This window comes from Aythya fuligula, chromosome 4 (assembly GCF_009819795.1).
Source record: "Aythya fuligula isolate bAytFul2 chromosome 4, bAytFul2.pri, whole genome shotgun sequence".
Taxonomy (NCBI): domain Eukaryota; kingdom Metazoa; phylum Chordata; class Aves; order Anseriformes; family Anatidae; genus Aythya; species Aythya fuligula.
In genome coordinates, this window is record NC_045562.1 from 57672043 (window position 1) to 57816221 (window position 144179).

The window sequence follows — 144179 nt, forward strand, 5'->3', positions numbered from 1 at the left end:
GTCCCAGCTCTCTCAGCCTCTCCTCACAGGAGAGGTGCTCAGGTCCCTTGATCAACTCGGTGGCCCTCTGCTGGATGCTTTCCACGTCCCTTTTGTGCTGGGGCCCAGAGCTGGACCCAGCACTCCAGGTGCGGTCTCAGCAGTGCTGAGTAGAGCGGCAGGATCACCTCTCCTGACCTGCTGGCGATACTTTGCCTAATGCAGCCAAAAATACTGTTAGCCTTCTTAGGAGCCCACAAACCTGCCGTGGGACTTCCCACACCTGACCTCTTCAGCGTGGCACTGCTAAGCTGAAGGTAGGTGGGGAGCAACCTGAGCTGCTTCCTTTCTCTGAACCTGGCTCAAAATTCAGCCCACAGCCCTGTGTTCATGTTTACCATGACTGACTTAATGTCGTTGTGACAGGGCACAAGGACAGCAGCCTTCCCCCCTTTCCCTTTCAGCCTTCATGTGTGCTAGGTCTGCTGTAATGCACCACTGATCCAAGGGGGCACCAAGGGAGCTGAGAAACCCACTGCCACCACAGACAGGGCTCTGGGCTCGCAGAGAGGGTCAGGGCTGGAAGGAATCTGCAGGAAAATCAGTAGCAAATTTTCAGCTATTAAAAGGGGTTTTCACACTGGGTTTTTAGCAAGAAGAAAGCTCGTCTAGTATCACAGTCCTTACTGGGGTTGCAGATCTAGGAAAAGGATCCAGAAAACAGACTCAGTGCCCTTGTGTTTACTCAGAAAAGAAACCTGTTTAAATAGTGTCAACCAGCTGAAGCAAAACAATACAGGCCAGGGGAGACTGTCAGGCAGAACTCTGTATTCCCTGGTATTTTTCAAGCATTTCTTTTCCCCTTTTGTATGTATTTATTTGCTTTTTGCAAGCAGTGGACAGTAAAAGCAGGTGGAAATTCAGAGACCATTTACTGAAAGGCAGGGTTCTTCACGAGACACCCAGTGTTTGCTGACATGCCCCATAACTTCTCTGCTGCACCGGTTTGTCAAATATTTATTGAAACCTGGGCAGACTTTTTCTGCTGTGTGCTGGAACCGAGATACACGAGGCTCCAACCCTAGGGGCTACAACGTGCGTGCCGGAGCCGAAAGCACTCATCTGCAGCAATGATAAAAAGGGAGATTTGAGAAGACAGCAACTGGCTGACAGAAGGAGGGAGCCAGCAAGCCAGATGCCCCAGGCCGGGGGCCAGGTGCAGCACCACCAGCAAGCACAGCGTGCCTTATTGCTACTGTGCCAGTCAGGCACATCTCCTTTAAGGAATTTAAGTGATATTGTCTCAGTGTTGCTGTGTTCTAGCCTAGCTGATGGTCTTAGAAAATAAGGTGCCGTGTTACTCTGTCCCTAATACCTAGAGCTCAAACACCGTGCATTCATAGTGCATCTCCCATCTCACATGGACCTCACTCCTGCTACCAAAAAAGAAAACCCACCAAAAAAATAAAATAAAATAAAATAAAATAAAATAAAATAAAATAAAATAAAATAAAATAAAATAGAAAAACCACCAAAGAAACAGCCAGAAGAACCCTGTGGTGCTCACATTTATTGGCCAGCAGTAACTGAAGCAGCCTGGTCACTGGCACCCTGTAAGTGAGCTTAAAAAGAAGGCACTCTCAGCGAGGAGGGGATAGGTGTTCCTCCTCCTGCCCGACCTCCAGCTTTTTCCTGAAGTTCCCTTTCTCCGCGGTGCTGCCGTGTCCCCGTGCTGCCGACTGACAGTCTGTTGTACGTCTCCTTGCTACCAGTTGGCTTCGCTAGATAATAATTTCCAAATCCACTTGTTTGCTTAGACTACAGTGCCATGTACATTCAATTACTCTGCTAACTCCACCAAGAGCAGCATGTTTTTAAATTAATATAAACTTACCAAAATGCAATTTTATAACTGATTCATGTTGCGTCTGCACTTCCTCCAAATTTAGTTTGAATAATGTTTTCTAATCTACTACTACATAAAACAAACTGAGGGACTTTGATATTATTTCCATATGCCTCTGGGCTCAAAGGCAGCCATCTGTGCAACTTCAGACTCTGCTGCAGAGCCAAGAATTATTATTTACTTACATTTGTCCTTGGTCCTCTCCGGAGGAACATATTTGTGCAAGTGCTTTTGAGTGCTTTCCTGTGTCTGTGGGATCTCTCCACCTGTGTGATCAGCTATCTTAGATAGCAGGCAGAAGGGCTTTGAAAAAGGAACCGGACCTGTAAAGGATACATTTTGGCTTATTTAGAAACATTTTTTTTTTTTTTTTTTTAACTGCAAAGTTTCATATCTGGCTTGAGGTCCCTTGGCTTTGTTTCACATCTTTAACATGAACTCTTTGCCCTCTTATAACCAACCTCTGGTTTTGGATTTTTTTTTTTTTTTTTTCCCATGTGCAGTGCATCAGATCTAATGCTCTCACCCACAGCTCTCTCACAAAACTGCTCTCAGCAATTTTTTCCTGGATATTTCCAGAAAATTAAAGCTCCTGATGCATTTTGGTGAACCTCATCAAACTCTAAGGCCCATTTTACTAACATTTCAGGATTTCCATGCCCTTTCTGACAAGCTACCTTTCTAAAACATTGGAACATTTTGCACATTTGTTTCCTGGCATTTTGGCCCTTCAGGTCTCTCCATGGTGTGAAGTGACACGTGGCAACTCATCTACCTCTCCTGCAGTCACCTACCAACAGCACTACGAATAAGGGGAGACAGATTTACTTCCACCCACCACAACACATTTGATAGCACATTTGATATATATGATAGCATATATATTAATATACGAAAGGGAGGCAGAGGTTTGTAGCCAGCAGAGCAAGACTGGATTAAAATTTTTGGCATCTGATGTAGTAGAAGCAGCACTTTCAGACCACTGAACTAGTAAATAAATTGTATCTGCACTTAAATATGAGGGAATTAGTTGAAAATGCAGACAGTTAACTGTCCTTTGGCCTGGGTGAGTAGATGAGAGAGTTTGTACCTGCAACAGAAATCTTCAGAAATGGATAAATCTTGCAAGAAATGTTCTAAGTAGAAGTGCAGTATACTTGAGGTGGTGCTGTTGACTTGGAAACCTTGCATGCTTCAAGAGCTAGGTCTGCTTCAAGTCCTGCCTGGGATCAGTCCCATCCAGTCCTGCATGTGCCCAAACAGCAGCTGCTACAAACCATCTGGGGCTGACATCTGCAGGTTCTGTTGTTGTCAGCAAGAGCTTGGTCTGGGTAAGGACGTCACGATAAAGCAAATTTTGTCTCCTCTCTGGGTGTCTGACAGGAGATTGCGTATTAACTTCCAAGTGTTTGTTCCCACTGGTCAGAAATGCATCAGTCCAGAGCCCTGCTCAGGCATGTCCTGTGGGACTTCTAATTCTGACCCCAAACACCCATCGATGAAAGGAGCGGGAGGCCACCAAAGTAGAGAGTGGCCTCAGCCTTGAGCTGAGCTTTGAATGGAGAGATGCAGGGCTCTATTTTTCCAGGTTATTTACAGCAGATAGAACAGCTTTGGTGTTGCAGTAAGGTGCTGGAGGGTTTGTATTATCTACAAGAAAACATTTCTTCCCTCGGTTCCTTAATTCATTTAAATTTTAGCTCTGCCTCCAAGCTGAGAATCCTGCATCTCTCCATTCAAGTAAGACCATCTCAGCTGGTCTTACAAAGATAGCAGGTAGAAAACCAGCATGCTATCGACATATTCTTGATCATTATTGATCAAACAGCAGCCAGGGGGGTTCTTCTGGGTAGCAGCTACAGTTTGAAGTGCAGGAGCACTTTACAAGCCAACTTCAGCTGGGAAGTTAGGTGAAATGAGAGTTCATTGGGAAGTTTCCTATTTAACCACCTAATCAAAAAATTTTTGATGGAGATTTTCCCCCAAGGGAAAAAGCTTCTCCAGTCCAAAACAGAATTTGTGGTTTAAAAGGAGAGAGAATCAGGTTATTCCTGATCCCGCTTTAGAAAAAGGACTTAAAACTCAATTTGCTCTGTTCCAGAGATGGAACCTGGAACACAGACTTTACAACCTTGCTGGTCCAAGGTTTTAATCAATGCCTACAAACTGTTATTAAATTGAAAAAAGCAGGAATAGATGGTTTTTGTTTGTTTGTTTGTTTGTTTGTTGTTTTGTTTTGTTTTGTTTTGGATGATAAATCCCCACAGCAACAATTATTGTACTTCAGTGGGATACAAGAGCTGGACTTGCATCCCAACTTCTCATACAAAGTATGTCAAGCAGACCTGATTCTTTTTCAACCCAATTCCACATATTTTTACTTGCTGTATGGGGCAGAGTAAAGCACATCAAATTGGTTAAGATTAGGTAAACTGAAGATGATCTCAACTTGGATGGCACATGCCTGAGTTTTCCCAGTACCCACCTGGTACATCATTTGATATTTTATACCTGAGCTTCTTTACTCTTTACACATGACAATTAATGAACTGCTAGAGAACAATGGTTTGTTAATCCTGCTAGTGTCCAACAGCTTATTACATTGTTATTACCAATTATTATCACTATCTGATAAATTATTTTATTTTCCCATATTTTTCACTATTTGGCTTTAAAATAAAGTGTTTTGTAAACTCTGAGTGTCAAGCTGACACCTTAGCTGATACTGGCAGAGGGGTTTCATTTGTCATCACTCATCTGTTTGAACTACATCATTGCTGGCCAGTGGAGGGGGAAAAAAAAGCCAAAGTACTGTCCTTGCCTGTATGAGAGGTAACTCTCAGATTTTAATGGCTGCATCCACTACACTCGGTCCCTTATGACTCATATAACTCCTATCAGCCCTGAAATTTCCAGCAATCTGGCTTAAAAACTTGTGTTCCCATCTGCTGCTACCTCTCTCCTTCCTTCTTACGTAATAACTCGCCACCACTTACGTTTCACTGAGGTCTAAACTCATTGCTTCAGCCCACACGTGGGGCCTGGCCAAATGTCCTTAAGTCCTTTGCGTCAGGATGACAATAATTGCATTGGGACTCTGAATTTTCTGCACCAGGCTCATGGAAAATGATTTGGACTGAACTCGTCATACTTTTACAGAGCACATTTCACAAGCTGACCAGCAGTTAGACATTTTAAAAAGAGGAACACTTTTGTAGATACATAAATGATGTATTAATTGAAAAACAGGATAAACATTGATGTTGTTGCTGTTCGCTTGAATACGACTAGCTGCAAAGAAATTGCTTGATAAAACAGGATGAAAGGGCAAGTGAAAGAGAAGTTAGATTGTAACATAAGGTGGAACAGATTCATAAACTTTTCTCAGATCCCAGCAGATGAAAGGCACAATGCTACCCTTATTTCCTAACTTTCCTCAAGAGGAAACCTGGAGGAACCAGCTGCAAAGAGATAATACTGACATACAATTTTTAAAAGCTATGACTGCTGAAATGCTTAAACTTTATTCTTGCTGTGAAAATAATCACATACAGGTAGTAAGCCAGTCTAACCTACTGCTTTGCCATTCTAACTAAGAAAAGGATATTTTTGTTTTGTTTTCTAATTTAACACATTTCTATTGGTAGTTGTTGTTTTCTATCAGTTTACCTATAAGCTGACAGTGAAAAGTTGTACAAAAGTATAATTTTATCAAAATTTGTCATCACAAGCTCAATATTTCAAAGAAGTCCAAGACATAAAGACACCCAGATCATAACTTTTAAGATTGAACCCATTTTCTTTAGGACAGCTCGGATGAAGATCAAGGTATCTGAAGACAGAAATGCAAAACAACACTAAAAGTCCCACCACATTTTTGCTCTGAATAGCACAAAATTGTTCTTAACTTGAGAACTGAGCCAGTTGTCAGGAAGTGCATATGTATTTGAAAGCTTAAACACTCACCTATTGGATTTTTCCTCCCAAAATAAGGAAACAGATTGTCCTTATCACCCTTACCTGTATGTTAAATAAAGAATAAATCATTTTTTCAGACCATGCTGTTTGATTTACAAATCTATTACCCCTCTAAGGTAGAACTGCTTGACAAAAATTGGTTTAAGTGTCTGAAACTTCTGAATGTGCAAAACTGGCAAGTCGACCCCAACACCAGCCTCACGCACTGAGCTCATCACTTCAGGCAGAGCCCAAACTCCAGATGGCTCCTCAAAGCCAGGCACGCAGTGAAAGCAGTATGAGTGGCAAAGGGATGATGGTCGGAGCAGATACACGGCCACACGGAGGTTAGCCCATGTCAGGCCCCTCAGAAATTATTTAATCAGCCTGGAACACTACTCGGAAATGTGTTACCACTCAGCTGCACGGCACAGAAAGAAGGCATTCGTTTGGAAAAAGGATAAACCAAAGTCCTACTCGATCAAGTTGCCTCCTTTGTCAAAACAAGATTTAATATTTTTTCAGGATTTGTTAAAAAATGGTTTCGTATGGCATTCTGCTTTGTACTAAGGCAGGCTGCCAGACTGTAGCACCTGTACTTAATCACAATGCATTTTTTCAATCTCGCAAAAAAAATTCAACAGGACGGTTAATATGTTACAAATCCTTCTTGAAAATACTTGCTTTCAAAAGCAAAAGATAGAAACAACTTGTTAGAAGCAAGATGAACACATTAATAAAAAAAAAAAAAATCAACTTCCTACCCTAATAATAAAAAAAACAAACACAATAATGTTCCTGAGTCTCACTCACACATTTTTGACATCCCCCAATTATGTTCTTTGAGGCAACAAATTCAGTCACCATGAATCGTCTACCCACCCTCTCCCAGGCTCTACAAAGACAAATTGCTGGCAGTGAGAGAGCCAAAATGGGATTTGAAGCACACCTAGTTGAGAACAAACAGAAAAAGTACAACTATAGGAAAAAGACAGCATTTAAGATGTTATAGTAACAAAATACTGGGGATGATAGGTGACAGAGGCCGCTAACATGCTAACAAATGAACCATTTATGTTTTGGGGGATTTTTATGTGTGGCACAGGACACATTTATGCAGGTAAAGAAATAGAGTTCATGCTGAACTGAACTCTGCAACTACACACACACCAAAGTATCATGAAAAGTTATTTGGAAAGCAAACAAACAAACAAAAAAAAAGTTGAAGCCACTTCTGTTGTATTTGCCATGTGCCGTGAGCACACCAATGAGGATGCCAGGATCTTTTTAGCACTTGCCATTCCAGGGCACAGCTACCTCGGCTGGATTGGCTCTGAACAGATCACATACAATTATATCAAAATTAAGAAGAAACTCTCAAACGCATCAACCCACTAAAGCGAAAAGTCACTGGGCTCCAAACAGAATTAAACACAGATTTCAAGATCCAATAGATCCAACCCTATCTTTGTGGCCAGCTGGCTGTTAAAGCAGACAACCCCCTGGCAGAAAGCACAGTAGGTGTAGGTCTGTGCTTCCATCCCTAATACAGGTGTTGAAATTATTCAAGTAGAACTATGAAGTTCTTGAGACCCTGATGACAGGGTCTGCACGGCTGGGTTTAACAAAGCCCCTCCTTCTTTAAGGATGGCCAGTGGATCGATTGCAGCTTATTGTAGAAGTTTTAATGCATTGACACAGCAACACACGAATGAATGCAGCTGCCATCGTTTATATGATGAAGGCCTCACGCCAAGTGACTCATGAGAAGCTACACTAGAAAGCAAGTGAGGGAGGAAGGTGGGGAAGGAGCTGGAATGACACAAGGTCCCACCATTCCCGTGGAACACAGCAGGGGGGATTCGTAGAGGCAGAAATCGGCAATTTCCCAGTGGACAAACCACCCAATGGAACAGAAATATTTTAGTTAAAAGGAGAGAAAACGTAAGGTTTTAATGAACATAGATGAGAGGGCACTATGACAGCAAACACAATTAAAAGATGGAGAATGATAAGCAAAGAACTTCTAAATTCAAGGGAAGATTCACAGGCAGCACCCTTATACGGATCCAAATCATGCATCACCTTCAGATCCTGCAGACCATTAAGGGCACATCTCATTTCCATTCAATATACCTACAAGCAGCTTAAAAAACAAATTAACATTTCTTCCTCCTTGTAGCACAGCAGTAGAAAGAGCAGAGAGATGGCAGACAACCTCCAAAGCCACAGTTCACCTCACTTTCATCACTGACTCATTTCTCCTAAATTATGCAGCAAAAGCTGCACCTTCTGAGAAGAACTGCAAACTAATTAAGGATCTGGAAAAACAACAGAAGTGAGACTAAAATACAAAGGCAATAGTGAACGGAGAAGAATACAGCAAATTTTTAACCATCCTTTTCCACATAGAACAAGAGATGCTGAAGCTGAAAGACATCAAACTCAGAACACCATCGCCTCTGTTTCAGAGTGGGAAGGCAGCTCACGATTTTTCTTCTACACAGAAGGCTTCAACCGATTTTATCATAATTAATATTAAAACCAAAAATATTTTACAGTAAATAATGTGTACCTTCTCAAGCTTCTGGCCTCATGCTAAGCACGCACTACTGGATAGCAGAAAGAAATATTCTTTACCGGCACACTAATTGAGCATATAAAGGTTTTTTGGTTTCTTTTAACCTTCCTCAGAAAGGCACACCACCAATCTAAACAGGGCACTGTGAGAGGTACACTACCCATCCCAGCTTGGTTATCCTACCTGTCCCAGGCCTGTAACTTTGAAATGCCGTATTCCAGATAAACCTCCACGTGAATCCTTGCCTCTAGCCAAATAATTTCATGGTATTCTCCTTTTAAACCTCGAACCTGGATTTTAACAAGATGTACTACTGACACTACCTACATAGCTAATCGCCAAGGTTCAGATGAACACATTTTTAAATCCGTACTTATTAATCTAAAACGAGCACCATCCCACACCATTTCTTCCAATTATGCCAATGTTGAAGTTTAGCAAGCTATTGTCCTCTTCACCAAAACCTCAGAAGAGATCTAATTTCTTGTCTTCCAGAAAAGTCAGTTTATCATTCCAGCACTGAACTGCAAGGGTTTTAAAATAATTTTGAAAGGTAATCTGCCCATACTGCCCCTATTTCAAACAGACCGGATTTCTGCCCATTTTGTGCCTTAAAGAATTGCATTTACCTGCGCAGATGTTTCAGAAAAGCATCCATAATGTTTCTTTATAGTCAAAAGGATCTACTTATGTTCTCAAATCCATTTTTCTTGTTCTCTCCTCATCTTAACAATCACGTATGGCCCCTTTGCAGTCTAGCAATTTAACTAGTAGTTTTTCTACTAGTCTAATACAAAACCAGTGGTAGTACAACAGAAAGTTTCTGCCATTCCAAGTTCCCTCACTGTTGTGCCCACTTCCCTTCTAAGTCTCAGAAGCTTTGTTAAACCATCATGTGCTTGGAAGCTAAAGGAAAATGTATTTTCTAGTTATTCCTTGTAACCCTTCTAGAGTATCTTCTCAAAACAAAAACCAAACCAGCTTGCTGCATTTCCACACATTAACAAATAAGTATTGGGCAGTCTGCAAGTAAGAAAAGGATGAAAACAGATCAGGTGAACACTAGATGCAATAATAAAGCTGCTGAAGTTAAACAAACACAGTTCATTTTTTTCTTATTTAATAAATAATATCAAAAAGTGAACCTTTTTTGTTACATTATTGGAAAAAAAAAAAAAAAAAAACAGTTTCTTATCTAACTCCAGCAATTGTACAAGCCATAATGAAACAGATTTAGTTTGGAAAACCAGCTTTTTGGGTGCACATTCCATATCCCGTGTAAGTGGAGTCCAGCGTGCATGGCCTCACAACTAGTGATGACTTTTCCACTCCTGGGCTTGGTCTTCTTTTGTGTTGTTCTGGTTCCACAGATGACCTCACTGTTCATGCGCAAAGAAAACAACCAACCAAAAAAAAAAAACCAACATCCGAAACAAACATATTCCTTGGTTAACATTGAAAAGAGCCCACAAAAACGTGGCAAGGTTCAACACCTGATCAAGTCATAACTACTTTTATGATATATCATCGTACAGATGTTATGTTTGTCACATCAACAGTAACATGGCATTTTATTTAGCCTTGTAGAAAAAAAAATGAAGCCTGATATTATATGCACATATACACACACACAGTACACTTGACAAAAAAACACTTTTATGTGGTTTACATTTCACTTTTATTTAATCCTCAAAACTGCCCATATTGCAGGGTTTTTCTTGATGAAATATGAACTGAGCAATTAATTCTACAAAATTATGGTATAAACTTGCTCATTTTCCTACCTTATTGCTAAGAAACTTTACAGGTGCACAGTTTGTAAAAATAACCCTTTTAAGACTGAATGTATACACATGCTACAGGATTTTTAAAAAAAGACATTAGCATAGCACCTCTGTATGGGGCAAATGCAGTGTTGAACACAGACAGAATGCTTACAAGGTCAGAACTGTTCATTTATCTTACAGCTTCTAAGGGGAAGAAATTGTTCAGTCCTAAAAGGGTTAAGTAGAAACCCTAAGATACTTCTTTTCTAACAAAGCTGCCACTCAATCCCACAGTACAGTGCTTGAAAACAAAGTCAAAAGTCTGGCACAGGAAAGTATACACATTTGTTCAGTACTCATAAACACAGCTGCTTTTGAAAGAAAGTAAATAATATGGTTAATAATTGAAGAGCATCTAGTTTCAAGATGGACACCTCTATGGAGACTTTTAATCTACAAGTGGGTAGCTTACTTTCAATAGACTTTTGTTTCACTTGGCATTAATATTTTGTCTATGGGGAATTCACAGATTTATGCCAGGAGTTCACGTCTTTTCAGGTAACCATTCTGATCTTACAAGTCTGTGCAATGAAAAGAAGTACAGAATATCATTATTAACACAGTTGTGGGATGCCCTCAGGGCACATAATTAGGGAAAAACATCAGCAGCAGGTTATTAAAGACTATGCTAGTGTTGAATTCTGAAATGCAGTTCCAAACAAAAGAAAACAAGAAAAGGCAGAGCTAAATTTGAGCACTTAATTTGCTTTTGCATCCTACGGTTGGAACTATAACAACGTTCTGAACACAGACTCAATTTCTATGTATACAGAATTAACAGCAGACTTAACAGCTAGACTTGAACAGTTATAACTGTTTCATATCGAAACACTCTAAAAGTAGTTTTATCAAAATGCTGAGATATTGTTAATATCATGAAAATTGGTTAACAGCTCACAAGGCCAATAAATGTAACAATAACACCCCACAGGAAAAGGTTCAGGAAGATAACATATCTGAACAACTGGACATCTGAACAACAGTAAGGACTTGGAAGACCATTTCTGTACTACAAAATAACTACTGGCAACAACGGAGCCACAAGCCCGAGGGAAAAATGGGGTATAAAATAGTCTTGTAAGCACAACTCAATAATCTGTTTTTCACCCACGAGGCTGTAGTGTGTAGAACAGCAGAAATTAGACTAAGACATCAGGTTCTTTACAAGTCAAGGAGTATTATAATATATCTATTGGGTGAAATTATTGCAAATAAAGAAACTGAATATAAAAAAGTATTGCATTTATATGTAAAAATTTTTAAATAATGAGTATAAAAGCAGGTGTCAAGTTCTGAAAAGCTATCTAAAATATTCTCTGAAGGTTAAAAGGCTTGTTATGGTTTGCCTACTGTGTGTATATCATGGTTTGTTCTTGAATAGCCTCCTAAATCCGATACATGTATCATGTATTTTCATTCTGATTAATGATGAAAATCTGTGGCTCTTGATTTAAGCAGTACTGTAAGATACTTATGTGCTTTGAACAAAAATGCTGAAATGATTCCTGTCACAAAACGATTAACATGAAGTTTTATAGCACATACACAAGTAAACAGATTTGCAAGTAAATGCCAGTAAACAGTTTAAAACAGAGATAAGGCCACAATGAATTCTGCCCTTGGTCACTGAACAGAGATGAGGTGAGGCAGTATTCACTAGTGCTAAGAACCAGCATTGTGACTATGTCATGGGAATAAGTTTCGTAACACCGAAGAGCAAATATGAAGGCCTGTGGTAGAATACAAGCACGTTTTAAAAGGACAGTGGCACTGATTTAAACTATTTAGCTAAATATGTTTTACAACAGATTTCTTCCTTTAACCACATCATTTTCACATGTACAACAGAGCACTGAAGCAAACGAGTAGAATGGAGCGTCGGAGTACACACACATGGTGCAGACAATGCTTTAAAATGGTGTGGGTGTTGGAACTGGAGTAAGTGGTCAGACATAAAAACTCTGTAAAAATGGTCAACAGGTAAGCTTGAAAGCAATGCACTGTAGGAAGCCACAGGTTCACATTTACACAGTAGTTGTGGCTCATGCTTCAGGGTACAGAAAAGGCTGAACACACCATAACATTTGTATTTTGGCTTTAAAGAGGAAGATCACACTATCAAAACTTGCCCTATGAGTCTATGCCTAGTTCTGTGACTACAAACGAACTACTGGAATATATTTTCAAATACAAATGAAACAGGCAGGTCTACAAGGAGAGATAAAACATGGCAAAGTCAAAATGAAAAACAAACACAACAACCAACAAAGTCAAAGTGCAAATGAGCCTTAGATTTATGATGGAGAGAAGACTTGAACGTTGCACAAGCTGTTGGCAGGGAAAGAGAAACCCACAGGAAACAAAGATGGGAGGAGTTGACATCTTCATAGTGCTTTTGCGATTTTCTATTTGCCCATTTCCAAGTAATAAAATTTACTTCTAGTTATTATGGGATGATCACTTCACAATGAAAGCACGTTCTTGATACAAGTGGTACACTGAAGTCTGGCCTAATTTACGGAACAGTATGATGAAAAACATGCTTTTTGCGATTCTCAGCGATGAAGGGCATCACCTACCAATCCCATTTGCAGTACACACTTCTCATGATATTTTAGTTACATGCCAACAAGACAGAAGACATGCTGCCAAATGAAGTTATCGGGAACATTCCACTTTTGAAATAAAACATTTAACTTACACTTAATACAAATTATGTACAAGATTAGAAAAACCTGAACAGATCCTGAAACATTTTCGGATGCAATGACTGTGAAAGGAGAGGGGGAGTAACCCAGTAACAACCCTTCAAAAACACCAACGTATGCCTGTGACACGAACAATCATTAACATGACTGCTTCAGATGCCACTAAAAAAACTCACGTAATGTTAGAACCTCAAGAATTATCACTATAAATACATATTTTAAAAAAGGAAAACAGAAATAACTATTAACAATGACTGAAAACAGAGCACTAAAGTTAACATACATTGCATGTATTGCAGGCAAGGCAGAGGCATTTTTTAAAGCTTTTGCACAGACTTCATATAATCTTAAAAAAAATATGCTGGCCTTTACAAGGTTCTACTTGCTGAAATAAAAACAATTTCAGTTCATAAAAAGTCACAAGACTTCAGTTTAAAAAAAGGAACAGTTCCAGCCACAGACCAAAAATATATATATTTTTTTAAAACTGGAAGAGTATGGTAATTAGATTATACAAGCATGGTCAGGCTTGGAACCTGAATATACTTCAGAGCAAAAGCTCAGAGGAAAAAAAATATAAACTATTTGGTAACAAAAGTGTACTATATGTTGTGATACAAAAAAGGTATGGTGAAAATGTACCTTTTATACTAAAGCTTATACAAGTTCCTTGGTCCATAAAAACTATGTTGTGTTCATGTTTTCTAGTTTGCTCAACATGTATCCCAGCCACATTTTTATTTCTTGCCCATTAAAAAAAAACAGCTGAAAAATAGATTTTCAATAAAGTTCTTATGTTTCGGATCTACTTTTTTTTTATTGTGGCTTCTATATTAAGATCAGCACTTGCAGGTAACAAGGTTCAAAATAATATCACCTAAAATGGAAAGGTGTTTTCCCATGAAACCACAAAAATTGTTCAGTTCTCTTGAATGTAGCACTTAAAAGTCAGTTAAAGTCCAAACAAACAACGGTAGTTAGGAAACTACAGTTGCCGTAGATGATGTGACGTTGGTTGGATTTGTGCTGACATTCGTGTAACTTCCCTCGCTGTTTGCAGTTGTTTCACTGGAAGCCATGAGGCTAGAGTTGGCTCTGAGGATTGCTCCAGCAGCACTGCAGTGCGGTCGTGGCCCTGGTTCCGGTGTGTATGTGAAGGTAAGGCTGGTGGAGTAAATTATGCCATCGTTACGGACCAAAGTTACTGGAACTTGGACTGGTTGACGGACCCACCTCCATCCCTCTCGAAATGCAGAAATATCTGGAACAACGCATAGCATGCTCTCTGCACATCTGAAAAACAGGAGAGTCATTAGGGTATAACAACACCTAATGAGTATACACGATGGAAAGCATCCAGTAAAATGTAGCCACTACAAAAGCAGCAGGAAATACAGTACCTGTACATGGTTTCAGCTTCCACATCCCCAAACCAGACACGTAAATTTGGAGTGAAGTTCTGTCCTGTAAGTTCCAACATTGCTACATCCCCGCCACCGTTCAACTGGATTGGGGGTGAGCAGAAAAGAAAAAGCCCACAAAAAACATTAACAAAGACAAGAAGACCCTAAAAAAAAAATTCACAGTATATGCAAGAACTATAAACAATCTTGTTTCTATTAGCTGGATGAAGCTGAAATAAACAGACCTACGCAACTGAATTGTAAAGTAAACTCATCTAAAGAGATACTGCCAAATAATTTGATATCCTGAAGGGATAATGACCATTTAAAATAAAAAAGTGATAAAGGCTTTGAAAACAAAGAAAAAAGAATCTTTCTGAGAACATGCTAGGAAACCATGTTTTTCAACAGTGGGTGGCTCATTTCTTAATAAGATTTCAGTCTGCCTCTATTTGATGCATAAATAATGGTGTTAAGAGTCAAAATCAATTTCTAAATAAACAAAAGACCTAAGGATATCACCATCATAGTATTTTAAAAACTAAAATCCTTAATGTACAGAAGAGTATTAATATTATTCCTGTGATGGATATGCTCACGTATTCTGAAATGTAACTGAGAAAAATTATTGCAACATAAAGCAGTTTTACCACTTATAAAGCTAGCATGAATGTTTTCCTACAGTAGCCTCCAAAGGTGCTATGAAGGTGAAATCAGTATGACAGAAATAATCTCACATGAAAGAGCTTATAAAAATAAGTAAATACATAAATCACTTACTTGAAGACTTTCTACAACAGGCACAGGTGTCACTGGAGCATGGACCGGTCCCATCCCCTCATAAAATGTGTACTCTGCTTTATCTGTGCTAATGATTGTCCAAGAAGCTCCGTCATTAATCATTTCTTTATTTGGTTCTTTTGGGCATGGAGTGGCCTTAGAAAGAAAGTTTGAAAACTGATCTGTAAAATTGTTTGACAATCATAGAGCTAAAAAGCATCTCAGTCGGTAACAGTGTCCATCAGTTCAATAACACGTTTTCCTGTTTTTCCTCTAACAAAACGCACTAGGGAAATCGTCACATACAGTTCAACAAACCTAGCAGAAAAGCAAACTTCTGAGAACATTTTAGTTCTCACCTATAATATAGCCACATCTCCAACCTTCTTGAGTTGGATTTATTTAATAGGTTTCATTTTAGTTCAGCTTCTCAAGTTTTAACATTATTCAATAGCCATTAACAAAACCTACAACAAATAAAGTGTGTATTTTAGTAGGACCTTGTGTTAATGACAAAATGACCAAAACAGCCAGACTGACGTGGAATACTTTTCATTTCATGAATGTTACCTGGCCAATTGCCAAGACTTTTTTTTTATTTTTATTTTTTATTTTAAGTTGTTCACCCACAAAATGAAGGAAAAAATAAGCTTGTATTTCAGTGTTTGTGCAGAGACGTGGGAGAAGCTGCAATGACAACCTTGCAAATGGTTATGTCATGCTACTTTGTTATGGCAGCAGCAGCCTCTCCAAACAATGCCATTATCTAGCAACCAATAGTGCATAGGTTTAACACAGAAAAAAAGATGGACTGAGAAATTTTAAGTTTAATACCTAAATTCTGTTCGCTTCCATAAAGCTTTAAGTGCATCTAGGTATATAACCATCAACTTTACTCTTCAGAACATAGATAAGCGCCACAGATTAGATAAACTAGCACAAATTGCCCAGTTCAGATGAACGGAAGTCGAGATCAAAGCTGAGTTTGGGTGGACTCTTCATTCTGATACGATCAGGTTAAAAAACACTGAAAATAGCTTTCAAGAAAAGCCTGCAGCGAGGGTAGAAATACAGAACTTTCCCAGCTCAAGACTCAAATGATTTTTTTATCAGAAATATATGATGTTTCTAAATTACTAGCCCAACTTCGAAAGAGAAACTATTATACTGTTTTGACAAGCCATTTTCCATGCAGGTAGACTACAACTCCCATAGGCAAGAATGGACTAACATGCTTCAACCCATAACAAATAAAACAAGGATATCAAAAATGAATGAGCCTGTACAGCATCCTTGACTTGTCCCTTCAGACCTGACTCAAAAACGGGAGAAAAATGCCACGGAATTTGTTGTGAGAACCCTGCTATGTTGAAGAATCGTTTCAGGAACATGTTACTCCTCCTGTCACAGAAATCCTCAGAAGACTACTCTACAAGAGAAACATTTGTCTTTGTCATTTTCAAGTATGGCAATTTGAACCCTCAGGCTCTTTTTGTGTGTGTTTTCCCCTAAACTTTCCTTTCCTAAACTTTCATCTCCTAAACTTTCCTAACTTTTTCAACAGGTGGCACCAGAAGGTTTAAATGCTTCAAAGCTATGCTTAGTATCTCACAAATTGTCTGGGTTCACATGGAGACAGGATGGGAAACAAAGAACTGTGCAACATTAATAAAGGAGAGAATTCTCCAAGGACTGGTAAACACAAGTCAAAAGGAATCAAAGAGATGGACTAAACATCCACAAAATGATTCTGAAAGGCAGTCAGGGATGTAGCCCTTAATCCTTTTTTTTTTTTGTAGGTTCATGCTGAACTGCTAGCTTTCTATAGCCCTTCTGCTTTAAGCCTTTAGTTTCTCTATACTGATGACAGCTGTCACCCTAAAGCGTGTTTGTTTTTTTCCCCACAGTGACCACAGACTGGCTAGACTCTTGCTATAGGAACTGTATTCAGCAGTCAATACTCAGCAGGTGAAAGATGCCACACATGCCTTTTTCACTGATCTTGGTCTTCTGGTCCAAAGGAAGAAAGAGGTAAAACAGGATAAAGTAGTCTCTCCTGCCACTGGCAGAAAGAGTTTATCTTCTGTCTTGATTTCAGTTACCAAAGAGTGGTAACAGCCTGATATGCAAGTTAACAGATGTTATTAAACAAATAAAAAAAGCAGGTACCTACTCCTCTAAAAAAATCGCAAGAGTGGGTTGTCCTTTTACCTCAGCTCTACTCTCATGGAAAATTTAGAACTCTTATCAGACTGGGCTCTGCAAGTGTTGCATAAACTGTAGAGTGTTAGGATGTCCCCGCAGTCCCCTGGGCATTTCCAGGATATTGAAGTGAGGCAGCTGTCACAGAAGCTGTTGTTGCTTCTTCATTCAGCCCTTCCCTCAGGGTAGTTTGAGAAAGATCAAACAGCAAGGCTGATTCCAAGTCACTGCAATTCCTGTTTCGTTGCTTTCTCTTCTTCCTGACAAAGACCCACTCTGCTTTATGAGAAAGTACTTTAATAGATATATTATCTCTGCTATCCACTGGGGGAAGAACCAACAGATGTGGCCACTTGTGAATGTTTCCTGAAAATATGAACAAAGCACCTCATATTCTTTCCACTGGTCACATAGGATAGAATTCAATTGAGCCTTTACCAATCTTTCTGGTCCCTTCCCTTAAATTAAGGGAAATCTTTAAAAAGTTCACTTTCCACTTTCCTGCTTCTACCTTTCTTACTCTGGATGCCAGAGCTCTTCTCCTAAGAAATTCCTGAGTCTTGTGGCGATCTTCCTGAGGCACAACATTATCTCTTTACTCCTCCCTTTGCTATTTGAGCTGCCCTGGATTTTTAAAGAGTATGTTGCAATACTCAGATGGGCTTAAACTTGATGGCATGATGGCAGTCTTGTTATTCTCATGGGAATTGCCACGCTGAAAGTCTGCTAAAACCATGCTAACATACACGAGACTAAACCCAGTTTGTTAGCATATTATGCGAGCTGTCAGAACAATTGCACACTTTTTTTTTTTTCTTTTTACAGCTATTCCTTGGGGTTTGTTCCTGTTAAAGTAGCTCATTAGGTATATATTTTTTCCACCTGCTGGAGAAACATTATTGAAGACAGAGATGGCTACATTCCTTAGGGACAAATCAAATTTCTATGGCTTTACAAATTACCACGATCAACTGCCTTAACTGTCTATGTGTTTATGCTCTTAGCCAAGAGCAAGACAGTGCAACACTGCTAAGTATATCATGAGATATGACTGTGATGAACTCTATTATGTCCTATTTGCTGTAAGCTAGAAGCGGGCAGACAAATAAATGGTGCAACTCCACTAGCACGTCAACTTGTTAAGTCACAGTATTCTAACTATGTTTCCATTTCTTCCACTGAAGAAAAACAGAAATTCATTGTCTAGACAGGCATGGAAGAGGTTACAGGGAAAGAAAAAAAACATTTTGGAAAGAGAAAGATAAAATGTGGTGCTTTCCATCCTCTGTCTTTTCAAAACAAAATACTAGATTCATTCAAAACCAACTGTGAAACTGGCATTCATACATATTTGGGGAATATTTGGGAAAAGTCTGCAACCATGCTTCTCATCTATTCAAACAGGTTTAAAAAACTCACTTGAAACTGGATTATTCTCTCCTGGGAAAGGCACAAATACATTCTCTCAGTGTCTTTAAGGTAAAACGCACACTTATGGAGCTGCGATACTGGATCATCTGCATCCAATAACGCTGTTTGTTTATCTACTTTTCGAATTATCTGTGAATGAAATTGTACATATATGTTTAGGACAATCTCTTTACTTCATTACTTTGACAATTACATATGTACTATTAGTAAAAGAAGTGAAAGGTTGTATTTTTCAAGTTTCCATGCTGCCTGTTTTAATACCAACATCAGATTCATAATTCCTAATGCTTTTGCAGGATACAGTATTGAAGTGACACTCAGTACTACTGCTTCAATGTGTTGCATGCATAAATATTTTACATTTTTCCCCACTCTTACAGCAAAAAACAAGTGCAGGCTTGAGCAACATCTACTTTTGTTCCATTTCTTGATACAAAAGAACAATAGGTCAGGTATTAACAGTCTGCAGAAGCACATGCTTCCACCATCAATAGCATCAAGAACATTATGGAAGACTGGCTAATGAACCAAAACAGCTCAAAATAAGGATTTACTTTAAAAGTATTGAGATGTCCTTAAGTACAGTTTTGGAAACACAACTATCATAGTATATCTTAACAGCTGGTCATTAAATATCACTGAAAGGAAACTGCAAAAAACAATCATTCCTTACAAGCTGGCAGGTCTGTGCAAAAATACATGCTAATTTAATTGAGATCTGTTACATTTATAAAAATTAAGTTATTCCCTTACAGACAGTGAAAACGTATAGCTCAGAATTTTAACTCAACTTCTAGAAAAAAAGTCTAATACTTCATGTCATGCAACGTCAGCAGAAGCAGCAGCCATAATGCTTGGAAATTTCTAAACCAACAATTAGAAAGCCAGCCATGTCCTCTGGGATTTCTAATGGTAATAAATGGCATTATTAGCAACATAATTTTCAAGGTTAACTTGTTTCTTCAAGGTTCCTCACATCCACTTATGCAATGTCTGCAAGTTACCTTGAAATTGCATCACCTTCAAATGACTCTGGTAAGACAACATTTGTAATGCTTTCAATAGCAAATATAACAGAAACCTTCAGCCTGATTTGTTTTAATCTGCAAATCTATTTCTACCTACAAATAAGGTTTTTGGATTCATAAATGATGGCATCTATTTTAGGCAGGAAGAAAACATTAACAGGATGCCCACAAATAAAATGAGATCCCTCTTACTGACTTTCACGTGCTGAACCAGACCAGTAGTAAACAAGTCTGGATTTTTGTGTCAAATAACATGATGTGGTTTTTTTTGTTTGTTTTTTTTTTGTTTGTTTGTTTGTTTGTTGTTTGTTTTGTTTTGTTTTTTGAGATATATTTATATTATAATTTTATAGCACTTAATACAAGCAGTCTTATTTTTTAGCTGAGTTTGACTATAATGAGAAATTTTGTCCTAATATCAGAGTAAGATACCACTGGGAAGGGGGGTAAAAAAAACACCTGCAGAGAAGGTTAGTTTTATATTGGAATATTTAAAAAAAAAAAACATTTCTAATTAAAAGTGGAATTAGCAAAATCTTGTATGAAATTCATAACTCTCTGACAAACCACAACTTCACAGAAGATCTCATAGGAAGCATGGTTAGTGTTAGTCAAAAATTCCACTTGGGATGGCATTAGGTGCAGGAAATAGGAGAAAAAAATGCAATTCTATTTAAATTTATTTATAAACAACATTACTTTTATTTATTATTTATATATTTTTAATATATATATATATATTATTTTTATATTGTATATTATATATATATTATTTTATTTATATATTATTTATATATATTTTATTTATAAATTTATTTATAAACAACGTATCCATCAATAAAAGATTTCTTGGTTCTCAAATCTTAAGTTCTTAGAACTAATTTTCTATCCGTGACAAATGGTTGAAAGTTTCTCATTTCTTTTAATCATTCTAGTTGTAGTTCCAACGTTACATATTTAATACAGCATTAGTAAATGACCAAAATGTTTTTGCAAGATGCTGGTATAATGATGTAGCCTTAGAAGTACATACTTGGTTTTGGTTTGCTTTTAGTTTCTAATCAGTAGAATATTTTAAAATCTGCGCTGAACTCAACAAATGCATCATCCTACAGGTTATAAAGTTTTTACTCATCTATTCGATATTGAAAGTATTTTCCTAGACTGTGACCTACATTACTGTTTTTAAAATAGACTTGTATTTTCTTAAGGACAGCTTGCAGATTAACCTACTTCGGTAGGTTTGAATTTTGAATTCAAATTCTCTGCACTTAATTTACAAGCTGTTCTTTACTTATAGAATTAATACACAGATATAAAGATAAAATATGCTTTTATTAAAATGAATGCCATTTTCCATATAAAGTACATATTACTAAAAGGAAAGATATAAAGCCAGAATTGTAAACAATGCAAAACCAACTATGCAATTACACTAACTAACCATCTACAAATTAATTATAGCACTGGAGAAATTAAACTGTACCAGTCTTGGGAGTGCCATGCCAGTAACTGAGCATACAAGTTTGACAGTCTGCCCATAATGAATGTAGCCGTCTCTCACTGTGAATTCTTCTCCTTCTGATTCATCATCATCCACTGCACGAAACAGGAAGTTCCACATTATTTGTTTTAATAAATGTTTTTCTTGATAAGAGGAAAATTTAATATCACACTATTACATCAAATACACACTCAGTAACAAAACAAATCTGAGCTTGGGCAATTAATAAGGAAGAAAAATGCAGGACTTTTTTTGTGGGGATGGAGGGAGGGAAGTTAAAAATACATATTCCTTTATTTTTACTTACAGAGGTGAATGTAAAATGCTCCCCACTGTTGTGAACTGGCATGGAAATTACCGCCTTCTACGTGCAAATATCGGGTGCTAACTGTTTGGGATCGAAGTCTATTAAATAGTGCCACTTTTGTCCCTGATGCAATACATACTGCAAGGAATACATACAGACTTCAGATTATTAAATTACTTTGCTAGTACAAAGAAAAGTAAGAAAAAGTCACAAATACAATAAATAACTAATAAATAGTGGAAATCAAGAAATAATTCTCACGTAGTAGTTAGATTACAAAATATTTGTGACAGACCAAAACTGGTCACAAAATTACAAGTGGGAAACACACACGGGCTGTTCTCCAAAGGCATGCTAGTTCACAGAATTATGCCACTTGGCCAAATTGGCCAGTGCTTGCCAGATGATTTTTTTTTCTTCTGTTCACAGCTTTCAAACAATTGATTATTTGAGCAGAAGCTCTAGCTTACCCTTGAGAAGTACTTAAACTACTTTCAGTGATCATCACATTTGAAGTATAAAGAAATCTATTCTTACAAATGACAATCAATTCAAAGGAAGACAGATACAAGTATATAAAATTGTAACCATGCAACCTGAAATTCTCAGATCTGAACTTACTTATCACTCAATAGGGAGAAAGGCAAAGTCTGCTCCCCTAAAAAAATTCAGCAACTATCATTTTGTTGTGAAAACAGGCACATTTCTTTTACTTGGTTCACATTTACTACTGAAGGATGCTTGGTTCATATTCACTGTCCATCAACACTATCTGTCTGAATACAAAGTCAACAGTGCATACTCTGAGCCCACGGGCGTGAACTGCACAGCACCAGACCGCCTTTAGTCATGTGGCAAGCTAGCACCCCGAGATCCACATTCCATAGGTGAATGGGTTCCAGCCCAACACAGATGGAAGAGCCTTTTAAAGCACTAGTGAAGAGAGAGAGAAAAACAAACAAAAAAAACCAACACGGCATCTCTTGAGGTGCTCCAGTGGAATGCAGGCAAAAAACTTTGGAGAAAAAGTAAAAATGCTCCCAATTGTACATTAGCACCAGAGATATCTTTAGTTAAAAATCATGGTAAGCAAGTAAATCTGGGTGAAATATCACCATACAGATTTCTTAACCAATTACTTAAAAGTGATCATGCAAAATATATTAGAAGTAAAAACAATATGAAATGGCATGAGACAGGAAGAAGGTGGCTGTGACGTGAAGAGGCGCAGTGTGGGTAATGTGTGTCACTCTACCATGATATGAAAGTTACCTCTTTGCTACTGGTCAAAATATCCTAAGCACCAGATCAAGGCAGCTTAAGGGATTCAACAGCTTAGGAAGCTGAGATAGAGCATTCTTTATGCATTTGCTTACAAGGATTTCCTCCTCAGAATAAAGTTTTTGGGTGGACCTTTAATATTTACTAAGCAATTGTGACTGCATAAAACCCAACACTATAATCTATATTGGAACACTTCAAAATATATTCATGTACAGTTCTAAAGTAAATTAGAAAAAACATTCAAATTTTTGTTGTATTTTATGTTGTAGTCAAAATCTCAGAACACACAAAAAATGAGTAGGAGGCAAAATGAATTGCTACATAAAGAAAAGAACTGTGGAATACTTACAGTCTGCATTTTTCAGTGACTGTTTCTTTTTAGAAGGCTTGGAGATGACTTTGATTCGTTTACTGAGGAACACACCGATGTCATCGCTATTGCCATAGAACATTTTTACGGATAACATGAAGTGCTTTCTCTTGTCTGAATCTGATATGTATAACGTTTTGGCAGTGCAATAATTCTGTAGGTAAAAACATACTGTTGTTTCTTTTTTCAGATTAGCCCAGTTCAAGAAGCTATATACATCATTGTGAACAAAACTGGAAACTGACATATTATTTTCTAAAGCAGATCAGAAATTGCTTTCTCCATCTCTTCCCCCTACTGACAACGCTTGATTTTTTTTTCCTAATTCATATGGAACACTTCCATATGGACATTTTTTAAGAACTACTGTTTAGCTTTGTGAAGTTTAGCACCTGACTTCAGTACTTTAATTTCTTTCTAAATACCTTTACTAAGGCTAGAAAGCAGATGATTAGAGCCTATAGCTGTATCACAGCCACATCTGAGTGGGTGAGAGCACTACTAAAAATTACGTTCAGGTAGAGCTGTAAAGGCAGTACAGCAGACATGCACAAGAAGCTGCTTGGGCAAAAAAAAAATGCATTGAAACAAGCTTTTCTTGAAAAGATCAGAGAGGATTGGGTTTTGAAGCAAATGGAAAGTTACTAATAACTACACGCCTGAACTAGGTGACAGCAGGAGCTGAAAAATCTCAAGAAGAACTTTTGTTATCCTTCATTTTAAGAACTGAGTACTCAGAAACCACACAAAACAGTGTCTATCTTGGCATAACAAACACATTTCTGAGAAATTATACTACAAACTTTAAAGCTGCAACATCTTCAGTGGAATTCTGTGAAATCATGTCTTTAAGCTACAATGTACACATGGTATGTATTTTGCAAAACCTCCTTAATTTAGTAACTGCTCGTGGAAGCAACCAGCCAGATTTCAGACCAGTTTAAAGAATCTGTTCAGACCCAAATCATCCATCTAATTGTGGTCACCTATTCACTGGCTTCCATGGCAGCAAAATAAAGAGTAGCAGTTCCCTCATCCTGAATCAACAACCTAAAAATGTAAAGTTAGTACCTTGCTATGATCCCATGAACCAAGTCCACTGACTGAGCTGTCCTATATTTTTGAGGTGTTTTTTAAACCACTTATGCAATATCTGCTGCAGTGTAATGAGAGTTACAATAAACCACTGCATTCCTTGAAAGATGCACCATGGAGTTAACATCCTTTGTGGTAATCTGAATGTTTTATGACACTTCTACCTTTCCTTCCAAGTTCAGCTGCTGCATTTCTTGGTCGCTGTTTCCTATCCCAATGAAGGCGCAGGGTTGTGACTCTTGCTCAGTACAACCATCCCGTTCCATTTGCTCTTTTTTTTTCTTCCATCCACTGCCCATAAGATACACACATGGAGGGGGACAAAAGAACCTGAAAATGAAAAATGAATTATAACATTACACCCACTTTTTAAGAAAAAAACAAACAACAAACATTGAGACACAAACTGACATAGGCCCAAAGCTTTCTCAATCAATTTACACTTTGCATTACAGTTTATACACACATGCCCTTCATTTGCATTGAAGATTTCCTAGAATGCAAATCAAAAAAAAGAGAAAAAGCAAGGAAAATTAGCATTATATGTACTGTCACCAAGCATATTTTCAGTTCAATGACAGCTAATAGTATCTCTATAAAATGAAAACACTTTTAACCTTTACAAAGGAGAAATACTCTTAAAAAAAGAGGAAAGGCCTTAAAAGTGATGACAGTGTTTTGCTTTTGTAGATGATTAACATGATTAAGACACACAGGAGTGTTCCAGAAATTAATTTAATGAACAATTGGTGATTACAATTCCTAAACATCTTGGGTTTCATCATCAGCAAAGGAGGGAGTTTCTTTTATCCAAGCATAAATCTCTTTTAGGTGATTTTACATCTTCATCAGTAATCATAAAAAACAAGATTTACTCTTTAGCAGCACTGACTAAATGCTATGTCAGTCTAAATGCTATTTAAAGTATTAAGTTGAAAAATAATTGCACTGTTACAATACCATGTATTAGTCTTGAAGTTTCTGCAAAATTTTAAAAGGCAAATCCTATTTGCTTTTGGGTTGAATTTAGCCAACAGCTGCAGTGTTTTTATCATCACTTAGTTAAGATCAAAGTTGAAAAAGCAGCAGAACTACTAGTATATGCTAGCTATGGAGGAGGCTAAAGAGGCATGAAGGGAAAGGATGACTGAGAAAGTTTCTAATTATTCTAATTCAAATTGGAATATAGTACTTAATTTGGCACTTTTGAAATCCAAAGAGGACTCCTACTTTATTCCTGTAGGTAGGTACAATTTTTTGAAAATGTGGCCTGGAACAACCAAGTTCATGGACAATTTTTCTTAACTACTTTGCTAACCTTAATTAGTGCAAGTCAGCTTTAGTATGAAATCAAGCTTAATATACTTCATCACTTCAACTATTCAGCACTATTAACAGCAATAAAATTATTTTAAGTAATAGACTTCTAAATAGAAGAAACCAAAATCCTTCATTACTAACAATATAATAAAAATGTAAATAGTAAGAACCCATACAACTAAACGTAAAGATTTGTAACTATTTCAGTTAAGGCATACAATTAACTTACATTCCTTATTAGAGAAACAAACAACAACAACAAAAAAATACACATAAAAAGCCAACTTTTAAAAGCTTATCTTGCCAAATGAATTCATAGTCACAAATTCTCACTTAAACGTCTCGCTCTTTTGCAAACACATCAAAACTGGTGATATACTAATACACCATACAGCTCAAATATCTAGGAAAATCTTTCAAAGCACAACACACACTCTGCTTTAAAAAAAAAGGACTGCCTACAAAAGGCAATTTGTAAAAGGTAGATTCATATAGGAGGCCAAAATATTTGCATGTTTGAAACACCCATGAAACTTATTTGTGGACCTGCTCATACAGTTTGCTTTTTTGATTCAAAACCAACAGAACTAAATGATCTATTCCCTCCATTATGATAATCCACTTCAGCAGAGACATAGCATAATGGTTTTTTGTTCCTTTTATTGCCTTCACTGTTTTGAAGGACAGAAATCTTGATGAATATGGAATTGGGAGCTAATGGAAAGCCACTCGTAGAAGTGAAGTGTTCAAAGTTAACAATGAACATTTTTCCTTATGCTTATTGCATCAGTATTAACTATGCACATTTCATTTTGGAGGGTAATTATGGGTCAGATGAAGACAAGGATTTTTTTTTTCTTCCAGTCAAACATTCAGAACATTAACACAACAGGTAGAAACTTGCCAATTTGCAAAGCAGATGTTTCCTGATGAATCGTCAACTTGAAAAACTATGCAATAAACTGCCTCAAAACTATTTAACAGCTTCATAATAGTGACACAAGAGAATACTTCCACTAGCCCAGCCTTCAATGAAAAAGCTGAAATTTATAGTTATCCGACATTAGAATGCATTAGTCAAACTTTACTGCTCTAAGCAGAGAAGTTCTGAATTTTGAAGAATTTGACTTCAAATAGAAAGAGCAAGCAGTAATAAATAACTCTTCTGTGACAGCACACACCATATATACCACCTTTTGGCTTATTATATGCCTTTTGCTTACTATCTTTTGCTACCTGACATCTGTTCCAGCTTTCTTTGTGAAGATGCTGAATGATGCAGCAGGGAGTATTTAAAATCACCATGAGTATCTCAGACACTAATCCCCTTCCCTTCCTACTGCAAAGTTTTCTCCTCAAAACCAGTAATATATTTCCTACTTTTCAATTGCATTTATTTCAAAAATCAGATCAGCGCAGATTACGTGACCTCATTTCCCTCAATTGCTTCTCTACCTTAAAGGAGAGATGACCTTAAAATACCTTATGTTTGTAATGACGAATATGTCAGTATGTCATTACGTCAACCATGTTCAATGATAATGGTTAAAGTCACAGAAAAGTATTGAAGTGCAAGGCGTTTGCTTTCTGCAGAACAACCTAATTTATACTCCTTATATTCCCAGCTCTAGATGCAAATACAATAGCTGTTGTTAAAAATCTATTCTGAGGATCACCCAAAAAATAAAGCAAGAAATAACGCCTTTAACATTACACCGAGAAAATTCTGTCTGCAGACATTTAGGATTATATTTAAAGAAATGTATCCAGACACACAGACATGTATGTGGGTGGGAAGGAAAGGAAGAGAAGTCCCAAGCTCTGTATTACAAACAGGTATAACACCATGAAGAAAGCATCACACATTTGCTTTTCTTCCTCGTGTAGTCTTTTTGTTTGTATTACTGGTCAAAACACCTGAAAAAAATCCCAAACTTTTTTCCTATCTATTCACATTTCAGCTTTATTCTAACCCAAGTCCTTTACATGACTACGGCCGGTAGGTGGCAATAAAGACCTGTAAGAAAGAAGCTTTAACCCACTGATGAAGAGAAAACAAGCCACAACAATTACAGCTCTTTCTGAATTGAAACTGAGAAGAACACTGGAAAACTTTGGATTACTGAACAAAGAAATAAACCTTTAACTTAGACCATTTTAAGTTAGGTTAAACCTACAAAACGAGAGGAAAGAGTGGGTGACCATGATTTCAGTGGGGTTTCTTATGTGTCAGCCATCAGATACAGACAAGGACAGCACGGGGGCTTTTCACTTCTGCTTTAAAACCCCAGGAACCCACATATAGAAAAGGTTAACTACCAATTTTCTATGCAGAAGTGTGAATAAAAGGCACAAGTATCCTCCTATTTCTAATTTTCGCAGAGTATTAAAGAATGTGTCTGATACGTCTAAACTAAGTGCTAGGAAGCATCTTTCCTTAACAAACCATGCCCCATGTAAATAGGAATGTAAACACTTATGAGAGGCTGGCTTTCATGTAACTGTGAAATGGAAAAAAACGAGAAAGCAAATTGCCTCCCCAGAATTAGTTAATTTAGGTAATTTCCAGTGTTACTGATGGGGAAAACGGCAGGACAATGCTTGGTGGAACAAATGAAACTGCTCCTCCTTCAGCAACCTTTGACTTACAGGGCCGACCTCTTTTTTCTTTAACCACAAGCTAAAGTAAGACTGAGTGGGAGGCAAAAATTATTCTGAAGTATTAATCTGACCTATAGCAAAAAGAAAATGAGAGGTGCTGGGGGAAAAGGCAGCTGCCTCTGGTTCTTCTGAGCTTGGTCAGGATTTTCAGTACAGAAGTAACAGTGGAAAACCACAGAGGACATGATTTCCTCTCTGGATTTATGACATGTTCTCTTAATACCTCTTCTCTGTGCCACGGATGGACTGGTAATTCTTTGTTGCATGCACAGTAAAACAAAAAAGGGCATTCCTCCACGAGGTTAACACCTAACAACTTGATCTGGAAACCACATGAGATCTGATCAGCTCTTTAGGCTCGTTCTTTACTGGAAGTGTAGCAGCCAGGAACAGCTTCATCGGACAAAACCCACTCCACGCCTGTTAAAGCCTCATGGCAAGGTGCAGATTCAGTACCTCCTATTTGTTGATTTAAGGCAGGGTGACTGGCTAAACCAGGACAATATTTTGGGATACCAGGTTAAATACACAAAGTACTTTCAGCAACCTATCCCCACAAGATGCAGTTGAGAACAGATTCCCTGTGGACACCTGGTTTCTCAAGCAGAGGCTGCCTTCTCTCTCATGCCCCCTCACACATCTTCCAAGGATTTGTGACTGGTGTAACCAAAAAGGCACTTTTAGACTAAGCTAACATTGGGACTGATGTTAGCCAGGAAAGATCAGAGAGAGGATCAATCTGCAAAAATCAGAAGGCCTCCACTATTTGCCTTCTTTCAGTATAATTTCATTTCAACCAAGGGAAGGGAAGGACGTAGCACTACCAACTATATTAAGGCTATGAGCTTAGAAACGCAGTACAGGAAACAGAAGCAAGCTGTTACTCATTGCTTCTGACACATCCAGCCCACCAGACTGGAAACCGAATGTTTTTTCACGGCAAGAGCACCAAGCTGAGGTGTCTGAGGGAGCTCCCCTTTATTCCAGACGACTTCAAGGGAAGAACAAGATAATTTCCAGTGGTTTCTGAGTCTTGACTGCAACAATCGAAAGAGGAATAGGAGGAGTCTTTGGCAGAACCTGCAATATTGTTTTTAATCACAGTCACCCAAGGAGAGGGCAATATTCCCTCCGCCCCTTCAGCCAACTAAAGCCAAGCAATGCAGAGAAATATGGTACTTCGAGTAGAGAAGCTACCTTTACTGAACCTGCCAAGAGGGGAAGGGACAGAAAGTAAAATCAGAGCAGGTTATGACATTGCTACCTCGCTGTGATGCACTCGGTGCTCTTTCAAAACCACAGGGCTCTGTTCCCTAAGGTTTGCTTTTTCATATATCCAAGTCATCCATCCCTCTGCTCATCTTTTGGAAGTCAGTGCCTTACGGAGGATTTAGAGGTGTCTACCACATTTTGTTTAACTCCGGGGTGCCACTAGCAGGGAAGTTTTTCCTTTTTACCAGCTGGTCAGTTGGGTCAGGGCAGGAGGCTGGCAATTGCCCACACTGCTCTGAGCATGCAAACACCCGGCAGCCTTCTCTCCTTAGGAGCTGGATGGCCTGACAACATCCACTAAAGAACACAACACAACACGAAATGAATGCAAAACAATGAGGTGCTAGAGTGCTGAGGATAAAGAAGTGGAGCCATGAGGTAAGCCCTAGAAAAGGCTACGCTCTCAGCAATAAACACAGTGCAGTGTTTGAGCAGGAATTACAGGAGGTCCTTCACCAACAGCGGTACAACAAGATGCAGCTCGAACATTCGCAGGCTAATCAGCAGTGATAGTGTTGAAACTGGAACAGCGTGTAGCCCACAGGCACCAGCCTGGCCCTCAGCCGCTGACAAACATCATCTTGGTATCCAAAACACTCCAGTCCTTGCAAGTGTTGAATGTTCACACTGTTCAAACTGCGGCCCTTGTGCTAAGAAGGACCGGCCTCTGAAGAGAGAAAGCTCAGTGAATAGCAAGCATGGGCAGGAGGGAAGGGACACGACAAGCACAAGCTGTACACCCACACTCACTACGACTCAGCATCACCTGAGCCTCTGTCAGCTGAATGCCTTTGAAAGACGATGGCCAACCAGCAGGAAACATCAGGCAGAAAGTAATTCAGCTCAAGGCCAGCACCAGGCTTATAACCTCCCGACTTCTTCATTAAACTGAACAACAGGAATTCCAGAAAGAGCAAGGCTAATAAAAAACGTCCACTCAAAGAAAGAAGCCTCCCTTCATTAGCACACCATTATTTCGGGACGAGTATCAGGAACACTCAAACTAATGCAGAAAGTCTCCACATATGTGGAAGCAACCTGGAGTTGTCCTTCTGTGAGGACACTAAAACCAGACCATATCATGAGAGACCTGCTTTCAACAGAGCATTTCACCACCTACTAAACCTCATCAAAACAGAGAAAGGCAGTTATTCCACCAGACTTTTAATTATGCCATGCAAAGTTTAGTAATGATAAATATCTTCCTTTTTTTTCCCCAAACACTGCAATATACCTTAATCTTTATGGATCAAAACCTAACCAGTTATAGCCATGCCATACTGAAGTCCTGTGGAACATATGGCATTTGTCAGTAAAAACAGGTATGAGATAGGTCTATAATGATGTACATGTAATGATGTACAGAAACTCTCTGTAACAACTCTCTTTAGAAATGGTATTTACTATTAAAAAGGATGAAAACTTGATTAACTAGTTGCATAAAGTAGCCTTAAAATGTCACTAATTTCTCCTCAGTCCAGCGATGCAAAAGACAAAAAGGGCACTTTCTGCTAGGAATAAACCAGAAGCAATTTAAAAACTCAATAAAATAAAATAAAGAAGCTAATTAATCATTCCGTTGCACAAAGTACCTTGGGGGCACACAAGGATACAAGGATTTAATAACTAGAATTTTTGGTTATGCTGACAATCCAGATAACAACAGGACATCATTGCTGGTGCTCACAGCCTGCGAGGTAGCAGAACAGTACCAGAAATAGTCTAAAAAGTGGGTTAGTAACATAAAAGGGGTTTTAACTGAAAAATGAATCATTGGCATGTATTCCAAACACCTATTTCATCCCTGTACCAGAGTGGCAATCAGATCACAAAATCGTCTAGGTTGGAAGAGACCTCCAAGATCACCGAGTCCAACCTCTGATCTAACACTAACACATCCTCCACTAAACCATATCCCTAAGCTCTACATCTAAACGTCTTTTAAGGACCTCCAGGGATGGTGACTCCACCACTTCCCTGGGCAGCCTGTTCCAGTGCCTCACAACCCTTTCGGTAAAGAAGTTCTTCCTAATATCCAACCTAAAACACTCCTGGCGCAACTTTAGCCCATTCCCTCTCTTCCTGTCACCATCATATTATTTTATAACAAGCATCCCACTGTTTTAATTCCCAGCCTTCTTTTGCAGAGCTCTGAAATCCTGCACACCACTGACACGCTCCCATTTTTAAGCAGGGAAACTGAGATACCTTTCAGGAACAGCTATGGCAGTGCTGAGTTAGGCAACTACACTGCACCCCACAAAATCCAGGTGGTAGAAGAATGCCTAATGCTACTTTGCAATCATTTCAAGCAGTGAGAAACGAATTACTAATTTACAGAGTGCTACCAGTACTCGAGAGTTTAGACAATGTATGTGCCAAAGTGACTTTCACAGCACCAAACGAGGCATATGCACATATTCAAGGCAACAGGAATTTACAGCAATGCTATGAAAAGCACGTTGGAGCTCCCAGAAACTGTTAGCAGATAATCCAAAGCTCTGCCCTGTGTTCTTCATAACACTTAAGTTTTCCAGACAGTAATGGAACATTTAATAATCAAAACAGCGTACATTATCTTCTTATTTTCTCCCTCCTTCTGATGCAATTTGTTCTCCAACCTAATGAGACACAGGGCAGGTTTGCAGAATGTTCTTGCTTTCACGAGAACTGCTCTGGCCCCAGGAGAAGAAACCGACTGAAGTTACAACTGAGCTGTTTCGAGATTTTCTTTCATATCTGCTGGCACGCACCTCATTTCTCTGGGACTAACGCGCTTAATTCCTCTGCAATGAGCCTCCACTATGCAACTCTTGAATGACAACAAAATCTGGGAGGAAAACAAACTGAGGTATCTACATTGCCATGGTTAATCTTTGGCTGTTAGATTTGCTGCAAAGGGTTATTTACTGCTGGTAAGGCCTTGCATTACAGCTCTTTTGCAGGGCAGTGAGCAGCAGAGGGCTGTGTAGATAAATACACAGTAGAGCCACAGCATACTTGTCTGCTTTTGTGCCCTTCCTCCTGCCCTGAGCGCCCATTTGATTCTCATCAAGAACCTCAGAAAGATCTAAAAAGCACTCAGAGTAAGTAAGCAAGTGGAGCTGCTGAACCAAAAACTGCAGAACTGCCCTAAAGAAAAGATTTGAGACACTGACTGTCAGGGAAGAGGACACATCTTGGAGGAGAATTACCCAGGCACAGAATACTAAAGAACAGTTTGCACCTCCATGACCCACAAACATCAGGGAACATGTTTTAGATTGGTAGTATTGAACAGAGAACTTCATAGGCTTAATTCTACTGTATATCTATATTCCTGTTTATTAACATTTGCCTAGGAAAACGAGTTAAAATCTCCAATCTCAGAAAGCCGTAAAAAGCAATGATGGATTCCACAACCATGGGGGAAAAAGGTTGAAACTTCAAACCCTTGAACTTGCAGAACGTGCTCTTCTGTGGTGAAGAAACATTACAAATCCAAAGGATCTGAAAATTCCTAATTGAACACAGCACTATTTATTTTAGTGAAATTCAAGGTAGGAAAGTAACATTTATAATTAAAGATGACTCTATTTCATCCTAAGAGGACTAGAATCTGTATATCAAGAATCACCCTACTTGCTTCTACCACTCATGCAAAAAAAAAAAGCATCATACAGAGAAGACTACAGGAAATTCACCTTTGCATAAAAAGCATTCATCCTCACATCTTCCTGTAGGGTCTGTCCCCTACCTATTACTGAAAATTAATTGTACTGTATTGATTTTTGTAAGAGAATGTTTATCACAACCACGAGGCTAGCAATTTCTCTCATACCAATTTGAAATTACTCGGGACAAAACTTCTCCACAAATAGTCACCAATAATCACCTTCTTTACTCCAGGCTTAAAATGCCAAGTTTACAGTTACGCATATTAGATGTTTTAATTTACTATAAAAGACTAAACTATTAATAATGGTGAAAACATCTAGACTTTTTTTTTTTTTTTTTTTTTTTTTACATATTTGATTGAAAGTTAGTCAATAAACTGAGGTCATCATTAAGCTAATCTGAAAAAAAAAAAGGTTGTATTACGCCTCTGATTATTATGATGTGTTCTTTCTGCTCTTCAAGGCAGTACCCATAACTAAGAAATCCAACTAGCAGAAGACTAGAGAAGCAGCTGCATTATGCTGGGATAGGATGGGACAGGATGTAAAGCAAAGCATCCAGCCTTTCACCCAGTCTTTGGTTCTCCCTTTTGGATAGCAAGACGAACAAAGAAGAACCTCCTTGAACATCACGTTATCAATGAAGCCATTTCAGTCCAATGGAAGAAAAAATTCACCCACAGAGAGAGAACCTGTTGGCAAGAACAGGCATCACTATGTCAAATGCCACAGGTTTGCACATTTGTATGTTTTATATGGACACCTTTGAATTTATTTAAGCTTCTCCAGGCTATAGCACAATCTAAGGGATTCTGCAATGTATTACACACCAGACCACACACTACAGCGTCCCTAGCTGGAAGCTGTGGAAGGAAGTCAGCAAGGAAAAGAGACTTACCTTTTTTCATTTCCGTATGATTTCTGGGCAACTTTTGCATGGAGTATTAGCACTGTTTGATCACCTCGCTCCTTTAGGTAATTTCGCATTGCTTCCCTAAAAATTAAAAGACAGAATAAGTTTTGAAAGTTCTTTTGGTTTTGCTTATAGTTACAATAATCCAAAGGCCGCTTTAGGACAAAAAAATACAAATGAAATTGAAAACAACAACCGTTAGTACATTGATAGGGTGAAGATAACTTGTTTTGTTTGCTATGACAACTGCACAGCAAAAACAACAAACTATTTGGTATCAAGCTAGCAGTGCATCAGTGGTTTGTGGTCATTTACAGCTACTACTGCATTGTCCACAAAAAAGGATGTTTGCGATATGAAATCATCTCAATGCCTATCACTGTAACACATTCAAAATCTGACTTTGTAAAATTCAATCCAAATATTCAATTAGAACCCAATTCAATATTGTCTCTTTAACCAGTACAGTTTCTCATGATAGCAACAAATTGTTCTGGAATTTCATTTAAGCTATTAACTGAATCAATACTTTTGTCATGTTTCTGTTAGTTTTCTTTTGGTTATGAAGATAAGAAAAAAAAAATCTTTATTGTTTGATCTAGTTTTCTAGAGAAATCTTTATTTCCTGCATACAATCAGGCCAAAAAAAAAATAATAGATTTTTCTATCATTCATCATCACTGTAATGACAGAAGTCATAAAAGCTGTAATTACCTCAGACACACCAACAGCCATTCCTTGAGAGAAATAAGAGAACAATACACCCTATCATTCCTCTGTATAATAATCTAACTGCTCATTAAGCAGCATGCCAAATTCAACACCCTAGGGTTTAGCTGTGTCAAAGTGCTGACAGAACATTTTTAAGTCCCTGGAGGAGCTTTTGCAGGTTGAATGCCCACCAATGCACTCATCTTCAAAGTCATCGACCATACAAACAAATTATGAATTTAACAGGAAGTTATATAAAGAGATGAAACCTTACAGAAGAGGAATTTTTTATGAACTGCACTGAACTGTTGAACTCCCTTTAGACAGACCTGTGACACCAAAATAAACTGACATCTTGGCTTCTCTGTAAAAACATTTCCAGTGAAAAAATACGGAAGACTAAAGCAAAATTTTGTCGGCGACACCTTTTCCAAAAGAAATCCCCCACATACAGTTTCATAAAGGAAAGCAAGTCAATGGGGTGGAGGCAGGGGGAAATGACAATAATCCAGCTTTGCTAATGACGTGTTTTAAATTCATGCATTTGCCATGCCTGTGTAAGACAGCAGCATGTAAGAGCAGAGACAAGTCAAATTATTGTTTTAGCTGAATTAACTTGATCTATTTACTTTCGACACTGGTAAAACTGATGCTTATCCATGACAATACAAATTGTCAGAACTGTCTCAAACTGCATAAACACTTTATTTGCAATCGTTGTTTACAAATATATCTTAAGCCACAAGACACATTTCACTGAGCAAATATTCTTACACATTATAATAGACCAGCTGCATTTAAGTGGGTTAAAAACTTTATCTGACAATTTGAAATATTCTATCAAAAGTACTGACATACTAAATTTAGAGCATCTGATATATTCAAAAACTTCTGGCTTGACTACCATTAAAAAAAAAACACCCCAAAACCCAGCAACTCAGTCACTAAAATGCTAAGTGCTACCTAATGTTTGTGTAGCTTTGTGTCAGGAAGAAATTCTACTTTTTCAACTGGTCAGTTGCTACAGCAGACGTATATGACCTGAGCTCCTAGGAGAACGAGGAATGTTCCCCTACAACTCCTCCTACTGATACAGAAAACGTGTAAGCACTGCAATCCTTACATGGCATTATTCATTACTAAATCTCAAACCTCTCCACAAAGGTAATACTATTGAAGTTTACACCTTATTACAAGAACAACTAGCACAGGATGAACAAAGCAGTAAGTATTTTCATTGTCAAGGAACTTGCAGAGCAAAGAAAAAAGAAGTTTCAGCATTTCCTAAGAAGCACATCTGAAAAAAAAATCTTGTTACACTTGCATGAGGATGAATAGATTATGAGGCAAACAGGACTGTACAAAAAAAGCAGAATTAATTTTACCAAAACCAAATTAAATGCCCTTAACTTTTTTTTTTTTAAAGCATTACATAAACAATTTATACTCCTAAAAATATGAGACTTCCCCTCCCTCTCTCTTCAGAGAAAAGCAGTTTGGTTGCTTCCTTCTAGCCCCTCATATAGCTGAGGTTTCCAAGCTCTTGCCTTGGAGGATGGCTAGCAGTTCCCAGATGCCTACTCTATAATCACAGTAAAAAGCACCTGACACATCTAATAGCTGAAATCCTGCACATGAAATTTAGAGTCACTATATTTAAGTGATATCATAGTTAAAAGACATGACTAAATAGTCATTAAATTTGTTGGTTTTAAGTCACAGAAGGTAAACTCTAGCACTAACTTTAGGCTGATACTAACACGTGTTACTGCTCAAGATGAAAAGCAGTTCATGACTTCAAACAGTACCTTTAAATATCCCTAAAAATAGGTAGGTCAACAGGGAACAGCAACGTTTGTTCAAATACAACTTTTAAGTCAGTATAGACCAATTTGATCAATTTTGCATTGAAATGAAGTTAAAGACAAACTAACCTGAACCTAACCAGAAATGCAACAAGACTGATATCCCCAACACAAAACGCAGACACTTTTCCCTCCATGCTTTACACAGTTTCATTCAAAACAGAAGTAGGCCAGAGTAATGCTGGGTTTCCATGTCTTTATACAGCAAGAACATCACACAAAACTGTGAAAAATTGCAGATCTTGTATACTTCAGAGGATTTTAACACAGTAGAGGCTTTTGATGGGGGCAGAGAAAAATAAATATTTGCACTGACTGTGTTACTAGTTTGAAAAATGTTGACAGCTTCTAGCATAAATTCTTTCCTAGAGAGCCCAGAAGCAGTTGAGGCAGAGTACTCCACAGTCACATGAAACACTTTCCAGAACGAATTGCCTCGATGGTGCTATTTCATGTCATCGCTGACTGCTTAGGCTTCACCAAAAATTGGGTAAGACCGCTCCTTGACAGCACCACGTGAATTCTGCTCTTACCTGCAGCGTGACAGCACTAACAGCACTAACAGAGCAACCACATTTTGCTAGGAAAGAATGCTGTTTTATGACTTCACAAGTCACTTTTAAAATAAAAGACATCTGTCTTACCTGTGGTTATCTAAAACTAAGCAGATTCACACCCTACTGAATAACCTACAATAATGGACATCTGAAGTCAGTGGGATTTATAAAAAGGCATTTTGAATAGCTTACTAAAAACAAACAAGCCACTGGCTGTTCAGTTTCTTCTGACTGCTAAATGCATACAATAATCACATTTTAAAAAAAAACTTTGATGTTTAAAATTCAAGGATTAGCAATTCACACTTTTTAAATGTGGAAATCCTTCTGGGGATGAAATAGGAAACTTCTGAATATTCCCCCCAAAATAGAATTTCTTTAATGCTTACCTGGTAAGCCGTTTCGGTTGAGGTCGCTCTCCAAATTTCCTGAAAAAAGAAGAAGTTGTTAATTTAAAACAAAAATGTCTAGTCATAATCCAAAATTAAATACTACCCCAATTTTACAGTTTCTGAAAATGTACTGGAAGATGGGATACTGTCTTTGCATTTCCTAGCTTGATTCCTATTACAATGCCATTCATCTTGCAACAGCTCCTCCCACAATAGCAGAGACATTTGTTATTTAGAAGACTAGATAGCTTTCTTTGCTGAATATCTACAAAGTATTTCATTTACACTAGTTATTTTAACAGTAAACAAGTCTTTCATTTACTTGACACTTTTAAAAAATGCCTCCAGCGACTCACTCCTTTTCATTGTCTTTTCTGTCAGAGCCACGTCTACTTTTTCCCCAAATTACTTTTGAAAATTTACGGTATCACAACTACGTAGATAACCAGAAGCTCTCTGCATTGCCCAGAAGTGCCAAGAAAAAGCAGTTATTACCACCAGAAATTAAGAGACTTAGCTCTGCGCTAACAAATCACAGCGACTTCTCCCCACTGGGATAATTTCTCAAAAATCTGTTTCTCTTTACGGCGCAAAAAGGATGACAACATACTTCATAGTGCTGGTACAGAATTATAGGAGAAATCTCTTGTGAATTGTATCGAAGCACGAGCCAGAAATAGCCTGGTATACACCGAATGTTGTTTAGTCAAAGTGTTTTGAGACAGCTGCATTTCCTCCAGTGCTCTCGCTTGCTCTTGAGAGACTGTACGCCCCTTACACGAGCCTTAACTAACGTAAGAAAATGAGTTTACACAAGGCAGTAACACTTTTAGTAATAAAAATCAGCCTCAGATTAAACCAAAATCGTCAAGTAGAAGACCTGAGCAGAAAAGGACGGCTGTACACAGCGATGTACATCTGCTCAACCTGGTACGGAAGTACAACCGCAAAATAAAATGAGGACAAAGAAAAAGGGGAAAAAAAAGGCACTTATCAGCTCGAAGACAAACATCTAACAGGCTTAGCTTAACACTTTTCTATCTAAAAATAAACCGAGGCACAAGAGAGAGCGCTGCTGCTGTCAGTGCTCATAACTATCGCTGCGCCTTGCCAAGCCCCTCGCTAAGCGGGCATATCTTTCCCTTCACGCTTCCCAGATGAAGGAGAAACCCGCCCCAAATATTTCCCTACAGCAGCCGTGGAGGCTCCCCAGGACAACGAGGACCCGCCGGGGGAATTCCTGGTGGCATCACCGAACCATTTGTGCAGCCAGGCTGCCCGGGGCTGCTCAGCTTGGGGAATTACTCGCCGCGTTTCGATTTCATTTCGGTACCGCTCCAGATGTGCAAAGCGTAAATGCGCAGCTCGGGTCATTCACATTCTTTGTTTCACCCCCTCTGCACCTTTTAATTTACGAAGAGAAGAATGAAGAGGTGCCCATTTGGAGGACAGGAGGCGTTACACGCACGACACCTGCTTGGCCAACAGATGCAGCCCAAGAGGAGGCCACGAGCACAGCAGGAACCACGCAGCCCACAGCACTCCCAGCCCAACCCGCCTCTTCTCCAAGGCAGCATCTGCTGGTGCTACCTCTGGGCGCAGCAGGTAAAGCTGCACGAGCAAGGCATGGAACAGGTGAAATGACTCAAGGAAACAAAACCCATCCTCTTGGCTGGGGTCCAAGGCAGAGTGGAAGCTTTACAGGCCTCGTGAAAGCTTGAAGTCATTCTGGAGATGTGCAGCGTCCCCTCACAGAGCCCCTGACTCAGAAATTGAACTCAGGTCACTTGACGCTGCGCAGCACCTCCCTGCACCTCCTGGCAGCCTTCCCCAGCCCCTGCCATCCACAAGAAAGCTCACGGCTTCGCTGGAATCCACTTAGGAACACACACAAATGCAACCTGTAGCAACACGAGCCTTCTGCAGAGATGATGTTACACGCAAGGCAAGGTAAAACAGGAGGAAGTTACAGACTCACATTTACTAAGTCCAATTTTTGACACGCTAATTAAATACAGCTATTGCTTCTCCAGTAACGTCATCTTACAGAATCACAGAATCTCCTGAGTTGGAAGGGACCCAGAAGGATCATGGAGTCCAACTCCTGGCTCTATACAGGACCACCCCAAAATCAGCCCATGTGTCTGACAGCATTGTCCAAACGTTTTTGAGCTCAAGCAGGCTCAATGCCATGACCATTGCCCTGGGCAGCCTGTCCCAGCGCCCGAGCACCCTCTGGGTGCAGAACCTTTCCTTCACACCCAGCCTGACCCTCCCCTGTCCCAGCTCCACACCATTCCCTCGGGTCCTGTTGCTGTCCCCAGAGAGCAGAGAACTTGACCAAAGACCGGTGTTTGCACACCTCATCCTTGCTGTCAGTGATCAGCACCTCCCGGCACCACCTCAGCATCTTTTCAAGAATCCCATGAATGTTCTTGAGAACTTACAACTCCTAAGCCCTGACCTACAAACGATAGTTCTCAATAGGCTCAAACTCCTCAGGCTTTAGTGAGAGAGAAACCCCGAGAGAACAGTGACAAACGGATGCAACCACCTGCAAGAAAAGGTATGCAGGACGTGAAAAGAAGATGGTTATCCTCTATTTCTCACAAACAGGAATTAGGAAATGCATCTGTCATCTCCAAATTTCATTCAAAAAAAAAGATTTTTCGTTGCTCTACCAACATTTGATTTTTTAGACTAAGCTGTGACACATACTGCTAGAGGATGCTGTGGAGGCTGAAAAAAGGACTTAAAAGCTTATACGAAAGTCTGGTACAGAACTCTGTTAGTTTCTATTAAACCTAATGACCTATTTTTTTCACAACCTTGTTCTCAGGAAACCCTAAACCGTGATCTACCAGCAATAAAAATCAGTCAGCATTTGGAGCTGTCTTTGATTCTTTCCTTGGTCATCTGCTGCTGACAGCCAGCAGGCACGGCCCAGTGTCTGTGCCCCTGGGAGCCCGACTATTCCACAGCAGCTGTTGCACCCAGGGCACCAAACTCTCAGTCACATTGCAAACCTCAAGATACACAAAAAAAAGACAGGAAAACTAGAAGTAGCACGTGTATTGCATTTACTGGTTCATTTGGTTTGCTCTTTCCATATGTTTTCAATTTGCTGTCAATACCTGTATCAGCAACACAAGGCGACGTACAAGGACCACCAGTAACTGCCGTGTACAAGGCTGCTTAACGTTTGTGATGCCAAGACTGACACTCTGGAAGTGCAAGAAACATTTACAGTTTTGTGCTACATGACAGACAGTGTATAAGCTATGATTGCAGTAATTTCAAGCTATTTGGCATGTTGAAATATAAGCCAGTTCAGTTTTGTCAGCATTACCTGACAGAGCTTGCAATATTTCTCTCACGTAGGCTTTTCCTGGATTTCTCTGCTCTGAGATTTCTTTCTGTATTCAGCATTTCTCTTACTCCTCTTTGTATACATCTTGAAAATATGCAGATTGATGCATTAAAAAATGTACAGGAAACAAAATGTATCACAGACCATTTCCTCTAGTGGTTATAAAATAAGCTAAATATATATAATTTGAAGTCCTAATAAGAAGTTGTATATAATTATATCTGCATGCCCTCTCATTTCCTTATTTTTTTACAACTCTCCAAGACTAAGCACTGCTTCAGGTGTACATTTCAATTCACAAAACTGATTCAGTGCAAACTGTGCTTCACTAACACACTGCACTGCAAACAGCAGCGCGAGCGCTAGGCTCACCAGGACCACTTGCTGCTGCAGACAGTTGTGCCGGTTCCAATAATTCTTTTCCCAGTCCTGTGTTTTCTCCAACCACCACTTTGTATCCTATTACTTGACGTATTTTACTTGTCCTCTGATACTTTGCATAAATTAATTTCACTTGCACGTTCCGCACTGTAGAAATAACTCTGCTCGCACATCGTGTCCCAAATCACTCTTCTTTTCAAATCCATCCTTTCCATTTAGCATGCCCCAGTTTGCCATTCAGATTTTTATTCAAACTTCTTTTTCTCTGTTCATGGAATGGGAAGAAGACGTATTCCTTCTAGCTCTTTGCACGCTGTACCTGCCTCTCAAGTAACCCTGGAAATGAACACTGTGCTAACACAAACCTTGTAAGAACACTAACTGCTCCTGCTCAATTTTTTAATATTCTCAGGTTAGGTAAACATGACACAACACCAGTGGTAATTCTTAAATGTTTTCAGAAAACATCTGAATGCCAAACCCTATCAGGAATGCCTCACTCAGATACCATACACATTATACCACAGTTTCCTACCACTGTGAGAGTGGGAAGTTCCATCCTTGCCAGCATCTACATAAGAGCACAACAAAAATTTATCAGTTACTGTAAGCATCTACTAGCAGTACCCAACTTGTTTCTGCTACACAATCTTACTTTCTGTTGCTAAACTTAAGTGTTCTGGCTGAATATTTTTTTCCCCAATGACTCTGTGTTTCAAGTCAACTTTGGAAGGAAAAAATAAATTAAAACCAAGGCAGTTTTGCATTTAGAAGAACTATAAAAAAGAAATCCCAGGCTGTCCCATCCGCAACTTCGACTGAAACTTGGTGGTCGCTCAACTGCTGTAGCATCCTCATGCCTGGAATATGAACTTCACATTCTTCCGGCACTGGCCTTTAGCCAGGAACAACCCTTTCACAGTCCCCGAGAAAGCCCATTCACCTTTATTTACTGAGCTCGTTAGCCTTAAAAAAATATTTCCGCAACCATCCAGTAGAGGCAAACTTCAGCAATTTGCCTTCAGAATTCTGTCTTCCCTTGGCCTTTTGGCGTGTAGCATGAGTATCATGGATCTGACTGTAAATAGGGGTCTCCTGAGAGGCATAAAGCAAAGGGGAGCTGTCGAATTTGAAGACAGTAGGAGTAACAGCTGAATGCAAAGAGTATGCTGGTGAGGCCAGCACACAGGGAGTATCAGGAAGAGCAGGAGTTGGAAGACATGAGGGGCAGACTAGAACTGGCTAGCTGAGAAGAATGGGCTGGAGAAGCACATGATGGGAAGTGAGGCACCAGAAAAGCTTGATTAAAAGTAAAAGCGAAGTACTTGACTTAGCCTGAAGAATCCCAAAGTGTACAGCAGATATCTACGTGTTGGTATCTGTGTAAGCAGCTCTTTTTGCCTTACACAAGCAGGAAGGGATGTTCTTGGTGTTGTGGGTTAGCCCCAGCAGGCAGCTAAGCACCACACAGCTGCTGGCTCACTTCCCCCCACTCCCAGTGGGATGGGGGAAGAGGAAAGGAAGAATAAAAAGCAAGAAAACTTCTGGCTCTGGATTAAAAAAAATGTTTAATAAATGAAGAAGTGGAAGAAGACAGAAGGAAAACAAGCAATGCGAGGCAATCACTCGCCACCTCCCACGGGTGGATTAATGCCCAGGCAGTTCCCCCAAAAAAGACTGCCAACCTCCCTAAGCCCTCTCCTATTTACTGCTGAGGACAACCGTTTATGGTAAGGAACATCTCTTGGGTTAGTCCGGGTCATCTGCCTGCTCGTGCTCCCTCCTGGCCTCTCACGAGCCCCCAGTGCACTCACTGCGAGGCAGAAAGGCCTCAATGCTGGGCAAACCCTGGTCAGCAACACCTAAAGCACGGGGGAGTGTTAGCAGCAGTGCTTTGGTCACAAACCCCAAACACAGCACCAAACCAGCTGCTAGGAAGCACGTTAACCCCACCCCAGCCAGACCCAGTAAACAGGGTCACTGAAGGGAAAGCGTGTGCTTTCTGCAGGGCAAGAATACTGCTCAGAAGGAAACGTTCCTGGAAAAAAGTTATCCCATGGCTGTTTAATGCAAGAGTTCCGGCTCCTTCTCCTGAAGCAGAAACCTCCCGATGTTGTCAGCCATAAAATATGGCAGTCACTGATCCAGGACAGCACAAGGCCCGCAGCCTGATGAAGTGGCAAGTCCCACTTGCCTTAAACAAAGCTGTCAGACGAATGGGCTTTGAGACACGCACGGTGTACTTATTAGGGGATAGAGATGATTAAGAACACTAAATTAAATACAGAATAGAGCGACTACAGAAAGCTTTACTTCCTCAGAGGAGGTCTGCGGGAAACAATGCTTGAAATAGGAGGAATCTAATGAAAAGATCTTCAGATTTTTATAGCATCTCCGGAGACGTTTCAGAATACACTGCCCCAGTCAGAAAGAAAGAACAAATTCCAACCTCTGCTCTCCAACGACATGAAGTGACAATGAAGCCTGATGAGAAGCTGAAGTTACGTGCCAACAGCTCTACACCCCTGATTTCTGGGGAATAGGTGGTATCCCGAAAGCCATTCATTGTGACAGGGTGGGGAGTGAAGAAATACTAACATTTCAGCCACTACAGGTACGCTGTGGTTGGGAGTGTGCTAAACGAAAACTTCTGTCCTTCCCTTGATCCCCGTTCTGAAAGCAGGCTGCTCTCAGATGCAACCAGCTCCGGCAGCACAGCCACGTACATCTGTGAAGGGACGTGAGGAGTCTGGGGCTGCACAACGAGACAAAAGCCTTTTAAAGAAAGAAAGAAGAAATAAGACAAGTAATTTGCAGGCATTTTTTACAGTTTTCCCTCAAAATCAACAACTCCAACATATCTGGAAAGGCAGAAAATCTTTGAAATGTAAGTTTAGTCTTCAGCACAGGGCGGCTAGTCGTAACGGGGCCTACTGCTTCTCCCCCAACAAACAAAAATAATCTTCACCGAATTAATTTCAAGTGGCTGTGTGGTCAGTTATCGCAAGCCTATTAAAAGCTGTGTACAGGTTCGCCAGGATCGTTCACAGCACAGTGCTATTTCAAGGCTTACTGAGCTCGCTGAGGTTACCTTAGAGCTGGGGAAGTGAAATGCTAGGCTTTCAGTCAGTTTTACGTTTAAAGTCTGTATGGAAGATTAATATAGAAGTATCAATTTTCAGCAGTTAACTGAAACATTAGTTTATTTTTTTTTTAACCCCCCCTTTCAGCTGCTAACCCTTTCTGACTTCAGAGAATCCTCAAACTGTTTGGGTTGGGAGGGACCTCGAAGGCCACCCAGTTCCTACCCCTGCCATGGCAGGGACACCTCCCACCAGCCCAGGCTGCCCAAAGCCCCGTCCAGCCTGGCCTTGAGCACGTCCAGGGCTGGGGCATCCACAGCTTCTCTGGGCAGCCTGTGCCAGGGCCTCACCACTCTCAAGGTAGAGAATTTCTTCCTATAGAAGAATTCCTTCCCATTTGCTTCCATGTGCTTATCACAGAGAAATTAGGGAGGTACTGAAGAAGCATAGAGGAAAGTTCATACTCAGCCTTCAAACTTGCTTAAAATTATCTTAGCATCTATATACAACAGCATCAACATCTAGGACGTACTTAAAAGACCTCAGGAGCCATCCCTTCGTTGCCTGTCAGTTAAAAACACTTCATACGTGTTAAGCAGTACACTGCAATCTACATGGAAAGACACCTACTCTAGATCAGCCTCATCTTGTTTTTACATATTTCCACATTTGCAGATTCCTACATTTTCTACTTCCAATAACATAAATTGCACCTACATTATAAGAAAACCAGCACACAGAGGTTTTAAAGCACAGGATTTTTTTCTTCATGTAAATGTATTTTCTGGTGCACATACTTCTCTGAAGGCAAGATGCAAATACTGCCAATATTTCTGCACGTTCACCTACACAACCATATTTTCTCACAAGCGTGTTGGAACACAACTCCCAAGAGAAAAGCTCATCTCCCACTAGGAAACAATATCCCATTTCCCACTAGGAAACAAAACGGCCATCTGTGATCCCGCACGAGCTTGACTACCCAACTTCACACAGTAGTTTCTTCTATATTTAGTATGTGTTTCACAGACTAATAATATCTGTTGATTCACACCATTTTTAATATGTTTGCCTATGTATTTGATTTTCTAAGTCCACCTCATCCTCCTCTGACTATTTGTAATGAGGCTGGAAATACGGTATTGTTACGAATCGCCAGTGGCAAATACAACTCAAAAAATAATGCTCTGGAGGGTTCACACACACATTTGTGCTCAAATAGAACATTTCACACTTAACTTTCACATGGGTTAAGGTAGTGAATGAATGAAAATACAAATGGCTAAACAAAGGTCCCCGGAAGGAAAATTTTATCTTCTTTAAGACAAAAATGGGCTCACTACGCACAGGTGAGATCACTAAGGGAAAAGGAGAAGGTTGTACTCCCAGTAACACCCAGTGCTAAACAAACACCACATTAGAAGCAAAAACTAGCAAGAAAGAACCAAAACAAATAAAATTATATTGTCAAAAGAGAAACGATGAAAATTCTTCTCGCAGCCCCTCTTCAGCCCATGACTCCATGCATCCTGAACCATTCACAAATTTGGAGCAGAGTTCCTTTCCCCAGGCTCAGCCACCCCAACATCCCACACGTGTCTTTTCTTTGCCCTCCCCTGATCTCTGCAGTTTGCCACAACTGAAAGCCATGCAGCCGAATACGACCCAACCCGCACCGGGAGCGTTCCTAACTCCTGTGGCTTCTTTATCTGTGCAGCATCTCCGAGAAAGGAGTTCACAAATCCTCAGGCTACTCGCACCCTAAACATTTTATGGTCTTCTAATATCTCCTCTGACTTCGCAGAACCACAGATGTTGTTGCTGTGCTACTTCCTCGGGAAAAATACTGCCATGGCTGGTGTTCAGGTCTGTGAAAAGTGCATCAGACACCGAAGGTTATACAGATCCATTACTTCACAACTGTGTGTGCATCTTAAGTGCTCTTTCTTGCAATGAACGTACTTGGATTCATGTAGTAAGACACATCTAACTAAGCCACAGATAAATGATGCGTGTCAGGAGCTCTTACTCCTTCGACAGCATCACACACGTGAGGTATGGCAGCTGCTGAAGTGACATCTGTCTCCCTCCTTGTGCGAATGAGGAGCAGCGCACGCAGCCGCAGAATCGCACCCGGCCCTCGGCTCGCTCTCGGTTTTGCCTGCCCACAGCACTTAGGCCCTGATCCTGATCAGCCATCTGCCATAACAAACGTTGCCATAAAGACTTTGTCCTGAAGATTAGGAGTTTAACCTACTTGTAAAAGAAACCATGGCTTTCACATCCACACATAACATACAAACAGCCAACCTCAGATAACCTGCTTTGAAATACTACTGACCCAACGTACCCTCTCTTTCCTATCCATCCTGCAAAAGGAGATGAAATTAAAGCCCCACCAACTGAGGACATTTAAGGGATGTGAACAATGCATTCCTGCTGCTCCTGAAGTCCTTTCCTCACTGGAACGAGCGGACGATGGGCAGTCCAACTGCACTCTGGCCCTTTGGCAGTAGGGAGCAGCCCTGAAGTCACAAAACCAGGACGCTCTGTTGATCAACACACAAAGTGTTCCCTCTCTTCAAGGAAAAGAAAAAAAAAAAGACCCACCTGCTCCAGGGCGAATGCCAGCAGCCACGCACGATCACTTCTCTGTACTGCATGATCCTGCACTGCTCCGGCCTGTGCTCGCAGAGCCCTCCAGCCCCGGGAACATGTTCTGTGTTTGAAGCAAGCCTCCTACTGTACAGCGCTACGTACACTTCTGGCACCATCTCAAATAATGCTGACATAAATACAATAGAAAAGGCTCCGGTTCGGTTAGTCACGCCCTCTCACTGGAAGTCCCTGGTTCAATTAGGAACTCCCTCTCCCTTTTCTGACCTGCTTTCATCCTCCCACGTTGCTTTCGTTATTGTCCTCTCTCTTTTCCATTCCCCAGATAAAGGAAATCAGAGCACCACAACTGCAGTCGACAGCTCACACTGCTATCATCAAACAGGCTGACTTTCAAACAGCCTACAGAAGTAAACGAAGTCACTGGTTTATACTGGTCATACACACTTGGAGAAAGAACTCCATCCAGTAAATCAGTGTTGGTTCGCATGATTCTAAAAATGTAAGGTTTGGTCCGAAATGGACATCAGTTTACTGCAGACAGGACCCACACAGCTGTGCCACAACAATCTGGCAAGCAGATCAGTAATGTCAGCCTATTTTAGGACAAGAAAGTGACTGAAACTTTTTCTGTAGATGTATTTTCCCTGCTTTGATTTTTGCTTTAGGTACCTGTTTGCAAGAAGCTACAATAACTCAAAAATCTCAAGTACACCAAATAACTCCTCAAAGCGATAACTGATAATAATCAACTTAAAACACGCCAATGAAATGGTAGGATGGTGCAGAATGTAAGAATCATCATCAAAAATGACTATATTTATAAATATATATATAAATATATAAATATATAAATATTTATATATAAATATATAAATTTATATTTATAAATTTATATATAAATATATAAATATATAAAGATTCCTTTAAATTCACAGGCTACTAATTCTTTTTGACTGAATCCATAAAAATATTGGCTCAGAAATTCACTGGAAACTGCAGATTAGCACACACCTTAGCAGCTGGAAGGGTTATCAGCTCAAAAAATCAGCATGCCAGAATCTCCATCCCTAAAACACAATATAACTTGGCTCAGCTATTGTAAGCGCATGGGGAATGAGCAATATAAGACTCGTTAATGTTATCTTCATCCACTCAAAAAAAGCGACTGATAAGAAAAAGGAAAATAAATGCACATAGTTCACAAAATTAGCCACTAAAATAATGGTAAACTGCTAAGGCATGAAAATAGTCTGAAGCGTGGTTCCACATGCAAGGTCCCACATTCACAGCTTTCAGTGACAGCTCCCTTGCTGAGTGTACGCTTCCTAGGATGCTTCGTCTCCCTCTAGCCCCATAAATTTCCCCCTGGACTTCACCTTGCACATCACCTGTGAATAGATATTTCACCAATGAACTTGGTTTTTATTTCTTAGGAAAGTGATTTTATCTCCCCTACTAAACTGTAATTCAAGTTATCACCTGGCCTTTAAAAAAAAAACAAACAACAAAACAAGTGGCTCCATTGCCTTTTATGATATTAACTTTCTAAATATTGTGAAAACACAGCTATTGAGTAATAAAGCAAAGCTTTTTATGACCACTACCTTCCCATAACTGCAATTAAGATTTAGGCTAAAGCAAGTTTTTTTCATTACATGCATAAGGAATCAACGTTACTAAATGTTGCTTCTGATGCCTCATTACTTGACAAAGGTCACGACACTTTTTAGGCTCTGTTTCTGTCAGTATAGGAGCCCTCCTCTACACTACAGTACCTGAGGCTTTGCACGACCTGGGTTTCAATGTCTGAACGCCTGCAGTGTTCAGAGAACGGTTTCCCCTCTTCAGACCTTCCATCCTTAGCTGGGAGATGAGCATTCATCTGTGCACAGGGCAGCTTGCAAAAAAGAATAGTGAAAAAAGCACAAAACCTAAAGGTTCCTGGTTTTCTCTGAATCGCCACCGTTCGCTGTAATGCCAAAAATACACGGTAGAAGCAGAAATTGTGAATGATTTGCAAGGAAGTGGTAAAGAGCCATATTGAACTTACAAAGGAGGAAGATCCTCAAAAAGCCAGCCTAACCTCACTAACCATAAAGGCAAATCCGTACTTCTTCTGAACAGCTTTTAAGGACACAACAGGTTCCTGACAGGGACAGTCACTGGTCAGCCCCAAATTCGTGACTGCTGTTCTATGAGGGTACCAGGCGATAATTCTCCGGTGTGCCTTTCCTTACCCTACAGCCACAACAAGCAAAGGAGCTTTGTTATTTCAGCGGCTGCTTCCTAGGCACAACAAGAACACACCTAGCTGGCTCCCAGGGGCTGTGTCTCCAGGGGCAGCCCCACTGCAGCCTCCCCAGCCGCACCACCTGCAGCTCCCAGAGCCTCTCTGAGCGCCAGTTCAGCCCAGTCTAAGCAGGAGAGAGCCGGGGACGCAGCGCCTTTTGGCTGCAGACAGCTGGTCAGCCACCTCCACAAGCCAACAGAAACCAAAAGAGATTACACAGAAGCAGCAGCTATGCTTGATTTTTTTTTTTCCCTTGAATCTGTTTTTCCTTCTAGCAAGCCTGTAACTCTCAGAGAAAAGAATTGTATGGAAGAAAAAGCACAAGAGAATTTTGTTACTTATAAAGTTAAAAATATATATATGCTATCTATATATATATTTACTGACTCAAATCACTCGTTAAAAAAAAATCAGGAAAGAAAATTAATCCTCTTGCATAAGGAAAATTACTCGAAAAATGTCTTAATTATACTTCAGAGCTCCTGTTGGTAGGCCAACACTCTCAGTAGAGTTTACCTTAGAATAGCAGCGGACTGTTGGCCCAGCTGCAGTCGGAACAAAATGCCAGCTCAATGTGCTGCAACTATCTCTAAGGTTTAAGAGGGCCAACTCTGACAAAGCCTGGCTGTGACAGCGCCAGTCACTGACACCAGAAGGCCTCTCCCACCTCGGTGCCAGGTCAGGGTGAGCGGATACGGAGCCGTGTCCCAGCCACGTGGGCTGTGGCTTCACGGCAGCTGATGGCCCTGCTGCCACCACACAACCCTGGGGCTTCCTCGCCCAACCTGGTGCCAGTCACAACGCCCCACAAGCTGGCTAAAACCAATGACCCAGCCCAAACACCTCCGGGCAGGAGGGAGACAGAGAAGCATCAGGAAAGCAAATTGTACCGCGGCAGTGCCAACCACCATGCGGCCAATGTGAGCGCTGAGAGGTCAACTGTGTGCTGTCAGAAAGCTGGTGCATCCATCTTCCCTTCTGACCCAGTTGTATTGTGCTTTACATTATGTAATAAAAATGATTTACACGTTCCATTTACTGAATTTATCTTGTTTCAGGATCTATAAGCTGACTGTGATAAAATACGCAACGCTCAGCCCACCAAAGGATAAGTTTCAAGAGCCCTTTAAAAAATCTTTACTGTATTTTCATACTTCTAAACAACAGCTGGGGGAAACAGGGACCATTCCCTAGCATCTCCTTCCTCCAGCAGCTCTATCAGTTGAGTCAACTTCTTATATTTTAAAATCTTTTATTTCTTTTAAACACTATTCTTACTTTTTGTGTCCTCTCCCTTCACTCCCTTCCCCCCTCCAACTTCCCCACCGCAGCAATCCTTCAAAAAGCGCCATGGAAGCAGCTCCTCCTATTAATTAAAAGAAAATTACTACACTTATGTAAGCTTACTTCTCTGCAACTGTGTCTCATCCCCTGCTTCTAGATCTGTAAAACAATTGTCAGCCTTTAATCAGAGCACAGGTATCAGCTCAGAAGCAGGTTTTCCTGCACGCAGCGTTCTCCAAATGGTCAAATAAACTCAAGCCTCCTCAGTAGATGCAAGCGATGACACAAAACCTGGGAATACGCACACTTTTTAACAAAACTCTATTTGGCACCAACCTGTTTTACAAAATTACAGGTTTTCCTAGATTTCAGACGTTTTCTTGTTGCATCACCCAGGAATTATGTGGTTACATCAACATCAGCCGGCTGCAGTTGCACAAGGAGCTGTCACTATCCTAGAATTAATCGATCTCAAGTATATTGTTTTGTAATTAAGCTTGTGAATACATCACCCCATGAATATAAAAGCAGCAGCAATAAACACATCCCAGAGAAGAGGGAGAATTAGAGGCTCTTTTTCACTTTCGAGGACAGCTAAATCACTTGGAGGCCGTTCTTCAGCAGCAAGCTCTCCCTGTGGCTGCGCTAGCGCTCTACAAGCGGGGAGCGTTTTATACAAGCAGGGTGTCCTTACCCCTTTAAAGCCACATAACTAGTCCTTCATTTATACTTCAGCTACTAATTAAGCGTTCCCACAAAGAAAAGACACAAATTCAGATTCCCATTTAACAAATAGTTGACTTTTGAAAGAAAAAAGAGAGAATAGGGCACGTATAACAAAAAACGTTATTTGTTTCAATAAAGTAAGCTAGAAATGCCTTTCAGTTACTGCTATTATTAATTTCATAATGGATTTTTTAACCAAGCTTGAGAAATATGATCTCTGCAATGCCTTATCATCGACCCCAATAATACTTTTTATAACTGTTACTGCAAACGGATCGGTGATCCCTGAAGAGGACAATTAAGCTGACACTCCAGAACTATGGTTTTACTCCCTATCGCAGTCCATTTACAAGAATCATCTGAAAAGTTTAGGTTGTGTGGCCGGGATGTCAGCGGGCTAACACCTTATTATCCTTCCTTCTGGTCTTATAGCATTGCAGTTCTCGTACACAATGATCCGTGTTCCTCTTGTGCCAAAGTAGCTTTCACGGGGTATTTTTCATAAGAAAAAGAATCTGCAGAGCACAAAATGCAAAGCAGTTATTATTGTCCATTTTTTTAAATGGAAATTGTGTGAATCATACTTAATTCAGGCAGGCTTGCCTTTCAGGTTTGTCAAGTTTAAACTCCACACAGATGCAAATTACTGCTAAAACTTCTCCCTGCATCTTAATGAGGTACATTATAAACTATGAAGCCAACTCGAAAACAAGAGCATTTTTGACGCCGATTTTACTCGAGCTAGGTACTCTAAGCAGTTCAAGGACTCAGAATGCAGGAGGAAGCTGTACCCAGCAGCACTTGGATTCTGCCCGATCCCAAGCCTGCTCCAAGCCTGGTTTCCCAGAATAATGCTTGTGCTGGCACAAATTTGTGTGCGAGGATCAGACTGCACGATAAGCGTGCCTAAGCAGCGCTGCGAAGGCTCCCAACTGCTGAGCTCCGAACCCAACCTCTTTTCAAAACATTGTCTCATCCTTTCAAGTGCAGTCAGGCCAGAAGGGAAAGTAAATTGTCAAAACTGCAGGCAAGTGCTAAACAACCCAGTTTAAGAAGACATTTTAGTTAGAGGCTACTGCTGTCTCGCTTGTACCTTGCCTGGTTTAACGATGGTAGCCAACAAGGGATTGCCAAGCGTGCAGAGCGTGGACCGCGCTCATCCGCGGCGAGGTTTCCTCTCGGCAACTCTGCCTACTGCTGCCTCAAACAGGGCCGCCCAGGCTCGCCAAGAAAAATGCTAATCACAGACAAATGCAATAATTAAAGGTCAGAAATCAGATAGAGAAGCCAAATTCCTGAATTCGGGTATGCGGACGCTTGTGCAGCCAGGATAAATGAACAGAAATGTCTCCTTCTAAGCAAAATCATGAGATGACCTATATAGGAAGTTAGGGCTCAGAATCCAGCAGTCTGACAGCACTCTGCCTTCTTCCAAGCCATTAATGCATGCTGGAAAACAGGGCCATGCTAACATGTCCACAGAGCATGCTTATTAGCCTACTAACTGCTAATAGCCTTGCATATTTCCCGGCTTACTAAAAAAAAACGAACCTCATGTATGAATCTGATTATCCATCCTCACAGTAACTTCAGAAGCCCTAATTCAGGCCTGACCAAGTTTAAAGAGTGGAGAAGAACTGAGTTGCTCTGAGTTTGATGAGAACTGGAGGCTGGAGAGACGTTTCCAAACTAATGATGTCATTGGAAAAGACGCACAGAGCTTGGAAATCACGAACTGCTTCCCAGCTGGTCAGAGCACAAACACATCACCATGCCACAAGCCACGCTCTGCCCACGAGGGATGAAGGAGGTGATGGTGTCGCCCTGTAAGCTTTCCTCGCCATACAAGAGGAAGCGTAAGTTCATTAGTCCTGCTGTTTGCAGAACAACTTGAGGACAAAAAACCCCACCCTGTTCCTTGACAATAGCGTATGCAAATGTAGTCAAAACAAATGGAGAACACTGAAACATCAATTCTGAAGTGCTTGAATTATCTTACAGAGATATGGGAAACTCTGAATATTGTCAGCACAGCATTCGTGCATGCAGAATGCTCTATCGGTGTTTCATCGTGGAAGTCTTAAATTTGTTATCTATACACTGCTCAGTCAGGCATAAGAAATATGAAAGCAACAGTTAGTTGTAAAGTCATATTATAAGAGGGTCTCCCAAATGCTAACAGCAGCAATAAATCATGAAATGTAACTTAACCGCTGAGTTGCACACAATTTTAGGGACGCTGCCCTAAGTAGACTTTTAAACAAGAACCATGAGTTGAATATTAAATTTATGACCATAAACCTCTTGGAACAGGTATGAAATTGTTATGTTTACTAGCCTGAAGAAAGCTGAAATCCTGGCAATTTGAAGGTAAACACCAGAAAAGTATTTCAGTGTTAATTTAAACTTTTTATTTCCCCAGTGGTTCACAGGTTGTTGCAACTGCGTGCCCAGTTACCCACCATGTCAGCTAGGACGGTGCCCGACTCTTTAAATAGACGGTGCTGCTGTGGAGACAGAGGAAGAACTGCAGGACTGTTTCTGTGACGAGGAGGGCAGTGGGAGAAGTGAAATGCGAGCTGCAGGTTTGGAAGTCTGAGGTATCTTTCACTTCTGTTTTGTATTTTTTCCATACACACAGGAAACTCCCTTGGGGGGGAGGAGAAAGACCAACTTCCCTACAGCTAAACCCAAGAACATATGTAAAACAGTCAAGTCGCAAGGCTTCAGTGTTTCCATACCTTAATAAAAAAGAGCGAGGCAAAAACTGAGATAGCAAAGTCTGATTTTCCCACCTCCAGAATGTCTTCAGACAACCCATGTGGGAAGCAGTAGGGAATTCAAGAGAAGCAGGAGTGAAAAGAAAAGCAGAAAGCCCCCGCAGACACATGTGCATCACCACCCACCTCGTCCTTGCACAGCTCAGCCCCTTCCCCAGCCCTGAGCACTGTCCCTCTGCTTCCCTCGGTCCCCTTTTTGCTGCTGCAAAGCAGGAGAGGCAGTGAGGAGGAAGAAGGGCAGAGCTGACACTGACACTGAGAGCCTTCTGCTCCCACTCTTGGGGGACATACGGGTTAAACTGCTTTGGTACAGCCCAGGGTCCAGCAAGCCACGTGCTGGTCTCCAGCAGCAGGCTTCATGGACAGCTGGAGGAAGGCAAGAAGCAGAGAAGCCTGACTGTACTCACCCCGAAACGTCCTCCCTGTCTATGACTATTTTCAGTTCGGGGGATTTCTGGACCCAATGCTGATGCCAGGAATGAACGCAGCCTTTATTAATAACTGTCGCCTCACATGGTCCAAGCATGCTGTAGACAGCAAAGGATGTGTTTGGAGGCCAGTGGGGCAGAGAAGAGACCGAGGGAGATTTCTGCTATAACACAGGGCTACACGGGATGCGCAGGAGAATCCCGAGGCACCGGGGCATTATCAGCATGACCAGCCCTGAAAGGTCACCCTACCCCAGCTCTAAAAGGCAGTTCTGACACGCCAGGAAAGGCAGTGTCAGAGTAGAGTGACACTTTAAAAGCCTGCAAACCGCACGGCTCGGAAGCCACAGATACTCCCTGGGCTCAGCCAGCCGTCCAGTGCCGCGTGATAACACGAGCCCTTCTGCAACCAAAAGGGAAAGCACAAGGAAGCTCCGCTGGCCACGTCGCTGCTTTTCAGAAAGCTGATTTAAATAAAGAAAGAGCTTCTGAGGGTGCCGGCAGTTGTGCTTTGGTCCCATGCAGCACAGCCCCAGGTGTTTCTAAGCTTTGGGAACTCAGTAAGACATTTGCCTTCACACCAGAAGGAACAGATAGGGCCTGTGAGCTGCAGTCACCCCAGTTGTTTTGGGGCTGAATAATGAACACAGCCCAGCATTTCAGGTAAACTAGGGCCACTGCTACGAGTGTGCTGAACCCGTACACCACCCTCCAGATGAAGTGTGCAGATGCTAGAGATGAGTACAGGCTCCTTACAGGAACGAGACCATGCCAAGAGCAGGGGCACTTTGATCTCCGCATCCTCAAGATGTTTCTAACAGCTACCGCTAACTGCAGGCGCCGTACAGCACAGATCCGAGAGGAACGAGACGGAAAGGCAAACAGCAAGTGGACAATGCACCGAATGGCCTCAGGCCCAAGAAAGTTTAGTGGATTCCATTACAGATATTTGGCAAAGGAGAAACTGATAAATGACTCAACTCTTCGGAGAGCAGCATGAAGTTACTTTTGGCTTCCAAGGCAGAAATTAAGAAGGCAGCTGAAAAAAGGAAGAGGCCACAGTCACAAGGAGCGATGGAGATCTGGGACAAAGCTTAAGCGCTTGCTTCCTGTTTCTGCAATTAGGATCCAGTGTTGCAAGACGGAATTTTCAAAGGTTCCTTTTAGCGAAGGAGAAAGGTTGCACACATCAAGGCTCGCTGGTCAGAACCACTATTCCCTTCTGCTGTCCGCAGGACATCCCTATTTGAATTCTCTTGCCACATAAACGGGGGGGGAGGATTGCTTTAAGCCAAAGGGCTACATGAGCTGCTTAGCCAGAGAGTAAACAGGCAGAAGGCTCAATGCTGAGAAGTCAGGGCCCATTGCTGCACCCCACCTGCAGTGACATCTTGATGTTAGCCTCAAAAATGAGTGGATTTTGTGACGGAGCAGCAGTAGGCAAGTTCGTGACACGTGCACCACAAAATCTACAAGCTACTGAAGATTCCTCCTCTGATCCGAACAAATGTTGAAGATAAATATTTCAATTGAACTGTTGGTTTTTAACCTGTATTAAAACACTCCGTATGAATACAGTTTCTGTAAGGTTCTGAAAAGGTATTAGGAAAAGCAAAACTAATGTACTGAACCAGCGAACCAGGCAAAAAGAAAGATGCAATTTTATTGAGAAAATTACACATACTCTTTTAAGCCATCCTAAATTAGGAGAGATGTTGTGTACAGTAAATATTAACTCGAGTTCTGTAACAAAGCTGTATAACAAACGACCTGAACTGAAGCTTATCCACTGCACGCACCCGCATTTTGGGCACTGCTTAGCTACAGAATTTAGCTTTCCAAACCTGATCTCAGTTTTACTTTGTTTACTTTCAGCATTTCAGAAGCAGTCCTTTCTCCCAGCTCTGTGGCTTTAGAAATACATCATATTAGTAAGAACAAGGAGTCCCATTCCTTCCCACCTTTCAATGCATGTCCTACAATGCCGCTAGAAACTGATTGCAGCAACTCTCCAGTCATTCAGTTATATTTTATCCATCCTTGGAGGAGCAGGAGAACAAAGCAGTAACAGCTTCCTAAACACTTTGAACATGGGGAAGAGGACTGCAATATGCCAAAAGACAGGAGGGTAGTGAAAATAAATAACTCTGAAATAAAGCGATCCTCCACTACTTCTACTCCCCGCCTTCACATTATTAGCTTTTGTTGCTTTTCTTTTACAGCTTAATTCTCCTCATTGCTCCGTATCCATATTTTGTCTCTTGCTACATAAGGCATTTCAGGCTCTTGAATCTGTTTTGTCCCTGATTCTCCCAGGTTCTGTGAATGGGCACTTCATCTCGGAGACGAGCAGTGTACCAGCACTCATTAGAGACGCCTTTTTTCATGATGGAGGACACCAATCTGGCCAAGCTCCCCGTTCCCAAAAGCAAGGAACAGGGTTTGGACTTGACTTAAAGCAGGCAGTTGTTAGCATATCATACTGGTTAAGCAGTAAGTGACTTCCCCACTGTCTTACAGGGCCAGTAATAACAGAAGCTGGGGGGAAATAAAGACTGGGATGGATCCAGAGCAGGGAACAGCACAGTTAGAAATCCTCTGGAAGTTCTGCTCTGAACAAAGGCAACTGGACGTAAACTGCCCAGGAGCAGAGAGAACAGGGCTTATACAGAAACTTCACAGAAACAAATGGGGAGATAAAAAATATTATGGTGCGATGATCCATAAAAAGGGCTATGTAGGAGCAAAATTAGTTGAGATCTGGTCACAAAACTCAGGGAAGAACAAGTCTGAAAGTAACTAGGTAAAAATAATTTTAAAAAATCTCAATACTTCATATATAAAACAAGAGGAAACATTGACTGAGTCTGAATTCAAATTCGAGGAAAGGAATGCCAAGCAGTGCCTATAAATATTCTTCAACTTATTTCAAAACAAACAGGAGAAAGTACTAGCTGGGACAGCAAGTGGGACGCTGCTAGGATAGTAACTCTCATCTTAGGGAAAACACTGTCGTTACTGAAGGAAAACACCTGAAATCAGGACAATACACAGGAAAATACCAAAAACAGAAATGGTATCACAGGTGTAAGCAGTAAAATCTGTATTAAGAAAGTACATGAAACAACCACATCCACAACTTGAACCCTGCGTATCAGAAGCACATAGGAAGACTTCTAGTAAGTGAAGAAGTCTCTTATCTCTCCAGATGTAATACTCATCGCTGCCTAATAACTTCCGGAAAATTTTGGTCTGTTGTGTTTTTTTTGTTTTTTTTGTTTTTTTTTCTTTTTTTTGAGAACTGTTCTAACTGAAAAAGATAAACTTCCAAATGTGAACTGATGCAACATGACCTTCAGGACTGTGCAAACTGATGAGTCAAACCAGTCTCCTGCTAACTTGAAGTGCCGTACAGCAGTAAGGTGAAACAGCAGAGAAACATTTTTTTTGTTTGTACAGTACTGAATGGTATTAAAAAAAAATTCATCCAAAAAGTATCCAAATGAACACAGGAAATCCTCAGGGTATGTCTGGAGAGTTTTCTTGTACATTTTATTCCCATGTGAAGATTCAGCCTAGATTCAATGAACACTCACATTGGCTTCAAACTCCATCTCACCAGGCACCTTCAGCACATCTTCTGAGGTCAGCTTTTGTCTCCTGCTGTCTCAAAAGCTCCATGTCAATGCAGCAGCCAGTAAGAAGGAAGAACAATTTTCCTTCCAGCTCAAGGGATCCAACAAAAAGAGTTGTCTTCTGCTCTCTAGCAGCCTGTAGCACTTGGACGTGGCTGTAAGCTCCCGATCCATTTTTCCTTTGCTGCCATCCGAAGCATGACTTACCACTTCAGCAAGTTTGCTGTCAGCAAAACTTCCCAACGAGCCCTTTTTTAAGGCATCGTTTCGTAACCATTCCTTTGTTTTGTCTGTGAGCTATTGTGAAACACAGGTATTTTGCCCATTGCAAATAAAAATACGGAAAGTTGTGACGTTTGTTTTAGCGCAGTTCTCGTGTTTGTTTTAACGCAGTTCTCAGTATTTTGAGAGCGTTACTACCAAAACATAAGCACTGCAAACACAGGTTTTATTTACCGTGTTATCAAAACTGAACACTAACTTGGCCAACACTGGTATAATTAAAACATAGGAAAATAAGTCTTTATGCTTTAATTCTCCTATTTCTGATGAGCTTTACAATCAAAATACATTCCAGAGCTGGAGAGCTCTCTCTTTTCTTCATCTATACAGTATTCATCTATCACACTTACCAATAAACCATCACGTTCACCTCCACACCCAGCAGCAAAACGTTTAATACTGGAACTAACAGCCACCCGTGTAAGTTCAGTGCTTATCCAACCATCTCTCAAAACCTCGCTTTTACATCACCAGGAGGATTCATTTAGCATCATCTGTGCTGACTGACACAGCTTGTCACAACGTGCCATGTGCCACCAGCCTCTTCCAAAGAGGAAGCCTGATCCCAAATGCTTCGTTTGACTGACTGCTCAGCACAGTTTATTGACGGAAGGTTTGTAATGCACATGTAAACAAAACAAAAACAACACCAACTCGGCAATCTTTAAAAAAAGTAAATTGGAATGCAAAAAGGAAAATAAAAACACCCCAGGACTCAGTGCTGGCAAAGGAGCACTGAACAGCAAAAGAAAAAAGGTTGGCCAGAAAAATACTTGGACACAAAAGACACATCCAGAATAGTTTTGCTATATCCCCTTCACTTCTGGAAGATATTACATTATTAAGGATTTTACTAGTCATCACTGTATATCTACTACAAAACTAAAAGAGCGTGAAAAGAAACACACACACACGCAGCATAATACCAGGCTTTCAATACAACTTTTTCTTTGCTGAATTCTTACACTCGCTACTGAAGCCAGCATTGGCTGGCTGAGTTGGAAAGCAGGAAAGGACTTCGAATTTTAAAAATAAATACCTATAGAGAATAATTTCTTCTGGAGCTTGAAGGCATGGCTCCAGCCCACCAGAGCACCACTCTTTCTTTGCCTTTACCCACTGGTCGTGCCCCATATGGCCCAGCTATGTCAGAGCAGCACCTTTCTGTTCCAGCATCCCCCACCCTTACCAAGACACATTGATTACAGCCACAGCCACACTTCATCTTCATTACCACATCCGTTTGTCAGGCAGGTTGAATGCCTAAGAAGTGCGATGTCTTTCGCTCTGTGACCCAGGAGGGAGGAAGACACGATGCCACCTGCTGAAACGCAGCGAACCCATCAGGGCATGGCCCCCCAGGGCAAGGAGAAGGGGGCCGGGAGACATTGACTGAGCTTCCAGCTCTCCACCGACCCTGCGTCTGACCTTGGCAAGTCACTGGCTTTTTGCACATGTTTTGTCGTGTTCAGGACACGACGGGTTTTTCCACAGACGGCTGGAACAACAACAATAAGATAACCAATTTAAATTATTATTTATTCTCTTATGCCAGGCCCTAGATCCCTTCTTCAACAGCACAAGCTGAGAACAAGCACAAGCACCTCGGATTGCCCAGACCTCCTGTGTGAAGGTCCCCTCGTACCAAAACAGCAGGGACGGCAGCAGCCCATCGCAGAGACTCCCCCTACTGTACCAAAACCTGATAAAAGCTTTGTTTCACAAATTGTTCTGCTGAGCAAACAAGTTTAACCTTATTTTCTACACAGGCAGTTCCTAATCTACAGCTTGCGAAAGCAACGCTGCCTGCAAGATCCTCTGCCACTGCTCCCAGCCAAAATTGAATTACAGAGTTAAAATAAGAGCTGCCAGGGAAAGGAAAGCAGGATATTGCCTAGAGAGTATTTTTTACTCTGTGCTGTTACTATGGCCCGGCAAAAATTAGGGACCAGTAATTTACACAATTCGATTCCCTCTGTCAGGCTTAGAGAATTCTGAATTTCATGGCTGCCTGATCAAGTTTCCTTCTGATACCAGGCTTCCTGGTAATCTCCCAAAGCACCACACACTGGAAATACGCCACAAGTACAAGTTATAAAAAAGCACAGATGAAATGTTCTACAGACCGAGCAATCTTATCAAGAACAGCAGCAGAAAGACTGTTGTCTGGCACATACTGAAAGATGCCCACGTTTTTCTGTGCTCATAATGGAAAATTAAATAGAATTAAATATTTGTGTTGCTACTCAAGTAACTATAAATAATTAGATTAACGCTGACCCATTGCAATATGTACTCTTGAACCTCGCTACCAGGAGTAGAACAATTAAATGAAGTAACAGGTGTGATCTCACATGGAGCAGTCAGAAAGGATCACTTGCCAACGCAGCTCGTTGCCTTTCACCACACGTGCTCTGGATTTTGGACACGCTGATTAAATGCCCCTTCATGCAAGTCAGTCGTACAGTTGCAACGAAAAGGAGGAAAGCTATACTTCCATACAACCACCTTGATTCCTTCATGTTTTCCAAGTAAAGCAGCAATAACTTTAAAGTGTTCATTACAGAAATGCATACTTAAATTCAACAGGAAAGTTTTCAAGGACTTACGTACAAAGACGCATTCAAAAAAAGAGCTCGACAAGCTTACTGTAGATACATGCTGCAGACCGAAATTTTCAGATCACTTTAGAAAGAATAAATCATGTTGTAGCATCATGTCAGTCACTGAACCACCTGAGTTACTGGAACCGTAAAACACCGATGTAACTAGTGGTAAAGTGTTATAGATAAATCAAACTTTTCAAAAAATAGAAAAAAAATGAAACTGGAAATGAAAACGCTTATCCTTGCAAAGCTACAGCCTCCGCGTGTTGTAAAGATGTAGAAACTCAGTCTTAATCAAGAGATTTCTCACATGGTGCATACTGAAACCCCTATCTCCTCTCCCTTCTTGGTAACAGAGTTTACCGCCACCAACACGTAGTTTACGCGTTTACAGGCACGAAGATGTGTATCGCTGGCTGGTTAACCACCGCAGCAGAAGAGTACGGAGCATTTTTTCAGCAAACAAGATCATTTTAAATTGCTTACTATATCCTGGCCCCGAAAAGTGGCCTGTGATGTCACACACAGACAGGCGAAGAAAGTTTCTTCAGGTTGGGAAAGGTACTTCACATGTTAAAAAAAAAAGGTAGCAACCACAAAACACACACACACACACTCTCGCGTGCGCGATTTATGAGTAAAAAGCACCACAACACAAGCAGAACCCCAGGAAATGAGATAATGTCAAACTCCGTGCCTCGCGTTTACTTTTCCACGACTCAGTAAGGATATAATGATATGGAAATTGCTACTTTCTATTAATAATTTTCTCTTGAAATTTATCAGCTGTTTCCTCTTCTGAGCTTGTATGCTGGAAAGGAATGACCGTAACACCGTATTACTTCCTTGCCTCACATGATCTTACTTAGTTCTTTCTGCAATTATGTTCAAGACGAACATGACAGATGTACGATATTAGATCATAAGCATTTTACATGAAAATGAAACCTCAGTAAGTTCAGAAGCACCATTTTGCATCTATAACTGTAAATTTGCCTTGAAATAACAGACTTAAAAGGCATTCCCAGTTGTGCACACAGAATTAATTTCATCCCACAATCCAGCTAGTGATGTTTACCTTTTCCCCCTCTTTATCTAAGCACTCAGGAAAAAATAAGCAACCCTTTAAATGCAGGCAGATGCTTCAGTTGCTTTTTTTCTTCTTTTAATAGCACAATAATGTAAACTAAAAATAAAACAAAAAGCACTTAGAAGTACGCCCTCCCTGGGAAATGCTCTTGGGAGGCAGTGATTCAGCACATCGCAGTGCCATGCAGGTCAGCTAATAACGTGCTTGCAATTAACAGCCAAAGCACTCAGGGTGATCAGCAGAGAAAGGATGGCCCCAAACTTGAGAATTCTGCTGACACGATTTGCTCTCCACATGTGAAGCTCATATGTGGCATCAACTACGTCCTCCATTCCCCACAGACGTTCACATGTATTGCATAAGATCCCATGCTTGTTTGTGTTAAGCGTGTACTTCACACATCTAAAACTACACTTTCTCTGCTCAATTTTACCAAAGAAAACCCCACAGAATAGCTATGTAGTGCACCCACCTTAACTATACTCTTTATACCGTAACTGTACTCTTTTAAGTAACTCCAATAATGAGTTCCTAAAAGCTTTTTTCCAAGCCCGTGCACATGAAGGTGCAGCAGGTCTTTCAGAAAGCTTTCACAAGCCCTTGCTGCTGCAGGCTACTTCGGCTTCTTTGTGCGCTCTTTTTAAATGTAGAAATCGTTTGAGGTCCTAATAACGATAAAAAACTAGAATGAATTACTGCTGCAAAGTAGAATGTAGCAAGTCAGAGGAAAGAAAGAGTGTTCTCTCCCACTCACAAATCGTTTGTGTAATTCATAGTAGAGAATCAGAGCTCTCTCTGCACAGAGATACTGGTAAAGGATTCCGCCTTTTAAGTACCGATTTAAAAAGCCAAAACATGTTACGCCTATTAAGACAGACTACAGCCTATTTCTAGAGAAATCAAGCTCTACAAAGATGATTTTCAAACCTTCCTTGATACATCAACTACAGCAAGTCCGAAATGACTAAGAGCTACTTAAAAGAACGAATAAACAATGGGAGCAAAATCCTAATCGAGAGCTTAACGTCATAAAATCGCTCCTACCAAGCCTACAAATGGTTAGAAGAGCATTTGTTGGCATCTCAGAAGACTCTCTCAGGAACACAGTGCTCACAGAGATTTCCCAATAGCCAGAATGAAGACGCTGACATGCCCCTTGATCGTGATTTAAATGTTAGTCACACAAAACCATCCCCTCATTTGATTGTAAACGAGTTTCTCCCAACAACCTTCAGCCCTCATCATGTGCGCGCACACAGCACAATAGCCACGGTTATGCTATTACTCAAATCTTAATAAGCACTATGCTTAAACCTCCAGCAACAGTAAAAACTGTAGCCCGAAGATCCCATTCCTCGGATCCTACTCCTGCAGTCCACACAATCCATCCTCCAGCCCTGGAGCTCCACGGACGCTGCTCTCAGGAACACCTCCCACAGCCACCGCTCCAGATCCAGGTGCAGCTCTTATCTCGCCAGCCCTGCCAATCACCCGGACTATCGGCAGTGCTTCTTCGCCGGAAATATTCTCCCTGATTCCCTTGGCGTGGTTCCTCTCGTGACTCAGCCCTTATCATTCTCTTTTTCCCTTTCAGCACATCCTTCTGGAGGAGCATCCCCATTCACCTCTGGTGGTTTATGAGCTCCGCAGCAGCCCTCTGTCTCGCATCCCTTCCCAGTCCCCTCCACCTCACCCAGTACCACACGAAGCCGCTGCCTGCTAACAAATCACAAACACACTTTCTACGCCGTATCTGCGATGTTTGCCCGAGCTAACGTCTCGCCTGGCGCCTCCAGCCTGTCCATCCAGATGCCTTGCTATCAGCTCAGCCCCAGCCCAGACAAAACACGGCCGTACGGGCCCTGCCACTGCTCCAGCCTCCTTTCCACCGCTGCAAGTCGCTGCCTTTTGGGACTCCTAAAGCATCAGCCCTCAAACCATGGCTCTCTATACATCCTCAGACCTATAGGTTTTGAGACCCACGTCGCTAAGATATGCCTTCAGTAGGTTAAATTTTATCCTGTGACCACACCAGCTCACATCCCAGCTACCAAAGCAGCCTTCTTCATCTTCCAAAACGCAGAGCTGACCCTGCTTTATTTACTCTGAACCTTCCTCTCCAGATTGCTTTTTCAGACCAACATCAGGTCGCTCGAGTCCTCCTCCCCTCCCACGTCCCCAGCAGCACCCGCTTCACCCTCTGCTTCCAGACCCGTGCTGCTGAGTCCCCTCCTCACACCACTGATCGGGACGCAGAGGGGGCAGCTTTCAGCGAGCACCCTGACACGTTTCCACCTGGTGCTGAGCATTCTCCTGTGCCACCACAGATCTGCGGCGTCTTCCCTCACCCTTCGGTCGTTCAGTGTTCAGGAAACACCTCTTCACCACCCAACTTCGAGGTGACTAATTCAGGCACCTAACAGCCTGCTATTTAGAAGTGTGTTACTAAAACACTTGTCTATGGAGCCTCTGCAAAACGCTGTCCCCAGGAGAAGCCTGTGCCGTTGTTATTGTCTTTTTTTCAGGGTTTATCTGAAAGCTGCTTGAAAAATAACCCAAGCACTGTCTTGCTTACTGCTATTACAAAGGCTTTCACTTGTAATCAAGTACTTATGGCTAGCATTTACCGTTTTTATCTACCATTTCTAAATTTATTACTCGCTTGCCAGTACAGAAATCTTTGCAAAGGTTTTTGGCGATGGCTTCTTGCTTTATTTTTTTAGCATTTTACAGAGTGGGTTGTCCCAGATTACATAGTGAGCCACAGAAGACACCACTCCACTTTTTAAGTCAATTTAAAATGACTTTAAAATAAGTTCTGAAGAGCAGAGATTGTCACACTGTTGCATTAGGCTTACCACAGCCATTTTCAAGCTAATCAAGGCCTAAAGATATGTTTAAATAGCTACTGATACTATAAGAGAAGTGCTTCGCACCCAAAACGGGCAACTCTAGTTAACATTTTCCTTAATTTTGCCATGTTAAAACAATGAGTTTCCTGGAACTGCTCACAAGCCAAAAACGCTCCACAAAACCCCCAAGCACTATCCTATTATTGCAGCCATAAATGATCTGCTTTGGTTAAAATCACCTTCCAAATAGTTCATTTTCAGTAACTGCCCCACTGTTTCTGCGTACCTTACTAGACCCAGGTCTGATACCATGGGCTTTCAGCCATCCCGTACACACCAGCTGTTTGGATCGAACCGTTCCTCGCGATGCACAAAGCATGCAATGTGCTGCAGGTAATAAACTGGTATCGTACCCTGACTCCCCCCCACAATTACTCCAGTAAGTTCTTACTATTCCACCCAGCACTGCACAAACCATAACTTAGGCTTAGGCGTGCAGCTTTCACAGGAAAAGCTGTGTTTTCACACGCAGCCTACACTGGCTACGGAAAAAACATATGCTTTATCTCAAAAACTTGAGCACCCGTAAGAAAGGCACGCCACTCAAACACCAGGCAGTGTTTGGGCACTACAGACTCCACTTACAGCTTTTTAATTTCAAGCATTTTTTTTCCCCTGTTCACTACCCAGCTTTTGCAGAACAGCCGAGAAAGAAAAACCATTTTTACTGACTGTTTGGGAAAAAAAAAAAAAAAAAAGTCAGTTACTGGAGTATCATCAAGTCGCGTCGAGTGTGCTAACGTACACAAACAGCGCAGCACCACAGCTGTAGCCCAAAAACTGTTCCTACGTAAAGACCCCAAGCTCCTCGATACAATCTAGCTACAACATTAGCCAATCTTAACATGCTTCTTTTTATCAATGTAGAAAGTAATAAACAATAAGAAAATGAGACAACTTTTTCAGAGAATTACTCAACTTAGAAGTTTTGAACAGTAACTCCAGGGTTAAAACCCAAAACTATACATAGTGTTTTGTATTCTTGTTAAAGTGCTTTTTTAATTTGATCGCCCATTAAAAAAAAAAAAAAAAAAAGAATACAGAGTTTGTCATTCTCAGCATTTTAACGTATTTCCACGAAGGCTGACTGTGTCTCACAGACACGAGAACATTTCTGACCAACCTGTAATAATCAATAAACAGAAGGAAATGGAGCCCAAATATTCAGATGAGTAAACTAACAGAAATGTGGAAAAGCTTAGTTGCTAACTAGGACACAGAGTACCACTTGCAGCAAACTTTAAAAGCATTTCTTCTTTCAACTGTAACCTCTAAAATAGCACACTGCAGGAACCATAACAAATACGACCAGCTTCACCAAAGAACATTTAATTGGGAAAATGTGTACGAGCCGCAAGATGCCTTTATCAGGAGAGAAATCAGGCACGAGCTTCGATATAGTTTTTGACAGACAAGAGCGAGGAATTGGAAACACTGCTGCCGCCAACCAAAACAACAAAATACCATAATGCTACCTTCTCCACGAGAACAAAAGCATCCACCACCAACTCCACCCCACCCCCAAGCAGGCTGTTGCGCTCCCTAACCACACAGCCCATGCTGGAGACAATGTAATCCCACGAGGAAGACAGAAGGTCACAAGCGCAGTGTGAAGCCACAAAATAAGGTCCACTTTTTGGACGGGCTCGGCGGTGCTTTCACCGCTCACAATGTCACTCGGAACAACCAGGTGGAGCGCAGGCAGGGCCCGCTCTTCTCGTGCTGTCCCTTCCCTTGGCAGATAGGAGGTTACACGCGTCCAGCGTGCTCCAAAATTCAGGGCACGGCCCTTACGGCAGGCAGGAGAGCCCAAGATGTGGCAAGGGCAGCAACACTCCGCGTAACCCCGCAGGGGCGATGGGACGCTGCGTGCCAGCCGTGTGCCTGCTGCTACCCACGGGCTGCAGGAGGCTCCGGGGGTGCCGCTGGTTACAGGGACACACGGAGCAGCGGGGCAGCCGCGATCAGCTCCCCCAGAGCATGGCTACAAGTGTCGGCAGCTATCGCCTGTCGCGACACACAGCGGCGGAGCGGGGCGGGGAGCCCGCTGCCCTTGGCCGTGCGGGGTTAGGAGCTGAGGGCGCCCAGCAGAGCCCGGGGAGCGGCGGAGGGGAGGCGAGGAGGGGCGGCTCGGCCCCGTGCCCCCACACAGGGGCTGCCCGGCCGGCAGCACCCGCAGCCTGCCCGCACCCCGGGGGGCACGGCCGGGCCCAGGCGACCCCGCGGGGACGAGCCCCGAGCCCGGAGCCCCTCAGGCGGCGGAGCCGGGAGGGGGGGGGGCAGGGCCGGGCCGCCTCAGGGAGCCCGGGGGGAGCCCCGCGGGCCCTGCCCCGCGCCCCGCGCCCCTCAGAGCGCTGCGCCCAGCCGGGGGGGACCCCGCCGGCGGGGGCTCGGCTGGCCGGGACCCGCCCGCACGGCCCCCGGAGGTCGCCCCCGGGCTCCCCGAGGCGGCGGCGGGGCCGGGGCCCGGGCGGGCGGCGGGCGGGGATCCCCCGGAGCGCGGCGCTCCCGGCGCGGCGCCGCCGTCCCCCCGCACTTACCCTGTCACAACAGGCGCCATCTTCCACAAACTCTCGCCAAAACTCCTACTCTCGCGAGAGCTGCCTCCACACACCCCCCCTCCCTCCCCTCCCCTCCTCCTCCTCCTCCTCCTCCTCCTCCTCCTCCCGCTCCCCTCGCGCCTCCCCTCCCCGGGACGGCGTCGCGCATGCGCAGAGCGCGGGAGACACACGCACAGCGCCCGGGCTCTCCCCTCAGACACAACAGCCCCAGCGTGGGAACCGGCGAGGTCTCGCGAGAGCGCGCGGCGCTGGGGAGAGGGGAGAGAGGGGAGTCTCGCGAGACTTGGCCGCAGGGGGATTCCCTCTCTGCCCGCTCGTGCGTCTGGCTGCCCGGCGGAACGAACCAATGCGGGGACAGCGGGGGGGGGACACACGACAGCGGCACTGCCCGTCCCCGGGGAGCAAACCACGCGGGGCAGCAGGATGGGGGGGCGCTGCCAGCACGCCTGGCAGAGCTGACCATTAGCGGCGGCAGGCGGGGGGGGAGGGGGCTGGCGGCCGCCTCCTCCTCACCACCCCCATACCCCGATCCCCCCCCTCCCGCGGGAGGCGCGGTGGGCCCGCCCGCCGTGTGCCGGGTGAGGGCGGGCGGCGCGCGCCGCGCCTCGAGCCCGCGGCAGGGCCCCGCGGGGTCCCGGCGCCATGTTGGGGCTCGGCCGGCCCTGAGGGCGCCGAGGGGCTGGGGGCGGCCGGGGGTGCCCCGGGGCCGGCACCTCCGCGGTGCGGGCTGCCCACTGCCGCCTCAAAGTCCGTAAAATCGCCCTACAAAGCTCCATCTGGGAGCGCACACCACATGTGCCTTCGTTCCCTTCTGCTCAGTTTAAAAATCGCCTCACGCAGAGCCCAGAAACCAGCCAGAAAATAAAATCTTTCACAAACGAGGGGTTGGAGGTCGGGGTTCGGAGGGGTTGGTGCGCCAAGGACCGATCCCATTTCTTACATAAAATCACATTTTTGAATAATAAAATGTAATGAAAACCTTGCTTTCTTAATTCTGGTGTCTTCTCCAACCAAAAATCATAAGAAAATAGAATCATAAAATGGCCTGGGTTGGAAGGGACCTCAACGATCCAGCCGCAGCCCCCTGCCATGGGCAGGAACAGCTCCCACTAGGTCGGGTTGCTCAGGGTCTCACCCAGCCTGGCCTCCAACACCTCCAGGGATGGGGCATCCACAACCCCTCCGGGCAAGGTTTATTTGTTTAGCAGGTAAGTTTGGGGTCTGCTAAGACCCAGACCGATAAAGCAACTCTTGTACTCTCAGAAGTCTCGGTGTGGATGCTGTAACAAGAAGGTATCCACAAAAAGAAAGGACCTGGCTGTGCTCCAGCACATTGACATAATGAGAGGAGCCTAATCTTGGATCCATTTAACAACGTGACCATTTCAAGTCCATTAGAGGACTGTCTGAAAATTAATCCCTTTCTGTCCTGGATTCTATCCTACCCATTCAACCTCTTCGTACCTTTAGCATACCAATTTAACTTCACATACGTATTCAACATAGATTTAAAGATCCCCCGAGACTCCAAAAAGTGCATCATTTTCATTACTTCACCTCCATACCTCTGCTGTTTCCCAAGGTAGGAAAAGCGAGAACATCCTCGGTAACACCATTAGTATGATGTCTTCCCTAAGTACACTCGTACTAATTCAAGGGATGCGTCAGATGTATAAAGGCATGCTCTAAGAGATCATTTGGCCACCAGGTTTACTGTAATCCTGCTCACTGCACAAACAGCTATTGTTTGCTATTATCAAAAGCACTTTTCCCCATCGTTATTTCCCCTTCTGAAAGGAGTTACGAAATGACGTTGATTGGCTCCATGAAGGAGCCGAGAAGGCGCAGCTCTTGTCAAAAGCACGATGCATACTGGAAATCCTCTGTATTGTTTGTGAAGAGCAACTCATAATCCCTTTGGAAATCTCTTCCTAAAAACATCTTCTCTCTTTTTTTTTTTTTTCCCTCCAAGGCTAAAGAATGATCTCAGCTCATGCTAGCTCCGTTCCGTTAAGAATGGTTCCTGGATATTTGCCATGGCCTGTCTCTAGATGGTCATTTTCTGGGGCCCCTCTTTTGCTGTGTTTTGAATTGAACTGGAAGATCTAAAAATACAGCACACGATAATATGCCATGTCTAGACTCTTAATATTTGACAAAGAATAATAATCAAATTAATTGGATACTGGAGCAGGTATATTATTTCGAAGAATAGTTACAGAAATGATTGTAGTCCTTTCCATCACTGACAGAGTGATTATAAAACAAACAAACATTATTTTTTTTCCTTTTCAGTTATAAACAATATGTAGTGCAAAAGGCCAGGAATACGGTTCACATCAAAAACAATAGCCTGAAATTATGTGAATATCTTGAGGTGGAAGGAAAGACAATAAAGCCACAGAGGTGTTTTTTTGTTTGTTTGTTGTTTGTTTGTTTTTTACTATTGTGCATGCATTGAATTTTATCCTCACTGCTAAAGGTTCTTATTTCACGTGGTAGAGTGTGTGCAATTTCAGTGGCCTTTAGTGGAAACTGAAAGCATCTCATACCTCAGCGAGCCAGGCCCTCCTTTCTGTTCTGTAGTGAAGGTAAACACCTCCAGAGCTGAGGCAGGGGAACAAATCTAACTACAAAGTTTGCACTATTTACATTTTTGTATTTATTTGCTATGCAAATCAGCAGTCGGCCTTTCCAACAGAAAGTGATTCAAGCCGTGCTGAATTCAGTGGCACAGCTCTGAATGGAGCCCCTGGCTTCCACAAGGATGTGGGGACACCCAGATCGGAGGTGCCATGGACACGGGGGCTCTCTTTCCAGGAGGCGGCTTTGCCCTGTGGGTACCCGCTGTTGTTAGCTGCCTTTGGAAAGGGAAGGTTAAAGAAGGAAATGGCTGTTACTCTTGTTTTGTAAACCCTGGGACAGGGCCACCTCATCCTTTTTTTGGTTCACTGGCATGTAGAGGTGTGGACAGGGCCGGGTCCATAGGGCTGTCAGTGCTCTGTCCCAGGTCTGAGCTCTGTGCAGGCACCTACAGCTTCATCTGGGGATTCATACAGTCCCCTCATCCCCTCAGGACTCAGGGTGGAAAGAAAAGACAGGGATCAGCCCCTCTCGGTGGTCTTTTTGCATTTCGTTTTGCCTGTCAGGTGGCATTTAAGGAGTCACCTTGCACAAACAGCCCAGCTCTGGAGCGGAGGGCAGGCGGGATCGGGGAGCGCTGGGTGCAAGCTGTACTAAGAGGCCTCAAGATTTCAACAGCCTGCTCGACCGGTCCGGAGCAAACTTTCTCCGTCTCAACCCTGGCTCGGTGCTGCCCTGGAGCTCTTTCCTTTAGGCACGGCACTAGCTAGCACTGCTGCCTGCCCTCCTGCTCGGCCACTGCCCCACATCTAGCTGGCCTGGAGACAGTTCAGGGGACTGCAGATCTCTTAGGGACTGCCCCCATTTCTGCAGAAGCACCCCGTATCTGTTACGTGCTCAGCACTGAGTCCCCTTCCCAGCCGAGCCTCGCTTCTCAGAAGAAATAACTCATAGCATATCCTGTAAAATCCTCGCTATTTATAAAGCATACTGACCTTAAAAACATCACAGGTAGTAGATTCACGCAGCTATCTGAATCTGCAGTTCATTGTAAGTAACAGGTTTATCTCTAGATGCAGTTTGTATCTGGTAATGTAAATCACACATTCGAGTAGTACATGCTATGATATAACCCTTCTGGAATTTTATAAGCACAGGATGTACAGTGTGGTTTAACCGCGTGTCTAGGAAAGAAAATAAACAGGCAGTTGCCCACAGAGCATATCTTACATCTGAACTTCTGTGCATGTGCCAGCTAAAGTGATCGCCCTAACCGCTAGCTGGACAACTGGATGGCAGAAGTGCCTCTGCTGTTCAAAACGGGAGCTATTGTTCAGCGTAGCACTGAGGATTTGCAACACTGTCCTGAGGGTGATAAGGATAAAGAGGAGGGCAGTTAGTGATCTTAAACGGGAGCATTGTTAAATAGTTCTCGCTTGTGTGTCATAACCTCAGCAGCACAAGGAAAAATCGTGATCTGCATCTTAATGCCAGCTAGGGCATAAGTGTGCCTTGGCACAGTAGCTCCTGAAAGCTACGGTCGGGCTTGTGCCTCTCGAGAGTGCCTTGCAAGCAAGTACAGTCCCTCCACCGAGCACTTCTAGAATCTAAAGGCGAGATGCAAAAAATGAGTATAACAAACAATAGGAAGGAAGAGGGGGAGGGAAGATGAGGTTAACAGTAATAACATCATGTGGTTATGTAGGTTAACAGTGTGAAGGGTTTGATGACTGGCTTCTGAAACCTTTTATTTTAAAGTATTTTTTCTACAACACCCTCTGAAGACACGTTTTGTATTGAATTAAATTTCGTGCCTCACCCCACCGTAGAAAAGTACCTCCAGTTACTTTCCATTGGGTGAAGTTTTACTCCAATTGCCTGTAAACCACCCTGCATATCTGTGTGCCTCCTTTCAGAGCAACAGCTGCCCATCTCTGAGCAGCTCTCCTCTCCACACATGCAGGGTGCCTGTCCAACAGATTTTGTGGCACCCGGTTATCACCCTGGGCCACAGCTCCTGCTGTGGTGCCCTCAGCCTCCTGCTCTTCGGGCTGCCCTGCAGATACCTGCTGCAGGTGAGTCTGTGAATGCGAGGGCATCCTGCCAGTACCTGCCCGCTGCCCGGCAGCATTCCCAGCTGCCTTCGGCTCTCACACTTAGGTGTTCACGACCACAGGCGCTGGCCAAGGTGAGATCCGTAGGGCCCCACCTTTGTGCTGCTGCGAGCTGGTGCCTCGGATAAGCACACCCACCCACCCAGCCAGTTCTGGGATTCAGCCGTGGCACACAGGATTACCAAGTGGTTGCTGCAAAGGAGCACGGCAGGATAAACCACAGCAAAAGGCTCTTCCGCACTTCCAAAACGCGCCGAGGAACATCTTGTTCCTTTTGTGTACGGCCCTTTGGCGTTCCAGGGGAGTGTGACAAAGGTAAATTAATTGCATCCCTCTGAAATCAAGAGGACAGGAAAGCCTGAACTAGTCAGTTAGACCATGAATTATTACAAACAAAACAAAAAGGAAGATTTAAAGGTTATGACACAGCTCCAGATGTTTTATCGATTTTGTTCATATATAAATACAAATCGAGTTTGCAATGCTACGGGTCTGAACCGATGTGGAAACAGATGTCTGCGCAGAAGTACTTAACCAGAGGCACTGTCTCAGTTCTGATGTTTTCGTGATGTATATTTTAGTGTACTGGCTACGCTGACAGGGGCACGCTCACACCCAAGCCTGCAGTTCAGTGACTGCGAGAGGATTTTTTCAGATAGTCCCCTCTCCTGTTCATGAGGATCTCTAAGAAAATGTATCCTGACATGCCTCACCTTTACCTGCAAGTAAACTGTGTTTGTGGAAAAGCCCCTAAAGAGTGAAAACTCATTAATTTGACAAAACACGAAAGAAACCCAGACTCTTGATTACACACGTTTTTCTCCTGTATTTAGTGCTTATGGGAATTTCAGACTGACCATAAAATGGTATTAAAATAAGAGCTCAGCAGCCTACTCTGAAATAAAACCACAAACTGCACGTAACGCCTTGATAAAACTACTACTGGAAACCTATTTAACATTATAATCCAGCCTTTTTTACTATGTACTAGGGAAGTCTGGGTCCCAGTCATAACCACATGCTATGTAGAACGGGAGGAAATTTAGGCAGAAATCCTTAACCTGTAATCCTTCATACAAACATGTGCACGCAGGAATTTTCCTTGCGATGGCTAGAGAAAAGAGTTAGGAAATGAATTGCTTTACAGAGTGCAAAGCTAGGTACCGCATACATGCTATTTTGAGAATTTAGCAGCAGCTAAGTCTTATGCTAGTCCCGTATGAAGAAGCTAAATTCATTTCGCATGTTTGGTGGCTTATGGAGAATGCCTTGGGCTATGAAGATAATACTTGGTTTTGGTCTATTTCTTTATTTAAAACATTGAGGACGTTATACATTCCTGAAGGAGAAGATTTTTAAAGTATTCTAAACATGTGGTCAAAGAACATGTAATCCTAAAAAAATAATTCTCTTGTTGTACTGCTATCTTGGATCTATTTAGATGATTTCTTTTGTCAAGAACAGTCACACAAATTTTAGCTGTTGTGAACATAGTCTAACTTCCATGCCAGTCTCCCCCAGAACACCAGTCTGATCGTCTGCTGTGCTGTAGCCCTTTCTCTGTAATCCCCTCTCCTCCCCAGCCTGTTTCTGGGAGTAAGTGATGAAAATAAACTCCGCACAAATTGCCTGAGAACATTTCATTGCGCAGATCCAGGGTGGCTGACACTTGTGAATAAGATAACCTTTTCATTTCTTTTTTTTCCTTTTAGTGGATTAAAAGTGACCTTTTAATGCTAAAGTTCATTAGTGCTTGGATATCATATTGATGAGCTTTGTATAACTGAATGGATGAACAGATAAGTCAGAAGCAAGGTAATGAGCTTACGGCTGCTAGGAGGTAACTGCAGCCATGCCATTGATGCTATTTAAAGAATTTCTGAATGCTATTTATTGGCAGTCTTGGTTCAGAAGTCGCTATCACTTCTTTGATCATAACCAAGGGTATTTTGTTCTTACTGTTGTAGCTACATAAGTTTCTAGAAATCCAGCTAGACGGCCGTTCTTATTACTCATGGCTTCATTATCAGTTTGTTTTTCTGCTCATTACTGGCACTGACCTTGCCAAGAGCTATGCACATGCATAATTTTACTCACGCGATTAGACTCATTAAAGCTAATGGGATTAGTCAAGAAAGTAAAGCTACTTCTGCCTAAGTGTTTGTCATTTGGGGCAGTTTGACTAGGAACAAGATCAGGAAACTGGAAGAAATTCAGACCAAACAATATTTTTCCTTAAAAGTCGCGTAAAGAGAAATTCAAACAATTTTTCCTTAACCCAAGCCCCATAGGTGATGAACAAGAGATGCTGTTGTTCTCAAGCAGCTTTCCAGGTACTTAGCCTTCAAGATCAGAGCTACAGATTCACACAGAAAAGTTTTCACTTCTGAATTTCCTTTACCTTGTATGCCTTTCAGCTATGTATTCTCCTTTCCCAGTTTTGACCTGCGAAAAAGTTTTTTTATTCTTATTTTGCCAGACGCAGCACAATTCATCAATTTATGCACAGGAGGTTTTGCACTGGAGGTGAACGGGAATTTTCTACCATTGGTTTCTCTTCAGAAAAGGGTGTTTCGTCCAAACCGAGGCTGGTTTCAGCAAACTTTACCAGGTCTTTCCTCGAATCTAGGATGAAATTTCTACTGAGAGGCAATGGGAAATAGACATCCCGGCCAAGAGCCCAGCAGCAGAGGCTGAGTGTAACCTGACAGCTATGTCACGATGCTGCAAACCAGGAGAACCCAGAAGAGGTTTTGCTCACACAGAATGAGGGAGATTGCCTTGAATTAAACAGCATAAAATGTCTGTTATCTCAGAGGACTGGCCTGACAGCTAGGACACAGGCTCGTAGGCTTATGTTTTTTTGTGTGAAACCTTCCAGAGATGTTTATTTTGCTACAGTACGGGGAATAGACTGTGAGGACGTTTTCTGGAAAAAGAAATCCATTTCTTTCCCAGTACTTCTGTTGTACTTTTGTACCTCATTTCAAGCACTGCGAGTCTGCCTGTCTGTGACCTGCCTGCTGAAAGCCTCGCAGAAGCATTAGCGCAGCCAGAAATACAATATTTAGAGAGCAGCTGTGTTCCAGACCCTTTCTCTGATAGCCGTCTTGGCTTGGTCTGAGAGAGGAGTGGCAGGGAGCAGTTATTCTCTCTCTGCTTTCTACCCCAAGGAAATTCCCTACCGGATTGTCGGGACAATTTTATGGCCATCGGAACAACAGACCAAACATACAGTGAGTGATTATTAACTCCCATTTTGAACAAGCTGTTATTCTTACTTGTCATTTTTGACCTCTGGTGAGATGTCCCACATACAATAAATTATAAAAAATCTGGCCTCTCACTTAGAAAAACAAATGCCAACTGCCCTGCTATCATTCTGAGGCAATAAATCTCCCCTGGCCTTGGAAAAAAACATCACTTGTGGACTTTCACCCATTTTATACCTTTTTTTTTTTTTTCAAAACAAACACTTATTTTGATTCCTGATAAATAAAAACAACAATGAAAACTGAATAAAGCTATAGCATTGTAGTCTGAAAGTTAAAAATCTCAGTGCATATTGACTCCTGTCCCCTGGCTTTTTCCGGGTAGAGGTTAAAAAAACAGGAAATCCACCACTACCAAGTCCAATACTGGGGGTGGTGGATGTTTTTAACTATTATTCCTTTTTTTTTTTTTTTTTTTTTTTTTTTCTCCCTAGGATAGCCGCTGAATTATGCCCCGATGCGCACGATGTTATGAACGTTGGGGAGAGCCATGTGGTGCTCCTGCAGCGCTTAATCTTGATGGAGCCCCAGCGCCCAAGGTTTTACGATTAATGGCAGGGGAGGAACACCCCAGCGACAGTTAGGGTTTTGCCAGCTTGTACTGTATATACAGCTGTTGCTGCACAGGGGAGGGAAACGCAGGGTCTGGCTGTCTGTTCCGAACAAAAAGAACTGGCACATGCTATTACTTCCAGATCATTGCAGTCCCTGCACCACCATCTGCTGGGGGTCAGAGCAGTTGTCCGGGTCGGCGTCAGTCATGCACAAACTCAATGCCTTCCCCGGCGCTGCGCCCAGCAGTACATATTTACAAGAACAATAAAGCGAACCTGCTCCCCGGACACAGGCACCACAATGCTCCGTCACATTCGGAACAAAGGGGCACAACGAAAGTTGCTCTGCATTACAAAGGGGGTTCTCGGGGATCACAGCTTTGTGATTTCAGGCCGTAACACAAATTGAAGTGAAGAAAAACTGTCACCAATAAGCTCAGACCCGGGGATCATTGTGTCTGTAATTGACGTAGCAGCTCTAAAAGGGTGCCTGGCTCTCCACATTTCCCCTTTCCCTTTTTACAAAGTCCTGTGTAAAAGATAGCTGAATGGGGAAGGCTTTGACAGTAAACGTTAAGCACTTGGATATATTATTCTGTAACAGCGGCCGGATGATCGCCCCCACCTTCCCCAACTTGCCTCTGCCCACATCTTTCACCGGGGTTATGCCACGTGCTGGGGCAAGGTGCAGGGAGCCCTGAGCTGGGGTAAACCGGGCAGCTCCTCGAAACGGGGCCGCTACACTCTGATGCTGAAACCAAACGAGGAGTTTTAGCATCTCTTCAGCCCGAGCAACAGCTAGTGAGTAACTCATTTCTTCTGCTAAAAAGGGCTGCTCCGGTAATACCAGTGTCACACACCAACTGGAACTGTAGGATCCTGCCGGCCCCTCTCTCAGTGTTTTCCTGAGCCTGTGGCTCCTGGGAGGGGACGTGGGGCTCCTTGCTGCATGCTGAGACTCAGTGCAGAGGCCCAGAAGTAAAGCCCAGCTCCTCTCCTCAGCCTGGGCTGGTTTGCTGCAGGGCCGAGTCCGATGTCCCTGCACTGGATCAAAATGGAAGCGGTGGAGCAATGGAGCTTGGAGCTAAGATGCCTGCATTGCTTGTGACAAACTCAGCAGTATTCAGCCATTTTGGTCTCAGCGTCAGTAGTATTAAAGCAGGCAACAGTGCCAGCATAGGGTAAGAGGCATGGGCAGCAGCAGCCCTGGAAAGCTGTGAAGAGGGCAGGTGGAGCTAGATCCAGAGTATTTGTTAAGTGAGGCTTACTGCCAAATAACTAGAAACCATGCTGTACGAGCGAGAATTCGCTAAGGACTGCTGTACTCTGCCTCACATAGCTGCAGTATCTGTCACAGCGCTACCACATACATAATCTTTGACATTTCATCTGATAATTAGTGGTTTTGGCACAAGCAAACCCGATCTCGTTAGGTCCTCTCCTCAGTTGTTTTCATATTTTACTAAGCTCCACTCTGGGCATTATTTCATTAAGCCTCTTGGGTGCGTGTCACATTTGAAAGCACTCTTGGATGCACTCACCCTGCCTGAAACATAACGCGGGGCCGGGGACCTCCAGGTAGCTGCACCCACACGCCTTCCAACCCCACCTCCTCGGCCTCCCTGGCACCAGGACACCCCGCTGCCGGAGCAGCAGAGCTGGTTCTGGAGCCCGCGGGGGAACGTGGTGCAGCGTTCGCTCTGTTCCCTTGGAAAACGCCACGGGGCTCGGCTGTGTGTTTGTAATTTGAGGGCACTTACCCTGAGCTCTTCAGCACTGAGCTGAACCGCGCTAGTTCGCACTGCAGCGAGGCAGTCCTCGGGGTGGGATCAGAACAAAAAGAAGGTTTTTTTAAATCACAGCACTGAGATTGAGAAACCACAAGAATGGATACCCTCTGACCTAATGAAATAACTTTTAATATAAAAAAATAAAGCTTTCACCAAACAAACAATTGAACGATCACATTGGTGCTCTTATTTATGGCACGTTCCTGCTAAACTGTGCTCTTTGATGAGGAAGCTGGTGAAATACTCCTTCCTCCTCCACCATACTGTGGCATATGAAAAAGACACGGTGCCCTGCATGAGCCATATTTTCAACTTCTATTTCGTAAAACTGTCATTGTGTGAACAAGAAGGTTCAGTTTATTCTTAATTGCCTAGATGAAATTAATTTATATAGGGCCTGATCTGGTGGGAACGCAGTTAGGTGCTACAGCTTAGGTGTCAAATGCTGAAACCATGCAGCATCCAGAGCTTGCAAACTTTTTGTTTAGGTAGCTAACTAGGAAACAAGCCATTGGGAATATCTAGGCCAAAATAACATTTTTTTTATTTTATGTTGCCTCTTTATTTCACCAACGTAATCCTTTATCTTCAAGGCTGCAGGTAGTGTTTTTATAAAGACCAGTTCTGTGAGTTGCCAGAGCGCAGGACAGTGTAAACTCAATCCAGATCAGGCACAAAGAGGTGCCTGCTGAGTTAGCCAGGGCACATAATGCAGTGTTTATGCCACCTTTATACGTTATGCAGCCTCAGTGACAGCTATGGGAGAAAAGGCGATGCTTAATCAAACCTGAAGTGCACAGGGGCAACTTTTTACCTTTTTGAACAAATTTAATCCAGTGCTGCAAGCTGTACCAGTTAAGTGCATTGCACCAAGAGATGCTGACATTTTTGATCTGGGATTAACTCCTGTAACTTTGGATTTACTGCCTGGTGGAGCCTTGGCCTGATTTTTGCTCCCAGCCCACTTAGATAGTGTTTCTTATATATCTGCCTTGAACTCACTTACAAATCTGCTAACCTATCTTCTTCCAAATCTTGTCCCTGAATTGCCTCTGCATTACTGTCTGCAAGAAACTTCCAATGCCTAATGGCTGGATAAATGACCATTAGGAAATAATGGATTCACGAAATATAATTACGCAGCTTTACGAAGCAATATTTTAGTGATTTGCAGCAGGCCTAGGGCATACATACAATTACTGTGGACTTCTGGTGCTTTTGTCCTCCATCCCTTCTCACTGCTTGCTCTCCCCACTTAGAGCATTGTATTTTAGCCTCTTGAATTTGACGGATTGAATAAGTCTTTGCAGCAGTATTTCCAAAGCTTATAATACAGGGAGTTCCCCAGCATATCGGGGATTCTTAAAACTTCAGGAGGGAGAAAAATATATTCAAGGCTTTTAATATTTAAATATATTTCCCCCCATTGTTTATAGTTTTACTTTTCGTAGTTATAGAAATCCTCTGAAAAGGACTATTGAAAGGGTTGTCTTGCTTTAATCAACTTAGTAAACTTTTGTTTTGTCCTTTATGCTGATTACAAAAGAAGCTGACATTACTCCATTTCACTTGCACCTTTTAAGCCACTGCGGCTGTGTTAATGGCTGCGCACGACCTCACAGAGCTGCACAACCCGGCCGGTTCATCAGCTGCCTAAATGCTGCTGCAGGAGCAGCACAAGAGAAAAACATCATCTGTAAGGTCCTAGAGAAACTGTAGCTGGAGAAGTGAGCTGCAGAGAGATGTGGCAGAGCAAAACTGTAGATGGAGAGGAGGAAAAAAAAATGAGAAAAAGGGGTAGAAAGGCAAAGGGAGAGGCTGTTGCTTCGGTAAGGAGAGAGGGATAGCTGAGCAGGCAGCATCAAATTGCTCCCAGTCTCTCTTCTGGCACTGGCGGATCTGTTGAAAATAGGCCAGAAGGACATGCTGAATTTGTTGCTCCCGTGTGCCAGCCTTTTCTGCAGCAGCGAGGGAAACCAATCAGTGCTGCTTCAAAAGCAGCTGGAAACTGAGAAAACTCTGGTCCCCTGCTGCCTGGCAGTCTGCAGGACAGGGTCTTCTCGGTTTCCAGCCACTACAGAGGCTCCATTGACAAAATGTGTGCTGCATTTGAAGGGGCACAATGTGACAATGAAAGAACCTGGGAGAGACAAAACAAGAAAGGGGGGAAAGAGAAGGAGGAGGGAGAATTAAATGGGAATGGGTGAGCAAGCTAAAGGGAGGGGGGAGAAAATCAAAAGAAAAATATGCTAATCTGCAAAAGTGGTGGCAAAAATAGATCATAATTGTCACATTTGACACTTAACATGCTTTATCAAAGAATATATATCTGAGATGGCAAGAATTGAGAAAACTAATTATTACTTTACTAATGTTGATCTCACCGCCCCTGTGAGACAGAGACAGGGTTATTTTAGTCCCCCATTTTCACAAATGTTGCTGTGAAATACAGACAAGCTGGAAGGCGTCAGGTCCCCTAACAGACTTATAGAGGCACTGCAAACAGGGGTTCACATCCTCATCCTTAGTTTCAGAGAGAAGTAGGTAGGAGCTCTGCAAGTCAGGAGGCTGGCGTGTCTTTCTGTTGCTCAGAATAACTGGGGGAGAAAACAAAGCTACCCAAAACAAAGCCATTTCTCCTTTCCTTTGTACTTCATTAAATCTGCAGAGAGAATATATGGCAGTGTAAAAATCGGGGTGCCACTAGTAGCTCAAATCAAAGCTGTGTGGCTGGATTTTTATCACGCTGTGCCTGGCTGTGTCATGGGACACATAAGAGGGGCACCCAGGAGCTCAGAGGAAGCATGTGCAGTAGTGTTTTGGTAATCTCCCAGCTGACCCTATTTGCTGTGCTTGTATAGAAGGAAGAATAGGCTGAGAGCACAAGAACTGAATTTTGTTACGAAGCAACTAAACTGGAAGGATCTCCCAGGATGTCCCCACATTGGTCATGGCCTTTCAGTCCATGGGTCCAGCTCTAGCTGCTTTAAAGTAAAATCCATGAAACACAAACGAGAGTGAACACAGGGTCTTCAGCACCAACAGTTCCACTCTAAGTATCTGCAAGAAGTTAGGAATAACTTGGTAGACATGCAAAAGAGAATATTGCTTGGGAATGAAACTGACTTTTTTTTTTTTTTTTTTTTTCTATGCAATTTTTGCTAGCAAGTTGGTGTGTCATAATTTTGAAAGAACTTTCAGATGCTTTAGCAGTTGTCAAATTAGACCATCACCATGTGTCCATCATCAGAAATGCTGCATTGGGTATTAGCTTAAGAGTGGGATAGTGTTTACTTTGTTATGTCATCTGCTCAGGTTATGTGTAATAGAACAAAATTAATATCATAGTTTTGAATTTAGCATTTCAGGAGTTTCCCATCTGAACTGTAAGTTTATTTAAAGTAAAGGTATCTTGCTTCAGCTGTAAAACTTTAGCTGTACCTTTTATGATGTAGGAAGAGGTGATAGCAAGGGCTGCAGAAAAACAAACATACAGAAAGAAGTCTTAAATTATTGTGCAAAAACCTATGTTATGATTCTCAGGATTTATTTTCTTTTTTGATTATGTCTCATGGCTTTGTCTATATCAATGAGTAATTCATCATAGCAGATCACCATACTGATGTAGTTAGTGCCAAGAATCAGCATGTTTGTTACTAGCACCTTGAGGGTTTGAACTTCAGGCTACCTTTGACTCGATCCCTTGGGCTGGCTGTTCTCACCATACAAGTGGTTTAAAGCTGTCCAAAGGCCCACTGGCTGGTTTGGGCTCTTACATCCCCACTGGAGTTTGGGGTACATTTCCCCATGCACCAGGCAGAGCTGCAGGGTTGGCTGCCTCTGAAGGGAGCCTGAGCTGCTCTGTGAATTGAACCAGTGAGCAAAAAATGGGGGTGATGAGGGATTTCTATCAAAACTGCACTACTACTCTGAACCCAAATGCAAATGTACATATAACTATGTATATATGTGTGGTTTGGGGAAGATACTGCATATTTTTCTGTTGTACATAAACCCAATAATTTTGCATGATAATGCTGGTATACCTCCTTGTATATGTTTCTAGCCAGCAACCTCTAGTAAGTAAGTTCTCTGTGTTTAATGGTGCAAGACAAAAGCCAACTACACTGAATCACTCTGCAAGTGGATAAATTCTTACATATGTACTTTACATGCAACTCAGAAGAGTAGATTTTATTTTATCAAGTGATAATAACTGTGGTCCCCACATAAGCAAAATGAAAAACTGTTTTCCAAGCTGTGTGATGAAATAACTGCAATGTAAATTGAGGAAGCATTACTCCAAACCTCCAAAAAAGAGAAAGTGATGTTTTTGCCAAATCAGGAAAAGAGACTTACTGTCTGTGATCAAAGGCAGCACTGCTCCATGCAGAACTTCATGAGAATGCAGAAAGGGTGAAAAAAAAAAAAGCCTAGAATCATGTAAGTTTCATTTAGGGCAATGTGCTTGAAAATTCATTCACTCAAATACCGGATATTAAAATAAGTGAGTAAATCCCTTCTCTTCTGGAAAAAAAAAAAAAGACAATAATACTGATCACTTCCCCTAGCTAACCAGCTTTCCCTGTTACTGTAGTTCAGGCAGTCTGTGTGGAAAAGGACACGGATCTAGTAACTTAAAATGTGGTACTTGGGACAGTTAAGTACCTGGTATTTAAAACTCACCAGCATTAAGTCTGATTTTTCTGCCAAGATCAACCTTTCTGATTCATCTTTGCTTTTATCATGAACTTCTGTTTTTGCTTATATTTTGAGCAATGAGTACAGCACATAAATATATGTCAGGGTCTCAACAAAACAGAGCATTTGCGTTCCAACTCACTTGGTTTGATACTTAATCTTGAAAAGCAAGCTATGCATTTTAGAGCTCCATGAAAGGCAAAGTCTTCTCTTTCTAAATTTGTCAAGGAAAAAGTTATCCCCAAGTATCAGTCAAAATCTGGATTGTATCAGATCTGGTCTAAAAAAAAAGTAATCAACTTTAATTTGTTCTTATTGCTCTCTACCAGGGTTTATTAAAAGAAACATTAGAAATGCAGACACAATCTACTACATCAACATATTGCTCATGAGATCGGAAGTCAGAACTCCCAAATGCTAATTCTGTCTTTGTCAATGATTTTCATGTCTCTCTTCTGACTTTGTCAATGATTTTCATGTCTCTCAGGTTGTTACTATTCTAGGTTTCCCACCCAAGAAAAGGAATATTAATGCTTCAAAAAGCACAAGCAAGTGATTAACACATTAATTTACCTTTTCAAATTCTATCTTATTTAAAGGAATCCTTATTACTTTACTCTTAAAACGTTGATGCAAATTTTGTTTACTACTGCTGTCTTTTTGCACTGAATGCTTTGATTTTGAGCAGCCACATTCATCTGTGTAATTTCTGTTCCCTTTTTGGATTGCCGTAACTCAGGCAAATTTGTAGCATGGCTGCTTTTACAAGCATAAAATCTAGTTTCTCTTAATTATTGTGTATATGATTTTTGCATTTGCTCTCAAGTAATGATCAGGCACATTTTCAGGAGTACATTTCCGGAAAGCCAATAGAAAGTGAATGGTGTAAAAGCACTTGACTGCTAAAAAAGAGAATTCCTCAAGTGTTGTGCTCTATTGGCTCAGCTGTAATACTCTTGAATTTCTTTCACTGGGGTCTGATCCATAAAGGGATTTGGTCATTTAAAATAGCAATTCTGCCCTAATGTTCAAAGGAGGTGTTGTTAGAGCTCCACCTCAGCTTCTATTAGTAGAGGGCACCCACATTTACACTGCTGATTATACTCCCAGCCTGCCTTCCTGCCTTCAAGGTCGCTTTGCTGGCTGCAAAAGGGAATGACGGCTCCTAAATCCATGGGCAGTGTGGTAAATCCAGGCAAAAATGCTCAGATGCCTTGGAGGTACCTGAGCTCAATTACAGCTATATTATTTTTACCCAGACTCTCTTTTGGAACCTATGGGTTTGCATTTGCACATGTTCAGAGCTGCTCACTGCCATTGAGGTCCAGCTGATAATACCAACTTCAGTGCAACCACACCTGGGCTGCTAGAAGGGCCAATTTTCATACAAGTGACAGCAGCAGGAGAGATTTTTTCCTTGTAAAAGATAGAAGTAGGAATTGCTGCCATCCATTTTTGTGAAACGTCCAATTTGGTCCATTTTCCTGCCAATAAAGTTTGGAGAATAGTGTCCCAAACTGGAATTTTCCTATCCCCAGACCAGAGGCGAAATTTGCCCAGAGAGCTCTGAGATGCTGCTTCCTGGGGAGCTAAGATGTTGTCAGGCAGTTGTGGCTCCAAACTCCTGGCAGGCCACACGCTAATTAAATCCTGCTTCTGGAATGTCGTTTTGCACTTCTGCCTCGAAATGTCATTCTCGTTTAGGAAACTTACAGAGACACCCATACTCGGCTCCTTTCTGAGCCTGAGAGGACTCAACGCCACATTTTCCACCTCCTGAACTTTCTCTACCTCAGCACACCTCCTCTCTCTTTCTTGTTCTAGTCCTAGAACAACAAAAGTGAATTTGTTTCCTGATCAGAAGACATTGTTGTAAAGCATGCCACCTCATTTTTTACCAACCAGAACTTTCCTCATAGTCAGACAATACAGATTTAGTTTTTAATCTGTACTGGAAGTGGTCCACAGGAGTGTCCAGATAGAAGATCTCAGTTTAGTCTGATGAAAGATCATGACCTGTTCATAAAAACTGCATCCAGATTTTGAACATCCCCTAGGATTTTCTTCTCTCAATGTAGCACAAAAATGTAAAATATCTTCCCTTCCATGTCTGGTCTGCAATGCATTTGGTGTTGCAGGACTTAGCAACAACTCCATGTCTCAAAGAAATGTCAGTCGTTCTAAATTTTATCTCTAAAGAAAGCTTGCAGAAACCCTGAGCAATTGTTAATGGGTGCCCTGATAAGTCATTGAAATCAGTGCTTCTTATCCTCAAGCATTATGCACCCTACTGCAGGTGAGTACATAGAGACGGACGGGCAGGCTTTTACTGTAGCATAATCCATACAGATTCATTAGAAAACAGGCCCAGTGCAGCTGATGCCAAAAGAAAAAGTCCAAAGCATGAAAAAAAAGAAGAAGAAAAAAAAAAAAAAGAATTACATCATTTCCTTGTATCTTCCCTGAGGACAAGGGATTGGAGAGTATGAGTCAGTCTGAAGAAATGAAATGAAAACAGCCCAGCTTTTAGTGACTTTTCCTTGTGCTTACCTTATCGAGCAGAGCAGGCCATTGAGAACAAACAGTACAAGTCTTACCACTTGCTAGGTTTTAAAATAGGAGTGAAGGTGTACACATGGATAATTTGGCTTTACAATTCCCTACAAAGATAGAGTGGACAGGAAAAGGTGGACTTCAATATGGGGCAGCATGGCTGTGTGGGCAAAACCTTTACATGGGGACCTGCTGCCTACTGTCAGATGCAAAGTAGGTGTGCTCTGCAGCTAGTGGGTGAAGTGTTTCCAAAGCTCCTCAGACAGAAGAACACCTTTTAGGTGCTTTTAGGTTCTCAAGCCTTTTCTTTATGCCTCTGCTTTCCAGCCTACAATACTGAGCTGTAGGGAGGATGAAGTAGTGGAGGACTTACACACTGCTTTCTCAGTTTAGGGAAAGTACATTTTGTCTGTGTCTTGTGACTTATCACTTTGCCATTTCCTCACCTTGCAGTCTGACTGACCTCACGGTGTCAAATATGCTGGAAAATGACATTCAGTAATGCAACCTATTTTTCTGCTTAATAACTCAGCAAGTGAGAATTATCTGGATACTAATGAACTTCCGTCTGAGTCAAAATGCTATTGTTCACTTCTGTGTAAATAATGCCCAAGATAATGAAGGATTAGCTGCTTGAGCCAGGGGTTCATTTGAGAGTATCATTTGTAATTCCTTTAATATCAAGGATATTCACCAGGTCAGTGTCTCTAAGAAACCAGTTACATTTATGACCTTTTTATTTTTGATGTGAATCAGAATATCCTGAGTTGGAAGGGACCCACGAGGATCATCAAGTCCAACTCCTGGCTCCACACAGGACCACTCAAAAATCAGACAGTATTTCTAAGAATGTTCTCCAAGTGTCCTTTTAACTTTGACTGGCTTGGTGCCATGACAACTGCCCTGGGGAGCCTGTCCCAGTGCCCGACCACCCTCTGGGTGCAGAACCTTTCCCTCACACCCAGCCTGACCCTCCCCTGTCCCAGCTCCATGCCGTTCCCTTGGGTCCTGTCGCTGTCCCCAGAGAGCAGAGCTCAGCGCCTGCGCCTGGTTCGTGTGTTATTGTGCCGAGGTTCGTGCTCCACAGCTGGCACATGCTCCACTCACTGTCTAAGCATGCTAAAGGTACCTCTTCCAAAGACAGAAAGAATGGTAATTAAACAAATTACTCTGATAGACATAATTAAGTTATGGACATTGGATGAGAAAACAAAAAATGCAATACAATGTGTTGTTTTTTCACACTCTCCAAAGTCAGTGACATCCTTCAGTGATCAAACCCAGAAAGTTCCAGGATTGTCATGGACCCCGTCAGACCAGAGCTTCCAGTGTGGAAGGCCTAAATAGCCAGCTCGTGGCCCTAAGTTTCACTGTCCTCTGACTCCTGAGATTTCATTTTAGAAGGAAAGGATTTGGAGTCTCCTCTTGCCTGTATTTTTACCTTTTTTTCTTTTTATTTTCTGTTTTTCACCATTAGGTTCTGCAGTCAATTCCGTCTTTTCACATCACATTTCTTCCCTGCTCCAAATAGATAGTCTGGCAAGCACAAAGACTTCAAAGTACTACAACCAAGTTAGGAGTGTGTGTAGAAAGTGATGGAGGATTTAAGATGAGAAGGTGAAAAGAGCTACCTGGCAGTATATGTATCAGTTCTTTGAATAGTTTTGGACCAAGACATCCTGAAGATTATTTGATTTTATCATGGTCTCAGTTTTCATTTCAAAATAAGTCCCCCTGAAGAAATATTTATGCCCATACAGGTGCCTGAGTGTGCAGTCCAGAACAATAGCTGTGAGTAACGCTGATCGGCATCATGAGGTTCAAAGAGAGATGTTCAGTAGCTCAGGGCTCACTGACAACCTTATGAAGTGACTGTGCCAAGACAAGAAAAATGTGAAGACCCTGTTAAACTAAACCCACTAAAACCTTGGCTTTTGGAGTAATTGCTAAGGCCTCTTTGCCTCCGTCAGCCTGTGATGGGAAATGGGAATGAACTGTAGGATGGCCGTGAAAAGCCAGAACCACTCAAGCTTCATGTCACGCTGTGCCTTGGGCAGAGGCTTGCTGTAATCTGACCCTGGCCTCAGCATCTCTTTCCCCGAACTGCAAATCATTCCATTACCATCATGCTGTTTTACCATCATACAAATGTGAATTTACCCTATGACAGAACAAGCCATATCTCTTGATGGAATAGATTTCGCCATCCCGTCTCGTGTGTGTGCTTTATGCTGCAGGTCCTACGTAAGCCTAAGAAAAACCTTCTGATGTGTACTACTGATTGTTTACATAGGTTATCAGAGGGGGGGAAAAAAAAAAAAAAAAAAGAAACAGGAAAGGAAAGCTGGCAGCTGACACTGCCAAGAGACCTGGCAATGTCTAGAATCACAATCGGATCATTTCCAGTCAATAGGCTCTGTTTTCATTTAAAAAACAAAAATACAAAAAACAACACAAAACCCTTCCTAGAAAGTCGCTGCACTGTTATCTTTCCTCCATTACAGTCAGTGCGGAGGAATACTTGCACTGACTCCTGCCCTCAGACCCGAAGCAGGCGATACCGTGAGGTACTTCCAGGCAGAAAGTGGAAGGCACAGCTTGCGAAGAGGTGCGGTAAGATATGGTGGTTTATACAAGCTCAACACAAGCAATGCTGCTTCGAGCTGTGATCACAGTTCTGTGCGATAAAGGCCTCTTAATGATAATGAAATCACAGACTTGTAATGCAAATAGAAATGAATGCCAAAATAAGAAGGAAGAATGCGATAAAGCTTAGGACTTAGGCATGTTTCTCATCTTCAGGTCAGGCTCTGCAAGAGGGCTAGAAAAGACGCGTGCTGGAGGACTCAGAATCCAGCTGCCTGCATTTCATATTTGCCTGTAGCAGAGGGAACATTTCCTTGCCCAGCTCAGCCAGCCCTCACTGTACTCTTCTGAAATTAAAATATTAGAGAGAATATACTAATTCAGTTTTAATGAAAGTCCAACTCAAATTGTGTCAGACAACAAAAACGTGTTTAAATTTGTGTTGTATCAGCCCGTCTGTTATCAGCTCATTCACATGTACAGACAATACAGGAGACTTTGTTAGGGTGAAATCAAAGTTGCAAACTCACATCAGTATCTCAGGTGCTCTAATCCCTGCTAATCCAGGCTCAAGCTTCAGAAGTCTTTGGCTTTAGGTATAAAACTATTCCCATAAAGTTAAGCATTTGAGGATCAAGACTGTAATTTTTGAAAATGCTGACTCATTTTCTAATAAAAACTTGCCTGAAGAAATGCGACATAAGCAAAAATCAGATTTAAACTTCACCATCAGCATAAATATTAGACATTTGTGTTAGCATCAGCTAGAGAGGAAATTTAAAAAAAAAAAAAAAAGAGAGAAAAAAAAAAGAGAAGGAAAAGAAACTCAAACGCAAGTAATCACAGTGACAAGGAGCTCTAACAGGAATACCGTATGAGAAGATGCATCAGCATTTCTTTTGACATCTTAGTCATCAGGAGCACAGGGATGGTGGTTGTAATGCTGCAGAAGTGGTGGTTGTAATACTGTAGAAGCAGGACAGTGATAAATTCACTTCATGTTCTGTTATGGTGTTGGATTCCAGATCCAAAACACAAGGATTATCTCCTGGCATCGTAAGAATGTAAAAAAGTGACTTTTATTCCACTTTCAGTTATAAAACCATTAAAGACAGGGGCACTGCAGGGTTTCTGTTAAATTCTACTCACTCCCATCAAGTACAGATATTTTACTGACATGAAAACAAAACAAACAAACAAAAAAGGCCCCTTTTGAAAAGACTAGTTATTTTAAGGCAATTTTCTAACCAGAAGAGAAGAAGAAAACAAACAATCTTAGTCTTCTCAGAAGCTGTTGACATGGAGGAAGATATCATGCTATTTGCTTTTGGCATTTAACTCAGACACACTCAGGAGACTTGGGATCCTAGTTCTACTCTGTCATCCCGAGATAAGAGAAGACCAAAGAGCACCTATTAGACACTGGAGCTGCCTACAGGTTACAGTGCATGTTACTTCCCTCTGCTCTCCGAGGCAACTGGGTATTTCATTTCGGAGATACTGGCTGTTAGATCACGTGCTTCAATACACCAGTGCAAGACCAATAGCTGTTGATACAGGGAAAACAAAGCAATGCTTGTAGGCTGAGATGTCAGAGAGATGACAAAAGCTTTATCTGAGAAGAGAACCAAAAAAAGAAAAAAGAAAAGATGTTATTCAGTCGGAACTTGTTGGGAAACTACCAGTTTCTGCTGTTTGTTTTTTTTTTCTTGCCAAAAGGACAAAGACGTTTTCTCCTGAAGGTTGACAGGGATAGGACATTGGCACGCAGCAATTTCATATCTGGAGGTACTCCAGGCCAATGAAAGTGTAAAAGAAGATAGCCTTGAAATAAATAGACTTAGGTGCCCCAGTCTTCATCAAGACCTAATCGTGATGTGAGCTACTTCAGATGGCAACAATTATCTGTGCCAGACTCCCAAACACACCCTTGTCAGTGAACTTCTTATGTTTGGGAGAAGGAGGGAAACGTTGGATGAGTTAACTGTGGCTGAGGAAATCCTGGTTCCCTGTTGCGGGCTGAGTAGGAATATTTTTGAGTTTAGCTCTTCTGCAAGAACTGTCTGACTTCTTTCCATGAGCAGAGTAAAAGTGGACCAACACAGTTAATCATTTTACAGAAAAGCCTTCGCCCACCTTCATTTCATGCTCATGACTCCTGCAGATGTTAGGCACAGTTTGGATCACAGCCAGCACGTGGCAGTGGCAGCAAAAACTTGTTTCCATTAGTTTCTTTAATTCACTGTTTCCCTTACAGACCTGAAAGGAGATGAATCAAAAATAATTGCTTGCTTACAGAGTAATAGTGACTTGTTCATTAAACCTTGTCAGGGCACTGGATGCAGGCACTTGAATGATCTGGAAAATATGAGAAGAACTTGGCTGGGGAACAAAACCAGAGCTGATATGTGATAATGGCAAAAACAGGAGTAGAAACTATATAATGCAAGTGAATTCCTATTGAATGCCTCTTTGTCTTGCTTTAAAGAAGTACAGAGAAGCACTCAGGATGTACAGATAACCAGTCAGCGTTCCCCACTGCAGAGCTGAAGGAAAGAAGGAAATGCTTCAAGGGTTAGTGCCTGGCTGTGTGGAACATTGCTGGGTTGAAAGCAGTCAGCTGGAGTTCATCGTGATACTCTCTCAAACCACTTTATCACAAAAATGTACAGCAATCAGTAAGAAGCAGCCACAGTATTTTTCTCACCAACTGTGTTTTGTAGGCACATGGGGAGACAGGGAGAGAGTGTGCTGTTCATGTCAAAGAGCACTGCATCAAACAGTGAGCTCGGTCTGTGTTTAAATGATGCATCTTGTGGAAAGGGAACAAAAAAGGAACTATGAAGGCATGTGAACTTCCTCTTGCCTACCAGTTAGTTGTTCTGCTAAGCAGTAAGGGCAGTGTTTCATATTTGTTCATGTGCAGAACAAAAGGAATGAAGATGAGTCAATAAACGTATGGAGGCCACATTCAGGAATTTCTTTGCATCTGCCTCCACTGCTACACAACCAACTAGGGAGAGCCTCCAGAAGCATCACTCCTGCTTCACAGGCTGATCAAACAGTTTGCTGAAGACATTTCTCCCTCTTACAGAAGTACAAAATTGGAAGTTCCCAAGTATAGTATCTTCAGAGAAACTGATACTGGTTGCTTAAGAGTATTGGGTTAGCCTTCAGCCAAGCCCCACAAGAATGCAGTTTTGGCACCTGTTTTCTATTTATACGGATTTATTGATCCGGGTCTTAAATCACGGAATCACTTTATTTCAATGTGATATTTCTTAATGTTTTTGATATACAGTTTTACCCTTTGCAGGTAAGGATAAAGGTGTGTGGTGTGCCACCTTACTCTGCAGTTTAGGTTCAGGAGTACAATCATACTGCGGGTTATATTCCCTTCCCAGGTCAAAGTGCAGACCTGCTGTCATTGCATCCTTCAAACAATGACATTGAAAAAATGAATTATAGTGGTAGTAGCATCAGTGGCAAAATGACCCAGGGACATTTCTGTTACTGGCAAGTTCTTACTCTCTTGTCCTTCCACTAGTTCACTTCCAGGTGACACAGGATGCATAGTTAGCTCTGACCCAGTTCTTAGAAAGAAAATCCCAGTCTTGGCCTCAGTGAGATAATCAAGACGAAAAGAAAAAAATTATTTTGTAGAGTTAAAAGAAATTGGATCGATGACATGAAAACAAATGTCTCTTAGGATATTATGGAGTTTACCAACTCTGTGAAATTTCGATACAATCTTTGTTCTGTCTGAGTCATTTCTACTTTCCTCTTATACTTCACATCCCTGCAGCCAGGATGGAAACATTGGTTCAGAGGTCAGCTAGTCAGTTAGTATTTATTTCCAAATAAACAAATAAATATTTTTTTTCTACACATTTGTCAAACCTGAAGTACTCCCTCCCGGTCCCAATGGACTGCAGCCACGTTGCTGTAAGGTTTCTGTCCGAGAGCCCACAGCTCCAGAGCAGCCCTCCTACATGAGCAGTCCTGGGGCTGGGGGTTTTTTGGGATCCTACTAGAGCCAGAAGCAAGGAAGCCTTGGAAGCCCTGGCTTTGACTTTGTTTTGGCCTCCATCTCTACAGCAGTCAGCTTGCAACCCCAGCTGAAGCCAAAACCTGCCTGCTTGCCAGGCGTCCTGCCACGGAGGAGGCTGCGGAGGATCACTGCTGATTCAGGCTGACGTGGGCCGAGGGTCCCAGGGTTTCCAGCTCCCCGTCCAGCTGGCTCACCGGGCTCCCCAAGTCTGCCTGGAGTCTAGAAGCCATGGCAGATGCTGGTGTGATTCCTGTTGACTGAACTACCGCTTACCCCCGACTGGCAGTGACTTTCTCAAAAGTGCTGCTCTGATCCTTGCAGAGCACCTTTCAGTTAGGAAATTTGTATACTTGGATTTCCAATTTTTTTTTCCACTTTGCCTGCTTAGCAGGAAATTTCACAGACTTTCCCCACACACTCTAATTTGCACATAAACCAGTTTCAAAATGCCAAAATTTCATCGCTTCAGATATTCTGGGGTATGGCCACTTCCAGTCTACATGTTCATGTTTAAATTCCAATAAAAATATAATAGTTTCAAATGGAGAGACTCTCCCAGAATGGAGCAGATTGCACAGGGTTACCCTAGGAGATGAAATGATAGAGCTCTGCTAACACTATCCATCTTCTTTACACTAAAATTTGAGAAGGTTCATCCCATGAAGGGATTGTAGCCAGGTTCCACTTTTTCCCCCCATTTTCTTTAAGCTGAACAAAGACACTGGATAGTGCTGAAACGAGATGTGGAAATTCACAGAAGTCATTTTTGCTCTCTCTGCAACTCTGGTAATGTCTCTGCCCAGCTTAGAATCATCAATAACTTTGGGAAGGCAGGAGCTGTAATTTTTAATGCTCTTCTTTGCAGGTTGTTTTGTAAAATATCTCCTTTTAAGGCTGTCAGACAAGTGCCTAATTGCTTGTGAAAAAAAGTTACTGCTGATGCATAAGGAAAAGTCCATGGCCTCCTAATTCTTAAACTTCCTGTGCTCCTGCAGCTGAACAATATAGAATTGTGTTGAGAAGGAAAGCACATTCCCAGTGGTACCTGTCTGACTTTGGGATTACGCTGTCACTTAAGGATGTGCCTAAGTGCAGTTTTAGAAGGCTCCAACGCTGCCATTTGCCTGAACATGTAGTACACATTACTGCATCCTTTTATCTGCCTTCTGCAACTAAAATAGACGTATTTTTAGAAGCTTAGATTCTTGGGTACTAGTGTTTTGAAACCAGGAAGCCTGTGTGGCCGTTGTGCTGGGTCAGATGAGTAGAAGAAAAAGAGCAAAGCATCACTGCTCTGTAACTACCATAGCTCCGTGTGGTGATTCTGAAAAATAAATAAATAAAAACAGCTTCTTGCTTTACCAGGAAACTTCCTGTTATTTATATAGTCCTCTCTGTCACCTAATGCAAGGTGTCAAGTTTATAACTGAAATGCAGTGCATCAAGTTTTGTACTTCCATGAAGCTGAGCCAGCTCTAATTTTCACTGCTTCATTCTTATGGGCACCGCTGGGAGTGGCATGAACAGAAAAGCAAAATGAGGAAGTGTCTGGATGACTACTTTTCAGCTAGAAGTTCTCATTATTTTTATATTAAAAGGAATTTTGTGAGTGGTGAAAAGAGTCTCTTTCTGTAATATACCCACAACATCCTGTATATGCTTTCAGCTCTAGTTTGCCTCCAACTAAGCCTCCAACATGAACAGGGTCTTGAACCCTGCAGATATTTGAAGTTTCAAGGCTACAAACAAGATGGAGTAGAATATGATTTCTTTTGCATGTGTTAAGGTAGAACAGAAGAGTGTGTTATAACAGAATGGTATGTGGCACTGTGAGACTGTGTGGCTAAAAATTAGGAGACTGTTATTTTCCCTGCATCTTTAATATTTAATTTTCTTAGCAAGTGTGCTCTCTTTACGTATTACACCTTCTATACACCCTTAGGCTTCTATCATAGCCTAAGGGCTATTAGGGAGTGTTTGTAGCAACAGGACAGGAAATATAATGTGGTCCTCTTACTGCACAGTTAGTCCTCTGCTACACGCTGCAACTGAATTTCTAAAAGTGGAAGCATGGAAATGGGGACCTGGCACCACGGGCAAAGTGCTGTGTTACAGGTGCTGATCCAAGGATCCAAAACCCTGCAGATCACTAACCAGCAGGTGTCTGTGTGGGGGCTTTTCTTTAAGGAATAAAGGTCCTAACCCCAAGCAAAGTATTTTTCTTGCTCTTACCACCATAAGAGGTTAGCTTCTGTCAACAGTCATATACAGGTTCCTATCATTTTAAGTAATACACAACAAGAAGAGCATCGAAAGGCCCTGTACAAACATTTCTTGCAAAACCCTGTCTGTCATCTCTTCCCTCTCCCTTGGCACCGATAGATGGAACAAATCTTTCCCACTTACAAAGGTGCAGTAGGCTTCTCTGCAGGTCGTTTTCATTGCCTCTCCCCAGTGTTTTGGCTTTTGCAACAAGACTGGTTTAAGTTTTCAGATCTGCTAGGATTTGGCCTGTGTGTCTGGCTTTCCCTTTCCTGTGTTATTGCAGACTTGTGCCCTTCTTGCATACTTATTGATGGGCAGCCAGATAATGATACTCAAGAACTTATTTTTGCCTTTTTTTTTTTTCTTTAGGATTTTTTTTTTCATGGTAGAAAAAGGCATTGAAACTAAGTTTTAAAGCCTAGCATTCACAAGCATTGGTTTTGTTCAGAATCACTTTCAATTTTCTCACTTTAAAATACAAACAACCGGAACCATTATAACAACAATGGTGTCATAACAAGTCCCAGATTTCTTCATTGTTTTCCAGCCTGCTTTTAATTGTCTGAGTGTTACAAAAGTAAATTCAAAAGTTTTGAATTAGCAGCATTTAAAAATCTCCATGTCTGGAACTAATCAAGCTTGCACTGCATGTTAGTTCTAAAAAGAAAGGGCATTTCAAAAGATATTAATTTGTGGCCACTGCAATATTGGCATTAAGTTTTGACCTGAGTTGACTGTGTACAGAGCTAAGGAAAATTATGTGTGACGTTAAGAGAGAAACCAGGACCATAACTCAAGAGAACAGACAAGGCTAGATGGGATCAGAGAAGCAGAGGAGCCTGTTAATGTAAGATCGCTGAAGAAATCACAACCATATTCCTGTAAAACAACACATAAACAAAGGTGCAAACACACGGTGTAGGTGCACTTTCAAGAATGTGTGTGAATGAAAGTATCACTAATTCGGATTGCAAACCAGATGGGAAAAATTCTGTTTGAACCTGTGTAGCCACCTGTCATTAACTAACCTAAAGTCAAGTGAAAGTTGTTGTGTGGCTCAACACAAGGGAAGATTACTGAAAGCATTCAAATGAAACAGCTGAGCTTTCTTACTGCAGCTACAGAAATAAGGCATAAAATGAAAGAATAATCAGGGAGAATTTGAACCTAGTAATCATTAGATCAATAAAAAAGAATTCGTTTAGGACAACTGGGAACTTAAGAATGTAAAAGCAAGCACAAAAGTGATGCTTTGGCCAGGAACGTCTGGACAGGGAAAATAACTTTTTTTCTAATGTCAGCAGAAAACTTTGTCTAAATGTCAGCAGCGAGAAGAAAATGTGAAATCGTCAGCAAAAAGAAACATTTATCATTCCTGAACTTCCATGTCACCTATGGCAATTTCTGGGAACAAGATTTTCCACAGGGAATATTATGAATATTTACTGGCAATAGATTTCAAATATTTTTAAACATCTCCCTGAAAACAAAATATGTCATTGAATGTCCACTCCAGAATGGCTTTTTGTATCTGAGAGGAGAAAAAAATGAACACCTACTTTTGAGTAAGATCCAGGAAGATTTTCAAAGACTGAAGAGGGTGTGTTTTTCAGGTCTTGCTGTAGAGATGCAGTTGGTCCTAAAATGCCAAATAACCAAACCCTATGTAATCTTCAAGTCATTGTTCATCACAGTGAAGCAGTTATGCAAGAGCCCTTTAAAAAATCCTGAATCAAATGAGAACAGGTAGGGAAAACCCAGACCAGGTGATGTCAAATTCCGAGGAGAGCTCACCACAACACAAACGACTCCATCTAAATGGTGGCATAGTTCACCCTAGCAGAAGACCAGGTTGTGTGTCCCCCCACCCCACCCTCCCCCAGCAACCAGTCCAGTCAAGAATCCCATGAACTGCTGCAAAATAATACCTATTTTTGTACCAAGTTCCCACCCTGCCATATGCTAGGTTTTTCATTTTACATTCTCATGATCATAGAATCACTGACCCATAGAATATCCTGATGTGGAAGGGAACAACAAGGATCATTGACTCTACCTCCTGGGTCCCCAAAGGACCATCCAAAAATCAGACCGTGTTTCTGAGGGCATTGTACAAATGTTTCTTGAACTCTGGCAGGCTCATGCTGTGACCACTGCCCTGGGGAGCCTGTCCCAGTGCCCGACCACCCTCTGGGTGCAGAACCTTTTCTGATATTCAGCCTGATCAGGTACTGGACTCCATAATCTGTCACATTTTTGAGGGAGAAGACTTCTAAAAGCTAAGTTAACCTAAAACAATTTGCACTTGTCTTGCCATAATTGGAGGCATCCCTGTTTACGGAAAAATACCCCTGAGTTTTAAGAAGACATCAACAACAAAAAAAATGGCACAGTCTCCTGTTGTATCCAGGACTACCATGTAACACACTCAGTAGGGGAGAATTCAAACCACTGCTGTCTGTTGTGTCACAGGGCAGGAGCTTTAAGTCCTGTGCATGCAGAGGCACAAAGAGGATGTGCTACTACTCTTGGGAGGCTGTTGTGGGCTACTGAGATAGTAAAAGTGAGGAGAAGGAACTATTAACACTGCTCAGTGCAATAAATAAACAGGATTCTTAGCAAATAGGCATGTAGGGAGTTATCTTAGGAGCTAACATCGAAATTCATAATTGTGTCCAACCACTTTAACCTCAAGCTAGGAAAGCAAAAATCCTAAATCTCAGGAAAAAGGAGCCTCAGAGTACCATATAAGCCTTTTGACCATCAGATAGCCACACTCTGGCTCCAGGAATTTAAAGGCTATGAAAATAAACCCAGTGTTACCATTCAATGTGTAAACAGGAGGCTTCATCATTACCTAAATGTCCTGCCAAAGCTAGAAGCAATTCTAATATTTCAAGAACACCCTGATGATGCTACTTGGAACTTGAGATTACTGCTCAACCCTTTTAAAAGTAAAGCTCCCATTTATTGAGGTTTCTGAAGGTAAGTTGAAAACTTGGCTTTTTGCCATACAGCCTACCTGAATACATGTTATTTAAAGCTCCTATAGTGCCTTTCCTAAAAAAAGCCCAGACTCATCCTTGACTGGAATTGTGAGAATCTCTATCTAGGGGAGATAAACATTTGCATTGCTTCTTCTGGGCTTGCATGGCATTACTACCATGGAAAATTCAGGAACATTTGACTGATTCTGTTACAGAAGAAGGAAAAGGTTAACCAAATCTCATGCCTATGCAGTGATACAATGGATTTATGATTATAAAACCCAAGCTCATGGAATTTTGAACACAACACAGTTTTTATTTTGCTGGATTAGAAGAGCAGACATTTTATCAACACAGAAGAGATCCTGCAAATTTCATTTGATCATACTGCATAATTCCCTTTTCCTAGTTTCAAACTGAATTTCAGTGATTCAGAAAGTCTGAAGTGCCATTTTTGGATACAAGATTTGTAAAGTACTTTTTTATGTACACATATATCATACATACGTACCTGTGTGCCTGCACCCACGTTCCCTTTGCTGTCATTTCACCATTAAGTCCTATGTAAAAATAAAGGAGTTTTTTTGGATGGTTTTCTAATGGCTTAGAATACCCGCTGAGGCTGAAAACAAGCCAGAGTTTCTGGAAACCTAAATCCTCTCATTTTAATAGTTTTTAAAATCCTTGGCGTTTAGCTTTGAACTTTTACTAAGAAAAGTTATATCTTATAAACAATGGCATTTGTTGATTGGATGAAGGACTAGATCAATATTGGTTTTGGCAACTTGTTTTGGCTGTGTTTGCCTGAAGAAATATGCTGGTTGTGGTGTTAAAAAGTTATGTCAGTTCCTTAACATGTGCCTCTTTTTCTTGGAGCACTGCCTGAAAATTAGTTTCCAAAGTTACTTCCAGAAGTTAACCTAGAGGCTGGCCTCCTCAGCAAAGGAAGCTGCACAAAAATATAGTCTATTATTGTGAGCTATCACCATGTGTGAAGTAAAACAATTAAAGAAGAAAGATTAAAGACATATCATAAAACAACGTATTTTTGTTTCACAGAAGTACTAAACCATAGGGCACCATTCTCATTTCCATTAAGTCTGATTTACACCATTCTTAAATTACACTATGCAATTTAAAAGGAGCTTGGAAGTAAATAAGTAGAATGATAGCAACAAGATTTTAGGCACTATGGGAATAACCTAGCTGACACACAGCAAAATACAAGCCACGTGGTTTCCATGAATCAGTTCCTGATTCAAGGCCAGTGCTATGAATGAACAAAAATATATCTTTGAGGGAAAATGTGCCATTTTGATTTCAAAGTTTCCATTGAGAGGAAACTCAAACTGACAAATTGTTACAATTACCTTCAGAATTAAAATTTTCATCTTGTTTTGATTTGAATTTCTCTCATTTCAGCTTCCAACCATTTCAGCCCATGATATGGCTGCTACAGGCAAGAGTCACTTTGAATTAAAATGTCTGTCCTCTGAGCTGATGTTGATGGTTCCTCTCTTGGTATTCTCTGTTTTTCAGCATGCTGGCTGAAGGTTGAGCTGGCTGAACTCCAGAGCCAGACAAAATAGTCCTGCAAAGGTACCAATTATATTGGTATTAGCATTAACATAATCTCTCATGCTTTTCTCCTTCCCCCAGGTCTTCCTCATGAAAACCACCTCTGGTGATTTTAAATGACTCCCTAATGATCAGTGTAAACTTGATAGTGGCCCTCTACTTTATCTATCTATCTATCTATCTATCTATCTATCTATCTATCTATCTATCCATCCATCCATCCATCCATCCATCCATCCATCCATCCAACCAATCTCTTCCATCTCCTGTATACATTCTAGTTCACCCATCTTTCTCCTTTCATGATGCTTAGCCCTGTGATGTGTTTCCAGAAAGCAATCTCACTACATCCCAGCCTTTCTTTTGCTGTGATAAACAAGACAAGCTCCTTCATGCCTGCTCTGGAAGAGGTTTTCACATGTCATCCAGGAGCCTGCTGGATAACCCATGTTTAAGTCTGAATTCTTGAAAATGACTGAACAAGTTTTCACATAACATCTTACCAATAGTCTTGGTGAATAACATTAGTATTTCCTATTAAAAATAAATAAATAAACTCCTTCACCCAATTCATTCTGAAATTACTTATCCCTTTTTGCATTTGGGTTACTTTGTTCCTCTGCCTCACAAGAGCCTCTTCCACTTTTTTTGTTGTGCCCTGATGAGGAAGGCCACTTTACAACAGGAATTCTTGTTGTTCGACCCAGAGGATGGTATTCATCTCCTTTCAGAAAGAATTTGTGTACTGTATGGGTAGCTGCCTTTGTAATTTTAATTGAGCAACTTTTTCCTTAAAGAGTTAAAAACTACTTTACAAAAAATATTCCAGCTGTACATTGCAATTATTCTATTCAATAAAGTTACACAGGTAGCTCTAGAGTATGAAACAATTTGATAGTGTATGTCAGTTTAGACAAATGCTGGAATTCAGGTGGAATTATGCATTGGAATTTGGCCTGTTAAATATTACTCTGCTGGAAAAAAAAAAAAAAAAAGAGACAGATGGCAGTAAAGATTCTGCAATTGGTTTTGTTTAGTTTTCCTTGATATGGAGAATATAAGTTTGAAAGCCTGCTTTACCCTCCATTAACACAAGAAGTATACAATGATTTATGAACAGGGCTGCTCACAGGCTTACTAGTGCCCACAGTAGAGTTTCTTTGAAGATGTTGTGATGGCTTTTTCCATTCTCCATTCCTTCATTATTCCAGAAAACCTTTCCAGTTTAGACTCAGTTCAGTATAAGTTTTTCATCACCAAATCTAATAATTTCCAGAAAAGGAGAAAAAAAATCTTCTAAAAGTTAGGTGGCCTTTTTCCTTTCCTTTACAAGAAAGAATTCTGCCACTTTTGTAAGCCCAGCACTTCTACAGTCATTGGGACATTGCAGTCTGATGGCTAAGTTCTGATCAATTCTACTTCTGATGGCAGGATCTGTCATCAGTTTGAAGTAGTATGTGACAGAAAATACTTAGCATTTTACAGTAAGTTTGGATAGAGATCTGAAGCGCTCTAATCCTCTTTTACCTCAAATGCTGATTCTGAATTACGATGAGAGCAGAAATAATTTCCTTATTGCCAGAATTTGTTAGACATCTGTGGGAGCAAGCCGTATAATGGAATTTCAGTGTCTCTGCCTACAACCCTAGGTTGTCATATTCAATCATTTGAATCCCCCCAAACTTTTAAAAAGTTCTTTCTCCAAGGGCCAAAAAGAGATTTGTTTCCCTTTTTGGTCCTCATTTCTTTTGCCCTTTGCTCAATCTTAATGTATGTTAAAAAGGCTGCTTTACCAGTAATACCAAAATCAATCCACACTTCTTGAGAAGCTCTTGACAACTCCCAGGCAGCCTGTCAATGATACAGCCATTACAACAGCTCCCTCCTCTACCATCTCAGTTGGACCAAGTGGAGCTGCTGGACTTTGTGGGGAAAGACTTTATTTTCTGTTAGGCTTTCAAGGGAGGCCACTGGTCTCATTTACTCGGTGTTGTACATTTTTTTCATTAGATTGGAAAGCCATTTCTCATCAACATTTTTTCTCTTCTTCAAAGAGCATGACTTGCAGACTCTTCCCAAAATTTATCGTCCCTCTAATTCATAGCTTGAGCTCTTTCATTCTGCCTCTGTACATTCTCCTGTTCTTTAACCATTGTTGTGGATCATCATTGGGTACTCTCCATTTTTTATTTAAATCACTCTTGAATGGCAAAAAACAAGACCTGTGGTATTCTAGAAGCTGTTGAAGCAACAGCCCAGTGCAGCAGCTCTTGGCCATCTCACTGGCTTGTCTCCTCACGTTGATGTTGTGTGTGCTGACTCCACCACTTAGCTCTGCCCTCCTGCTAGGAGGCAGAGAGTAATCAATGAGCTTATCAGCAATCTTTGAGACCCTTATCAAAAGCCAGCAAGTATGATACATCCGTCCCCCAGCTGTGCAAAAGCTCCATCAGCCCGTGCAGCCACATCCCAGGTCCCAGTTCAGTCAGATTCAGATGCCTGCTCCCTCCCTACCAGCTCTGGGGATGGACTCATGGGCAGGGAGGAGCCAGCACACACCTCAGCCAGGTGCTTAAATCAGACAACCACAGCACGTACATGCCCTACAATTTAAGTATGTCCAGAGAGACATTCAGACTTCACTCAAAGGCTTAAAACTAGCCGTATGGCTCTCAGGGAGAAAATAGCTTGAAATACGGATTCAGAAGTCTCATCTTCCAATATGAGGTCTTTCAAAGCTAGGCATGAAGGGCAGGCAAAATGTAACCATGTCAGTTTTCAGCCTTGCATGAAAACTGACATAGTTATGCCTTTTTATAGCAACAGGCACAGATAATTTAATTAATAATTCAGGTTTTCCATTAAGTCCTCCTTTCTGGAAAAGGAATACAAAAAAAAAGAGCTAATACAATGAATAAAAGCAATACAAAAAAAAAGACAATACAAAGTAAGACAGAGTAACAGCGCAGAAGGTTTAAGAGTACATTTAAATAGTACAATAAGCACTTGCAAGACATTCATTTTGCCCAGTGTACAGTGTCAGCATGTGATGTTCATGCAGTGCTTCGACCTCCTGAGCCCCGGGACTGACGGTCTTATGGCTTTATCCCCATCCCTCTGTAACTCCCAAGTAGAGAGGGTTCTTGGTTGGGCTGTGTTGTTTTTAGCTTGAAGTGGAAAAGGGAAGTTTTTCAGATCTTTCATCTGAAATTCACTAACTCTATGTAAAAGAGCAGACTTCCTGGTTTGAATATGGAGCAGGTTATATTCCTCTTTCACTATGACTGTCAGATCTGTGATATAACCTTCACAAACCCACTGCAGAGGAATTCAGACAGATTTTAGAGAAGTCACTTACTTTTACTAAATACAAAATGCCAGAGATTTGCTTTTAGTGCTCAAATTTTGCTTTAAAAGTGATCTTAGTAAGAGAAGGAAAATGAGTCATGTGGAACATATACCATGTGTGAGACATCCTACCCACAAAAGGGGAGAGGGAATACAGAGAGGAGTTTTGCCTGCACTTTTGACAATCTCAGAAAGATTTTTTTCTCCTTGCCTAGCAGGACAGTATATTTCTTTGTTTATATACAGAAACAGTTATTATGCCTATCCTAACTTCTAATTGAACAGGTGACTCAACAGCATCCTTCCATCTTGTATGAGCACTTAGGGGGCTTTGCCAGTGTGAACTACTGATAGAAACTTCAGTGGTCAAGGGAGAATCATTTAAGTTTCGGGGTAGATCCTGACATAGGGTGCCTCCCATCACACATTCTGCTATGGCAGCAGCAGAAAAGGGAAAAGCCTCTGACCCAGCCAGCTTTCTGCTGCTTTTGAAGTCTTCTGTTACTCACACAGCTCCAGCATCCGCTAGATAACTGTCTCTCCCCTTCCATGCCACTCCTCTGGACTGCTGCACTGTCCAGACATGGATGCGACTGAGAGGAGGAAGAGAGGATAAAAGCAGGACTATGGATAAAATTATGAAATCACATGGCCACTTGACATAATTCACAAAGTTGTCAGAAATGCAGTCCTGAGGTGGTAGGCAGGCCTAGTATCCTTTACAAGAAACACCCACGTGCTTTTCTGTCTTCTAACATTTTCCCCTTTACATGCAAGGCATGAGGAGGTTATCACTGCTCTCATTGTACACCCAAAGAACTGGGACCCAGCGGCTATAATGGGGCAGCCCTCCTCACATAAAGGGACACAAAAAGCAACTGTACCCACATCTGTTTGCCAAACTGGCCCCAAACTGCTAAACTGCGTGTTGTTCTGCCGATGGCCGTGGAGTCTTTCGCTTACATGAAAAAGCTTTGACTCGGGCTCTTGGGTATGTCAATGGTTCCACTGAAATTATATTGCTGTTTTCATAAGCTATTTATTTCCTGTGAATACCTTGGAAAAATTCTTAGAAGAGACTTAAATTAAGACAGTATTGTAACTTGGCAACATCACCTCAAAATTCATTAGTGTTCCTTTTCTGTTTTCCTTTGCAGAGCTCTGGTGCTTGTCGTCAATAGTCAAGGGGAGAGTTGGGGGCTGTTTTGTTTTATTCTGATTCTACAGAAGAAAATCCTATTGGCTTCGGTGTTTGGCCCTAAAAAATTATTGAATTTCCCCTAGGAAGCTGCAACTTCAGAATATTCTGTGCTGATGCATTTTTAAGTCTGCCCAGATGTAAAACGCTTACATCAATTAGCTTCACTTTTTGAGTACCTGGGACAGAAAGATTTCCCAATTAAAGAAGATATATCCTCTATTAGTCTTTTGTATCTGTTGTGATTCGAGCCATATGATCAATGTATTTTCTTTATGTCAAGGATAGCAGATATCATTCAGCTGTGGTGATTTAACATAGTGCCATGCCGTGTTTGTGCAGAAACATCGCACAAGGGAGATTCCAATGGGATTTTAGCAACCCCCTTCCAACACAGGAATTTTGAACAACACTAGTTGGCCATAGGCAAAAGAATTTCCTTTTGGCAGTATTTCTCTCCAAAGAAAACACAAAAAGTGGAAGTTAGATAGTACTGTTATTAGAGCTTTGTTGTGACAAGAGCAAAAGTTGTGCTCGCAACAGCACGGATACAGCAGCAGCTGACAGACAGCTTCTCTGCTGGACCTTCCTTTGACTCAGCCTCTTTCCTGGATTCAGGTCTTTACAGAGCTAATCCCTCACTTGGACCGTGCCTGCACATCCCACTTCCTTTTCTTAGCATCCTCCATATCATGGGGAGTTTTGAAGGGCAGAGAGCAAGCAGTGAGGCCAATGTTGAGATTTTTCTATTTTAAGTGTTAGTTACTAAGGAAATGCTCGGAAGTACTAAGGTTTGCTTTATGTTAAGTTCTAATGGAAGTAAGAAGATGAAGACCGAACAATCCTGTCAAAAAGCCACAAGCAAAAAAAAAAAAAAAAAAAGCACCCCACCCATACATCCGCTTGGCTGCCATCTGAATGGTGTAGAAAGCACCAGAATATAGCAAGTCTGTTTCGTGCACTCACTGAAGCCAGGGAAAAAAATGTTAATATTTTCTTAGAAAACATGTCAAAATAATGTCCCTTCTGCCTTAGTTTTTGGGTTCCGTTTTCCTGGTTTGTTTTCTTTTCCTGTGTTCTCCTTCCATTTCACCTTCACTGGTGAAAGAACAGAAAGGAAGAACACATTTTTCACTTTTAAAAAGAAAATCTAAAGAACGATTATTTCTTTTTCCAAAAGATGTACATCTTCCTACTGGAAAAATAATTCTTCATGTATAATACCAGTCAGTTCTGGCCACTGTCTGCATTCATGACTACTGATGTGGCACTGAATATGACTTCACTGTCAAGAGTCTGATCAACAAATTGCTAGTTAACAACCCCTCAGCCTTATGCTCTGACTTGGTTTAAGTTTTCCTTGGACAACAAACTCCAAGGTCTCCTTCTCTGTCTGCTGGGCTTGGTAGTTTCAGATGAGACAAATTCCTGTGTCTGAGTCCTACCAGAGGAGAGCCCTAGGCAGGACAGCCTTTGGCCACATTCCCTTCACTAATATTCCCAAGTCTTTACATAAACGTTCAAATAAAATCAATTTTATTGAGGTATGGTTTCTAAAAGACAACTCTGGAAAACTGTTGAGTAATGAGTCTTTGAAAAATCCAAATTAACTGTGGGAAACAACTTCATTTCATTCTGTATTTCATGAGAGTCCTCAAGATACTTAAATTGTTGAGAAGAGTTCCAAACCATTCAGGTGTCATTTTTTTAGCTCTGTTTGCAAACTTATTCTACCCTCAGTACAGATATCAGATTGGAAAGCACATTGTAACACAACAATCTAGCACACATGTAATCCTGCAAAAAAACCCACAGTAGAAAATTCATTTTTTAAAAGGAAACTACAAAACTACATCAACTAGAAGTAAATATAACTTTATCCTTACATTTTTAATTGATGGAAATTTGAATTATCTTTATCAAGAATTCATCTCAAATCTATTTCAAATGAACAGCAAACTCCCTTGGGTCACCTGCTTTAAGCTTTTGACATTGTGGATGACACTAGCTATCCCATCACACTCTGGAAATTTCCCATTTTTTCAGCACTTGTCAAATGTTTACCAAAATGATGCACCTAAAAGGTCTTTTGACCTGTTCTTCCTCCTGCCCCACTACTTCCTGACTCCGCTTTTGTCACCAGTTCTTAGTGGCCTGTTTCTTTTTCTATCACCCAGGGTGACAACCTCTCACTTCTCACTTGCTAACACCTACCCCATCTGTACGTGAATGAGCAGCCTCTTACTATCGAGTTATCTGAACCATAGTTAGTTACTGTTCAGTTAGTTCAGTTAGGTTAAACTGAATGGGGGGGACTGTGGGGGAAGATCAGCAGTTAACCTAATTTAAGAGATCTCTCCCCTCAAACAAGGGTCCTTTCCTCACTGCACCAGTTTGCCGTTCCCCTGGCTTGTGCCAGTATTGGGTTAAAACAAGAAGTGGGTGGCAAAATGATGCAGGCACAAGTTCACCTGGCTGAATTATGGCAGTGAGCGATCGAGCCAGTGAGATACACAGGCAGGAAGGTACCTTGCAGTGACAGTCCATCTATTCTTTTCACTTCCCTTCATCACCTCTACACATTGACTTGGAACTTAGTCTTGTTTCCATTTACTTTTCCTTTATGCTGTACATGGAAAAAGCAGCAGTAGATCCTTGAATAGTTCCCAATTTAAATTAACAATTCTCATGTTAAATTTCTGTTCCTAATTAACTATGCCTCGAACTGCTTTTGGCTTTAGAGAATTGGCTCATTGTTTTTCTTTAATCATTTTTTCATGCCTTCTTCTGACTGCATAAGGTAACAAAATCATAGAGCACTCTTCCTCTGTTAGGTGGAGCTCCTATTTTAAGTCATCCTCTTGTGGGTGCAAGACTTTCTGTATTAAAAGTTGGTTCTTATTTTTAGAATTTCTTTTAACAGAGTTCTGCATTAGATACCCAGAAAAAGCAATCTGAAGGCACGCAAGATGATTTTTTGTTTCTTCTTAGTGCTACCAAATAGACATCCCAGCCAGTTGCATAAAAAGACGCGGCAGTCTCTAAAAGGTAGACACTAATTCCTCTTTCAAATAGAGCTGCGTGCGTAGGGGAGCCTTGGGCTCACCAGCCCTCTTCAGCATGGTGCACAGCACCTCCTCACCCTGCACCCTGCCCCGACCAGCCTGCTGCCCCACAGACACTCCAGCTCCAGCCACAGGCCCCCCCCTCATGGCACTGCAGCCACACTCATCATGGTACGCATTGCAGCACTCAGTAAAAGAGGAGACAATTTTTGAAATGTGATTTCAGATGAGTAACTGCACCAGAGGATGTTGCAGAGAAGTGGAGCTAGAAGGGAAGCCAACATATTTCGGAGAACACAGACATGACTCAGAGTCACAGGACCACAAACACTCAAAGTTCTAGTATGTAAAACTAAATGTGAAAGACTACTGGCTTTTCCATCCATCTCCTTATTTTGTCTTTCTTTAGAACACTGTTTATGGTAGTTTTTCCATCAACTACAAGGAATACCAGATGAATTTATATAAAAAAAAAAAAAACCTGTGGCTTACAAAACACTGGTTTTCTGCCTTTCATAATGAAGTGCCATTTGCCACATGGTGATCCTTTGCACCATGAAGAGGTCATACACATTAGAGGGTGGCTATTTCCATTTCAGAGTGTAAGTGGGTGAGTGTAATAAAACACAGCATTAAATTTTGAAGACCTTGAGTCAACTTTGACAAGTATCACTTCTGAACAAAAGACTTTCTAGTCTATGTTCTGCCTACCACGTAATGGCTAATGAAAATTTGGCCGTAAGCCTGCTTCCCTCCTTCTCCATTCCTCCTTCTGCTAGCGTTGCAATTTACAGAAGCAAAAAGAGGAAATCTGATGATGACATTTTTCTAACCGAAGAACAATTTTTGCTTAGTGTTCCCTGCAGTGTTCTTTGCATAATGTTCTTGCCTCTTATTCCATTTGTTGATGGCAGTAGGAAGAAGTGTTTGCTACAAGACTTGGTGCACCCATGCTTGCTTTTAGCCAGGCAGCAAATGAAGGCTGAGGAGCCAGTTGCAGACTTTTAGCAAAGGTCCCAGGAGGTTCCCAGTGCCCAGGCTGAACCCAGTGCTACCTCATGAGCACTTCTTTGAACACTGGAGAGCATCTTATAACTGATTGTGCTGAGACTGTTGTGGGAATATATCCTTAAATTACTTCTGATTATTATGAATCTTTATGGAGACAGGCACACAGCAGAGTAACACTTCCACAGTGATATCTATCAGATGATCTCAAGCTAATTTGCAAGGCACATCTGTGAGAGAATACACCTTTAGAAACTTGCCATCCACTATACCAGAAGCCCTAAGATTGCTGGCATATCAACATTCAGTGCCCCTCTCTGATGGTAGATAATATCAGATTTTGTAAAAGATTATGAAGAAATCTTTGTAAAATAATAATAACTTATTTTTTTAAAAGGAAACTAATTATGGCTAGTCACTGGACCGACACAACTAATACAATACAAGATGTACTGCAAAGACACATCGCTGTCCAGATAGCAAATGTTCCCTCTGCCTGTTATCTAGAAGACTACATAAAGTCAAGAAAGTTTATAGACAAGAAGACTAAAGATGTTCAGAGAAAACAGGCTTGCTGAATGAAGCGCTGTGTGAGACTGCTGGTACTTGAGGATCCTTTATGACACTGCAGGACTTTAGTTCTCCTAATCCTAATAGATGACATGGGCAGACAGTCAATGGGAAGGATACAAAAATGACCCCATTTCTACCAGCTTCTGTTGACTTCAGATTGATATCCAGCATGTGAGGCTCAGGTTCCTGTTCTCAGCCTCTCTTGTATCTTTTCTTCTTTCTCCAGTTTAGTTTATCTTTCTCTATTTCTGCCATTTGTTTAGTTAGTGCTGTCCTAGACTTTCTTTTGCAACACTGCTGCAAGCCGGCAACCAGAAAGATAAATGAGCACTGGCTTTGACAGCCCAACACTAGTGTGAAATTGCCAGGTCTCAGAGTGGCTGATAAGGCTTTCAGCTCTGTTTTTCTTTCTTTAGAAAGAAAGAAAAGAAAATCTTTCTCTCCTTCCCAAGGAAATGTTGAGACAGGCTGTACAGAGCTTCCAGTAATCGCAGTGGGCTTGAAAGTTGGTTTCCCACACCTGGGAGAAAGCCAAGGCTCTTCTCTTAGCTTGATCCCTCTTTCCTTCCATTCTTCATCTTGAGAAGTTATTTTGTCAAGTTTTGGTGAACTGACGCTTCAAGGTTTGATTGCTACAATAAAATGACCCTTTCTGACAAAAAGATTTGTCAAAAGACTCCCGATGTTTTAGAGTGCCTAAATAACGTTCTGTGCACAATTCAACATTGTGTATTTTTTTTGAGAAGAAGCAGCCCTCAAATTTTTGTCTCTCATCAGTCTCACTGAAGACAGCACTCCAGTCTCAGCGCTTAAGAACCAAGTCTTTTATCCCACAACTTTGTAGACAAAACTGGAGGAAAACTACGTGGAAGCACAAGATTTAAGAAACCAGAACTGTATGATAAAAGGAACAAATAAATGAAAATTAGACTAACTTTTTTTCTGAACTCTTGTATTTTTCTGCAGCACTACTTGCAGGGTCTCATATGCATTACTTAGCATGAAAAAAAAATAAAAATTCAAACAACTGAGCTACAGACAGACCTTGAGCCAGAGATGATAAAATGAGGTCTTATTGTCGCTGAACTGGCAAAGTAGCCTGACCACTTCTGACAGCTGAAAACATGCCCTCAAGTGCACTTGGACCTACTTTAAACCAGGTAAAATGGGATTGCCACTAAAAATTTGGATCTTACCCCTGGTGAAGTTAACGCTTCTCTTTCCCACCTTTGTGCCTTGTCTATATGGTCCTTTCCCCTGCAGACAAACCACAAGATAGCTTTAGCTGGATTTGATCCTCGATATTGTTCTCTGGGAAGCCTCCCAGTCACATGTGACAGGAATAAAGGATGGGGATGAACTGGGAAAGGAGTGAGAAACCTGGTAGTTTAGCCAGTCAAGGTCACCAGAAGCTGCACATTTCTCTAGAAGAGTTGGGCTATGGGGAGACCTATTTTTTATGTCAATTATCCCTCTGTGCTTTCAGTACAACAGAAATAAAGCATATTGGGACCATCCTGAGAAAACCCATCTTCCTGAAATGTAGCAGATGGCCGTGAACTCCGTAAGAGGTGCTTGGCATCCCACAGGCCCGGGCTGTGTTATGTCAAAGGTAACCTGTCTGGCACACACAACGGCAGTGTGTGATCTGCAGCACAACGCTGGATTCCACTCTCCCAATCGGAGCTGAGAAGATTTGCATACCTATTATTTCTCCAGCTATTGTGAGTGGGAGTTACAGGCTTCAACTCCTCGCTTGAGAAAAACAGACTATTTTATTGACTAAAATAGTATTGTTCCTCTAAAAAAAACACACACACAAGATGTAAACGCAGATGAACTGTTAAGTAATTTCCAATGGTTTGAGATGTTTATGCTCATACCATTCTTGTACACTTTTTTCACCAGAATACATTTTGCACTCTAACAAAGATGCTATTCCATTTAAGTCAAATGGAGCTTCTCTGGTGTATCTTAGAACAGAACTGGAGCCAAGATATGTATCTTACTCAGTTCATTAGACTCTCCAATACTGTAGATTAAATAAGCAAGTATGTCACTAAATCTGTTCAGCATTAAAATGATACAAAATGTATTTTTCTTCTTCCAACCAAATAGTTTTCTTCAAATCTGAAACAGATGGAAACACAGTGAGTTATCTTAGATGAGCTCATCTGGACTTCTGAATGGAATGTCCGACATTTGGTCACACATCTTGAGAAGTGAATAGGGTCTGAACGGGGAAATTTTTATTATCTTATGTTTACTCTTGTGGATAGGCTCATTAGCTTCAGTGGACAACAAGTAAAACAAATGACACGCACACACAGAGGAAAAGCATGCGGGCTAAGTTTCTGTATAAAATTTCTCAAGTGTAGTTCACATTCCCAAAGACAGTTGTCCCCAAAAAGTCCAACAAATACAGTAACAAAGCATAGGAAACAGAGCCTGAAAGTTGGCTAAAAATCTGGAGCAGATCCTTATTCTATGTCTTCCATTAAACCTGCTTTTAATGTGTGCCTGGGAGATTAATATTTCTGGGGGCATACTGACTCACAAATCTTTTATGGAACCAAACATCATGTTGCCATTTGACTAATCAAAATAAAATAAAATAAAATAAGAAATAAAAACAGGAATGTAAATTATTCCTTTTCATACTCATGGAAAAATTATGAGGGGAGTTTATAAATGTAGAGTGGCAGATATTAAATTCCCTCATTAAAAACAAACACTTCTAATGAGAACTTGCTCCCATGTGGCAATGCTACCAGGATCTACATAGGTTTATAGGTTTCAGGTGTAGAATCATATTCTGTTGTCAGGTACGCTGAATGCTGGAGTGAAACTGCTCCTGTGTTGAAGAAATATTTGTCCTGTCTTTTATTAGCCTAATCAGGCCTAATCTTGCCCTACTGAAGTTCAGGAGAGCTTTGCCATTGATTTCTCTGATGCTAGAATTTTACCTTTAGTCAAGAGCCTGAATATGAAATGTGTTGAGCTCCCGGGTCTTCAGGAATGTAAATGAGACCTTCAAGTGCTTAGTACTTTCTCTACAGTATGCACATCTGAGTTTTAGGCTGGTGAGGGCCGCTTCAGGCTAATTTACCAGCCTGCCTTGATAAGATAAATTAGCATATCTGGAACTCCTCTTCATGAGAATTAAGCTGCTTCTAATTTTTAGACTGAACAGGTTTGGTTCTTTATTCTGCATTGAAGTGGGGCCAGCATACTTTAAATGTGCAACCCTCCTGACTCCCATGAGCAAGGTAGAGGAGTCTGTTCTAGGGCAATGAAGAACAGAAAATCTGTGTATCTGAGAAAGTTAGCATCCATCTGCTTGAATGCCTCTGCAAAATTTATTATGTTATTTAAAAATAAATAAATTTCTTACCACAGTCCTAGAATCAGGACTCACTTCATTGCCCGAATATCACAAATTCAAACAAAACGATTTCTGATCAGAACAGTCTGGCTTTTTTCCTCCTGTGATTTCACTGAAGTTCAATAAGTGTTTTGTATTTATTCTTTCCCTCTTTTGGAAGGAGGACAGTGAAAATAGTTGCATTTAAACAAACTTCAGGCTCACAAGACAGCTTTCTTTCCTGGAGAATTCAGAGGTTTTGTGGTTTGTTTTTTAATCAAAATCAGAGACCCAAGATGTGATTTATATTGGCTAAATTCCACTTTTTTCTTCTTGCCTAATGTTTCCTCCCAGCTGGCCCTGCACCTTTAGCTGCCTGTAGCCAAAAGGAATCACCAGGCATGGAGACTCAAATGGAATTTAAACGGTCTAAGTCTGGGCCTTGGTGTCTTCTTGGTGTCTTCATTTTGTGACTTTTTTTTTTTTTTTCATATCCCTGAGTTGCTTGACAGAAAGTTTGTGGTTCAAGATCTAGGTTATTATCTGAACAGCAGAAGATGAAACAGAATATTCTGAAACATAAATGAACTCAAAGCTGAATTTATCCAACAGAATTTTTTCTGTAGGACATAATGGACACCAAAAAGAATGAAAAATAGCAGAATTAAAAAAAAAAAAGGGGGGGGGGGGAAAGGATCATACTTACTGGAGCTGTGGACATTCTCCAGATAATTAGTTACATATGTTTTGGTTGTGCCCTAGGGTAAAATAAGTTCTGGGATGAGGTAATAAATAAATTAAATGTGGTTTTGGAAATAGTTATCCCTAACTACCCAAAATGTCCACTGCTAGAAAAAATTTGGATGCAGCCGACTTTGGAAATCTGAAAGGACCACAGAAACAATTTTTATAAGAGCAAAAATACTGCAAAGAAGACACCACAAAAACTGAAGTCAGCACATCTCGAATGCTGCTGATTGATGCACTGAGCAAATCTAATTGATATATTTTGGAAATATTTGTTTGAATAAGCTAAGTAATTTGGAAATGAGGAATATAATAATGTACCCCCGCAATTGAAATAATAGCTGCATCTTTTGTTCACAAGGCTAATTTCTATAAATACTGAATTGTTTTCCACAACCACCACCCTATTTTTTTTTTCTTTCTCACTTTTTAGAGCGGAAAATGTAAATACAATTCAGCTTCACTTATCATTTTGTACATTCATCCACTAATAGGCCCTGTTAATCAGCCTTGCTTGCAGTACTTCTAGAGCAAACATTTAAAAATGTTATGGGTCAGATCCAGATTAGGTCCTGTCCTGCTGCTGTTATGAAATATAAAATCTGTTTGACCCAGCCACTCTGAGAAGACAGACTGTAAGTCCTTCAGTAATCGCTAGGGTTGTGCTTTGACCTAATTTCCATTTTTAGTGGAAAAGTCAGGGATTTCATATGGATCCAACCACTTTAATAGTACTAATAGTATTCATACTTAGTCTACAGGATCATTTCTACAGGATTGTTTTCTATCTATCTTACGCCTTAGGTGACTATCAAGAGAAGAACTTTTTGGAGAGACAGTGCCCAGGTCTCCAGCCCCCTGCCATTAATATAGTGACTTGCACTGGAGAAGAAGCTCTGAAATCTACCCTGTGATGTTAGCAGAAATTCACTCCTCTTTCAGCATCTGTATATACCCTGTGATGTTAGCAGAAATTCACTCCTCTTTCAGCATCTGTATATACAAGGCCACTAACAGAATCCAGCTGAAGTGTTTTACTCCAGAGTCAGGTCCTCTCTCATCAAGGCAACTCAAGCTTCAACCTCTCTTCTCTTTGAGTCAACAGAGATGTCTAAGGAATGAAGGAAGTACCCAAGCATCATAAGAAATTAGGTACTTAGGAGAAATCTTGCAGGCAAAAGATATCATGGGGCTGCTCAGAAGAAAAATTCTGGACTGCCAACATGACAACAGAAAGACGAACATTGCTGTACAAGCAGAGGTAGGCTGATCGGAGACGAAAGAACTTTGCTCCACACAGAGCTAATCAGCCTTTGCTTGGCTACTTACCTCATCTGAAAACTGTTTCAGCTGTGGTAATACTTTATTTCAAACTGACTAAGCTAAACCACAACTTTTCCCCTCCTCTTGTCATGAAATCAAGCACTATGATTTTACCTTGCATTATTTACCAAGGTTAGTCAAACCTCATGAACACACACCCAAATGAGGAGGAAGAGAAGATGGGATTTCTGGATAGCTGATAAGAACATATTTCTGATGCTAATTATCAACAACTGATAGGAACACCCTCACAGATTACCCAGTGTTGAATCATATCTTACCAACATGTTTTTCTAGAACCTCCTTAAGTATATAGGTTGCGGCGGGGAGATATTGTTCACTTTTTTTCTTATTACCAAAGCTTCCAATGCAAATCTGATAGTTTGCAAGTTCTAGTTTCGTTTCCCTTGTGCTAGTGTAGCAAACACTTTATTAGTCAGCTCTCTGTCAGAGCTTGGAAGGCTCAGGGACTCCCCCAGCACTGCCTCTGAGCAACGACACAGCATGAAAAAGTTGCTCTGGGACCAAAACTCTTTCCCCATCCTTGTCCAGTTCACTGGACATCCATGCAATTATGCTGTTAAACCTTCAGGCACTGACTATTACTTGCTCATTTGGTATTTGTTCCACATACTTCCAGACTACCTCTCTTACAAGGTCTCTTCGCTTGTAGCCTGACTTTTGAAGCCTTCCAAGTTTCTATGCACTTATTCTTTTTTTTTTTTTTTTTTTTCACTGATCCCTTTTTCCTATATATTCAGGTATCCACGGTAAGAATCCTGTAAGCAAATAGCTAATGAATCAGAGGAAGAAACTGTCCACTTACTGTCACTCATGCTGCATGCCTCACTGCTGAGTTCCTCAGTGTTTTTTCCTAGATGTGAAATTATTTGGAGTGACTAATGAAGTTTTAAAAAGTGTATGAATATTCACCTTGGGCATGAAAGCTAATCCAGGATGTTTGTGCAAGTACCTCAAACCTAATTTTTGTGGACCATCACCCGACTATGCAGAATATCAGCTGAGTGATTATTAACACAGCCAGAACTTCTGAAAAATTGTTGTGATCGTTTCCTATTAGAAAGGTTCCCTCCAGGAGATTTTCTGATGCTTTTGTCCAGAATCAGGTTTGCAAATATTACCCATACCCAAATCCATATCCCACTAAATATCTTCAAAATGGTCTTTACCTGAAAGTAGTATAAAGTAAATTCATCCAATTCAAAGGGGAACATGGACCAAACCTATCTCAGAAAGGCTACACATCAGTGGGCAGACATGAAAGCAATCTGGGAAATACTGCTGGTCGCATGCCCTGTTCTAATACTCTTCCCAGAGCGCCTGGAGTTGGTCACTCTTCCTAGTGGATTTTCCTCCAGAAGTTATGAGCCTTAGCCAGCCTCTAAGAAAGCTGAACACCCTTCTCCCACAGTCTCCTGGCAAAGTGTGTGAGCAAAAGAAACAGAAACTGGGGAGAAAAGGGTGATGGGGGGCAACAAATGAGAGAAAAAAAATAAAGTTCATGGTCACAGGTTAGAAATGAAGAACACTATTTGAATATGGAAAGAGACACCACAAAGAAAACCCTTCTAAGGGTCCAAGGAGCTGGTAGATGCTGTGCAGCATCTGCTGAAAGACATGACAGATGAGAGAGTGAGCCTGGGCTCCTGTTCCTGGGATCCCCATCAGGTATCTCCTCCTGAGCCTGTGAGAGAGGAAACTGATGGGGGGGTCTCCTACAATCTCCTGGGTCTTGGGTAGGGCAAATAAGCAAAATAGCAAGGGAACAGCTGAAACCAATACTTGAACAAGAAGTTTTGGAGGAACCATAAGAGAGACTGCCATGTGGTGAACTCAGTGCACTTGTGCCTCATGGTCTTCCAGTTGCCACAGAAAGGACATGAGTCAAGGGACCCACAAGAATTGCACAGAAGCCCGTGTTCTTATTACATGAACACTTTTACATAGTATTAAAGAAAAACACTACATCTGAGAAGTTGTGTGAGCAGCTATACATATTCACAGCTAAATTTATCAACACATTCTGTCCCTAAAGAATAAATAAGGAATAAAAATAAACTTTTAACAGCAGTCATCTTCTATGTTCTACCAGCATATTTCTGAAACATTCAACAGTGTTACAGAAATAGGAGATATTGTGGGTAAGGTAATCTCAACTCTGCATGTAAGTGGGTAGCTGCAAAGCATACATTAACCATAGCTGGTGACTAGAGTTAGGAGAGGCTCTCTTATTAAACTTCTTAATTAAGCAGTTTCCTATAGGATTGCACTTTACTTTAGTAGGAGGGAAATATCTTTATTACATATAGTAGGGGAAAAGTAAAATAAGTAGTATTTGTTCACTTCTTGCCATAATGGTATGTCAACAGTTGTAGACCTTGCTCCAAAGCCCTGCACTCTGAGCAGCAGCAATTTGTAGTAATGTGACTGGAAGTACTTAAATAAACTTGGATTAATAATTACTAGATATAGGGCTATGCATTCCATCATTCTGAATGTTTAAAATTAATAATCATCTTGAGTTTTTTTTTACAATATCAAATATAGGACTTTAGCACAACTAATTTTTCTGGCAGAGAGCTACTGCTGTAATTGCACCACCACACTGGCATTTAGGAGATGTAGGTTTAGCCACACGTTTCCTGTGTGACTTTGTATAAATTGCTTAATCTCTGTTTCTCAACTCCTCATCCATTAAATAGAGTTATTTCCTTGTGCCACAGGAATGTGTATTAAAACAAATGTATTAATGAGCAGGTACAGTTGTGACACAAACAATATAAAATGGCACGTAGACAAATGTTAGTATGAATTAAAATTAACAGTGAAAGGTCTCTGTATTCATACCCGTAATTTATTCCTAACTTCAGCCTACAATTCTGCAGACCTATGTCAACACTTCAATGGGATTTTTTTTAGTTTTTATTTTATGCTTAATTATAAATCATGGGATGAAAGAATACAACAAAATTTTGTTTCCTGCAACAATTTTTGCCAGTGGTAAAAGCATTGTTGAACATTTTTCCAATGTGAAATTCATACATGTTAGAAATGAAACTGGAGTTAATTTGATACGTAGAAAACATGCAAATAGATCATAGCAATGCCTACTGAAGGGCATATGATTATAAAACAAGTCTCTGGTTGGGTCTTGAATATATTGGAGCAACTCTTCATGGAGGGTAAGAGAAATATGGAGGCGAAGATTGAAGGATGATGCAAGATTGCACAATTGCTCCACGTGGAGTGAATCTGCTCAAGCACTGAGGAACAGTTTGAGGAAGCTGGGAAAAGGAGAAGGGTGTGCATGGTGAAACTGTGTCTCTGACAGCCATAACCACATGTTTAAAATAGCACTGAAAAATAGACTCTGGACCCATTTTTGTTGGTTTTCAGGGCAGTAAGCTTTCTATACAACGTATTTAAAAGAAGCATGCATACAGAAGGAAAAATACATCAGTGACACCAGTGTCCTTAATTTTCATGCTCCTCTCTGTTCTAAGTAAGAAGGAGCTTCCAAATCCAATACTCTATGTAGATTATTGTCTAACTGATGAAGTAACATCTCTAGTGATGTACAGTGACAGAAAATGTAGATTCTGTAGAAAATGAAAATACAGAAAAAAAGGGAAAAGACTCATTCTCGTTCATAGTAAAAAGAAATGTGTAGGCTTATGCATCATGGGTCTAGACATGTCACTGTCAGGAATAACAGTATTCTGGTAAAATGAGTTTCCACTTTCTACATGATAAAAGTATTTCACTTAGGCAGGCTGAGAGATTTTTCAGTGCCAAAGAAGCAACAGAGAAAGCCACGCAACTAGAAGCAGTAACTTTGCTAAAGGTCTCCTTCTAACCAGTTATTTAAAGGGAGGGGAAGTAGACATGGAACTACAACAATCACGGCTACTCTTTGGACTTGACAAAATGCTTTAGGTGACAGTAAAATGACAGAATGAAAACAAAGGAGATCCTCAAAGTGATCCATCTCAAAACAGGCCAAAAAGTCCTTATGTCACTTCATGCTAGCCCCTCTCTACAGTTTCCCCAGGGCTACAGTCCCACATGTAGCAGAGACTGATTCAGTTCTGAATAACCACACAAGAGATGTCTTTTCTGCTTGCATAGCTTCTTTCTTTTTTATTTTTTTTTCTCCTTTTCCCCTCCATCTGGACAAGCATCTGCTTGTCACAGAGCTGTAGTAACATTTTGTGTACTGCTCCTTACAATAGAAGCACATTGCCTACCCATGTCCCCTGCTGGAACAGCCTTCTTAGTGTGCTTACTGAAATACCTTTGGACCACTGTTTTTGTTTTGATTTAAACTGAAGGGCGATATAAAGGCATGTGTCGTTGTATGACAATGGGATTTGAGGTTTTTATCGTATGCACGATCAATTACTAAGGTAAATGAAGGCCTGAATAAACAACTATAAGACAGCACAACAAACAAACAAAAAATATTTTCAGAGAATCACAGAAGAATTGAGATTGGGAGGGAACCTCTGGAGGCTATCTGGTCCAATCCCCTCTCACCCAGAACACATCATCCAGGACCACATCCAGGTGGCTTTTGAAAATCTCCAAAGAGAGAAACTCCACAGCCTCTCTGGGCAATCCATGCGCAGTCACTCTCACAGTGAGAAAATGTTTGCTGATGTTCAGAGGAACCTCCTGTGTCTGTGTACATGTACTCATTGCCTCTTGTCCTGATACTGCGCACCACTGAAAAGAGCCTGGCTCCATCTTCTTTGCACCCTCCCTTCAGCTACTTATATGCATTGGGAAGATCTCCTCTGCACCCTCTCTTCTCCATGCTAAACAGCCCCAGCACTCTCAGCTTTTCCACATATGTTCCAGTCCCTTGATCATCTTCACGGCCCTTTGCTGGACTCCTGCCAGTAGAGATTTTACAATAAATCTCTTCTTGCAATGGGCCAAGTTGATGAAGGACTGTATTTATTTCTTACTTTCCAAGAAAGAAGCATTGGCCAATACCAGTCTTGTCTAAGAATCTGTCATAACTTTGTATAACATAGAACACTGTCTATTGCCTTCCAGCTCCACACACTCAGATCTTTTGTATAGGCAAAGCGAGCTTATTTCAGGGCTGAGTGAACTTCACTGTGATAAAGTCAGTTTTTCTGAACTTTCAAAGATTTTAGGAAACTAATTTGGCAAATTGACTTTGTTTTCATACGAAGCACCAGCATTTCATGCAGCAGCAGAGGAAGGTCCCAGATTTGCCCGCCTGTGTGGGCATCCTGTACTGTGTGCCTGCTGCACCTTCAAATCTCAGATCTCCAAAGTGGCTCCTCCATATTTGTACATTTGGCTCTAAGCTACTAAGCAGAGGTTTCAGTTAGAGATGTGAGAGACTGTGATAAGCTCCCGGGAAAAATGTAAAATCTCATTCACTTAAGGTTTATAAAACTGAAGGTTAAAACTGGCCTGCCAGGAATGTGTATGGACACTACATCAGTGTTGGGTAGTTTCAGGTCCAAGTTTTTCCACCCCACCACTTTTACAATACCTAGCTAAGAGCTGCCTTTCTCTACTGGGAATCAGTCTGCAGGCTGAAATTCTCCAACCATGGAGACAGCTTCCTTATTGCAGAGCCATGCATAGGCCAGTTGAACCTGAATAAAATAGCTTCCAGCACTAGTGCTTCTAGTTACTTCTGACTCAGTCATATGGACAGCCTACGTCAGGATGGCGTCGTGCCCCCGGCTCATGCCGCGATCCCAGTCCACCAACACCTCCTCCACTCTCCTTCCCATACACAGTGACTTAAAGAGCCCATTTCACCCTTTTTGCACCTGTTCCACATTTGCCTTGATTTATTGATCACATGTCGAACATGTCACCTTGTAAGCATCGATGTGTTGTTATAGAGAACATTGGTCTTGCTGGGGAGCTCACAACTACTTGTGGCCTGGTGATCAGACTGACTGATAATACTGCAGGAGCGAGAGCCTACCAGATGCTCCAAAATACTTCAGAAGATTGATTGCAAGTTTTTTGTTGTTGTTGTTGTTGTTTAGATTCATCTGACTTTAGATTAATTAGCACTGTTGTTAATAAACAGTGGATGACTTCATGCTGATTGTTGCTGCCAGATACTTCATTTAACTATGCTCTCAGTGAGTATTTAAAAAGATCTTATGGGAATCATTACATTCCCTCACTGCGAAGGGATTTCTTCTTGTTTATCTTAGGTACTCTCATTGCCAGTTCAGGCGCTCATCTTTGTGAAAGCTCCTTGTCACTTTCTTGGCCTGACATTGCCAACTCTGAACCACTGCCACCACCCTATTACCAAAATGTGTACAAAGGCTGCCATTCAGACTTCAACAGCTCTGCCATTTTATTAATTAAGTATAATGCTACTGTTACTATTACAATACTAATACTAGTCCCAGTGTGTATCACGATGGTAACATTTCTGATATGCAAACATCAATTAATTAATATCACGGCTTGAAGTGGTTACAGCATTTCGCTATGGCCCATTGGTTAGGACTCTAACCCCAGAGCTAAATTTCTGTATTCTCACACTTATGCCCACTCTGCTATCTTGGGCTTGTCTTCAAATGTTCATGTCCTTCAGTTTCTTCATTTGTGAAACAGGCAATGACAACTTTGCAGGACTTCTTTGTAATGTTTGTGAAAAGCCTTGACCCTCTGGGATGAAAGACAGTAGCAAAACCCAGAGTAAAGTTACGAGCCTCGTTTGTTTGATTGTTTCTTATCTAGAATCTACGAGATCAGAAGGTCCAACTCTAAACAGCCCGGTGACACAGAAAGAAAAAATCCCCAGACCATAGGTGTGGTAAAAGATTAGAAACAAGTCTAAAGCAGGCTTGCCACCTAGCACGCCCAGGGCTTTTGTTTAGCTGTCCCAAAGATCTGCTCTGCTTGTGCCTTGTTGGTGTAGTTGGCCTCTGGAACACAGGAGCCCATTGCCCATTCTCCAGGCCAACCAATATACTGGGCCATATCCAGTCCATTCCCCAAATCCAGACAGGTGTGGTTGCTGTTAAATCTCACACTGAAATAATTTTCCCTCTCACAGGTACTAGGCCCGTATCTACCTCTGTTCAGAAACTCATGTTCCCAGAGCCTCATTATTTAGGAAGGGGCATTACGGATTACTGCGTAGGAAGGGACACGGATTCTCAGCAGAGCAGGCAAAACTGCATTTTCCTCCCTGGGGAGGAGAGGTCAGGCTATTTCTGCCATAGGAAGGGAGGGCAAAGGGCAGAGGAAGGACGGAGAGTGAGGGAAGAGCCCTCGCTCCCCACCCTGCCCTTGGGAGAGGCCCCAAGCCCACCTGTCCTGCCCTCAGGCCCACCGAGGCCCAGGAGCATGGTGGCAAGCCCAGGTGCAGGACCTCCGACAGCCTGGGCAGGCTGCAGAGCCTTTCTGCTGCCTCCACACATTTGCTGCTGCTGCTGCTAATGCTCTGCTTTGCCTTCGCCAGCAGCCAGCCCCTCCTAAAGCACACCTCCACAGACAGCTCTGTCCCTGGCCAGTGCCCCCCAGCTCGTGAATGTGTGCCCCTAGGGCATCGACAGACACTGCTGTGGAAGCAGAGGAGCTGCTGCTGTCCTTGTAGTCTAAACCTTTGTTTTTGAGAGAACTTAATGCCAGCTTCATCTGAGAAAAGCCTTAGAAAATCTGTGCAAGCAATTAGGGGATGAACCGCCTCCAAGGAAACTTTCTCTCTAACCCTTATTAGTAGTTAGAGGTTGGCCGCAGAGCAAGTAGCTTTACATTCTCAGACTTGCAGACACCACCATGATGGACACCACGACGGGAGCCAATTCAAAACAGACACACAGCACTCTGCTCAGTAGCATGGGTGCCCTGCTGCAGATGAGGTACTAGCACTGCAACTCCAAGCTAGACTGACATGGATTTATCTTTTCAAAGCACTGGTCTTAAAGAGATTTTTAAAGTTTTTATTGTTGTTGTTTTTCTTTTTTTTACTTTAAACAAAATAAATAAATAAAGCCAAAATAACTTGATTTTGACAAGATTTCAACTTGTCCTGAAACCAAAAACAGACAGCCTACAAGCATCTTAAAATGAAATCTGTTGTGAAAAGACATTTATTTGGGGGAATTTAAAAAAATATTGACATCTCATTTAAAAAGTACTGACATCTCATGCAGTTGTGTTGCAGTACTGTCTCACAGGATGTGTAATGACTTACAATGCCTCCTATATTATATTATCTGATTCTCATATTTTATTTTATATATAGACAGCTGTGTGCTAGTGAAGGCAGAAACTCTTATTTTATGGATTGGAAGCTCTTCTGTTTGTACCGTGACACATTTTTTACAGAATATTTCAACAGAATTTCCATTCCATGGGAAGTTTCAGACTGTTTTCATTCTGAAGGAGAGCAATTTGTGAAGTGACAATATTTTCCATTACATGGAAATCCTGTCTTTTAACTCATTCTTGTCCTAAAGCAAGGAAGTGTTTGTCTGACTCCTTCCATCCCACTCCCACCTTCATTGCCAGTCTTGCCACACCCTACATTATTACTGTCTTTCAGCTCAGGATCTGTGTCTCCAAGGTATGATTAGGTTGTCTTATCAAGTACGATTCTGAGTACAGAGCTGGGAAGAAGATTTCATGAAATCAGAATGCAATTTTTTGCAGGTGTCTCTCTTCAGATCAGAATAACACTCTAAAACCAAAGTCACAGCCCCAGATTAACTATATATTGTGCAAGAGCAAGCCCTTCATTTTCCATGTCATAAGAGTTATTACCTGGTCTTGAATGGATTTGGATCCCAAGCTGTGCAACTCTTTGCAGAGCCTTTTATTTGCATGTACAGCTTCAGCTGTAATCATACATGCACCATATGCAAAGTCCTGCTTGCAATTCACATAAATTATTAATTCACAGCTTAAGCTGCACATTTCCTCTATTAGTCACATTTCTTAGAGGCTTCTCATTACTGCAGCATATGGAAGGCCTCCTTCCCTATGGTGCTGTGCAGTGATTAATTGTGGGAATCAAAAGGTATGTAAAAGACATAATGTAGGACCAAACTCAGCGTCAAGATTTCCCCAGCACAAGCCTGCAGCAAGTAGAGTTACTGAATGTTTATATTACTGCAAGCTTTTCACTGTTTGAAGACAATGTATTTTCAGCTTGTCCGATACCAAATGGACAACAGGAGTTTGTGAACTGCTTGTAGGGATTAATGACTAGCTGGGAGGAGCTGATGGCTCAAACGCAGTTGAGGGCCATTAATCGTGGACGGTCATTAATTCTCAGGCAACACCCAGTGTCAGAGTTGTTACTCTTATGAATCGTTGTTTAAAATCATGTGTATGAATGTTTTTAGGGTTAGGCAGTTATAGTCAGCACGTATGGGGCATTTCTAGCAAATTGATGTTTCACATGTTAGGCAGATAGATTGCTTATGTCAGCTCTCACTCTGGCTCTCATTTGCTAATGTAATTTATTGTTTTGCTGGATTGTGGTTTTTGTTCCTATTCACTCCCAACAAGGACATTTAAATCACACCTCCAAATCTTCCCAGAATGTTGCAGGTTATGTGAGTGTGCAAGGAAAGGACAAAGGCAGGTAGAGCAAACTGCTGACAACAGCCATACTTGCAAGATATTTCTAAGTCAACTGTAAATTTGCAGACACATGCTGGTTGGATACACTGCAAACTTCTCTAAGATGTGTACAGGACAGGTAAAAATGAGCAAGTTCAAAGAACTATGAGGAGTTTGGGAAAATGGTACTGACATATGAACTACTTTTCCAGTTAAAACTTTGCCAGTGATAACCCATGTCTATTTTTATGAGTTGTATGAAATTAAGGTGCTGTTCCAGTTCCATTCTCAGCACAGGTCCATTTGCATCACATACACCATCATCAGAGAAGATGTTAATATGACTTCCTTGTTGGGGAAGCCAAGACCGAAAGGACTATGGAAAACGAAGCTTCCTTTTCCTATTAGATTTATTTTCTTCAGACTGAGTTGGAAAGACAGTAGTGAAATACAAAAAAGCTTTCTTAACTATGTATATCTCAGGTGTCTCAGCATGCCTATTTAGCACCTTTCAGAAGGGCATTTTTAAAGATTATTTTAAGGAATGAAAAATCCTTCTTTTTTTTTTTTTTAATATGACTACTAAAGTCAGCAAGCAGACATATAAAACAGCACATGAGCAGCTGCAGATGTCATCCAGGCAGCCAAAAGACTAGTGTGAGCATATTCTTCTAGATCTCAAACCCTGCCAGAGAACATCCATCTTCTCCTGTGCTCCCTTTCAAAATCCCCTTTGCCATCTTGCAGATTTGTTTGTTTTCCCTACAAATCCCTAAGTTCTAATGTTTATAATGAAATAAGAAAATAAAATACAAGTTGTTGGTGGCAGGATCTAGAAGTCCTATTGAGATCAGAGTTCTGTATGAACATACCAGTCTCCAACATGACTGTGTTCCTAATCTTGCTTCACATTGTGCTGTCTCTGAGAGCAAAGCCTTTTGGAAGTGTTAAATTGCTCTGCAGGGAGAACTTACAGCTCATGCACAAGGGAAGCATAAGGGTCAGGGAAAGAAGAAAGGAAAGAATTTAATTCCCAGATAAAACTGGGTACTTAATTCGCCCTTATAAATTATAGAGACATCCATGCAAATTCAAGAGCTGTGTGTTTCCATGTTAGGGAACTGCCTCATCTGCAGATGCAGCCGTGTATTTTATGCACACCTGTTTGACTGCACAACAGCTTAGAGTCTTGGTCTTGCAATGAACTCTCCCTAAGCAGGTCCCTGTGCGTAGGTGCTTATTTTTTGATAATGTAGCCTCTAAGTCTCTCTACAGAATAGTTTTAAGGTTTCCATGAACTTTACTCAAAAATGTGCCAAAAGACTTCCAAGTAACAAACATGCTTTTGCAATTTACTGAAACTTTCCCCTTGTGTTCCAGAGAAGCAACCTCCCCATTACTCACCAGAGAGACACATGAGCCAAGGAGGAAGGAAAGGGAATCAGCTAGTAAAAACAGGCAATTCCCTTCTTTAGTGTCTACACTTAGTCATTAAATAAAAAATAGAAGTTAAATCCAAACTTTTTTTTTTTTTTCCAAGTGGGTCATTGCCTGAGCAAAGATCGACTAGGTCAGGATTATTTGTATCTTGGTTTTCATCAGAACTTTTTGTAATCAGTTGCTTTTTCAAAATAATACTGCTCCGCTTCTTACCGTGGCAGGGGCTGTTGTGTCTTTGAGGTGCTCTGCATCCTTCCAAAGCAACGCAGCCTCCCAAGTATATCTTTTTACACTTCTTTAAATGACTAATGAACTATATTACCCAATAAGCAAGGGGTTTGGGGTATTTTTGCCAGATACTAATTTTACTTGGAAACAATTGAGTCAAGGCCAGGGCACAAAGTTCAGATCTAAATCAAATTTACTTTCCTCTAAAGTTAGAGTGTGTTGCAGCCTGAGGTTTCCTATTGACTCCTCTTAAAAATAGTCTTTTAGAAACTTTTAGTGTTGAGTTTGCTTGGGTCCTAGGTTTGTTTCAACTGAGAAGTGCAAAATTTTGCAAACTGTCATGTGGAAGGACAAGCATAGGTGATCACAATGTCCCTTCTAGCCTTAAAAATACAGCAATCAAGTAGAAGTTGAATTTTCAAAGGGAAGTGTTAGTTGATACGTGATTAAATGGTAATTCCTGTTCAACTCACACTATAATATATTCAAGCCACAGGAGTGATATTCAAACCTTACTTTCTGCAAGACACTACTGTACTTAGTAATGCACTGTGTAGGATGAGTTGTACACTTGTAACTCAGGAATCCCCCCTGCAAGTTTTTGAGAGAAGTCAATGGTAGGTAGCAAAAAGCAAGCACATGGATCCTCTTTCTTGAGTTATTCTCTAAAACCTTTCTCCAGAAGATCACTGGAAAGACTGGGGGGGTGAGGAAGGGAGTACCTCCTGTGTGTTTGCTATATCAAAGTGAGCACAGCATGGAAATCCATAAAATAATCAATGTTACATAGAGAAACAATCTTTCCATGCATCCTGGCCAGAGCAAATTCTAAAAGGTTTTCTGGTGCCAAAGCAGTTGAATTAAATTAAAAATTGGCTATATTTAGACATCCCTCAAGATTTCAGTTTCTGAGGATCATTTGGATGCACATGAAGGTGCAGAAGGACTCACAGTCATGGGTCAAACTGTCATAAATAATCCGAGGCCCAGGAAATACCTGGCTGTACACTTTTAATTTGGCCAAGCACGTGGTAGTATGGCTTAGTTTAACCATCTTTCCCTTCAGGCAAAACTATGTCGAATTGCCTGACATTTTCCATGGGCTAAAAGCATTCACACTGGATTTACCACATCTCAGCTGACAGCTGGTAACTTATTAAACATCAGTATGCTGATGAAGATTTTAATCCCACAAGATTTCTGAGTCTTTGAAACGAAATAATTTCTGAAGTGTTCTATAAAACCTCCACCTACACCGATACCTTTACATTTGCAAATGCTTTGTGGGTATAAGGTGCCATATTTGCAAAGCCAAGCAGACGTGGCACTTCAGCCTTTCTCTCTCCTCCCTCCTGCTCTCACAAATTATCATCCTATTGAAGCAAGCAGGCGATTTGGCACAGTTGTAAGCATAGTTACATAACAAAGCCAAAAAAAGCAGCTCCCACAAATCCAAGCCACAGATTAAGTCAAGTTTTAGAAGATAATATGCACAGTAGTGACAAAGAGATTTATGCTGTAAGCAGGAACAACTCTCTGACTCCATTGCTCACAATAATTATGTATTTAAAATGCCCATACGTAAACATTCCAAAACACAATGAAAGTCAAGTGGAATAGCCAGGAAGGCATTTTCCTTTCATATTTTTTTCCCACACCTACAAGCCTACATTGGAGGTAAGCAAACTAGTTTGGACTGGGCATTCCTTCAGTAACGTCTCTGGTAGCTGTGCTATCAGCATTCCGTGCTTACACACACAAGGAGATGGTGGTTGAAGGAAAAGGAAGAGAGGATGTACACTTAAGAATTACTTTGTCTTGAATTTCTTTTGGAAGATTCAAAAAAGACCACCTATGGAGTCTTCACAACCCTTCGCTGACCCAGAATACCATTTGACTCCTTTCTGAGATACACATATTTTAGGGGCAGATGCATGGCCACACTCATCTACCTGTGGGTATTGAGTAACAAGTGCTTGGAGATTCTTGGTGCATGAAACATTATTTTTCTCACATCATTTGGGAAATGCCTCTCATTACTACCTTATCAAGCAGATTAAAACGGGTCATAAAAGAACTGGTTGAGTGTTAGATAAGCTGTCTACGTGGGGCTCGTGAAGCATATATTCTTCTGTGGAACTTGACAGTCGGCTAAAGGTTCTTCATTGTATTTGCTTTGTAATTTTGTATTATCATTAATGAGGACAAGAAAGAAAATGAAAAGCTATGTACTTTGTTAGTGGGAACTATAACAAGAACAACATGGTTTTGGCTAAACTTGAATAGAACAGTAGCTGAGGATACAATAAGAGAAAAGAACAAGGACTTTCAGATGCTGTAAATTGCAATATTCTCAGGCATAACAAAGTGTCACATGTGTCTTGATGTTCTGGCCCTATTATGCATATTCATCTTTTAGTCCCATTGGCTGATGCAAGAGAAAATGTGTAGCTACAAGTCTGTAAAATATTTGATAAAACTGGAATTGATTATGAATGACAAGAAACAGAAGTGAGTTTCAGACATTCTGGAGCTAGAGTCACAGCTCTCATAAAAAAAGCAAAACACACACACACCAAAAAACAAAAACAACAAAAAAAAACCATATACAAACACACAAAAAGCACACACACACCCTGCCCCGCCTCACCCTAAAGCTAAGTTGTAGCATATGAAGCGCAAGGATGAATTCATTATTATTACACTAACAGTTGTCTTAGATATGTTGGCAGGTTGAGTGTTGAGTAAGGACTAGCCAGCCTTGTCTAGGACACAATTTCTTGTGTTTCTTGAGTCAACAGAACTCTCTCTGTGAGAACAAATCACAGAATGAACAACTAGAAAACAGAGGATGGCAGGATTGCATGTACATAGCCACTTGGCACCAGAACCTTCTAACGACAGGAGTCCCATAGGAAAAAAAAATACCTGTAAGATTTGCACTGAAAGTGGTCAAACAGAGAAGGCACTGACCAAGGTACGTGCCCTACAGATCTTATGCAGAGGGTAGAATGCTTAGGGGTGGCCGATGGATTGAAATCAACATACCACTTTTCTGGTTTGATCAGGACATTATCAAGCCCAAGTTTCTCCTTTCACCACTGCTGTCTCAGTGCTTCGAAGCTTTCTCACCAAACAGGTCTACTTCTAAAAAGAGAGTCCTCTCTGGAATGTTTGCTCACCTTATAAGAACAGAAATACTCATTCATTAGTGCCTTAACCAGCAGCCCGACTACCTGATGGCAGTTGTCAGCAACATGTGAATGCCAAACTGCCCACTCTGATAGGAAGTCCATCATGGGTCAGAGATGGCTCTAGACCAATAAATCAAGCAGACAGAAATTACCCCAGAATCTGTGAAGAATCATCACTATATGGTACTGGTGACATCAAGTGCACAAGAAAAGAGGTTCCACCTTTCAACAGATATTACTACCTGTTTTGTCACTTCTGGATGATTCCATCCCATATATGTATGGCAAAGCTCACAAAAAGTGGGGAAAAAATAGAGCCATAAATTACAAAACAGTTTTATGGCTTTCAGTATTGGTAATGGTGAAGAACAAGTTTGCCTGCCAAAGGTGGAAATAACCAATACTTCAGTTAGAGAGATTCACCTACCAAGCTCCTTGGAAAATAAGCAGCTTTTCCACTCCTAAGGAAGGAAACACTATCCCCTGAAGATCTCTGCAATCACCATTTCATTCCTGGGCAAAACTATTAAAAAAAAGCAGTAACCAGAAAGTGCCAACAGCATACAGCTGCCAGCTTTCTGGAGGCCTCGCAGTCAGGGTTCGCATCAGGACATGTAATAGAGACTGTCTTATCACCGCTCAGCCTACCACTAACACACAGAAAACCCTGATCCTTCCACATACAGCCATATGCAGGGATGTAATAAGCCATGAAATGCTGCATACAGAAAGAGGTGACCCTGCACTGTGGTACCTGCAATATCATCTTTGAAGCAGAACGCAGGATGATATATGGCTGCATCTTCTGTCCAAGCCTTCACCTGGAGGGTCACATAAATCCTTCATCTTCTCTAATATCTACTCAGGTTCACTGGTGGATACTCCAGGGTGGCAGAGGTGTTGCTGATAACACTGCAAGAGACGCTTGGTGTGAACAGCTACAGCGCTATTACTATTATTGCAAAGGCAGAACACTTACAGGAAGTCTTGCTTAGATAAAGCAAGGTTCAAACTGAACTTCGGCAAGACTGAGTCAGTGTTCATCAGAATTGGGAAAAGGTTTTACCTGCCTGAAAATATAGCAGAAACCTTCAGAGTTGAGCTATCACTGTCATGTTGCACATCGGGGCATTGACTGATGGTCTGCTAGGTGTGGATGGCCAGAGAGTATCACTTCCCTCCTCTGCTCTGCTGGAAAGCTTGTTCTTCACTCCTTAGTGACAATCAACCCACCCCTTGGTCAGATCCCACCTTAGGCAGCCTCATTTTCTACAGCTAAACAACCTTTAGGTTATAACAGACTTCCTCTGGCCTCTTCCCGTTGACTCAGACTTCTGTATGAATATGGCCTTCCAGAAGCTTTGGAAGCTGGTTTGAAAATCTGCTCCTAATTTCTCAAGCATTCAATGGGCTAAACTGTAGAAATGAAAATGAATTCTGATCAACAAGCCTCTGCAGCTGCTTTATCCTCTGGGACAACACAATCCCAATGCAGCAAAGCCTTCCACCACATCATGGCCCTTGTCTCCAATAAACCCCAAATATCTTCCTGCCCTGCAAAGAACTCTACCCACACTGTGTGAATGAGTATGGGCAATGTACCAGAAACAACATGAAATATAATAGGCATTTAGGGCAGTTTTTGAGAAAGCGTTTGCACAGCGTAGTGATGGACAGGGATACCAATCCCATAAAGAGGTAATAGTAATAAACTCTGTAACAATAAATAGTAGGCAAGTTCAATATTGAGGAGGAAGGAAGAAAAACACAAATCTAGGCAGCCAGAATGACAGGAACCAAAAGAGGAAGATAAAAAATGGAAAAGTTGAAGGAAAGGGAAGGCTATTTCTTTTAACTCTTGTGGGAAGAAGATGATTCAGAACAGAATTTGAAGCACAAGTTTATGAATGTAGGTTACTAAGCTGAGAGTCCTAAATACTGCTCTGTTTTGTGGTGGATAGCATGAAATTTAAAGTCTCCTAGTATTGGATAGTACCCTGTCCTCTTTAAGATGGACCATTTTAAGAATAAAAATGCAAGACTATCAGATTGTGTATCTGGGCCAGACTGAATGGGACATTTTTGTGCCATTCTGGTAATACAGAACAGCTGGAGTGGACCTTGTATGTGTGCCCATATTTCTGACAATGTGAAATCTAAACTGGCATCTCCCCTTTCCCTTCTATTTTCTTCAAAACAGTCCCCCAGCAATTCTGGAGAGATGCTCCTCTTGCATCCTGTACACTAATCCCCATTTGTGTGCTCCTTGGAATTAAACACTGACTTCATTGCGTGGAAACTCTTTAAAAAATTGTGGAGGTGTGTGGGGGAAGTCATTTCCAAGTGGCATTCCAAGCCCCTCCTTCTCGCTGGCTCCGAGGAGTAATTACTCAGCTGGAAAATGAAACAACGCTGCTATTTTAGTGTGGCTTAGGACCTTGGGCCTGGTTTCATGTTTCAGATTAATGCTTTCTTTGCCTTCTGGAAATTCAGAAGAGCAGAAAAGCCACTCTTCAGATAAAGCGGCATCCTATAGTTGCAAGGCATTCTGCAGACATGTATAACTCGCTTCCCTGTTCCTATTTTGCTGCGTCCCATTGAGACAGACATAGCTATTTCCCCTCCCACTTGAATGAACTTCTAACCTGCATCTATAAAGCCACATCTGTTCTTCCTGACCCCCCGTCCCAGGTCTCTGGTTGCTCTGTGATGAACACTCAGCATACTTTGTTGCAACACACCAATAAAGTAAGACAGACTAAACCGAACTGATTAGAAATGAAGTACCGACATGAACCACTTCGAATCACCCAGAAAATCTGGTCTTATGATATCTTATGATCCTAGTCCTGGAAGAACAAGGCTGACTAGAACCCCAGATCTTTAAAAAAGCAGCTGAAATGCTTTCTGGAGCATATTATTTCAACAAGCAAAGAATAGGTCCTTCAGTCCTTCCTTAATACGATTCTACCATTTCTTATATTCCATTGTGGTGGTTGATCCAACAATATGGGCACACCAGGGCAGTGGTGAGATGCCACGCAAGGGGAACTTCGACATAACACATCAGTCTGAGGAACAAATCAAAGCAAGGTACCAGTTAGCAGAAACAAGGCAGTCTGAAACCAGATTGGAAACTAAGAGCTACTTCCAGATTGTGAGAGTAAAATAAAGAATAAAAGCTTCCAAAAGCAACACGATCAAGTAATAATCAACAGCTAAGGAAAAAATCAGGAGAACACTGACTCAGTAATTTGCCTTTCCAATCAGAATGAAATAAGCTATGAATTTTGTGAATATCTCTATCCTTGGGTTCACACATTTAAAGGTATATGGAAAGAAACAAATAGTGTTTTAATAGCACTCTGCTATCTACCCCTTTATTTTTATATTCTAAAAATGGCTTAACATTTAGCAAAGGAATTGCCAAGTCTGCTCAGAGACAAGATCCATTTAGACCTGAATATTTCCTTTCAAGTGTTGAGCAGGAAATGTTCCGGCAAAGGGCACAAGAAGCCTCAAAAAATAATAATAAATAAAAAAAAGCCACATGTGGTATGCTCTGTAGCCTTACTTCTACCCCAGCTCTTCTCTGGCACTTAATAAAAGATGCAAAAGATGCAGGTCCTTTTCAAATGTCTGCATGCTCTTCAGTGTACCAACAATAACAATCCATGCTGCTATAAATTCTTTCAGCAAAAGCAAGACAGTTTATTAATAAAGCATGAGAAGAATGAATTCCCAAAGCTATGGGTAGGCCATTCACCTATAAATCCCACAAACACCGTTGCCAGCAGTAACAATTAATAGCAACTAGGCTGTGCAGCATCAGGTCCCACTGTCTGCTCTCCACTGAGACTATTATTGACCAGGTGATTCTTTCTGTTTGTGAAGTCTGGGAATGTTTTCAACAGTGCAAAAGCAAACACATATATACACCTCGGATCTGCCGTATGTGTAGAACAAGTAACTGGTTGACTCGGTGAAGTTCAGAGCTCTTAAATATATTGACAACATCTTACACTTAGTTTTACTAAGGTAAGCAGACATTTTATAGGGAAAGTACAAAAGTGAAATATCAATACTCCATAAAATCCCTTCACACTTGAAGAATTATAATAGTTTTAAATGATTCATTGATCTCAGACATGCTGCCTGGAGATGATCACAGAGACTTCTGCAAAGCTTTGTGTGTCAACACGTTTCTCCTTGTGACGAGATACCCAAAGGTGGAAATAGCCATCCCCTTTGCTCCTTAGTGGTGAACAGCAATCAGTCTCCAAAAAACAAATGATCGCTCTCTTTTCCTTATGAAGTGCCCTGATAACTCGTTCTGGCTCAGCAATAATAGGGCTAGCTTACCATGCCAGTACATAAACACCTCCCTGCTCTCTTTGATGTCTTACATCCAAGTTCCTCCTTCAAATCCCCATAACAATTCAGCCCTATCTGGCATCAGTCATAAGAGAAAGTAAAAAGCCATGCTTCTTCATGCGAGCTTTTGTTTTCTCTTCCCACAAGTGCCACAAGTGTCTCCTTGTTCTTTGAATGTCACAGCGCATCACTGCCACCAAAGCAGTGTCATCACTTCCTCCTAATGCTGCTGAGTCTCCACTCCAAGCAAAAACAAACTTCTGTCAATCACAGCCTTCTTGCAGGAGCTTTAAGAGGAACTTCTTCTGTCAACACTGGTCTTGTGTTTTAGCTTTTGTTTAGTGACAAAAAAAAAAAAAAAAATCTCAGGAAGTATTATTATACTCCTCTTACCTCCAGAAAATGGTGGAACTTTGAACTTTATTCTCTTTCCTGAAGTCATCCAGGAGCTGCCGTAAATTGCTGCATCGGGGAGCTGTTCCAAGAACTATGAAAGGTTTCTAGAGAAATATGCAGTATGGTGGCAAAGTGACTGGCGCAGGGGCATAAAATACAGGGAGAGCTGAAGAAAGATGGCTCTTGTTCACTGCTGTTCTTTGTGCTAACAGTGTGAGTTCATTTCTCTAGCCCAAGCCATAAGAGTTTATATGTTTCTTTTTCAACACAAGTAAGTTCACTTAGGGAAATAATATATAGAGATCTTCTATCAAGCATAGAAATTTACTCCAGAAAAAAAAAAAAATCACTTCCTTCCTCAAAGCATGATAGGTTGCTTGGTATTTTCCAATCCCCTGCTCTAGGCTAGCAAACTAAGAAACACACAAAACTTTAGAACAAACAAACCAAGAGATGTCAAATTATATAATTATTTAATAAAACATTTAAATGAAGGTTGAGCTTATTAGGGACAATCCTGTAATAAACTCAGTCAGTTAACTGGCTTTTGACTGAACACCTTTTATTTCATATTTTCTGTTTTCCACATCATGCCAACAAAATGATTTTCATTCAAGGCCACTGAAATTGGAGACAAATTATGGTGCAGTATGTGAAAAAGAAGGAAATAAATTATGATCTTTGGTTTCTGAATGATGGGGCAACATTTTAAACACTTCTTCTAGGGAAACTGCCCTGCATGCCCGAATTATTTCTCTGGCATTTCAGCTAACACAGGTGAATGGAGCAGTCTGAGGAATCCAAGCCAGAAGTTTTCTATCACCAACCAAACATTACTGCCAGAACAAGTCCTGGATCCAAAAAACTGAACTTCATCTAAAACAAGTTTGAGGATTGAAAAAAAAAAAAAATTGAATCTTTTCACAGAAAGTTTTAAAACAAAATCCAGCAAAATATTTCAATTTGATTTTTTTTTTTTTTATGTTTTTCTCCCTCTCTTCGCCCTTCTGTGGAATGTAACAAGTTCAGTAGAGTTTAGGGGATGTTCCTTCCTTTACTATTTTCATGGCTATTGTTTCATTTACTCCACAAACTTCCTTCCAATTGGGACACTTAGGGAGCAACAAAGCATCATGACTGTGGTGTCTTTAATAGCCATGCAGTTACAGAGCAGGAAAAAAAGCTCATCTTTGTATCTAGAGAAAGCTGGACATTATACAATTTTGTGGTACTCTCTATTACAGGAGGGGAAAAGTTTGAATATAAAAATAAGCATTCCCCCTTTATTTTTAAATGAAAATTCATTCCAATTTAAGCCCCATGATGAAATTGCAGCAACAACTTTCTGATTCTTAAACAGCTTTCTATATTTTCACCTGCTGTATTCACTGGCCTGTCAAAGCTGGCGTGCCCGGGTTTTTATTGATAACCACAGCACTTGCAAGAACTTGGACACAGTGGCAGAAGACAAATGAGGATGAGAACAGATTTGACCTTTTTGAAGTGAAGTAGTGGAAGCTGAAGTAGTGTTATCTGACAGAGTAGGTCACATTCACATGTGGGACTGACAGATTTCCAGTGTGTTGGAATAATCTCCCAATTAATTTTCTAATAATTACCTTGTCTGCTTTTCTCCCACATTTGTGTCACCTCTTTCATCACCTGTATCTCCTTTCCCCTTTTGTTCCCTTCTTTTTGTCTTTCTTTATTATCTCCTAAGCCTTTGGTCTCTGATGGGTATTCCTTGTTCTTTACCAGTGCCTTTCCTTCAACGTAGTGAACTTCATTGGTGGCAGCATTACTTTATGCATTTTAAACACCTACAGAAAAAATAATAGTTTCTCTCTTTGTGATGATTGTGAAAGGTTTCAGCACTACCATTTTTTCATATCCATTTAAGTTCCTTGCTTCAGGAATTCTACCTAAAATTTATTAATCCCTTGCTTGTGTCTTCTTATTTCGCTCCAAAAAAAGGAAGGAACCTTTTTCAAGAGACCAAAGATTCCTCACCGCCAAGGACTCATGACAAATTCAACCCTGGGGAGGAGCGGTGGCTCCACGTTAGCCAAAGTATACACTGAAATGCTGTTCTGGTGCTTATGGTTTCCAAAGAAGTGTCACGTGGCAAGGATGTCACTTGGTATTTGATAGTTTAATCAAACCCTCAGGGTCAGCAGACGTTAATTATCTTGTAGTCCAAAAACATTATTCCTTTCCCAAAGTGACATCATTTAAGTATGACAAATGCATATCCTTTCACTTTTCTGACTGGAAAGCTAAAACAAAATAATTCATCAACTGTATAATTTTTTGTACAGCAGCATTCTTGCTTGGGTGGAAAACGCTGCACAAAGAAAGAATATTGCTATGGGCATGGCAAAAAAGTCAGACCAAAGTTTTCCCCATCACATCATCATTGCATTAATGGCTGTTAAGGAACAGGTAACCTTCAATTCCTACTTATCTGTCAGAAACTAACCTTCACTTTGGGATCCTTTTACCCATTTACAGAAGTCAACCTCTCTGTGGAGTGAGTTATGCCAGTCAGGGACTGACTTATCAGATACTGAGTGCTTGCAATTCTCCTTGATTTCACCTAGCAGTGTTACAGCCACCACCCAGCTGCAGGAACAGGGGGTGACCATCACCGAGTCCTGCAGCTAGTCTGGCCACCATCACGTGCAATCTTTTTAAGAGCCACTTCCAGTGGTTCTGCCTTACATGCTCCTGAGAAACAGATTTTTCCATTTAAAAGTACTCTGCTGATTTTTAAACTTACTCCAGTTTGCAGAGAGAATTTCATTCAAATAGGCACGTATACTTTGTTTATGGTCAAAAGACCAAGCTGATGCTTAGGTTGTGTGCTCACCTTTAACAAATGGTTTTGTTTACTGTCTGGCCAGATGATGATTTTGTCTGGCTACACTCAGGAGACATTAGCATTTGTAAAGCATCTCCAGCTATCCAGGAAAGAAAAAAAAAAAAAAAGCCAGACTGTAGCAGTCACCTTCTTCTGGCAGAAGCATTAAAATTTGGTATTTGATTAGGTTTCAGGTTTATGAACTGGAGAAGGCACTCAGGGAAGTTCTCTGCTTGGAACAGGACCAGCATGGAGCAAGCAGGTGTGTTCATCTGGATGTCTGCAGCCCACGTGTGCTACTGCTGGTGGAGCCCTCAGGGTCCTGCCAGCCCCAACTGTCCCTGACACCCTCCCTGGATGTCCCCACCCTGTCCATGGCCCAGAACCTGTGGGGACATCAGCTCCTGCCCCAGTAGCACCTCAGCAGGGCTGGGTTTTTTCTCCCCACAACGTTGCCTGGCCATGGGCCCTGCTGAGTTGGGCCTACCCATGGGCTGATGCCCCAGCTTGGCCTTGGCCTGTCCCCATCCCCAGGGGGCTGTCCCCATTGCCCCCCGGCCTTCCCTGCTCCTGGCTGGGGCAGTGGGATGCCCTGCTGCCCCATGAGGATCCCCCACATCCCAGCCCCAGGGGCCTGCCAGCCCCCGCCGCATCCCCTCAGTATTAAGCAGTACCACAATCGAAAGTCCCCAAAAGGGCGGCCCTTGCCAGCAGGCTGTCAGACAACAAAAGCATCCTGGCACCACTTTAGCTGAGCAGAACAGCTCTTGGAGCTGCTCTAAAGCGTCGACAGCTACCAGCGTGGCTTTCATTTATTTATGTGAATGACCTTATGTGCAGCAATTACTATGCAAGCGGCACATTTCATTGCAGCCAGCTGAGCTTTTGCTTTCAGCTAGAAATGGGTTGGATGGCAAGAGTGATTTCAGAGCAGCTGGTTTGTCAGAAATGGCCATCCCAGAGGCCATGGGCTGCTGCACACGAACCAGCACAAGATCAGCAGGCATCACCCCACTGGAGATCCAAGAGTAAAAGGCTAATTCGGGAATAACACCTCTCAGTACGGCTGTCTCCTTGCCATGCTGTGTGACTGTAAGCACACATCTGACTCCCAAGAGCAACACAGAAGTCAGATGTGCTCCCCTGGAAAATGGGGCCCTTTGCAAATGCACAGGCATTTAAGTCAGGAACGGGGTTAGATGGTGTTTACAGATGGCTGCTTGTAGAGCAGGCGGGCCTGAGAGACAGAAATTTGGGCTAGCTTAGGACTGCTGTTTTCTCCACTATCCCATCTCCACCCACAGCATCCACTCCCAGTGAGTATTGCAATTTCTGGCAGAGGTTGGAGACACTGCATGGCTTCTCAGTGGGATGTTTGGGAGCAAAAAACTAAGTGTGAGGAAGCAGGAGACAGAATAGAGAGAAAAAAACTTAGTCATAGAGTTAGAAAGGGGTAAATAAAAGCAGGGCAAAAAGGATGGATTTTTGTCTTGACATATGAGCACAGGGATTTCCCCCTTTCACCTGGAAGCGAGAGCTCAGCCAAGTGTGGCTTGGCATAGAGCTTTATATTCTGCAGATTCGCCCCCTCAGAGCACCGTGTTTTGTACCACAAACCTATGCTGCTCTTCAGTGCATTGGCTTTTCTCTGCATGGGTGGCAGATAACACAAAACAATGGGTGCCACTCACTTTCACATTGTTTCAGCCTCCACCTCTGCATTTCTGATACAGAGTCATGGACAGAAGAAAGGGCAAATACATGAGTCAGAGCATTCCCCAGCAGTTCTGCTGTGCACATCAGCTAGGAAGGGTCAGGACAGGATTTCCTCTCCAGCACTGTGCCATTTCATCCTCATCTATATCTGAAGGTCCGTCTCAAGTTGTAATCCAATGGTCTCACAATCTGCAAGTTTACCTTCATCTGTGCTTTGTTTTTCAATATTTCTAACACAACCTTTTCCACTTTACCTGCATATATGACTTACTGAGGTCATACATCATTTATGACCATCTCTACTGGACTTCTAACCAAAACTTGCACCATCCATGGCATAACCAGGCTTCTTCCAGGCTTCTTAAACAGGCTTCTTCCATGTGCTACTTAATTGCACACCAAGAGTCCTCTAGGAAGCCACTACATTGACTCATGCGGGGTTTATTTACAAGCTATGTTGCAGACAGATGTTTCAGCACTGAGGGCTGACTGGAAGCTGTGTGCCCACGTTAGAGAAGTGTTAAGCCACAGCTGCAGGTTTATTAGTTGGGCTCTGCACCCTGCTAACTACGGTCACAGCTCAGAGCACAAGCACACAAGCAGAGGGATCTCGTATCTGCTGGTGAGCAACCACATAGCTATACACGTAGGTATAAGGAAGTGAATAATAATAAGAAAACCCACATACAAAAATTTGCTGGAATGAAGATGTCTGACACATTTTACTTTGTTGAAGAGTATAAAGTTCAAAGATGGCAACTCTAGCATAATGAAATCCAGCAATGAGGAAGTAAACATATCACCATAATACGGTTGTTAATCATAGCTGGATCAAAGGTCCTGTTTAAAATGAACAGATTAAGGTAATAAAGACTATCTGTGGGAAATGAAACATCACAAAGAAGCAATCAAATGAGTTATCAAAATAAGTGATTTTTGGATGACAGTTTGATCTGTATTGGTCGGGGAAAAACGTGTTTCGTTGTTGTTTTTTTTTTCTGACAGTAGCACCTGTAGGTCAAAACAGGCTGAAGTTTACTCTCTGCTTTATGAGACTGAATCATATCATGTGCAACAAGCCTCAGATTATGGAAAAAAATCCAGTGTAAAAGGATACCAGGGCAAGGTATCCTCTGAGCCCTCAGAGACATCCTGGCTACCAAGCTCAGAAGTCTTCAGAGCATCACTGGCAGTTCATCTTCCCCCACCTCTCTTCCCCTTTCTTCTCCCAGCATTTGACACTGTCGTTACTGATTAGGATACATTCACTGTTCCAGTGACCTAAATTACTCCTCCGTGGCTGGTAGCCACCTTTTCCCCACCCTCAGCTAAGATACAATACTTCACAACAGATAAAAAGTGTGTGTTTGTCATCTGGACTATGAGATTTACTTAAACCCCTCCAACCCACACCACCCATCTTTAGACGTGTCTCAAGGTGAGTTATTTCACTTTGCCCTAAAGTAGAACAGGAGCGTGCAATTGGATAAAGTTATCTTAGTCTGTCTTAGGGAAAAGATGAACAGAGGGACAGGATAACAGAAGACTAATGTGTGCACCATCTTATCTGAACTTGGCATTGATGTAAGATTTAGCTCATGCTAAACTTTTGCAGGTCACTCAGCAACGGGGAAAAGGGTGCAGTCTGCCTTCCTTCTATGTTATGCCTTGTAACTTCAGGGTTATGATGCTTTTCAACCTTAAAGCCCTTTTCTCCTAGTCTTCTTCTTTTGCCTAGCAGACCTCCTGCTAGGCCTCCTTCACCTTGTAGACTCACCTGTAATGCACATCAGGAAGTGGCGGTAAGCCCACAAGTCTCAATACCTGAATTACTTGCCAGGCATCGATGAGTATCTGCCTACACAAAGCTACACATCTGCAGGAAGGAAGGGGTATAACCATCTTAGACTGAAATCATCACCTGCCCAGTTGTAGCTCACACTGTGGTATGAATAAAAAAGCAAAAGGAGCACATAAGACACAAAAAAATACCCCTCTGTCTTACTACTTAGCTGTACATGGCAACTAAGGGAGCCCATCCATAATAAAATCAGCTTAATGTAAGAGGTCTCTTATGTGAACGGGGAGCTAGAATGTAAGTGCACTGTCTTTATAATTTCCTACATACTTGAAGTATATGCATCTAGAATGGTTCCACGTTTTCAATGTATAAAATCTAATTTTGTTTGCTAGTCAACAGAAGCCAGTGTCCTGGATCAACAACACAGCTTGATAACCAAATTAGGTATTTAATACTACATATTTATATATTTTATGCTGTATATATATATTCATACTCATAGAGTATGAGCTCTGACAGGTCCTGACCCAGACTCCTCTCTCAGCCCCCAGTGGAGCCCGTAGTCTCATTCAGTTTTGGATTAGGCTTGTCTTTACTTGCTGTAAAACAGTGCATGCAGAGAGAGGGCAGGAGAGCTGCAGCCTACTTGTGAGAGTGAAAGCTGAGGACTTTGCAGGCACAGAGTCGAAACGCCCTGAAGGTGTTATAAAGTGACACCGTGTTAAGTAAGGTCACTACGTGGGTTTCATCCATTTTGACAGTCTCAGTTCTCCACATCTAGGGGAAGGAAAGCAAAGGATCATAGGCCTGGAGTGGATGTCTAGGCACCTTCCAATCTATTTGCCCACCTTATTATCTCTTCTAGTATTTAAGACAGGCTTGGAAATTTATGTTATTTCTCTCTTCTTTACCATATTTGAAAATTTACAACCCTCCTCAATTTGGTAATCTGTCATAGTGAAGTTTTGGGGTTCCTATCCTCTTAAAAGCAAAGCAAAAGAGCAAGTCACATTTCCTCAACATTGTCCCATCCCTCCTGGGGTCAGAACAGCCTCACGGAGCAGGCCGCTGCAGAGGGAGGACTACACGACGTGCCGGCTCCATCTGCCCCTGAAGTGTGCAGCACCGGGCCAGCAGCGTGCTGTGCTGCGGCTCTGTTCCACTGAGACACTTTCCACGTTTATTGTTCTTGATTAGAAAAACATTCCAATTTTTAGAATTGACATTTAACGCTGAATAAAGTTCCAGTTTGGTTTTATCAGGGCAAACTTTAAAATAGATTGTCTATCAGCTGGTGTTAGTATATTTCTTTTACGAGTGTGAGTGGGAAGAGCATTAAGGAAAGCCATAAATCAGATGCATACTTCTGGTGAGTGCAGGAAATCCTTTAACCTTTTTGTTTCATATAAATAGGAATAAATGCAGATTTATTTGTATTGTCTACATTTTCTGAAACATCACCAGAGGAGGCATTTCCAGAAGCAAAATAATAATAATTTAAAAAAGGCAAAAATCCTCCCCCCAAAACACAGTGGTGAAGAGGCAAAAAAGCCCTGCATTTTTACCTTCGTTTGTTACAGGGATGGGTGGGGGGCGTAAATTAAATAAAAATTACACACCACACCACGGTACCGAGACTTGACACAATTCTCCTAACACCAATAGCGTGCAAGTATGTCCACTGGAAAATAATCTGCCCTGAGTGACTGACTCCCAGCAGAAAACTCGGCCACCTGCCAAAATGTAAATATCCCTTCGTGTATGCAGGAAATCATTTTCAGCAAGCCCAGAGCTGGTCTAGCAGGCTGGGAGATTCTGAGCCGTGCACCGTGCGTCTGTTCGTATTGGAACGGGTTAAAAGGCACTCACAGCAGCACGTTATGGATGACACCAGTGAGAATTTAAGCATGCAGCACAATGGTAAAGCAATTAATAAGGGCAGTTGCTAACAGTTGCACAACGGAGGAGTGTTTTAAAATTCCTGTGCTCTTTAACAATGATGTGGAGAGACGCTGCGAAGGGGAAGAAAAAAAAAGCCTGGCATGGAAGGGACATTCCTTCAGTTCCTCTCAAAAGTTTGAAAAACCTCTGGATAGGAAAATACTATTGAGCAGCCAATTCTTTCCACATTTGGCTAAGCCCAATGCCCAAAATACACAGAACACTACTTCACTTTGAAAGGATTGCAATACTCCTATCTGAGTCATCTGAAAGCAAATAAAATGAGACCTAAACAAATAAACCTAATTGTGCATGGAAACAAATCCAGCTTTCCAGCTTGGCCATGGCTTTGTTTTTGTTAGTTTAAAGCCTGCATATGCAGTTTTAGTGGCATCAGGAGTTATACAAATATTGACAACAAATTGCCAAATGTTGTTTTTTTCCCCTCAGTGCACAGTGTGAAGAAGCTGGGGGAATGCTTCTAGGAACCTTCCCTGGTGCACTGAACCAAATCGCAGCTTGATGGGATCCGCTCCAGCCTCTTCTCTGAAGGGTAGACACTAATGAGACAGAGCTTGTTGTTTGTTATCCTCAAAGACTTGTATTTTTCACTCGTGAACCCTGCGGAACACAAGCCCAGGCTTTCGAAACGTAGCTCAAATGTTTGCACCACGGCCAGGGCATTGTCACATGCTCTGTCCTCCACCCCGTGATTTGTTGCTCATTTGTGTCATCCCTAACCTGCTGCTGGTGGTTCGGCCAGGACAGAAACAAATAATGATGACAAGTGAGAAAACCAAGCTGCTCTCTGACATTCTGACATCCTTCCTTTAAAATGCGATTGCCACTTGCTGGCCGTGGAGAACAGGCAGTCGCCGTGAGGCAGACATCACGCTCACAAAGGCCTGGGGTCGTCTGTCGAAGAGGATAGTAGGTTTTGATCAAGTTGGGCTGAATCCTTTAAAGCCCCCAAGGAGAAATGAGAATGTGTTAAATCTTGATCTGTTGTAAGCCAAAGTTAGCAAAAGTATCTTTATATTTGACTTTTAAATCAAGCCTGGCCTTTCCTCTCACATGGAGCGAGTGAAACAACACGTTTTCTTCTTTGCCTCACGTTCACAACATACCTACAACTTTCAATACTCTAGCTGAACAGATAACAAGACTTCCATTTTGCAAAGTTGCAAAGGCATGAACTTTCAATCTCAGGTCAAAAAAAAAAAAAAAAAAAAAAAAAGGAAGAATATAAGAATTAAAGGAAGACCTTGAGAGTCATCACACAAAGAAACCAGAGAAAAAGTACTCAAAAGCCCAACAGGTAAGACACTTAGACCTTGGCCTCATACATTTCAGATATCACCCTAACTACCAGGTTTTTAAATACTCTGCAACGAAAGCCTCTCTCTCTTTTTTATCAGCAGTTACATGTATGTATAAGAAACTCCCAAGGTTTCATCACAAGTACGGAATTTCCATGAGAAGTTTTAGGTTTTAGTTAAAACATCTTCCAGCAAAGGAAGTTCTTGGCTAACTGTATATATCTTATCTTTCACTACTAAAACATCCACTCTTCAAGCGTTATGGCATTACCTACTCATTGCATTCAGTAAGACATTAACACCGAAGCATCTACCTAGGCCTCCTGTATTGCGTTTCTTAATGTGGTGCAAGTGCCCCTAAGCTCTTGCACAGTAAAGGGTAAATCATAAAATCGGTGGAAGGCATAGTGAAAAGGCATGAGAACTTGTGGGTTTGTGAGAAAGTGGAGGAAAAAAGGGTCCTCTCTATTTCACTAACTCTGGACCTTCATAAAAAAAAATACAAAAATACCAACACAATGCTTGGGACTGTTCATGCTGTGAGCAAACGCTGAAATATGACAAGGCATCAAGGCGTGTTGCGTTACGTGATATTCAGACAGCTGCTGTGATGGCAGTTTCGATCCACCAACTGGTGCAATGAAACAAATCTGAAATGTAAAAGCTAGATTTCCACCAAAATATTTCACTAATATTACATGCATGGAAGTCAGGGAACTCAGACCGCTAATCCCCACAGCTACCCCGAGCCAGCCCTGGCGGACAAAGCAGCAGCGCAGCTGCTCGGAGAGGGTCTCAGAAGGTATTCTAGGTTTCAGTTTGCCGACTGGAGCGTGCAAAATTTCTCTAACAATGTTTTGTTAGTGTATTTTCTTTGAAAATTTGTGAAGGGGGAAAACACCCATCGCTGTTCTGTGGAATGCAAGTATGAAATGACTGCGCAGCAACATACGAAGATAGCCAGATATAGCCCAATTTGTATGAACACCTACCAGTGGAAAGTCCCACCCTGTGCAACAGACCTCAGCAACATGCTTCAGGTCAGAGGTGGAGAGCAGAGCCGAATCTTCTTCCGTCCTAGATTGCAAACTGGGGATGAACCAACTTCCATAGCATTTGCCACCCTCACAACCCGCCAGCACAGGGGATGGGTGGCTGTAAGGCCTCTCGGGAGGTGCAGCCCCTTGCCTGCCCCCTCCCAGCTGAATTACTCTGCAGGTCCCACCTTGTGGGGGAGGGACAATGACAACCAACAAAAGTCATCACCAATGTGGGAGAATGACATAATTCCTAGCGAAAGAAGTGGGAAAGCGGGAGGTTGACTTCCTTCTGGTGTAGCAAAGCAGCTTCTCTTCGTGGCGAGATCCATTAAAACCTCTTTCAAATTTAAATTCAGATTAAAGCAACGGGGATGAGGAAAAGTAGAAAGGAAAACGGCACCTGAAGCCATCCATAAAATACATGTTGGATAACAGATTGCTGGACAAAGGGCACCTCACCAGCCTGCTCCCTCCCCACCTCTTCTGTCTCTCCCACACACACTCACGTACTCTTGGGCTGGGTGGCTGGGTGGGTGCTGAAGCAAGTCAATTAAGATCTAATAAAAACTATAAATACCACACAGAGGAAGGAGACTGCCCTCCCAACGTCAACAGCTGGCACTGCCAACCCGAAATGCAAAAGGACAGTGCTGCACTTCCCTCCCACGGTCCCCAGCACAGAGCCTGGCTTGCAGATGGGGAGGTGCCAGTCCCCCACAGCAGCACGTAAGCTCCCCCCCAAGCATTATAGGGCAAATTGCCATTTTCCACCCTTGCTGGCAACATGGGTGGCCACACTGGTGTTTGCTCTCATTCATGTGGCACTGTGTGCTAAATGTTGGA

The 144179-nt window shown here is 41.6% G+C and overlaps 1 protein-coding gene across 3 annotated transcripts; it reads right to left on the reverse strand.

Moving 5' to 3' along the window:
- Positions 1 to 13405: 13405 nt before the first annotated feature.
- RBPJ (recombination signal binding protein for immunoglobulin kappa J region) lies at positions 13406 to 67774 on the reverse strand. 3 transcript variants are annotated; one of them, XM_032186684.1, is made up of 11 exons: positions 67735 to 67774; positions 37706 to 37744; positions 34169 to 34264; positions 24526 to 24691; positions 23246 to 23420; positions 21613 to 21750; positions 21288 to 21400; positions 18762 to 18902; positions 15141 to 15296; positions 14358 to 14461; positions 13406 to 14250 (listed from the first exon to the last, which is right to left on the reverse strand). In XM_032186684.1, exons 1-11 carry the CDS (start codon positions 67752 to 67754, stop codon positions 13935 to 13937), a joined length of 1464 nt encoding a protein of 487 aa, XP_032042575.1. In that variant the 5' UTR covers positions 67755 to 67774; the 3' UTR covers positions 13406 to 13934. The 3 variants fall into 3 exon arrangements, with proteins under 3 accessions (XP_032042575.1, XP_032042578.1, XP_032042576.1); XM_032186687.1 differs by lacking the exon at positions 67735 to 67774 and adding an exon at positions 47153 to 47175; XM_032186685.1 differs by lacking the exon at positions 67735 to 67774 and adding an exon at positions 44058 to 44604.
- Between the last annotated feature and the right edge of the window lie 76405 nt (positions 67775 to 144179).

Bases quoted from the DNA above. Each gene is read 5' to 3' on its own strand.
- RBPJ (XM_032186684.1), bottom strand. From the start codon at position 67,754: ATGGCGCCTGTTGTGACAGG. The intron at 21,401-21,612 runs GTAAGTAAAAAT...TGTTTCGTGCAG, and splicing joins AGCATTTTACATTCACCTCT to TGGATGATGATGAATCAGAA. The intron at 14,462-15,140 runs GTAAGTGATTTA...CCCCCAATCCAG, and splicing joins CTGTTGTAGAAAGTCTTCAA to TTGAACGGTGGCGGGGATGT.